The sequence below is a fragment of the Tachypleus tridentatus genome, chromosome 7, assembly GCF_004210375.1.
Source record: "Tachypleus tridentatus isolate NWPU-2018 chromosome 7, ASM421037v1, whole genome shotgun sequence".
In the NCBI taxonomy this organism is placed as follows: Eukaryota; Metazoa; Arthropoda; class Merostomata; order Xiphosura; family Limulidae; genus Tachypleus; species Tachypleus tridentatus.
Window position 1 is genome coordinate 28989299 of NC_134831.1, and position 144179 is coordinate 29133477.

Below are 144179 nucleotides of genomic sequence, written 5' to 3' on the forward strand. Positions count from 1 at the left end.
CTATTGACGTGTTTGACTTCTATCTCGTTCAGTCTCATTTTCAGTCTTTTGTTTTTAGTCTCATAAAGTCAGAACTTATGTTTGAAATTTGCAGGATTTTTTGTTTTTTGCTTTTTTTTGCTATTATTCTTAGTATTCTAATGTGTAAGGTAGTTATTACACTTAAGAATATCACCATAGTACATATAGTTACTTGCATTTTAGAGCCTATATTCTATTTTTTTATTATGACATGAAGTTACTTCTATTGCATTTACTTAAATTTAAAACTGCTTGAAAAAGGTTCACTTATAAAGTAGTATATTTTTAAAACATTTGAAAAAAAGACTCCATTTTGTTTTGGAATACAATCTCCTCCCCTCAGTGGCACAGGGGAGCGTCTTCGAAATTACGTCACAAGAAACCAGCTTCGAATTCCAGTGGTAGGCAAAGCATCAATAGCCGATCGTGTGGCTTTGTACTTGATTACATACAAACAAACAATGCATCAAATTCAATGATCCTCTTTCTTAGACCAAATTATAATATAATTTTTGAATATTTATCAAAAATTTTAGATGATGAAAATATATACGTATTTATTAGCATTCGAATAACAAACTTATTGAAACTTATGTAACATTTTGTTTAAAAAATTTAAATCTATGATATTACTCACATTGATAAATATAGCATGTGTAAACTTTGACATTTTGAAGCGTGGGGATAATATATTCATGCGCTTAATGTCTAAGAAATTAAATATTTACGTTCAGTGTTTTTGTAAACTAATTTAAAGCAAAGCTATATGTTAATATTAAGAAAATACTCATTTTGAAGAGGTTTGCTTTTGAGGCTAATATTTAGTTTTCTAACAGTAGCTCTGTAGGTCCGTAGTTCGTCTCGTTATTGAAATAATGATTTGCGTTTAATAGCCATGAATGCTTTATTAGATTGAGAAGTGACTCTGTCTATGCTGTTAGAGTACCTCAAGATATGACGGTGGGTACTACTGAGAGGCTGCCTTTCTACAGTCTTTCAAAAGTAGGGATACTAGACATAATAAGGGAATAAATTATGGGGATTTCATATCATTATTTCCCCCAAAAGCCTCTGGAAACAGCGTTTTAAAACCAGGATAATCTCAAAATATCATAAAGAAATGAATGTAAGGCCTCCATATCCATGTAAAACAGACTTAAAATATGCCTGAGGTAAGTGAGGCGTTTAATCAAATTACTTTAAAGTTTTAACTAAATTCAATTACGGGCGCAGACCTCGTATCTACAGGCTGTTGGCTCTGAGTTATTGACTAACTTGGTGAGTTCTCTTATTACTTGCTGTTTAAGTGGTAAGAATGTTACATATTTTAATACTCATTACCAATTGTGAAGAAAATAGCAAGTATAAATATTAATCGAGGTTTTATAAGGATATCTGCTTACAATGAATTATGAAAGAAATAATTGCATATCAACATTTCATGTAACCATCATCGATTATAAATAAAATCAACAAGCATGAGTATGAAACGACAAGCGTAGCAACGTTAATACTCTCTATCCAATACAAATATTTCTTTGAAAGAAACATGTATAGACTGTGTTTCTAAAAGAATACTTGAAAGCAAACATAATCGCGTGCTGAAAGACCGCGACTCTCATGTTAACTGCCAATATGTTGAAACCGTGCTGTAAGGAAAAAAATCAAATGTTATATAGATCGCAGCTATATATTTTATTTTCGTAACTACTTCCGGAACAAATTCAAAACCTTCAAATGCCAAATATATATATAAAAAAGACCGTTTACTCTGTCATGGATACGAATCAATAGTAGCTAAAATTTAGTAAACACGAACAGCGCATAAGAAATATTCCTGTTCTTAAAATTAGATGTTGCTATACACATACTTAAGAATTCACTGCAACTTACTCAAATCAAATTTCTTAAGAACATGATGTACTGTGATAAGTAAGGTTTATTTTGTCTTTTAATTAATGCGGGTGTTTTCTTTTAGCAAAGTCAAAGTCATTTGCTGAGTCCACCGAGGGAAATTGAACCCCTGATTTTAGAGTTTTAAATCCGTAGACATACCGCTGTACTGGCGGGGTGTTTTTAAATAATAACATGTTAGTTTCACTATTATCTTCTCTCGACATTTTTCAGCCTTCAATGAACATATAATATTTTAAAAAATGTATGGCATTTTATTTTCCCTCGATGTTTTACTTCTTTTGAAAATATTTTCGTTAAACTACATAAAACAACAAAAGATATACACAATTATTAATTCAAAGACACTTATTATTATTTTATGTACCACATAGTATGTTAATAATGAGATTTCATTAAGGATGTTATAAGCTTGAATGTTTATAAAGTTAAAACACTGGTTTTAAAGTCCACAGAGAACAGATAACCCTTATGTAGCTTTGTACTTAATAACAAACAGACAAAAAAACAAAAGTGTCCAGTGAAGACTAAGACGTTTCCTGCTTGTTCCATATATTCAAATTTATAACAATACTGTAAGAATATAATTGCATATTTATATTTATTCTGGAGTTTTCGTTAGCAGGAAAATATCTGCAGATTTACTGTAACTTTTCTTGTATATATTTATTTATTTATTTAAATAGTATGATGTGCACGAATTTTCAGGACAGACAAATATAGAGCATTTTTATAATAGATAGTTATTTATCTAGTTTCTTTACCAATATTTAGAAACTCGGTAAAAGTTCTGAATTGTAAATATATGACACAGATAATCTTGTTTTCTTCCAGTTTTTAAAACTCAGTTTAGAATTAATTTGTTGTGTTCTTAAGTTTCAGACTACCATATAATTCTTTAATAGCGATATGACGAATTTATAACCCACAAGCGACATGGTTTAATTTGGATTTACTCAACTGACTGGAATTCTACAAAAAGTGTTATCGAATTTATCGTAGTATTGCAAGAAATATTAACCTTAGACTGTTACCTTTCATTGCTATCGATACATAACAACCTGTGTTGTGAATACCATAATATAAAATTCCTGTAGGTAAAAGGATAACCGAAGTTACCAACGCTTTAGAGCAACGACACAGCAATGTAGATAACAAAGAACATATCTATAACTTGATTTGTTTAATTTACATACAAAATAATACTTTTTACGAGTTTTAAACTTGCCAGGCTGAGACTATTGGGTTTTTATTATATGTTTTTTAGCAAATTATTCAATTATGTTTAATGCAGGAACTCAGTCGTGTATTTTACACCTTTCAAGAATAATAGCTTATGTTATTAAAGAAATAGTAAAAGGACTAACATAAAACAATAAGTTCAAATTAGCAGTAATAAATCTAAAAACGTACCCAACATTTTTTATAGTTCTTAATAATGGAAGATTTAAAGCTATAACTAATAATTAGTGCTCGAACTGACCTTAAAGCTAAATGTGTTTAAGATAAGCGAAGCCTAGTAGAAGATGTAACCATTCACTGTAAGCAAAGTTTAAGAGTGAGATAACACAATATTCACAATATTAGGAAATTTAAATCTGAAAGTGCAGCTTTAAATAAAAACTCTAAATATGAATTAAATTTATTATTAATAAGAGTTAATTTAAACTATAAGTGATAAATATGCAATAAGTTAAGACAAAATTAAGAACATTATTAATGTTGTGATACTGAATTTCACATACTCTGTTGTAGATACACCTCACGCTCAGCTGTGGGTACGCTACAAAAGTGACTGTCAATCTAGTTATACAGTTAGACGTCGTGTTGACGTAGTACTTCTTACTGATTATTTTTCCACTAACCAGTAGTTACAAATTTAAGAAAGCACAGTTGTTAAGCGCTCTAAATACAGTAAAAATTCCCAGTTCAATAGTTATTTACCTAATACTTATTTTGTTTTACTTTTTTCTTATAAAATGGCGTATGTGGATTAGAGGAGTAAGGATCACCAGATCCCTCTTCCACAAACATTAAAATGTATTAGAATACGTCGAAATTACTATTCGCTTTATTCAAATTTGCTCTTCTGTTAGAGTCAATATTTCTACTTGTTTACAAACACAACAAACAGGAAAATCATTTCAGTTTCTGTGCTGAAGACGTACTGTTAAAGATTCAGTGATGCAAGCCACAGTTGATACTTTTAGTCTGAACAATTGAGTTGTACAATACAATATTGTGATTTGATATGCGTGGCGTTTTAAAATTGTTTTCTCTTTAATACGAATTCAAAGATTTAATATATTAAAACGAATTTCAGCTTGGAAATTATATACCTTCAAAATTATATTATTATTTTATTAATCCATGCAATTTAAAGGTTTAAGCTACTGGGAAGAAAGAATCGTAATAATGAAATGCAAGTATATTTCAATAAGCATATTAGGATTTAAAACCTGTTCTAAACCTCTTACAATCAATAGAATGACAATTTTCCAATTATAAAAGTACGATAAGGTGAACGAACATAATATCAAATCTGACATTTTTTCTACTATATAAGTAGTATAATCATGGGCATCAAGTAAAGTTACAAGTTTACACTAATAGAAACACATCAACAAAGTTCATTACTTTAAAGCATGAAAAAATTTAAGTTTCATTCTGATAAACAAATCTATTAACAAATTTAAATTTCATTTAGTTTTTCTTTATTTACTACTATTAAACACACGAATTCTTATAGCTTTTTTCGTGACTAATGACATTTCCTCCAATTTCCATGTTCAGCCCATCTATTTAGATATTGATTTACAATTAACTAATTCATTAAGTTAGACGAGCAACTTTCTACACCCAGTGTTTCAAAGTGATATATAGATTTACTTTTCGTTTATAGAAAAATAGAATCACCAGAGAATATGTACAGGAACGAAAAAAACCTATTTTAAATCTAAGCTATAAGTATGCCTTAAACATATTTTCTATAATGTAGACCAACGCTTTTAGAATTATGACATATTTTTATTATATAAAAATATAATAATACACTGTGTTAAATAAAAATATAATGAAACTGGGGTAATTTGAGAATATAAACATTTGAAAAGGTAACAAGACAAAATCTAAAAATATTGAAAGAAGCGCAAGTTGTATTTTTGTTTTGCTCAAGGCTACCAAATGGTTATAAGTGCAAACTGCCCTAAAGTTTGAACTGATAGATTAGAGTGAATGCAGCTAGTCAACGCTTCCCATCACAGACATACGAGCTACTAAATTCAAATAGCTGAATTTGGCAATCACCCTTATAACGAACACACGACTTCAAACTGAACAGAGTGCGATTTTATTTTCGGCAGTAACTGGCCACGAACAACGGATGCAATGATCTACACTCGGGCTAGCTAATTAGTAGGCCGTGTTTGGGCCAAGTGATATAAGATAAAGATTACAATATATGATAATTGCTATTGATTAAAGAGGTACTACAATTGATTTGATTACGACGGACCTATTTTGAGTCAGATAAAGTTTTGGGACAGCTTTAAAGGGTAAATAAGAAACTCCTATTATAAGTTCAACAGAATCATAAACGTATAAAGTTTCGACAAGATTTTGTCATATTTAGGCACAGTTAGTTTAATCTTTACTGAAGCAATTTCCTGTCATACTCTTCCTTTATTTGGCTTTTGTGTATGGCTAGTAGATTTGTACTTAATGATGACAAAATCTATTTTAAATGTAGTAAATCTGATAGTGTCTTAAACTTGTGATAAGTTTACTTCGTAGTCAATTCAATTTGTCTAAACATTATTAGGGTACCGTATGTTCTAAAAACAAAAACAAGTGAATTCGAAACACTCAAATAAACGGATATGTGGTGAAATTGTAAAATATTAAATAAAGCAAGCAAAGGAATGAAATGAAATATTCGTTATTGAAAATTGCATTAGCACTCTCTACGTAATTATGACGCGGACGCCCGTATTAAAGCAATACAGAAGTCATCTGGCTTTTCTTCTCCACAGGTTATCCGAAACTAGATATGGAGAGCCATCTAGCATAGTTAATCTATTTCCGATATGTATGCCGCTTTTTAGGTATCCAGAGCATCCCAAAATTCAAAACCGATGAATGGTTAAAACTGAAAATTCTTATTTTCGTTCATCATGATCTTTCTTCAGCAGGTCTATCGCCTACATAAATCTATCAGTAATTTTAATTGTATCATCATTTTATAGAGCAAAACAGTCTTCACGATATTTCACTACCTATTTTATTATCACTTTATGCACAATTTATAGATTTAGAATAGACTTTATACCATTGTAATCCACATACATCATGTTACAAGAAAAGTAAAAAAACGATTGTTAAGGGAAAAAATCATCGTTTAATGAGAGAGTTATGTGGAGTTGGATACTGAACTTATATAAAAGGAACCAAACAAGATAGGGATGGAAGTTGACATAAAACTTGATCAGGATAAAAATCACATAGCAGACTAAACTGTCTCGACTTTAAATGGTGAATGAAATTCCTTCATTATTGGTTTCCTCATTGGTAGGAAAAAGAGAACTAGATTTTCCTGTGGTAGGATTTTACTTTATTGTAAAATAATCATAAAAGTAGTATTCTGAAGCTAAGTACAGAAAAGATATAATGATGAAAGCTGTGATTCAATGCAAACACTAAGCTTGCGATAGACACAGTATTGATGCCAGTAATACGGAAATTTTATCTATCATGTAAAGTCGGGACAGTTTAATCTGCTGTGTAATCATTAGCCAGATCGAAAAATTTGTCCACTTCTCTCCTTATCTTTTTCAGTTCGTTTTTCCTTTCAAGTTCAGTATCCAGCCTTTCATACCTTTATTACTTAATTGTTTACTTTAAATTGGATAAAACATGTAGAAAGAAAATGAACTTAAACCGAAACTTTGAATTAATTAATAACTTAGGAGAATGGTGATATCTGTAAGAAATCAGATAGATACATAAAATAAATATGTAATATGTTCACTCAAGGAGTCTTAGAGGCAAAATATAGTATTATCAGGAATGAATAAACATGTAGGAAAAATGTAGAAAAATATCAATCTAGACATTAATTTTTTCGTTTCTATCGCAATTGTAAACACGAAAATATCTAAAGAAATTGAAATAGTGGGAAGAGGGACTATATTAACTCATATAAATGAAATGCAGAAGTAAAAAAAAAATTGGATATCACCAAACTCTCATTTATAGATAGAATTTTGCGAATAAAATGTACTGACATTGCCAATGATTTTATTGAAACAATTGCAAATTCGGCCAAAACTGATAAAAAAAGCGGTTGCATAAGTTCAAATGAATTCAAAAGAAAGCATTAAATTTCACAAAATGTGGCTTAAAAACAGTGATGAAAACCAACTGAGTTTTAAGTGAAAATGTACATAGTGATATATGTGAAGAAATTATGGAAGAAAAATAAAATTGAGAAAAATAGATTTCAGTAAAAACATCTAGTTTTAAGTGAAAAAAGTAAATGCTCATCTAACGCAAAAAATTATGGCGTGTGTGTAGTCACGATCAAAACTCATCTTTAAAAACATAGTGGGAAAAATGCAAAAAGAAAATTTAAAAAATATTTAAAGTAAAAGTTTTTTTTCGAAGTATACATGCAGACTTGAACGATAGGCAAATATATTTTAGATAAATGACAGTAGGAAACATTAATGAAAATTACAAAAATGAAAGCTAAGTAAATAAATATACATATATATATTAACTATATACCTGTTGACACGTTGGTGAAGAAAAGATCAAAATCATTTGGAGGAGATTAAGGCATAAAACAAATGGAAAAAGAAAACTATGTAGCCAAATCTTAAGTGTAACAGTAAATGATCCATCGAATGCAAATTTTACGCAAAAGTTGGCTGAAACAAATTAAAATTAGAACAAAAGAAAGATTGATTGAAAGGAAAGAAGTACTCTGTAGCAAGAGGAATCGAAATTAAGCAAAGAGTGAACGCAAATGTAATAGAGAGCATTATTAAAAGAAAGTGGGTAGACATAAACAAAGAAATAAAATAGAATAGGGTTTAGTTTCTAAAGATTGCAAATAATACCAAAAAAAAAAAACAATAAAGGGAATTCAAACTTTAAGTGAAAAGTAAAATATTGGAGTTTCTGTTAAATAGTGAAAATACAACCACAGAGAGATATCAGGGAAAAAAAGAAACAAAATTAAATGCAATAATTAATTTATAAAACATATAAAATAAAAGTGGTAAAAATGAAAATGTCACTCAATGCATCAGTGGTAACTTTGCTAATTTAAAACTCTACAATCCGGGATTCATTTCCCACAATGAACAACGCTGATATTTCGATGTGTCGATTTGTATTAAAAAGAACGAATGGAAATGAAAACAAAACGCGAGAGATAATCATGTTTCGATGCAAAATAATTTAGGAATCGGGCGTAGCTAATGCAGCCAACATGGCATAAGAAGCAGAAATATATAAAAGAAAACAAACAACTCTTAAACCATAGGATAGTCAGAAATATCCATAGAACGAACGTAAAGATATGAAGAAAAACACCAGCTGAACATAAACTTGTGTTTAAGCTACTACGTAAGGTTAGACCTAAATAATCTTAATGGAAAAAAAACTATCTTAATGAAGCAAAACATAAAAGCTATAAAGATAGCAAACGAAATATTTGAACCAATTGAAGAAGTTGAGATAATTAAAAAAGTTTAAAAGCTGCAGAATGTGATGAAAAATTACAGCTTTGACCTGCAAAAACCACAAAATTGACAATATAAAACACTTAAGAGGAGGGGTAATGAAAAAAGGAACAGAGAGAGAATACGCAAGTAAAAGATCAACCAAATAGAAGTGTACGGAAGAAAATAAAAGAAGAAAAGGTAGAATAGAAGTGAGAAAATGGACTTTCAGTGAAAAAAACAACAACTGAGTAAAGCGAGTAAATTGAACAGAAAAAGAAACAAAAAATCGGTAAAAAGGAAATAATTAACCAAACACGTAGATATTTTTGAAAAATAAAAAAATGAATACCATTGTTGTTTATAGCTCATTATTTAAAACTAACAATAAACTTCGACTACAGAAAGTACTTTTGAAGATATTTATTACATTACTTAGCACGTTTCAAAAAGGTGAAGTTTTATACACGTAGTTTTTACTTTTCCAACATTCTTAAGAAAACATTACAGTTATGTCTTTTTGTCGTGTAAAGTACCATGAAAACCCATAGTGAAAGATTCACTCGAGTAGAGTTAATGGAGGCTAGAATTATGTTTCTTTTTATAAGATCAAGTTACTAACTTTACTTTAAACTCACCGTTACAAGAGAAGAGCGGGAACTATTACTATTGATTTCGGACAAATGTGATCACCATTAACCTGTGGATCCGTAAATTCGTTTATTTTCGTTCTTTTAATACAAACCAGTTTTGCACATTTCACTTATGTCATACACTAGAGCCAGTCAAAAATTTAATATGCAGTCAAAGAAGGGTAGCCCAAGAACTGATATCGGCTGCTGTTAACTTCATACCATCCATATAACATATTTTTAAATACTGTTTTAAAAACTTTGGTATGATAAAACTAAGAACAAATTAATAGTTATTTTATTTCCAAAGCATATTATTTATTAGGTGATTAGCCTTATGCACTCGACAACACTCTATGCCCACTCTTCTCAAAATCAGAAGTACACATCATTGAAATCGGATATTATAAAATGTCCAAAATCTTACTGATTTGATAAAGGCTTCCGTACAAAACTTAGGGTAAGTAACAAATAAAATAAAACCATAACTAACTCTACGTAAGTATTTTATTATAAAATTAAAGCTATGTGAAGAAATCCCTTGTATAGTTTTGATCGAGAAAATCTCGAACAGACAAATCGAAAAACTGTAACTTCAATAAAAATTCATTTGCATTTAAAAACCCATTAATTAAATTACTTACTCTTAATAACTAAACAAATATTGTTGCATATATATGTTATTCGGTGACGTATTTTCTATTTTCGATAAATTCGATAAATTTAATGTCATAACTGGTTTTTTTTCACAACTAGACCATGTTGTCATCTCGATAATAATTTTTAATTCGATAAAATGTGAAATTTGGTTTGGCTGTTGTTTGGTAATTTGATAATAGTAGAATATAAAACAAAGTTCATTAAATTCAACAAGGTTTTGAAGTTTGAAGCATTAATAAAGTCTAGAATTGGCAGTGAAAATGAGTATTTGTATTACATTTAATCCAAATCTCAGTTAGATTGTTTTCCGATTATGTATTTTAGCAGACCTTTTGGCAGCAAGAAGTCTGGATTTCTTTGGTTTAAGAACCTAAAGATGGATAAATATATATTCAAAGCCCAATAAAAAAAGTAACTATAAATGTAATTTGACTGCAGATGTTGTTGTTATTTTTACATACATCATAATTTCTCCATTGCGATCCCAAATAATTGGTGTATAAAAAAACATTTCAAGTTTATTTATCATCTCGTTGCTCAACTATCCATTCGTTCAATACTAAAATTAATTATTTATTTTGTAAATGATTCGTTGCTTGTGTATATGTTAACATCCATCACTCAGAGTTGGCTGTCTTGATTACTGTAATTTCTTGTAGGGTAAATGGAAAGTGCCCGATGATGTCACAGGTTATTTAAGGTTTAGGACTTTTGCTCGAGAGAGACAATAAAGACAACCTGAATTGCGGTTCACTTTTTTAAATATATTTTTGACTTTAACTTTAAAGACGCAAGTACTTAGTCAGTTAAATGAATTAATTATTACTTTCCATAAAACAGATTATATAATTAGCACCTAATGAGGTTATTAATACTTTAATATCAAAAGAAATAAAGAATAGAAACACTAACTAACACTGTCCTTTATTAAATTTTTGCTTCTTTATCGGTTACTTTCGGTTAAGATAAAACAAAACAAGTGATTAACACTTTTACTGCCAGTGAGAATCCTGTGCAAATAGATAGAGAAGTTCTGTGTTTATCCACTCTTAAAATAATTTGAGATGAAATTAAACTTAGTTTTGTTATAATTAAATTAATTATAATTTCTAGTCTAACACGTATTCCTCGTTTTGAGTATTATGGAGATAACGTTTTGTCATCTGAAATAAGGGTACCAGAACTGAAGAAATCAGCTAGACTGTGTTTTTAATAATCCACTTAAACATAACGTTGGTGCAAATTACTCTCTAGTTATGAAATATCGACCATAATAAATAATTTTAACGTAATGGGCACAATACAATCTCGGCAACACAGTTAAAGCCTTTTTCGGTAACCTTTTCATTCCTATCTCTCTTTATAAATAAAGACACTTGGCGCGACATTGACGTTTTAAAGCGAACCATATCTTTCATATCTTCGCTTTCAATCGGGTCATAAAATGATTAGCTTTTATTTGTTTTAACTACGCTTCACAAACCCATTATGTTTGCGTATCATTTAATACAGTTATCGACCCTTCCGTTATCTTTATTTTAAAAAATGGAGCCTGTCACTTTGGATTATTGAACATTCTGTGTCGCTTAAGATAAGAAGTATACAGCGAAGACACACAGACATACTACTAAGTCCCATGTGTAGTTGTTGGTAAAAATCTTCGATCCTAATACGCTAACCGGTTTCGTAAAGAAAAGGAGAGAAATAAAACATAAAAACAAAACAACAGTTGACAGCACCCCATTGCATTTCCACTAGACTAGATATTCTGTTGACGATAATTACATTCACTTCGGTCGATGGCCACTTTTCGTGGGATTAATCTTACGTTTCGACACCTAAATTGATTGCTGAAGTAGCTAATCGTTGCATTTCGTCTTCTAGTTTTCTAATTAATTTGATTTCGAAAATACGTTAACTCAATAGACTATTAATTCTCTAATAAATCAAATATATATTAAGTAAACCCTGTAAAGTTATTACGTTTAATTCTAATTTCGAAACCTATGAGAAGTTTGAGTTTGATTTCAACAATGTACTTCATTTTACCTTTTTTCATATTCATTTACTTGAAGTGGTCACATTTATTATCTAACTGCAGCTTCTTTCCCAAAATATATATCATTTTCTTAATTTTTGTTTTATTTTCTCATTTGTATTCATTTGTTACTTTGGCTATCGGTCACCATTAAATTTTGACTACCGACCAAACGAAAAGCAGTCAGTCAGAAACACTCTACGACTAACCATCCACGTTATAAGTTTGACTGTATCTCTTATAATGCACTAATAGCTTAAAGTATGTGGACTGTTTCCGGTATCGTATAGGTTGCAATTGGGCTCGAAACGCTCCTTAGGTCCAATACGGTCTCAACTAAGAACAGTTAACTTTGAATTGCACGCATTGACAGAAACAGCACTAAATGTCTGTGTACAGATTTCGAAGTTATAGGTTTCAAATAATCTTTATTTTGTTTGATTTTTTATTCCTCTTTTATAGGTATATTCCCAACTTTACCTTTAAAATATTATTGAATATTTTCTACGCTAATTAAATTGTAACAGAAATAAAGCTTATATATTGTATATTTAGTCGAAAACGATACAAAAAATTGGTGGTTTTATGTTGTTTTCTTGTTGTTTTTTCTGCAATTGAATAATCGATAGAAATACCTGAACGTTACTTTATGGAATGTAACAATTGTTTATCGATATCTTAATTACATTGTTAGTATTCTAAATAAAACAATACATTTATGACGTATCTCTGAAACGTTTAAACAAACTTATGACGCTACTTGATGTGCTCAGCAATTTATAATTACACTCAGTTGCCAACAAATTAAAAATAAGCTTAACATTCTTTTATATAGTTGTCTCTATGACTTGTATTGTGATATAGTACATAGTGAATCAGTTAGTTGCACATAGGTTAATAAAGTATTCTAACCACAAGCTAATATACCTACTAATAACTCAGGCGTATATCAAATACATATATTAAAATTCAAAATGTTAATTACCACTGCGAAGCTAATATTTAGGACTTACATTCATGGTTTAGCGTGTAACTGGAAACTGTTTAATAAATTATTTTTCTTTCTGAGATATTCAGATAAAACTGCTATTGTCTACATGAAATCAATAAAATCGTACGATGTTCCTTTTTATTTTTATTTCTGGAAAGTCTTAGGTGATTTGTTAAGAAAGAATCACTCGATAAGCTGGTCATATTTGCGTAAGATTTCTTGTATTTTATTATAAATGTCACATTACTTAAAGTGAGTAGAAACAATAAGTGTATAGATTTTTGTATTTTTTAACTTTATAAAAATAATTCAACAAACGCAGGTTACTTAATAAAACTGCACAAAAACGGTCATGAAACCAAAGCTTTGAAAGACAAAAGCAAGTGAACCAGTAAACATTTATTATCATACGATGTATATATATATTTGTGTGTGTGTATGCATATACACATAAAAGACTAGTAAAAACGTTAAATTAAGAAAAGAAGGAATAGAGGTCGGGAAAAGTACAGAAACAAGTTGAATCAAAATGCGAAGATTATGTTTTAAAGAATACAACTATAAAAAACGTAAACACTCTAGGCTGTAAATAATGTTTATGTTATTTTATGAAGCTAGAAACCCCTATTTTGACTCCATGTCTACAGTACTTATCAGTTTCAGTGAAGTCAAATTGGTAACTTAAAAAATATCTTGGACATTATGTCTAGCCTTGTATGTTGACATGTTTAGAATCCCTGCTGTAGCTACCCACCAGTGGCAGAGTGGTCTTCGGAATTACAACACCAGAAACTTGTTTTCGGTACTCATGGTGGGCACAGCAAACATAGCTCATTGTGCTTAATTTCTAAGAAACAAATACAACATTTTGATTCAACTTCTTTATGTACTTTTTGACGATCTCTATTCCCCTGTTTAAATTATTAATATTTACTTATCTTGAGTCTTAAGTTTTATATCTTCATTTATATGAATACATTACAAGTTACACCTGTGTATAGGCGTTTAGTTGAATGTTACATGTTTTTCAACAGTTTATTGCTGCATTAGATTTTTCCTCAACCAACCACCTCCACAGTAAATTTATTCAAAATAAATAGCAATCGTACAACAAAGTACAACACATGTACTGGTATGCAACTACAACAAATAAAATGTAAAAGTGTTATCAGTGAATCCTACTGAAGGCAAAGGTTCTATCATTACAGAGTTAATGACTGGCTTCCATCAATGAGATAGTATAATGTAATATAAAAAACGAACAACAAGCTCATGAAAACTGAATGATATTTTTCTATAATAATGCAACAAAAATTAATGTAACGTGAACAGCCTCAGTAACATGGGTATATCTTTTATGTTTAAATGACACATATGTATATTTTTCAACAGTCTGCTGTAAACGACTATTTCCAGAATAAGGCGACACAAATAATACATGCAGAAAGATAACAGTACCACACTTGCTGTAAACAACAGCTATATGAAATAGCGCTGCATACAGTAGCGAAAAATACTGAATACGCACTCATGATTTCAGCTAAGCATAATATAAAATAAAGAGAATCGTCATTGTCACCTGAATAAGGAAATCTACTTTTGCAATCGTACCTGTTAAAACCTCACTGAAAAACAGTCGCGGATATCTATTTGGAGATAGCAAACCTAAGTATAAACGATAGCGACTCGCGTAACAATATGAAACAACAAAATCGGTTCCTTTCACTTTGCTCTTTCCAATTAACGTGCCAGAAAATTTATGAATTTTTGTTTCCGATTAATGCTCAAGCCACAAAAACACTGAATTTCTCTGACGACAAGAAGTGACGGACTTAAAAAAAATCGCAGCATAGCAAAAACAAAGAGGTCGAATTAAATTTAAAAATACACTCTCATTTTTTTGCAAACTTCCTATTTGAATCCAACAAACTGTCAGTAGTACATCTTTAGCTATGTTTATTTAGTTTTTCTGAGGTTCGTATTTGTATATTTTAAGTTCACAATTTTTAATTTTCTCGTATCGCGGCTTTGTGACTGTTCAGCAATGGTCTAATATATGCCTAGAGTAAGACACAATGACCACAAAGTGCGTAAAACAGTTGACTAGTAAAAACCAGCATTTTCAAACGAAACGAGTATGTCTGATCATCGCTTTAAATATATCTTCGTTTGTTTTGTTTATTACTACTTGTATGTAACTAGAAATAACACACAATGATAAAATAGGCAGATAGTTAAAAATATTTAAATTAAGGTCAATTTATGAACATTAAAAAAGTTGTCTCTACATGTTTCGACATTGCAAAGTAATCTTCAAGAGTGAGTTACATGATATAATTGGTTAAAAAGTCATGTGGCCTATTAACAGTTTGCGATTCCTGCTTAAACTTTATAGAGAAGATTATCCCATATTTTTGCATAAATATTCAGTATTATTTTATCTTTATTTAATAATACATGATATTTTCAAGGATCATTGATGTTATCGGCGATAAAATATTTGGGTTGAGCCAATATTAGTTGCTTTTTCTCCCAAAATACCGTACGATATGTCTCATGTACACTTTTTACTATGGCGATTTACGTATGAAATTAAGGAAAATAATATCTTACATTCTCAATACGTACTTACAAGATAACTTACAAACATCTATTTAGTGGAAAACCCTTTTCTGGTTTTACATCTCCATACCATGAATCATATCATACTGAAACACAAAAAAAATATCTGCGTTTTAAGCTCATGTTCATGTTCAGTAAAATTTGCATTCAAAACGAAATATTAAAAATTAATTATTACCAATGGAAAAGTACAATTATAAAAATAATTAAAAAGGGAAATTTAATTTTGCCGTACATCCTAAGTTGATAATAAAACAACAACTATTAACCTATATTTAAACCGATTGATAAAATAAAGCAAACACTGAGTAATAATAAAAAATAACACTCAGTTAATGGTAAAACCTAGAATCTATAGAGTTGAAGTAAATAGAGTAGCATCTTTTATTGGAAAGACTAAACATAAGTTAATATATCGTTTAATGGAACAAAAAGAATAGCGATGAAATAAAAAAAATCTGAAAATTCAGCCATAGTAGAGTATTGTAGGAAAACAAACTGTAAGATTGGCTCAACCAAAATATATTAGAGACAATAATATTTGTAAACTCTTGGAAGTAGTTAAATAGAGAAAAAATTGTGCATTATTAAATAAAGATCAAGTTTTAGAGAATATTAATGGCAAAAGTTTGGAGGTGATCTCTTAAAGGTTCAGACGGAAAATGTGTGTGTGTTTCTTGTAGTAAAGTCATATCGAATTATCTGCTTTCTCTACCGAAGGGAATAAAACCTTTTATTTTGTCATTATAATTCCAAATGCTTGTTGCTGGCTCCTTGGGAGACTGCAGAAATCGTAAGCATGTACATAGGTCACATGGCTTATTTAACAAAAAATAGTTTATATAATACACGATTATGTCTTACAACTCATTTCTGAAGTTTACGTTATATAGATTAATGTTATTTAAAATGTTTGTATTCATGTACCTATTTACATGTTTTGCGTTATTTTTATCTTAGTGCTTTGTGTCTCTTAAAGTAATTATTTATTAATCCAGGTGACTTAGTGTAGGAGGTTTCGTGTGAACGAGTGTTTAAGACGCGTTGGGCACAAAGGCAATAACATAGAAGAAAACCACAACTATTGTGCATTTACAACCACGTAAATCAATTTTCAGCGAACAATAATAAACTTTTACATAGGGTATGGACATTCGCGGTGCTTCATAGAGTATAACTGTCTACGTTTTCGTGCAAAATACCAACCGATTTTGGTATATGCTTGTGAAACAATAATATTATAATGATATGAACAAATAAGTAAGTTTTAATTTTGCCTATAATCATGAAATCACTTATTTTGCTTAGTATGTTTCGGTGGTATTTACTATTAAAAATAAAAGTTTTGAATGTTGTTTCATGAATAATTCCGTTTTTAAGGTAGTGTTTGCCAGAATATTCTGTTAGAGTTTTGAGAATATTCCTGAGAGATCCTTACTATGAACCTTTATCCTGCTTTTTGATAGATACATATAAATATTCATGGGATCTCATAATTGTTTTACAATTTAAGATTTTTATGACTAAATTTACAAAAATATGATATTTCTATTGTTTTATAGCATATATTTAAATATCAGACTACTAGAAACGAAAGAATTTTATTTTAAAACTAAAAATGATTTAACAGGAAAAATCGTTTTCTGATTTCAAGTGAAAATTAAATAATACATCTGAGTGACGCGCAGCTGGTATGTTCAAAGAATACATTAACGTTTCGTTAGATATATATATCGAAAAACATAAAGAAAATATACAAGATGAGCACATGCTTATAGACTTTACAGAAAAAAAACAACCAAAAAATCTAAAATAAGAATTATGGTTAACTTTCACAAGTTTTAGCATTTTTTTCTTTAATAAAGATTTTTTCGTACTATAAGACTTAATAAAATGTAAGAGTTAAACCATTTATCAAATAATTTCTATTCTACTCTATTCAACCAAACCAATTTATTATTCCGGATCATTACTGTTGATCATTACGCATGTATTAATTAAAATAAAAAAACTAAATCCACGTTTATTTCGTTAGTTCTTATCAACTCGGTATAGCGTTATAAAAAGATAAAACAGGTAATGCGCAGCCATTACTTGATATTGATAAAAACATCAAACTCAAATAGGCCATAATTAACATGCTGTTATCAAACGATTTCTTCAGTGATTAAACACGAACGGATAATTATTCGTTTTGATTCTTGTCAGCATTCTATACTGGTTCTAATAATACACTTTTGTATATATACGTATGCACATATATCATTGAAATCATTTATCAACCATAGAGTTTCGAGTATACAAAGAGTTAATTGTTAAATTAGTACCATCCTTTCGCAACGGTGTTAAAATTACAATGATTGAGAAAATAATTCATTTCATTTTTATTCATTTTCAGGAATTATTAATTGGTAAGAGTCTGCTTCCTTATTTCATACTACAAACAGCTGGAATACTTTCAGGAGAAGCTTAAATTTTTTTGCCATATTAATGTGCTACTACAATAAAACAAAAACTGTCATATTACGTTCAATATTTTAATAAGTTAATTCCTTGAACAAAATATAAAAACTATTAGTTGCTAATCCATTAATTTGCGTCTGTAACCACATATTAAAGAAAAGATAGATACATACACTACGTGAACTAAAACTGTCATGATGGTTTGGACCCTCGTGGGATAAAAATTCTTCGTTGGACATACTTGCTGTTTCAGTCGTATAAGTGTTAAATTGTGATAATTAATCCCACTATTATTTGTTAAAGAGTACCACAAGAGTTGGTGGTGGGGCTAATGCATTCCCTGTGGACTATCGCTTCAAAATTACATATGACAAATGAGGGTTAATCCAACTTTTCAGTCAGAAAGGAGTATCACAAGAGTTGCCTTCCCTTTAGTCTATCAGTACAAGATTAAAAACCGCTGAATTTAATAAACGAACCAATTACAAGTTGATTGTTTATATAAAGTAATTCTGTTCTAGATTAGTTTAAAGTACGTAGTTATGACTACAGCTTCATTGCTTTAACACTATGGTGTTAAGACTTGAGTCACCTATCTGCACACACACACACATATACGCACACACATACATTACTACATGCGTAATTAAAGCTATTACAACAAATCCATCAGGTTATTCCATATGATTTTTATAGGAAAATTAAAACAAGTAATTATTTAATCAAAATAAACTCCTTTAGATTCAAACACTTCTGCTAACGAGTTGTAAGTTTATAAATACCATCTTTAATGAAATGGACGTTCTTTGGTGCAATGCAGTCTTCAAAAGCACTTTCAATCGACCTTTGGTTTGCAAACTTTTTCCTTTAAAATTATCCAAATATTTAAAAGAGTGATAATTTGTAAGGTAAAGATGTGATGAATATAGTAGATTCATTCAGTTTTGGGACAATAACGCATGAGTATGAGTCCACTGAGACTGATTGAGGTTTTCATCACAAAGTTTGACACATAATTTCAAATTCACAATAATATTTTCCTGTTATTTTTCTTTTAGGCTTAAGAATGAATAATAAATCACATCTGCTGACGACCACCAAACTCTGACCATAAGCTTCTTCGTGTGAAAAGCTGGTTTTAGCATATGTTTGGTGTTTTCCCATAGTCAAGCGACTGTTCGGATTGCGTCAATTGTCGTAGAAAATCCATTTTTCATCACAGGTGAAAATTCTATGGATAAACGGGTTGTATTTGTTGCAAGTAAGGAGTGAGGAACAACTCGTCTTGTTTGATGTTTTTTCAGTCAATTCGTGAGGTACCCATTTATAGAGCTTTTTCACCTTAAAAATTGCTTCAAAATGTCGAGAAACTGTTGAGTAATAAACATTAAGTTTGTCGACAAGTTCTCTCACGGTTTAACGGGTACCTGATTCAACTAAACCCTTCAATTTTTCCTGATTAATGGCTGTCTGAGGGCGGCCCCGAGGCTCATTTTAAAGTCTTGTGTCACCAGAGCGAAATCTTTTAAATTAACGTTGCTCTGTGCACTCATTAGCTATGCCATCATCAAATGCATGATTGTTATTATTAGCTGCTGTCACTACATTGTGAATAAGCTTGAGCACGTAAATGAAAATTATACGAATATTAATTTTATCCATAGTGACAAAAATAAATGTAAATATGATTTGGTTTCTGAAATGAGGAAAGTAAAGTGAACTTGAAATGAACCAGACAATATATTATATTATTCTGACAAATTTACAATTTTGTTTCTCTTTAAGCCACTAAAAATCGAGCTTCAAATTTGCACGTGAACATCCAACATCTCATGTGCAACATCTTGATATTTAAAATTACTGATTGTTTGATGTAAATGTTTCTCTGAAATCAAAAACTGTACTAGCAGTTTGGGCCTGGCATGGCCAAGCGCGTAAGGCGTGCGACTCGTAATCCGAGGGTCGCGGGTTCGCGCCCGCGTCGCGCTAAAGATGCTCGCCCTCCCAGCCGTGGGGGTGTATAATGTTACGGTCAATCCCACTATTCGTTGGTAAAAGAGTAGCCCAAGAGTTGGCGGTGGGTGGTGATGACTAGCTGCCTTCCCTCTAGTCTTACACTGCTAAATTAGGGACGGCTAGCACAGATAGCCCTCGAGTAGCTTTGTGCGAAATTCCAAAAACAAACAAACAAACAAACTAGCAGTTTTCATTTCTCTAATTTATTACAAAGAACAAATACTTTCTCAATAGTAACATTGGCATAGCGGTTTATTTATGTGTTTTTATTATTTGTGTAGTCGATCGGTTACTCAGCAGTATGTCTAAAGGGTTTTAACACTAAAAGCTGAGTTTTCATACATAGATAGATTGTTATAGTGCTTGAGTTTTCAACAAACAAACAAACAAAATTATTTCTATAAATTAGCCCCTTGGTGTTAAATGTCATCACTTGAATAACAAGCTTCTCTTTTGCGTAGAAAAAAACATTCGGAAGAATAGAAATGTGTAAAAGTTCTACTATATATACACTTCTTATTAGGGTTAAAACTAGACCAGTTCAGAGCAGAGTAACAAACAATATGAATGAAAAAATCATTTAAGCCCAGTACGAGATTATCGGGTGAAGATGTCACATTTCAGATAATTAATAAGTTTGATGAAAATATAACATATAATATAAAATCTAATAATATTTAATGAAATTTCGGTAACATAAAGAGGATAGAGGTACTGATGAGATCATTGATAAATAGGTATGCCTATGAGGATATTTTTTCTAATTACCAATTGTTTCTAAACTTTGTTAACATTTGTTTGTTATTCATAATAACTTGTTATTCACAAAAGTTTATTTGGCATTATAAGGAAAAAAATCTTATATATTTGCTTATCAGCATAAATTTCTTTACATTTGCTCAATCAACATCTTGGTGCAGAACTATTGATTGTTAGAACATCTAATGAGATATGACGTGAATACAGGCTGGATATAAAAAAAGAGAGAGTAGGAAAACAACACACTGCTTGGCTTAGACTAGAAGGATAACGACTTTGTTTTTCTTTAATCCTACATATATTACAACATATTATTTTGCAGGTTAATCTCCATGTTTCTGTTTTCCAAAATATTTTTCTTTTTTATAATAAAACTAGCATATGTCTCGGGAAACATCAGTAAAAGAAAGTCATGTTAAAAAATTAAATATTTTCTCATACTTCAGAGTATTTCTTTGCACTGTAAACCACCTGAATAGTAAATTACAGGCCACGCAGACCTATTAGATCTTAAAACCTAGCTATAGCCATGCAGATCTATTACATCTTAAAAAATTGCTATAGCCACGCAGACGTATTACATCTTAAAACCTAGCTATAGCCATTAGGATCTATCATATCTTAAAACATTGCTATAGCCACGCAGATCTATTAGATCTTAAAACGTTGCTATTTCCATGCAGTGCTATTAGATCTTAAACCCTAATTATAGCCACGCAGACCTATTAGATCTTAAAACCTAGCTATAGCCACTCAGAGGTATCAGATCTTAAACCCTGACTAAAGCCATGCAAAGCTATTAAATCAATGTAATTTTGAAACATATAACACCGCGCTTGAAATCTGCGCGTTTATTTCGTCCGCCAGCATGAGGTAAGAGCATGATTAGAAAGGCGTAGATGTGATCACAGATTAAAACTTTGATAACTTTTCCTCTTTAATCTTTCACCGTAGAACTTGGAGTAAAATAATTTGAAGGATTCACGGAAGGTCATGTTTATCATTCACTATTGTTAATTAATAGGCACAAGTGAAACGAAGTGATTGTCAGAGTAAAGGCTTTTAATGGAAAAGAGGTATGTCTAAATGTTTATAACGCAAACTACAGGGCTTTGATATCTATTATATACACATGACAGATAGCTCATTGTTACAGAGTTAGACTAAATATATTTATATTAAATATATAAAAGTTATTACACGTAACGATGAGAAATTTCTTATTTATGGTTTGTTTTATCTTTTTAAATTTTGCTTCATAAAGCCAAAAGTATTGTCGAAAAATTAACTTTTACAACAACGATTAATTCTTAATCTTGATATCTATTCGCTCTCAGAAAAGATTTATTTTGCTTTGAATTACCCACAAAGCTACATAATGGGCGATCTGTGCTCTGCTCACCACGGGTATAGGAACTCGGATTTTAGCAGTGTGAGTTTGCAGACATACCGCAGTGCCACTGGAGGGCCTCAGTAAAAAAACTCAGGTTAAAGAGATATTAGAATAAATAAAAAAACATGCAAATTTGTGCATGTATTACTAAACTACAGTAATACATGTTTTTTCAGATGTGTAAATACATTCCAAAATGAATTTGAAAGTGTAGTTTCTGTTACAGATGGCTTGTTAATAGGTAAAGGCTTAATCATACTTCATGATATAAATGCAAGGCCAAATATAAAATATGACAAAGCACGTACTATGTAGGAAGTACATTATGTAAAGTACACTACTTCTTTCACTTGCATGACAGGTTGTTAGGGCGCTCGAAACCTGGTTCTACCAAATATTATCGTCTTTTTATCCATGAGCATGTTATGATGTGAAGGTGGTTAGTCCCAATATTGGTTGTGGGTTATGATGACTAGCTGCCTTTTCTCTAGTCTTTCACTGTTAAATTAAGGAGGAAGATAACCCTCGTTTAGATTTGCGAGAAATCCAAAATAAATTGAATTGCATTATTGTGCAGTAAGTTTTGATAGATGGACAGCTAAACCGTATTTGTATGGTAATTATAAAAACACAATCTTTAAAATTAGTTTCCAAAAACTTAACAGTGATAATACCAACATTTTTAATCGATTTTCTCGATGGAACAGCTATAATTCTACGGAACTACAACTTTAAAATCGAAGATTACGCTGGACAGTTCGTAGTGTAATCTTGTCCCAAAACAAACAACAGTTACAATAACATTTTTTTGTTCAATTTTATTTGAATCACTGACTTTTTTGTTGTATAAAATTACTTAAAGAACAAGAAGGAATTTGTGACTAATCGTACTGAATTTTGCAAGAAGTTAAGAATATAAATTTCTGAAGCAGGATTTTGATGTGACTATTTTATTAATTTATATTGTGCTGGGAATTTTTGCTGTTATTGTTTGCACTAGTTTTTATAATGAATTAATTCTAGCGTTTTATCAGGAGCTAAACAATTATCGTACCCTTGGAATTAAAAGAAGTTATATATATAGATTAGAACTTAAAATCATCCCATTAATTAATATAGTTAATTTTATACACGGTTTATTCATATTATGGTTTCCTCATCATTAACAATATTTCGGACGTAATCATGATTCTAACGGTTTAGGATATTTAGGTTACTCTTAAATCAGTACAAAAAGTTCATAATACACATTAATCACCATAAAATAATTAACATGTAAATACCTTCAGTTATTTAGCATAGTTGTTGTCAAACACAAATCATCACAACCCAGCTTCGACAGGTGGTTAAGGCACTTGACTCCTAACCTGAGGATCGCAGGTTCGAATCCCTGTCACACCAAACATACTCTCCCTTTTAGCAAGGGAAGCATATTATAATGTGACTGTCAATCCTATTATTCCTTTGGTAAAAGACTAGCCCAAGAGTGGGCGGTGGGTGGTGGTGACGAGTTACCTTCCCTCTAGTCTCACACTGCTAAATTAGGGAGGCTAGAGCAGACAGCCCTAGTGTAGCTTTGTGCGAAATTCAAAACAAACCTAATCAACACAATGTGTTATCTGTGTTCTGTTCACCACGGTTATCCAGTTTTATAGCACACTGAGCCCACACAGGCTTGGTATGGTCAGGTGGTTAGAGCTCTGGACTAGTACTATGAGGGTTGCGGGTTTGTATCCCTGTTACACCAAACATGCTCGTTCTTTCAGCCTTGGATGCGTTATAATGTGACAGTTAATTCCACAATTCGTTAATAAAAGAGTAGCCCAAGAGTTAGCGGTGGGTGTTGATGATTAGCTACTTTCCCTCTAGCCTTACAGTATTAACTTGGGTCAGTATTAACTGACGCGCATAATTCTCAGGTAGCTTTCGGCGAAATTTAAAAACAAACAAATTGAACTTGCAGACTTAACGCTGACTGAATGAGGAACAGCAACGTGAGAATGAAAACACTATAATATTAAAATTTATCAAACACTAATACGGAACATAATAACAAAAAAAGAATGAATATAACTAATAAAGCAAATACAAGGTACTTGTTTGCTCGTTGAAAAGTTTAAAACCATATATTGCATTGAATGGTGCCAGCTGTTTATTTAAGTATTGTTCATTTCTCAAAATATCCATTAAAATTATATCTTTTTTAGAATATATCATGTAAAACCTTTCCATTAAATGTTATAATTTTCTTATGTTATTTTCAACACGCTGATTTCTTTCCGATAATGCAAAACTTGGATAACATTATTATAATATTACTTTGATTATCATAAACTATAAAATATTTTAGGATAAAAAACATCAGATTAGTATTGTCCAAAAAGTATGAGGTGTCCTTTTAAATCATTGTAACCGAAACATGAATCACGAACAAATTAGAGTATTATAATTTATTTATATAGTTATGTATATCATAAAGTAAAATAGAAATAACGTAATAATAATAATAGTCATATAGTGTTGAAACAGTAAAATATTGAATTTTTTTTCATGCTCCTTCAAAACTGTTTCGGTATTTCTATTCGTTGAGCATTCATCATATGTTAAGAGGAGAAAGGGCATATAAGACAGCAGCTCCTGAGACTGAAGTAGTAACTGTCTGTTTTGATATCCAAGGAAAAGCTCTTTCCTAACACGTGCACCTTTCCATGCTAGAAAGCATCGCAAAGAAGAAGAGTCAAATTTGAAATCAGGAGATTTATTTTACAAGAGAATTGTCAGAAAATTTTGAACGTAGGAGATGGATGGCCTGATGCGAAAGAACAAAATCAAAGAAAGTAGTAATTTCCGGACGTTTTGATTGAAAGACAGTTCATGGTAAATGTCATTCTGGTCTAATCCCTGTAAAAATTGCCGACATCTTGAACGGTTTCATATGAATGTTAAATCCCCAGTTGATGAGTAGGTTACTGAACATTTAGCCAGCTTTGGCTACGAAAATAGTTTCTTGCGTGCTCAATCCAGACAGAGCCCATTGATTTCCTTCCCTCGTGTCATAAGACAAGGATATGAGTTTCACTATACAGCATAAGCGTCGAGTCTAGGTACGTCGAATTCAGTTTCAGAAGTACATAAAAGGATATTGATGGACCTTAATAGATATATGTGCCAAGAGCTGCAGGTTTTCCTTTAAACATTTTCTTGATATTTTTCTCGACTCTGAAAACTCAATAAATCGTTTTGTTTGGCCATTTATTGTGCTTTAGTACGTACTTTGTCACTGAGGAAAATTTCAATCTGTAGCATCCATGATATTGTTTACAAAACGTTTTCATTGCAGGATTGTTCGTTCTATAGATTAAAAACAACAATAGAAATAATTCTAAATTATATACAAAGAAAATAAATTAAAGGAAAAATATATTACGAAATTCATATGCGAAGTAACTTAATGATGCAGAATTTATTAGGAGTTTCCTTTCTGTAATACCACCGAAGGCTGTTTGAAATATGTCACCAGCATAAACTAAAGCTTTCCACGGTGTTTGTAAGGCATATGTATGTGTAATATTATTCGTCTCCTTCACTTTAATTCCATTAATTATGAGCTGCGGTTTTAACTTCTTTTTTGTTTTAAAACTCCACCCTTCTGCTTTCAAGTCAGCGATTTCAATTCATTAGCGTAGTATCTCATTGTGTACGCAAACGTCAGAGCAGTAACAGTAGAGAAATGAAACTGGCTGTTATGCTTTGAGTGATTAAATTAAGACTTTGAATAAAAAAGTTTTGAAAGCGAGCGAAAATATCTGTCTAACGTGTGACAAATAGACAAATATTGATAAAAATCGTCCTTTCTCAATTTAAATGTGATGTCAAATATAAAAGTACATTTTTATACATAACTCTAGTAAATTTAATGTTGTCCATAACTGTGATACACAAATATATATATATACACATTTTGTTTGATTGTTATTAAGTACTGGGGTTAACGTGCTCACAACGATGATCGAAACTCGATTTACATATAAGTTAAACTATTAAAAGAAAGCACAATAGGAAGATTCCGGCATGGTCTTGTGTGAATTAATGGATGGAGTGAAATATATAAATTTTTGTTGCTGTTTTTTATTATTACCGTACGAAGTTCAAAGAACACCTATTTTTTGTTAATTAGTAACGTTACATGACAAATAAATGGAGCTCAATGAAACATTTTAACTATGAAGTGAGTTCTTAAACTGTTTTAAATATATTTTAGCTTTAATGCCTGCTTATACTATTTATGTATCAGTTACAAAAATGTTCTTCTCGAAGTCGGAGGAATCATCCAACTAGTCATTGGCAGCATGTATGTTTAATGAATGATAGAGAAACATGAATCATGTAGAAAACAATACCCACTTAATACTAATATATTAATATATATTAAAATGTGTAAATGTTTCGATAGGATTATACAGGAAACAATAAACAAACATATGAAACTGTATTCATAAAATAAATACCTGATGTAACAGCAGAAAGCATTAAGAAACACATAATAATAATTTAATTTTCTGGTGAATGCTAAAGTGTCCAAAACTGTAAAAGTTGCTTCTCAAAGTACGAGACCATAAAACCATACTTACTCATTACAGGTTAACCAAACTATGGATAATTTAGGTAATCTGACAATAAGCTTAATATGTTGTATCACTTTTTCTCAAAAGTTTTTTTTCTTTTTCAACACAGAAAACGTTTGCTCATTTACTAAGTTACTGAACAAACGAAATCAGGTGTTTGTTTGACAAGTTTAGAAAACTACAACGTATTCTAGAACATAATATTAGTTTATTATATCACTGATTGTTAATTATATCAATTAGTATTTTGAGCACTTTTTACAATTCTCGCACTACTTTAAAAAAACAACATTCTATATAAAACTAAAGTCAATTTGACTGTACAATTATCTGTTACAGTATTATTCAGTAAATATTATATTTTAATATCTCCGGTGACATCGCGGTATGTCTGCGGATTTGCAACACTAGATCTCGGGTTTCGATATTCGTGGTGGACAGAGCACAAATATTCTTTTGTGTAACTTTATGCTTAACTGGAAACAATGGACAAATTAAATCTAATAAATATATTGAAATTGAAATTGTTCAATTAACTTCATAGTGTTTTGTAAAATTATTATATATTTTATTATTCTTCTACTTTATTTGAATTAGAAATGCTCTAAAATGACTAAATTACTTAATTTTAGTACATGTTCTATATGTCATTAGAGGAAATGAAAATGTCTGCTATGTGATCTAAATTCAAATGCTTGTTAATATTGATCGCAAAGATCAAGAGGATAAAAGATAAAACTGCTGAAGGTGTATATACATATATATATATATATACACACACATATATTGGATTTAATGGAGAAGCAATCTTTCGTCTTTCGACATTATCCTGTACAGCTAAAAGGCTGTCACTTTGATTTTGTTGATTAATGATGGTATGATATATTAGTTTGTGACAGTATTTGAACGAATTTTACGTAACTCTGTAGTGCAATAAAACGAAAAATACTGAACACAATATTCCCTACTATATTATGGTTAACACTATTCTGTAGGAATGAGACATTAATATTTATAACGATACAAGGAATATTTCTGTTCTTATTCGTTATTCGTATTCAAATACTGAAGCTTCCTCTCATCAACAGAGGGCGCAACTTACATAGCTGCTTTGGCAGTCCTCCAAACAGGCAACAAATGACAAAGACGAGTCGAGAGTCGGTTGCTTCGAAACGATGGAGCCCGATTAATAATTTGGTAGCGCATAGAAACATAATATCAGTATTATCTCATTGAGAATCTCAGAATAGTACATAAAATGTAATTCTAACTATATATATGTATATAATATTTCTTCTTCAACCTGTCGTAACTGAGTGTCTATTATGAAACTTTCTTAAGAGTAAAAGTTTCAACGAAGAGTTTTCCTCAGATGGTGCAGCGCTTTTCGACTAGAAGAAGTTATCACTAGAGACCCTAGCTATGACTGTTCTTATTGTAAGCTTTGTTAGGATATTATCAACGTTAACAATGACTATCCATTTTTCTGGAGTTAGAGCAAGTAAGTATTTTCTCCGTACATTTTGTATGTGTGTGAAATTAAACCACGGATCACAACAGAAACACACCAATGATTTAGTCACTTACGTACAAAGTAAATAGTTTTGATTTCTGTTTAGTCATTCGGATAAAAGTTTCAAAACTTTCATTTTTTTTATTTGGTTTAAACGTTACTCGTCTGTCACTTAATACATATTGTTATCTTTTCACTTTGCGTAATAAATAAAACTCTAGTTTCTGTGAATGCAGACTAAAATAAATATGGCTTACGTTAAAATCACAAAGGCAAGCATAAAATAAAAACTATACCTAAAAGAGCAGGTTACGTTACAAATATATTAACTCTGTATTACGTTATCTCGTTTTTTTCTTTATGCTAATAATCCAGTTATTTATTTAAGAATTTCACTTGTTAGCCTCGCTTGTTTACACACATGCGTTTTTGCCAGCTTAAACTCATTATTCTACCAAAGTTTAGATCGTTTCACAAATTACATTTTAGTTTTGACAATTACTAACTCCAATATTCCCGTTAAACTATTGCTTAATTGGAAACAAAAGGGTACTTTTAACTGTTTGCTTAAATTAAAACCAATATTTACGTTCTACCATTGTTTCTGTTAAATTCAAAAATTAAGTTGCACTACAAAATAAATATTAGCACAGTTGGCACACTTTAAAACCAGTTACATCTTTTTAATATTGATTAATCATGAATAAAACTTTTGTACCAATAATTTAAAAAAAAATCTTCTTATAGTTTACACTTAATTTGCTTAAGGACAAATATTTATATAATCCTTGATAAGCGAATAGAAGACTGATGTTTACATTATGTAGCATCGTACATCTGGATGAACATTTACTTTTTACCACTAAATTATACTAACGTCACATTTTCTATTCTATCGTCTGCTTGCATGTGCTAGAGCAACCGATTACCCTAAGCTGTTGAATTACATTTGATTCAGTGTTAACAGCTTCCAGCTTCTCACAGATCAGTAACAGAAGGCTTACTTCTAATAATAAGTAATATTTTTCTTCCTTTTTCTCCATGTTTCCAAAATGCAAACACATGTGATACACATAAAAATTAAATTTATGGGAGTTTTTATATTGAATGTTAATAAATCGGATATTAGAAAGAGTGCTAACTTTACATCCTTTGTGATAGTACGTATATTTGAAGTTTTCTGTATTAGAAAACCTATAAATTCATTCGTAGCTTGTATTGTGTTATTTATTCATGTGCTTATTTAGTGCAATTCCCTTTTTAGTTCTTGCATAATGAAACAATGTTTCTCACAGAACGATTGAATACTTCACATAACAGCAACAAAAAATTAACGTCTTGTGAAACATTTTATTAGATGTATCAGAGTTTCTTCCTTTTCACCAAGTTCCACGTACGTAATTACAAAATACAAAGTGTAATTTCTTTGTTTGATTGTTGTTAAGTACAGCATTACACAATGAATTATATGAGCTGTGTTACCATGGTTTTTGAGACTAAATGTTTATCGTTATAAATGTTCAAACTTACATCGGGGACGCTTGGACAGGTACCAAATTCTATATATGAAAAGTAATATGAGGGTTCAGATCTAAGTCAAACAACTGCTGTAAAGGAATACACATTTTTTACGAGCTAATTTTTTATTATTCATTTCTTTTGAGGCGAAAGTGTTAAGTCTCATATAGAAATTGAACTTCTAGCATTGCTTAGAGTGTTAACCATCTAGCTGTGTTTTTTCAAAAGTTTTCATATATGTAACATGAAAAGTTGTCCTACATATAAGGAAATATCATTCAAGGTGCAATACGATCAACATTTCTGTAATAACCACTTTGCAAATAAAATTATGTTTAGCGTGTATTGTATTCTCTGTTCGACTGAATATGGAATTTAAAGCATTATTACATCAAATATTTTAAAAAATCTTGATACCTTTTGGAATAACAGTAAAAAACAGTGGATATGTTTTATGAAACGTAATTTTATACGTTTTTACGTACAGTTATACCGAGATATGCTTAGATTATCTAAAATATTACAGAATAAACGCGAAGTATTAATTACAATTAGACACTCAATCTTATAGGTAAATATAGTCGGTTGATAGATAGACTGGTCCTGAGAGTTTTACACATTTTCTGTAATTTATAATATATTTATTAAATTAGTAAAACAGTTCAAATCAAAGTATTGGTGAATCGTAATCTAAACCTGTGATTTATATGCTTGAGATCTATGAGATTATTTAGTTGTTTGTAATCAAGTACAAAGCTACACAAAGGGATATCTATACTCTGCTCACCAGGGTATCAAAACCCTGTTTCTAGCAGTATAAGTCTGCAGACATACTGCGGTGGCACTGGAGTGGGGAGTGAAAAATTCGAGAGAGAAAACACGAGAAAAAATAACGTCACGTTATAAACGATAGTTTAATTTCTTCGGGAATTTGTCAGTTCTTCAATTTTCACAAATTACAAAATACTATTATAGATTTATAAGTAGAAACTGACTAAATGAATTGTTATGTGCATACTAAAGAATATGAATAAGAGGTTTAAGTTGGTTTACAAAATCTTGAAACATGATATATTTAAAATAAAAATTTCCACTTGTTTTACTTCGAAATGTAAAATATTTGAAAGGTACATAAGCGTAAGCTTATATTTATTTTAAGTATGAATTATTATGTTGAGTAACATTCAGAAACTGAATAGATATAATATAGATAAACATAAGTGATTGTGTTGTAAACATTTTGTACACATGCATTAATCTGTTCTTTTCGGGGTTACAAATGTTTGGGTTAAACTAGCTTAAAGATATTTTAAGAAAAAGTAATAAACAATATTTGTGAAAATGAAAGAATAAATAAATTTTAAGAATCTTTACCCTAATTATTTTGTAACGAGGCTTAAATAAAACTAATAAAAATTATATTTTGCAATTTTAGAAAATCAGATCAAACTAAAATCTATTGCTCAAGTGTGTGTGTGTTTTTTGTATAGCAAAGCCACAAAGGGCTATCTGCTCAGCCCACCGAGAGAAACCGAACCGCTAATTTAAGCGTTGTAAATTCGGAGACATACCGCTGTACTAGCGGGGGCTGTTGCTCAACACTCTTTTGCTAATATAAATAACATTTCAACCACTATTTTATGTTATATATCTCATCTGGCCTGAAAAGCCCTACTATTGTGCGAAAGGCCTCGTCGGCTATGAATATAGCAGATATAACATGGTTGTTATATTAGAATACACTATTTTTTACTATTAATTAAAAGTTAATACGAATAAATATCTTATTTAAAAAGCTTATAGATTTATTTTATTAACATGGTTTTCAAAGTGTCGAATAAGACACTCATTTATTTTCACACTGTTTGTCAACTTTCAGATGAAGTTTAGCTTCATTGGAATACTTTGCAAACGAAACATCATAATAACTGACACGGCTTTCCTTATATACACTATCATAACACTGATAACCTTATATATATTATCATGCGATGAATACGATATCTAGTTGCAAGCTGAAGCAGTTCTCATTCAAAATTCATAATAAAAATAAATTTAAAATATTCAAGGATTCAATAAGTTTTAACACTAAACATTTAACCAGTACATGGTTGTAATTTTGATCTGCTGTTTCTTCTCTTGCCACGCTGTATAATATGGTACTTATTGTCTGTGAGTCAAGATACCAACAATAGCCAAAGTATTCCGTATTGAAAAATAACACTTTGCAAAATAGTTTGTATATGTTTTTTTTTAATTAACTGACACTTACAGTGATATATATATATATATATATTTACATTAGTTCTTATATTAACTTAACTTACTCTCAAAATTGGGAAAATATACATATTATATTTGTATGAATCCACAATTGTGTTATCAGCTGTATTACGTAGATTGTGTTTTATATTCCGCCTATATTTATCAAAATTTGTTTTTATACCCAACTAAGTACGAACATGAATAAACAAATCAGAGTATATTTTCGAAATGTCATCTTTATGATTTGTTACGCACTGAGTGTCCACTTAATTAGATCTTAATTGACAATCTTTCTTCTCGGTAACGATTTACTCTCAGCGTGTTAAAAAGCTTTTGTAGGATACTGGAATTTATTTGTTTGAATTTTTTCCGTTCAGTTGAAGAGAATCTGGCATAATGTAGTGGTTATGTTGTTTGACGCACGATCGGTAGGTCGCGGGATCGAATTCCATCACCGAACATGCTCGACCTTTCTGCAGTGATGTTAGGGAGATAGTATGTGACGGTCGATTCCACTTTTCGATTAGAGTAGTCCAATAGTTGGTGGTGGCTGATGTTAGCTTGATGCCTCTCCTTTGTTCTGTCACTATCTAAGTTAGGGACGGCTTTCACAGATAACACTAAAACAACAAGTGAAATTTAACAAAATAAACAAATGTTGAAAATGATACATTGCAGATGTTTTAAAGAGTTACAATGAAACTAAGTTATATTTAATTCGAAAGATACTAAACCTAAATGAAGTTGTAGTGGTGAAGTATAAAAAGAATCATGATTCTTCGAAACAGTACTAATGAAACGATTGTTGTGGATACTTTTTCTAAATTTAAAGGCACAGCTGTAAACGCTATTCAGAAATATAATATGTTCCTTTACCTATTTTATCCTATGACACTAATAAGAACTTACATCTACCACTAATATTGTTACCCAACTCGACAAAAAGCAGTGATGTTCTTATCTTGGACATAGATACTTGAATAGAAAAGACAAACCCCGTCTCTCTCAGCCAATCCCCCAGTGGCTCAGATGTATGTCTGTGGACTTACAAAAAATAGAACCCGAATTTTGATACCCGTGGTGGGCAGAGCACAGATAACCCCTTGAGTACTTTTGTGCTTAACTAGAAACAAACTCTCAACCAATCTTATTTCCCTAAAGACTGATATTCTCAATTTATCCTTCAACGGAGATATAAAGTCCAACATATCTAGACCAACTAAGAAATGACTCAATGTCATATCTAAGACTACTTTTGACTAAATATTTTTTCTGGCTCTTAAATTATCAATTATTTGCTTATACTCTCCTGTAGTGAAATTTCTGATACCAATATTGAGCCACGAATATCTAATCACCATACCGTTAACGATTCGTTTTCTTTCCTTAAAGAAATACTTTCATTAGTCTCACTGATAACAGTTTTTTTTTTTTACTGTTAACTAACATTATACTTTAGAAAATCAGCAACATTTGTCTCGTAAAGCTTTCTGAAAGAAATACATTGAAATACACAGTTAAATACTTTTAATGCTCAACTTAATCACCTTTAGCTTTCATTTACAAATAAACACTTCATTTAAATTATTGCTACGGGGGCTCTTCTTGGACCACCTTAACTAACGCCTTCCTTTGTAATTATAAGCAATCATAACTGAATAACTGTTTTGACAAACCCCAACTAGTTTATTACGAAAGGCGTGTATAAGATACTTTTGTATTATTCCGATCCAAAGACTGCATGCAAACATTTTATTAATATTTAAATTCACAACACCCTAGCATAAGTGTTATATGTAATATACCAAAAGCAATATGACTTTCCCTTTCTTAGATATTTTAATAAACTACGACGTTAATGAGTGTTCTGCCTCACGTTTCGCACCAAGATTTCCCCTCGCATGTTATAATCGTTATAATTGAAATATTTTCACAGAATTAGAACTTACAACGTATGTTTTAATACTTATATTTCTAAAATGAAATATATTATTCATATAACATTTCTTGCAACAAAAATCCATACCGTAAACAATGTCTAGAACTCAACAAAATGTTTAGACTAGAGCAACATCAAACCTAAACGTACTACCATCAACAAATACCATGTAGATTTTAGCATTCTTACTTAGACAAACACAGCTTAGTTTTTGACGATAAGCTCACTAGATCTCTACACAAATATTTCCTCTAAATTTCGCTTGGATCTATTTTTAAATCTTCATGTAAAATATTAACTTCTTTATCACTTTAAATACATCTTCTCCACTTTACTTATTTTGTGGACTTTTTAGTCGTATCATTTTGGTAGCTGCAAACTTCTTAACCGTACGCATCTGTGAACGCGAGAGAATTTTACTGAAAACCGACCACAGATTACACCTCAGCTATTCAAACATACAGTCAAACTACTAATAATTCTAACTTCAGACATGGAAATAGGTATATAAGAGGGTCTCCCAATTAAAATCCCAACATCAATAAGTTTTATATTTCTGTTGAACTGAATTTGTTCTAATTTAATTCCTTTTATTTTCACCTGCGTTTCTCTTATATAAATATTATAATTTTTCGAAAGCAAACTAAATTTTCGACGTTGAATATTTACATACAAATGCTAATGATGGAAAAAAACTAATCCATAACGTTTATTAAACATTTTTTCATCATTTTTTGATACTGTATTTCTAATTAAATTAAGATTTTTGCTTAATTAATTGGTCGTACTCATTTTATTTGAGCCACTTCTCATACTACAAGTGTTGTCGATAATTTTATTATCTTCTTCAAATAATTCCTGTTCGTTAGAATGCCATTATAATATACATGTATATAGTGATTAATTCCTTACCTGGTTTTCTCACTTTATATCTCTTGCAAAGAAAAAAGGTGAAACATAACGTCACAAGCTTAAGTTCGTTCATTGTCCAAAGGTTGTGTTTTAAGCACCAACTATTTCCCATTTGCAGCTGAGGTTAGCATCATTTCGTTCTGGGTGATACTTTTTCTAATGTCTTTCAAACAGGCATATAATGATCGCTATTGAAAGAATGTGTCTTTTGGGATGCTTTTTGAAGTTGTCTAAATCTATTTTCTAACTGTAGGATGCCAGTGAATGATGGGCTCAAGAATCATCCAAAACGTGTTCCTCAGCAATAACACACCTTCTTCGAGAATTTAAGAGACCCTTGCTCTTCCCAATTGTATTATAGGTTAAAAATTATATGAATATGTCTCCACAGTTAGGTAGATACTTGACATATTCTATGATATATTATAATGAACGATCATAAAAATAAAGTATTTTATAAATGTCTGCATACTATTCTCTGATATCAAATATTGTTGACACAATTTCCCATGACCTTCTTTTCTACTATAGTAGAGGGAATTAATCTTAAATTACAGCACCGTAGCATAACTTAAATAATGCTAACAAACCTTAAATAACTCTTAAATATACTATACATAATAATACCCATGGTAAAACTCATTCTCAAAGTGGAATTACTAAATCAAACGAGATATTATACTACATGTTTAGTAACTTTTCTTAATGTAATCGGTCAGTTTTAGGGAAATAAATGACCTTTTTAAATTTGCGCAAAATAAACGAAGGCGAGCTGTCCTTAATTTAGCAGTTCCAGACTAGAAGAAAGGAAGGTAGCTAGCTAGTCAACATCACCCACTCCCAGCTATTGGGCTACTCTTTCAGCAACGAATAGTGGGATTGATTGTCACATTAAAACGCCCTCACAACTGAAGGGGCAAGTATGTTTGATGTGACGGGGATACGAACTCGAGACCCTCAGATTGCGAGTCAAGAGTCATATCCACCTGGCCATGCCGGACCGTTGGACATAAATTAAAACTTTGCATGCCTTGTTAGGTATATTAAAGATTCTTAAAGAAACAACGAAACGTTCGCCTTCACCTGTCTCATTTTGTTATACACTATGATTATTAATAAAAACTTTACACCCAATACCAACGAGACCTATCGCTCAATATCAGTGTTCTTCAGGCTTGTTGGCACACATTAAACATAACAATTGAGACGTTACTTATATTAGATAATTGTCTGTGAACAATTGTTATGGTGTCAACTGAGTTAAATTGATAAAATAGGTAGAAAATTTCATCTTTTAATTTTTTCCTTTGAAATTTAGTTTATTTTGAATTTCGCGCAAAACTAATTTTGCAGTGTAAGACCAGAGGAAAGGCAACTAATCATCACTACCAACCACCAACTCTTGGGTTACTATTTTACTAACGAAAAGTGGGATTGAAAATTACATTATAGCCCTCACGGTTGAAAGGGTGAGCATGTTTGGTGTAAAGTGGATTTGAACCCGCGCCCCTCAGATTATGAGACGAGTGTACTATCCACATGGCCATGGCGGGCTTTGAAATTTAGTATAAAAATTGTTTCTCTCCGAGACACAAGCCGTAGCTAAAGAGAAACGGAATACAATGAAATCCTACAAAATAATAGTTTAACTATTATTGTTTAAAATCAATTATAACATGTTTTATCTACATTGAAGATTTTCGTTGTGAGAAAGTCATAGAACACGGTTGATAATTTCTTTTTGTATTATACGTAGAGTACTGTGTAAAGGTGTTAGGAGAAAGTCAAAAATTATATTTCAGAACACTTTTAACGAACAGTAAAAGGTAAATCACGGGTGACACATCAACTTTTTATTCAGCTTTATATTTTGTACAGTAAAAAGCAGTGAAAGTGCTTCAGTTCGACAAACAGTTCACATTTTGTGTGTCCCTCCTTTGCTTTAATAAATAAGCACATGCTATTGCAAAATATTTAATGAAAGTGTCTTTTGAGATCTTACTTTAAATATTTCTAATACACTTCCATAAACATTATTTGGAAGTAATTTTTAATTGGTCAAGATCTGCCCAATTGGATTGAGATCGGGGCTCTATGGGGCCATTGCATAATTTAAATGAATTCACCAGCTCTTACCTTAGCTATTCTGCATAATAGTTATGGTACAAAACAAGAGCAATGACAAATAAAATTTTAGTTTTATTGAAGGTTTTATTCTTTCATTTCTAAGGTGTCATTGATATTTGTTTCTACCATCTCTTCGATACAAACAATACCTTGCAAAGTATTCACTTCCTGCAAAGTTTCCACATTTTGTTGCCATCTGAATTTACAGTAATGAAACTTTCAAATCGAAATCTAACTAATATACTTCAAACTGAGAAAGCTAAAAATTGATGATATTATGCGAGAATGTGAAAGCGAAATTTTTAAAGAAAATTAAAATATTATCAATTGCAGAAGTATTCGGCCCCTTTTTTACGGCAACCCTAAATCAGTTCAGATGCCAAAGATTAGTTTGAAAAGTCATAAAATTAGTGTAATGGTCTCTTCCTGGGTATAATCAACATAGTTTAACTTCAGTTCAAGTAAACGCATCTATTTAAGCCACAATTCACATGGTGATGAGACAAACTAACTATGAAGACGAAAGAACATTCCAAATAAGTCGGGAATAAATTAGTAGAGAAGAACAGATCAAGAAAAAGTTATAAGAAAATTTAAAAGTTACTTATTATCCCTTTGAATACGGTGAAGTCCATCATTAAGAAGTGGAATGTGTAATACCATGAGTCACCACCCACATCAGGTCGCCCTTGTAAAGTAAGCAGGAAATTGGTTAGGGATGTCACTATGAAGCCAACAAAGACTTTGAAAGATTTGCATGTCTGAGATGAAAGTAAGTGTTCATATATCGACAATATTCCGGATCCTCCGCAAAGCTAGCCTATATGAGGAAAATGATAAGATAGTAGCCATTACTGAAAAATAATCATCTTAAAATCGTATGCAGTTTGCGACCAGGCATTTACTTTATACTACAAACAAGTGACAGAAGGTGTTTGGTCAGACAAAAGAAAAACTGAGCTTTATAGTCTAAATTTAAAGCTTTACTTCTCAACACAACATATTACCCAATCAAGAGAACTGTTGTGGCAACATCATGTTATGGAAATGCTTCCCAACAGCATGGACTGGGAAGTTTGTAAAAATTGAGGGAAAGAAGGCCACGAATATAAAATTGGATCGAAAATTCACATTTCAGAAAAACAATGATCCAAAGTGCAGGCCAGAGTCACACTAAAGTGGGTTCAAAATAAAAAGGTAAATGTCCTGGAGTAGCACAGTTAAACTCCCTACTATCCAATAGAAAATTTATTGTGATACCATAAAGGATCCTCCAATGAACTTGTCAGGAATGGAAAAATTTTGCCAGAAAGAATATACAAAACTTACACCATCTCATTGTGTAACTCTGGTAAAAACTTATCCAAAGATATTCACAGCAGTAATCGTTGTTAATCGTGCTTCCACCAAGTACTGACGTAGGACCTGAATTCTTATACAATCCGTAAATTTCAATTTAAAAATGTTTTTTACACATTTTGCCAACATATAACCTTTCTGTTAAGTTTTATCATTATAATTTTGAATAAAACAAATTCATTTCAAAAAAATTGTTTACAACATTTGTATTTCATCAAATTGTAACATTATTCGCAAGACACTGTGTATGAAAAGAACGAGCCAATATTCCGAAGTTCTACTTTTACCAATCCCACTATAACATAAATAAAGTTGAATTTTCCTTGGTGATAATTTAAACACTTTAACGAAGTTTATGAAAGCACAACAGAGATATAATAAATACCTTATTTTTATTAATTGATATTTGCCTTTTTGATTTATAAAACACACACTCACACGTATACACATACACATATACACATATATATGAAAAGAAGAAACCCTCATTGTGAATTTTCTACATGTTCCATCGCCTTCATGGTAGAAAGTTTTTCTTATTTAATAAAGATATTGAAGATTTTTATCGAGATCTGTAGGAATACAACAAAAATGTGAAACGACGCTCAGCCTAGAATGAATAAAAGTACTTGGATTCAGAAATACTAAGAAATATTTTATTTTATTCGTCTTCGTCATTTTTCCAGCGTTTCCAGTGAGCACCATTTCTAAGCTGCAAATAAACTCAGCAATGCTTGCATCTTAAAATCAACGACGAATTTGTATAAAATTGCTTTCGCTCGCGAAGTGTAAATACGAGTAGAATGTTGTCACGGTTTGTCCTATATTGCATCATAAAACATTTAAAACTATACTATGGGTAACGTCTGTGGCACAATTAAGTCTTAAACGTCTTTTCGGTTTTGGCAGCAAGTTTTGTTTGTATTGTAAACTATAACAAACAGATGCTCTATTTCAATAACCCACGTTTTCACGTAGCCATCTACTTTTAAGAACAGTAATGCATAGGCAATATATATCTTTGTAGGGTCGCTTACCTTCTGAATATATTAGAAAACATTATTTGGATACCTCTCTCTAAACACTAAATGATTAACCATGAATTCTACATAACTCTCTCATTGAAATCTTGTCTCGTTTCTAATCTTTGAACAATGATTCTAGCCCCAGGTTGCGATGTTAAATAACGTAATAGAATTTTTTCTTGTCCTTCGCTGGTACAGCGGTAAGTCTGTGGATTTAGAACGCTAAAATCAGAGGTTCGATTCCCCTCGCTGGACACAGTAGATAGTCTGATGTGGCTTTGCTATAAGATAAACACCCCCAACACACAATGATTTAATGAAATGTGCTCGTTTTCTTTTGTAAGTAACATAAAATTTTTGATGTGTTTATCATTCATTTATGAATATCTTAACTAAAACAAATACAGCAGAACTAACAGTCCATTTTACTTTTGATATAAAATACATATAGCTGAAAATTTGCTTATGTGTTTTTGTGTTTTCTTATAATAAAGCCACGTCGGGCTATCTGCTGAGCCCACCGAGGGGAATCGAACCCCTCATTTTCGTTGTAAATCCGAAGACATACCGCTGTACTAGCGGGCTGCAATTGCTTTAGTAAGCTAATCTCATTATTATCATATCATAACAATGGAGTTATTGTAATTGCAGATTATTAATTATTGGTGCAGGATTTCCTATATAAAGAAACTAAGCTAAGTTCATGGTTTATTAGCTTGATTTTCAACTATGCAAAAATCAATAAAATATATATATAAAAACGGCTGGTTTCGGTTAAGAATATTTTTTTATGTAGAGGAGCGAACAGCGTTTCGACTTTTTTCGGTCATCGTTCAGGTTTTTTCTTTATTGTGAACCAAACCAGCCATTTTTACATATATATTTTTCTCTACAAGTGCGTTTTCTCGTCATCACTGATTAAAAATCAATAAAGTTGTTAATAAACAAGTGTACTTAATAAGATATTTACAGTAAACAAAATCTTGTCCACTCCAAACAGACATAATTCTCTCTTTCTCTTTATCCAATATTTTCAATTAATTCTGTCTAGAATAAATACGCTGCTTAGAGCAGACAAGATTTTGTTTACTGTTTTTTTAAAAAAAAAAAACATTTTTGTAACAAAAAGATTTTTGTTTACAAAAATTTCACTTACTTTTTGTCACGCAATAAACCATTAACTGCTATTTTTGAAGGACTAACATGATTAGGGAATAAATATTTTTTTTGGAACTATTCCACTGTACAATCACAATTCTAAACAGAGATGAAACAATTAGATAAAATGTATGTGTGTATGTCTCATTTTTTATATTTAGCACGACTACCTCAAAATTTCCATAATGTTATCTCAAAATACATGTGTCTTTTATTCTGATGTTTTTCTTATAGCAAAACCACAGCGGACTATCTGCTGTGCCAATCGTGTGGAATCGAACCCCTGATTTTAGCGTTATAAATCCGTAGACTTACCTCAGTCCCAACGTAAAGCTTCTCGAAATTCACTGGAAAGTAATACGTAATCCATTGTATTAGTTAAAATTTGTTTATTTCTCACTCGTTAAATTATATGCATATGAACAGGCTCGTTATCGACAGATTGAGATAATTTATGTCGTCTGGTATAGTATGCCACCATGTGGTATGTTTTTTCTTGTGATCTTCACAGTTATAATTGAAGAGACGAAGGTGCAGGAGCTCGTGTATTATAAAACTAATAACGAAATAAACTTACATGACCCGTTCACTTGATATGCAGCACTTTACAGTTGATAGCTGGTGATTTCCAACATGGCTATCAGCAAAAGTGTGGTTATGATTTTCTTCTTACTTGTTCAAAGCACTTTATGGATTATTTGCTGCTGTTTTTCTAATTTTATTTACAAGCCGAAAACAGTTGCACTGACGTAGAATGTTTAAAATACCCCCTAGTGGCACAGAAATGTGTCTGTGGACTTATATTGCCAAAAACCGGGTTTTGATACCCTTGATCGGCAGAGCAGAGATAGCTCTTTGTGTAGCTTTGTGCATAAAAAAGAAAAAGAATGCTTAATATATATTGTTATTTTCAATACAACATTTGTATGACAGCTAGAGAAATTCCTGTTACAAAATAAGTGATGATTATTTACTTCGGATAATGTTTATGTCAATCATATTTTTAGTAACCAGTCAATAATTTGTCACCCAGTTCGTATAAAATATTAAAATCTAACATAGTAGTGGCTCACTTGTCATTTTGGAGTGAACCTTAAAGTGTCCCACATGGCACTCCATAAACGTGATTAAGTGTTAAAGAAAGCAGTTGAGATATTTCGCTCATTACCACTGGATTAATGGAAACCACTTAAACCACAATGTTACAATAGGATATTACATACTAAAAAAGTGATTCAAACTGTCATTATCAAAACGTGAAACTGATTCTAACCCAATAGCACAGCTTGTGGAACACCCGAATAAGGCAGGCTGGTACTAACATTACAGGAAGTTAACCCTTATCTGTAAATTACGGCTTGCCATAATTGTAGGGTAATTCTCTGAAAGTAAATTCGATATTTACAGGTACATCTCCGTATTAATTGCAATCTGTTGAAAAAGAGTCTTAAAGCAACCTGCTAAAACACACATAAAAGTAACCATAACACTCAGTCTTTGCATGTATCATATAAGTATTATTACACTAAAAGAGGTATGATATTTACCACAAAAATCAGTCAATTTTGAGAATAAAGCTTTACCTTGTGTCCTATCATAGCCCAGAAATTTGTATAAAGGATCGTAATACCATATCACAACAAGCTAGACTTTAGAGAAGAGACAATTTACTAGATGGAGTTGTCTGAACACACGCAAACCTTTATTTCTTCCGTCTTTATCTAAAATGATATGGGGACGTCGCAATCTGTATGGTGATACTAAATACTAAAGACATATTGAAAAACTCATTTACAGAAATGGTCGAGAAGAGAAAAAACTATCGTGTACATTCTGCATTTAAGCATGAAACACTGATGCCAAGTTAATTTTCCTGCTCATAATAACCATGTTTCCAATGGTTGTTAAATGTAATTCTCTGTAAACACTCAGTCCACTTCTACATTAATTTATGGTTGAAACTGAGCGATTGTGACATTGTTTTCAGGTCATATGAGAAAAATGTAGGAAATCAAACATCTGTTGTTTAAGGCATAATGAAGGCTATCAACTCAGATTTATCCATAGCCAATGATGTACACCTCTATAAGAGTATCATTTCTGGCTCAAAAGCTGTCTGAATGATACTTGTTAACTGCCCACTTATGTGCCAGTATATCGAAAGTAATTTTTGTAATTGCTTTGGTTTCTCTGGAACGCAACTTTGTAACATCTGGCACATTAATTCTTTCACAGCCCTCTCCTCCTCTAAGTTAATGGAAAGTTCGGATATTACTCTCTTGCATGATGCAAACCGCAACTATTTATCTGGTGTGGTCACTATTCTATTGAGCTAAGAAAGTGTTTCAATAATTTATTAACACAATGTATTACATCTTTATAATTACTATTTCACATCATTCGTATCATAAAGGTATTGGAATACAAATTTAAAAAAATACGAACACTCTAGCTCACTAGATGTTTTAGGGAAGCTCTTCCATTAGAATAAATGTGTCGTGTTTCGTCATTGGAGTTTTAATAAAAGTAGTCCTACTTTTAGCAATAATAACATCCTATAACTCTATACTTGTCATTAACTGATGATATAACAGCTTAAATAATTCATCCATCTTCTTCCTTCATAACAGAGTTCCAGGGCACTTCAATTACTTTCAAAGTTTTACTAAGCAAAACAGATTCTGAGCAATATTGGTTTCAATTCCTTTATTTTCAGGTATTACATAAAGCGTTATCACACTAAAAAGGTGTGACATTTACCACAAAAATCAGCCAATTCCAAGATTAAAGCTTTATCTTGTGTCACATCCTAACAACATATTCATGGTTTCTTAACCATCGCAAGTTGATCATGATGCTGCACACTCTACTCATCAATTTAAGAGCAATTTAGACGTATGCTCAAAATCTACTCCGGATATTTCCATTCAAAGCAATCAATATGTATTAAGAATAATTTCTCAATATTATAATACTTATTATTCCTCAACTTAATACCAAAACATAGGTTGCCATGAAAACCAATACTTAAAATCGACGCTACTTGCTTCAACCTGTCTCTAATCCGTCAATTCCAATTGCAAGTTATACACGTTGAAGCTTTATTCTTGGTAATGAACTTGATAATTTGATTTTAATTTGTTTCGCTACCTGCAGAATATTATAGTTTTCAATTATCTAGAAAAAATAAATCATGGTTGATTTAGCTGATATTTAACGTTATCGCATGTCCCAACACAACATGTGTATAAAATATCTTGACATTTATGCAATCAATGTTTTAATGTTTTTTTCTTCCTATATGAATGCCCACGAAGTCCATTTTTTATGGTTTCAGACTTGTGTCAGCTGTTTATCTTTATAAGACTAACAATTATTTTTGTAATTTACATATTGATTAACGTTTTAGAGAGATTATCTGTTGAGTAGTATCGAATGATAAGTTATTCATGTCACTATAAGAGATTGATTTTCTCAATAAAATGTTCTACCTGATTTTACTTATAAGAAACACATCTCCAACTTCTTGCTTCAAATAATAGATTTCTGGTAATGAATATTACGCATTATTCAAATATCTTTACCATTTCAGACCACTTGTAGCGAGTAACACGGTTACTTTATTATTATAGTCTTCATATTTCTGGTCCTATAACTATATTTTGAAGTTAGAAATAATTATTTTCTTTTAAGGCGCATACCAGATATCCATAGCAACGAGAAACGTCCACAATGGTTACAAAGAATCTTTGAAGATGATGAAGCCAAGGTGTATTATTTTTGTCAGGAATGAGCTTAAGTGTCTGTTATCGCATGCGTTTCATTTCACACTTTATGGTTGGGTAAAATATACTTTGTTGTATTAATTTATGGCTGATTTATGTGCGAAAAGGCAATGACACTTTTATGCTGAAAGATGATTTGTTGCTGTGACTGTGGTAGGAAATGTTCAGAATGTCCGAGTAAATCATTCAATTCGGACGATTTATTTTTGTCTCTGCAAGAAAAGGTTTTATACAATGGTTGACAGGGATCGTAAATAGACATATAGGCAAGAAGAGGCAATGACGTGTTGCCCGACGACTTCCATGAAATCTGTGATTTATCATTCTCGATTTTACATTTAATAGCAGGAGCACAGTATTTGCTGCATAAGCTTATCCCAGTGCAATTAACACTCTGTCACAGGAACTTTTTATCATGTATTTTTATTGTACCCTAAAGGAGTGAGATGATTCATCTTACTACCCACTATTACACGAAGAGACATTCTATTGTGTTTACGACACGATTGTGAAGAGAAATGAGTTTCTATAAGAATTTTCTCTTTATTAGTTATGCAAACAAAATATTTTTGTTATTTATTCAGGTTGTTTATAGTTTCAGAATGTTAATTACATCATGAATTAAGAGGGAAAAAACACAGTTACCATTCTCAAGACTTGTTAATACAGTATTAGCTTAACCTGTATTAAATCCTTAATTAATAAATAAATCCATGTTTAAAAACAAAGTTGAAGAGAAACAAAATGGAGAATGTTACGTAAAGAGTTAATAAGGTACAAATTAAAACAAACACCTCTTACAATAGAGCGTTTTGATTAGTTAATCGTCTCTATTTACACACAGAGATTAGTTTTTAATTACTCAAGTGCTTAATCGTAAGTTCATTTTTATGTTTTTTTCATGAATTTCTTAAAATTTTCACATTTTCTAGTAACAATTAATATCACACTAAATTAAAGGTTAAGCTAAGTTGGTTTTGTTTTTTAACTCTTAGTATATATTATCACGATATAACTGAAAGGTAGTTTATAGATCTTAAATGTTTCAGAGAAAAATTTATATACAAATTCGATTGTATGGTTTAAAAATATTTTAGTCACTTAAATTTAAAACTAATACGTTTCTCCGCACTTATTTTAATAACTGAAAAACATTTGAACATCGAGTTTCAATATTTTGAAACTTGGTCACAGTATTTTCTAAATATCGTACTTAATATAGATAAATCAAATACACGTTAAGCTGCTAAGTGGTTTTTTATATATTTTGTCACATGAAACCATACTAGCAATATATGTGTTCTGTCCACCGCGAGGAGTCGATCTCCGCATTTTAATATTGAAATATCTCTAAACTTTCACCAGAGGGATTGTTTGTCGTTAAACACAAAACTATACAAAGGGCTATCTGTGATGTACCCCCATGAGTATATAAATTCGGTTTTTAACATTATAAGCCTTCAGATTTATCGCTTTATTAAGAAAATCAAACGATAAGGAATTTCTTATTGAGAATACGTTTTTACTAAAATAAATTATATAAATGAATAACATGCTTGTAACATGCAAAGAGTCGTTTAAGAAACTACACGTCTCAAGTTTCCAATAATCCATAAAACGTTAAGTGTCTTTATGTTGTTGTTTTTTTTCTAATTGCTATAGCAACGGTACCAAACAGAAACCAGTAATACTTCAGTAAAACGTTAAGCCCATGAACTGTTAAACTAGTTGAGCCATTTTGACGTTGCAGGTCATCAGACAAAAATACATAAAAATTTATAGTGACGTAAAGAAATTGCTCTTGATGCGATGAAGAAGTTTTGATATTATAAGCATTATAACAGCAAAGTAGAGATATATCCAAAAGGATGACAAGAGTTATTATTGCTGGGACAGTTGACACTACACCAAACTTCCTTTTGTCATGCGTTATACAACTTTTCTTTAGTATTTCTGTCGATCACTAGTAACAGCTGAACTGTATGATCAACTAGACGTAATGTAAAGAAGAAAAAGAGAAAGCCTGTTCAAGGTCGTTAAAGTTATTTGTGTAGTGTTGAATGTCAAGGGAGGAGTAAACTTACTGATTTACTGTCATCGCGCTTGGTAGGTTCCTATCAGTAGAGAAACACTCAAATAGATTTCTCAAGGGCTAAGAGTCTTATGTATGGCACTTCTCCTGCTTCTTTGGGTTACTTACATGCAAACATAAAGTTCCTAAACTGAGTAACTTCTCAAATATTCATACAGATTTATAATTAAAAATTAATATAATATTATTACAATATTTGAGTTTTCCATACATTTGTCCGTGTAACTTGATTATGAGCTAATTCGCACTTACTTGCAGGTATTTTTTTATTTTTATTTGTCTGGATTAAAGGGACCGTCTTGAAATGTATTTTAATGTGAATATTGGAGATTATACAAAAACTAGTTTATTTAAATATGCACAGTATAATCACAGGTGATTCATATTCTTTTTAACGCCAGATTATCTCTATCTAGGATAAACGTTTAATACTTTAGTGTAAATATAATGTTTATTTATATATTAACCTTATTCATATATATAATATTATTTATATATTAATATTCATGGCGTTCATATTAATATTATTAACGATAAAACTTTATATGTTAAAATTAATTCCATAACATTTTCTGTATAGCTCATTAATTTAAAAGAACCACACTTATTTAAAAAAAAGAAATTACCATTTAGCGCAAATACCATCATTATGGATTCTACTGATATTGTTCCACGCAGGAAGACTTACGTTACGAGTCTTTTTTAATCGAAATTAAATTCCAATGCACATGAGTAGAAAACATACTAAATGCCTTTTTGTATCTATAGTTAGTTATCACCATTAGATTCCATCTAGGAACATAGGGCCGCAATCGCTTGCGGATTCTTCAACAAGTATTTAAGTGAGTAGGTTGTTAGTCCACTGTACCGAGCCGTCCCTAATTTAGCAGTGTAAGACTAGAGGGAAGGCAGCTAGTCATCACCACCCACCGCCAACTCTTGGGCTACTCTTTTACCAACGAATAGTGGGATTGACCGTCACATTATAACGCCCCACGGCCGGGAGAGCGAGCATGTTTGGCGCGACGCGGGCACGAACCTGCGACCCTCGGATTACGAGTCGCACGCCTTACGCGGTATGCCATGCCAGGCCCTTTTGTATCTATACATATTATTAATTAAATGTGTTTTACATTTAAATATCAGTCATCAAGTCGACGAGTCAAGATTTGGAACAATTTTGTAGAATTTTAACTGTTATATAAAATTAGTACTTTGAATAAATAAACATATGGGTGAAATATTAGTCTGAAATATATAAATCTATATAATCATAAAACGTAAAATAAAAAACAACATTTTTAACCAAAATACGCCACGTTCCTATTCGAGAACATTGAAAAAATTTTCTTCTAAAAATGCTTGAGTTAACGAATTTCTTTAACTATGATTCACGAAGTTTCTCTGTTTTTGTACTAATTAAGAACTGCTTAATAAATGTGTTATTTATCCATGCTACTTTATACAAGGACAGTTATTCTTTGAGCTCTTATACGTATATTCAGTTCGTCACATAAAACTTTCATAAGGAAATATTAACTAATTCTAACATAACGTGAAGTTTCGATGTGATGTATTCTCAAGACGTTTTGTACTTCATTTTAATTAAAGTTTTAGCACCCACAGCAGTCGTCTTGATAATACATTTTTACTTCAAGTAGGTTTCTCGTCATCACGAATTTTCACGCCATTGTCTGGTTTGTTTGTAGTTAAGCACAGAGCTACACAATATGCTGTTCCTACCACGAGCATCGAAACTCAGATTTTCGCATTATAAGCATTCACATTTACTACTAAGCCAAAATTCATCAATGTATCAGACATTACGTTTTTCTTTTTGTTGTACTTTAGAATTCGTAAAACGAGTTTACCTTGAGCTTAGGGGAAATACACTATATGCATGATTAATTTACATAAAACAAACCATTGCCAGATTTTTATTATCTTAAAATATTTAATTATAAATACAGAAGTGCTGGTTTTAATTATGTTAAAATATTTAATTATAAACAAAGGTGTTATGACTTTCATTATGTTAAAATATCTTATTATAAACAGAGAAGTGCTGGTTTTTATTACGTTAAGAATATTTAATTATAAACATAGCAGTGTTGATCTCACAGGAAGAATAGTCTCATGCTTTAATAAGTAGAAGTTATTTTGCCCCAAGAGTTTTAGTTCCTGCATTATATTTATACATATATATATATATATTTACAGATATTATTGAAGGCTTAGCAGGGGGAAAAGTTGACCTTCCGTGTAACATGACCTCCACTCCAGTGGACGACAAACCTGTGCTAGTTCTCTGGTACAAAGATAAGGTACTGATACCTGTCTATACGTTCGATGCAAGAACAGGTCCGCTTTGGCAAGGACGACACTCATCAAGCGACCATTTAACAGGTCGAGCTTACCTTACCACAGTAGACAGACCAGCCAAACTTATCATTGAACCTCTAATGCTCCAGGACCATGGATCATACCGTTGCCGAGTGGACTTCAACAGAACAAGAACACGCTACACTGACAGCATCTTAAAGGTCATTGGTCAGTGGTCAGTGGTATCATGATGTATTTCTTGGGCATCGACTGCTATGAAACACTTTTTTAGTATGAAAGGGAATAAAAACGAACTGCTCTTAGCGGGCAAGCATACGTATAAACAGTGACAGTTTTTAGCTTAACACAAACTAGTATTAATCGAAAATTTTGTTGAATGATATATGACTTTCAATATTTTAGTTGCACAAATAATTACACAGTGCGATTACAAACGTCCTATTGAACTATATCATTTAAATCTGGATACATTTTATTTGTTTTGCATGTAAGTATACATTACAGTCACAATACATATCTCCGTATATTATAATACCCTTCTCATAGTGATCTTAAAAGGTATGTCAAACTTTCATTCTTTCTCCGTGTTGTTATGCATGCACAAATAAATAACTTATTGGTTATAAAATGAGGTTACGAGATATACGATTATTTTTGCAATACACTACTTGTGAAAACAAAAATAAACATCGTTTAAGCACACGATGAAGCAAATATTAGGGTACTAAAAATAAATGACAAAATCCAAAGTATTGTATGATTCACTAAAAACATCGTAAATGTTGAATGAAAAGGTCTTGCCAAAGGAGATAAACCTTTCATGTTTCAAAAAAGTCAGATAAATAACAATGATTTGAAGGATATTGTTAAGCAATAAAGCATATCTTAGTGTTTCAGCGTAACTACTGCCTCAAGAAAAAGGAGTTTTCCTCGAACCGTAAAAACATTACGGATACATAGATTTATATGCGTATTTTACATATAAACAATTCGCAAAAACTTACAGAATAAAACAAATTAAAAGTAGAAGGATTTTAGAAACTGGTATTGTAAACTAACAATCGCACGAAGCTATTAGAACAAAAAACTTTTTTGGGTATTCGTACGGTATTTACGAAACTGTAAATTGTTTCGGAATTATGTTTACCAGTATAAAACGTATTTCGAACATTAAACTGCAACATGCGATACCAATGCAAATGGCATTATTTAAAGTTTACAATTAAATATAATTGTATTTTATTCTTTAAAGTGAACTTAATAGAATGAAGACCTAGAATATAGTCAAAATGAAGAGTATATAATTTATATATGTAAAAACGGCCGATATGGGTAAAGAAAGCACTATGTAGAGAAGCGAACAACGTTTCGACCTTTTTCGGTCATCGTCAGGTATCATGGAAGAGTATCTAATCTTTTCTTAACAACCTGTAATCATTATACATAAAAGTTCCCTGAGGTATTAAGTAGTTCTATTAAGTAATTTTATATTTGTTAGTTGATTTCGTGCAAACTTACTCCAGGTGTGAAAGAAAGAAATAGCCTGTGTCAATCCTTGAACTATTCTATTCAGGTGATAATAAAATTTGACTTTCACTCTTATAACATTCCCATGGCGCCAAAGTGCGAAGTAAACGAAAACCATTAAACCTAATATCCACATTCCAGCACGCTAACCACAAGACCAGATTCGGCTCTTTGATATAGATTGTCTTTATTAATGTGTACATTTGATGTATACAACTAATATAAACAAAAGTTTTAAGTGATGGAGCCTTATGAGTGTTTTACTTAAGAGAAAAGTGAATGTTATGTTGACCTAAATGACGAATTCCTTTAGTCTCTTACCTGAGGCCCGGCATGGCCAAGCATGTTAAGGCGTGCGACTCCTAATCTGTTTTGAATTTCGCACAAAGCTACTCGAGGGCTATCTGCGCTCGCCGTCTATTTTAGCAGTGTAAGACTAAAGGGAAGGCAGCTATTCATCATCACCCACCGCCAACTCTTGGGCTACTCTTTTACCAACGAATAGTGGAATTGACCGTCACTTATAACAGCCCCACGGCTGATAAGGCGAGTATGTTTGTTGCAACCGAGATTCGAACCCGCGACTCTCGGATTACGAGTCGAACGCCTTAACACGCTTGGCCATGCCGGGTCTGCAGTGGTGAGAGAGCATAGGTTGCTTGTTATGTTGGCCAGGTGGATTAAGGTTTGATCATAATGTGAGGGCCGCGGGTTCGAATCCCCGTCGCACAAAACATGCTCGCCCTTTCAGCAGTGGGGGCGTTCTAATATGATAATGAATCCCACTATTCGTTGGTAAAAGAGTAACCCAAGAGTTAGCGGTAGGTGGTGATGACTAGCTGCCTTCCCTCTAGTCTTACACTGCTAAATTAGGGACGGCTAGAGCTGATAGCCTTCGTCTAGTTTTGCGCAAAATTAAAAACAAGCTTGTTTGTTCATTTGGTTTGTTTAGTTATTACGAAATATTAGACATGGCGTGCAACACGTCTAGTCTCATCATTCACCGTAAGCGGGTTGACAAATATAGCTAATCACTCTGTCTTCTGTTACTGCTATTAGTTACAGATAAATAGCCCGTACAGCTCAAGCTGATAGTAGTAAAAAAAAAGGAATAAACTTCTATTAGTAGCAACTAATATACGTAGGATCATGTTGAACAGAAGTGAGATCTATTTACTGTGTGATTGATATGTTCCACAGTTGTGAGGGTTAAATAACAAATTAGTTATTTTGGCAGAGTAAAATAACGAGAAAATAAATTAATCAAATACAAGTAACTGGCGAATATCTTTATAACAGAAAAGAGAAAGAGGCAGTTGAGGATTTGCACCAACGGTCTTTATAAAGCTTATTAAAATATCGTCAATGAACCGAAACAGGACTAGCAGTTTATTTTTTGTTTTGTGAATGAAGTAAAAAACAACTAGTTTACGTGTATACAGATATGACTAATTTTTTAAAGTATTTTGTTCGAAGTTTATTGATCCGAAACAGTCCATAAGTAAAATTACTGTGTGAGTCAAACAATGTGCATTATAAATATATTATCATAAAGAGATAAGTCATTGCTATTCATTTCCGGCTAAAACATAACTTACACATTAAAAATCACATCGTTATAGTATCTGAATTTACTTAAATCTATACTGACATATATATATATATACGACATTTAGGTAACTTCATTACACAAGTTAACAGATATCACAAAATAAATCGACAGCGAAAAACTAAGCAATTTAAGATATATATTTTATACCATTTTATTCAGATTAACTGACACGAATTTTTATTGAAAATATATGCTAGGAAGAAAAATACCAAATTACATGAATTTATATTATTTATCTTAGTTTTATTGTATTATTTTTAAGTAATTGGAAGTTCTAGGATTTATATCTACTTGTGCAATGCAGACAAAAAAACCTGCAAAAGGATAGCATTAAACTTTTCCTTGATATTTAAATTAATTCTATGTTAATAGAAACACGTTAGCAGGAATAACATATAAATTTTATCAACTTTGTTTTATTTTATAATTCTATTTAATGTCTTCGGTATTGCAAATGTTTAAATAAGATAACGAACTTGTATCTAACACAATTTAAATGACTCAGTAATTTGTACCCTATTGAAAGAAGGGTTACATAAAATTATGGTTTAAAAATGCAAGAACAAATGTACAAGTTCAGATGTGCACATGGAGAGTTTTTTAAGTTAACGCAAAGTTTGGCGTCCTGAGAAAGTATATTGTACCTGCAAATATAAGTTCTGACAGCACATCTTCACTGAATGCTTAGAAAATAACATCACCCATAGTTACTCGGATATTGACGTATTTCTATAACACACGTCTTATTATTATAGTACTATGATGTCTAGTGAAAAGTGCTTAATTGAATTCAACGAAAGGAAGTAGTTTAAGATAATAACACATGAAAAAAGACGCTGATTATAAGTTAGTTTGGTGAGTTACTTATTGTAAGGCCTCATGTTTACTAGGCGGCACTGATAAATAATATGCTTCATGTTTGTATCTGTAGGTGGACTGTACAACTGAACGCTAGTCTTTTTCCTTTTTTTTCTCTCGGAAGAGAGCCTCTGTTGCGGTATATACTACAATTTGACTGCATTCTTGCTGGTCAATAATTAAAATTTAGAGTGAGATATACCGGAATACAAGGGGTCTTTCCTCTGGTTGTTTGACCCATGTGTTGCTCTTTACTTGTTAAGTGCAAAGCTCCTCAGATGATTATCTGTTCTATGCTCACCACAGCGTGTTTAAACCTGGTTTATAAAAGTACATGTAACAAACTTATCATTGTTCCACTGGGGAGTAAAAGGCATGTCGCATAAGTTACCTCCTAGATAGCATTCCAATACTTGTAATATCACGAATTTATTCGAAGTTGAAACTAAAATTAATTAACGATAATATATAAGAAAAGCAAAGTTATCTTATTAGGAATTACTTCCTCTTCATTAAACTGACACAACCCTGTTAAAAGCTAGCTATATCAATTCAGTATACTGACGTGAAGCTATTTTCTATTTATAAGGTCTGCAAATTATATATAACATGAAATTTAATGAGAATTACGTCTTCTGAGAAGTATTTCACTCACAAAATATATTAAAGCTTTATTTGAAAAACGAAATCCTGTCATGTGTTAACAAGTTACCCTTTTTTAATTCAATAAACAATAAAACCCATTTATTTGTTCACTGATTAAGTTATATATAATTGTGTTTGTTTGTTTGTATTTATACGCGAGTCTACCAAATAAGCTATTTGCATTTTGTCCACTATGGGTGTTAGCGCTTATCACTACGGGAAAGGGTGTAACTAAAATCGGGTTATATTTGTATACAGTCTAAGAAGCTTAAATGCCGCAAGCTGTTTCTTTCTTTAGCTTCATGGAAGCACCTGTATATTTTATTCAGATGCTGATTATAATTATATTCAATGATGTGAATTAAAGAATAAAGTATGTAACAATTTGTGAGGTTTAAAAAAATTAAAGTTTTCTTTAATATATTTTATTTTGAAATTACCAATGAACGTATTAAAATTATCAATTTCAATTAAGATTTTCTACACACTTGCCAATACTTAGAATTGAAACCAAAGTTATTCAGATTTTAGAATGAGAATTTCATTATTTTGCTACAAAATCCAGATTACTATTAATAACATGAAGCTGAACACACACTGATTTTTAAAAGCTATAACCTGTAATCTGTGATACAAAATGATATATTCCTAAATTATATCTTACAAAGTTATATTTGTGATTTATGTTTTTTACTACATAGAAAATCGTTACATTTAGTCATAAACTCGATCTTATGTATTTTTAGCATCCACACACAGAAGATTCTTTTACAGGCTGAATTTTTTAGGTAAAGATTTGAATTGTAATTTTATAGGGGCAGTAAAGTAAGATATTATTGTTCTTCTAATGAAAATAATTTATGTTGCAGTTGAATGATTTTAAAGCGAAACATCTGTGCAGTCTCAACAATATTTAGGTTGCTGAAGTTCGGATGGAAAATGGGACAGGAAATGTTAAGTCAGTCGAATGTTTCCGTAAAATCGAATTTCTTTCACATATAAGCAACTTCTCTAACAAAGATTTAACAGAACTATTTTTTTCCGATAAATTTCTGAAAACAACAACAACAAAGTTTTCTTAAACATCTGTTTCAAAAAGATTAGTTTTACAGAGTAAAATAAATTAACCCTATAGAAAATCAATTATTCCTCTACTATGTGTCAGTAAATTGGTTTTTGCTTTTTCATGGTTCAATAATTGTATACGTAGAATTGCTTGCAGTTGTTTTCGATTTTTGCTTAGCATTGCCTATAAAAAAATGAGAGAGAGGAGAAAATAATGTATAATTCATTATGAATGAAATATGGTGATAGAAAAAAGAACGTTTTCCGTTTCAAAGTTTCTGGCAGGTTCAATGTGCACAAATATAACTTAAGTAGTCCAATATTCCGCTTCAAACTAAGCAAATAACGAACACGTTCGCTTACCTGATCATTAAACTCAATTGTTTACAGCTCTAAAATTCGGAGCTCTATCCTTGCAATGGTTATACCTTTTATAACTTTCTCTAGAATATTCGACGTATTATAGCATAATTATTAAAAGTACCCTATAATTAAAACACTTGTATATTTTGTTGAAAAGCTAAAGACGTTCCCAGATCTCCAAAATCTTTGTTTGATATAACCTTGAATATTTTAGAAATGTACATGTATTGTATTTATGAAGATTTATTTATATTTTCATACACCTTAAGAACCTTAAATGCAACAAACTGTTTCCTTTTTTTGGTTCATGAAAGCACCTGTATTTTTTTATTCAGATGCTGATTATTATTATATTCAATGATATAAATTAGAGAGTAAAGTATGTGAAAGCTTGTAAAGTTAAGAAAAATTTAGAGTTTTCTTTAATATATTTTATTTTGAAAATACGAATGAAGTATCAAAAATATCAATTTCATTTAAGATCTTCTACACACTGGCCAATACTTAGAAGTGAACCCAAAGTTATTCAGATTTTAGAACAAGAATTTCATTATTGTGCAATAGAATCCAGATTCCTATTATTAGCATGAAGCTGAACACGTGTTTTTTTAAACCTATAACCTGTAATCTGTGATAGAAAATGATATATTCATAAATTATATCTTACATTTTACCAGTAACAAAAAAGAACGCTGAAAGTGTGAGAGTTATAGAAACTAATTTGCTCTAAAGCAAATAAATGTATTTTTGAGGCTTTCATTAAGTATTTGGTGTTTAAAATGAAAATATTGTATTTCGTTTTTTCTTTCTATTCTCTAAAAGGTTTGGATTATAATTCAGAAAAAAAACATGTCATTCATTGAAGTTTCCTTATAATTGTATCTCTGTAACTTATAAAAGGCATTGAATAACATTTATTTCAGAATTTTGTTTCAATTTTAAATTATCTACTTGTTTCAGTACTACCGTCAAAGCCTTTGATAAAAGATAAGAGAGGAGATATTCTAGAGAGCCTAATAGGGCCATACAACGAAGGAGAATCCTTAAAGATTACCTGCGAAGTAACTGGTGGTAATAATTATTTCTATATTCAGTTACTTAAATACTCGTAAGAAAACTAAATAAGTCATTTAAACAATCAAACTATTGGCGATTTCATGTGTGTGCATATTTTATATCGTACTCTTCTTTTGAAGATGAGGTTAGCAGATGCGGATGCAAATTTTTAATATTACAAGAAACTTATTTTGTCCAACGAAACGGCTGTTATCTTTATATTTTCTTTAAGACAATATTGTTATGCCATTTTATTTAGCTTACTACAATATACTTATGCGTTTCCATTAGAACGTAAATAATAATTATACTTATTTTCAGGAATTCCAGTCCCGAGTGTAAGTTGGTGGCGAGAAACGATCTTATTGGATGATACGGCTACAAGGAAGAGAATGGGCCCAGTTATTAACGAATTGACAATACCAATCTTGAAACGTCACCATTTAATGGCAACCTTTAGCTGTGTTGCGTCAAACAACAATATTTCTGCCCATTTGTCAACAGTGGTCACCGTAGACATGAATTGTGAGTAGACACGTTTGAAATTTAAAGCAAAAAGTCAGCTAATGTGTTAGTAAAAATGATTTTGTTAAGGAACATGACACTTCAGTTTACTATAGCCAGGCCAGAGCTTTTCTCAAAACGATTAGAATTATTGTTGAAAAAAGTAATAGGGAAGTATCCTGCACTAATCAACAATCTGTAATTTTTTAACTGAACAAATTTATTAACATAAATTCTTTTTCATATTAAGTGTGAATTTATTTTATGTAAAACAGCAAAATAAACCTTAACAAAAATGCCTCAAATAAAAATCCAGAGATACAGTTTTTGAGAATAAATTTTAGTTTCATTTTATTGAACTTTATCATATTAGGTTGAACAAGTGGTTGAAACGTTGTAATACAATTAAATAAACAGTCCTTTCAAAACTCCAGTTGTGGCTTTTTATTTAAATTGTACAGTGGATTTGCTTTCTACAAAACAAGTTGCAATAATGCTTATTCCTTACTCAACTCAGATATATCGCAAAACAATATGTAAAATATTAAAATAGTTTAATTTACATAATGATCTGCTTTAACATTTTAAATATATTTTCATGTTTATTTGTTTTATAAATAAGTATGATATATATATATATAAATATATCGTTCAAAATAAAACAAGTCATGCAGCAGTACTTTCCGAAAGTTATTCGTAAAATATTCAGCAACGCAGAGAACATTTTGTTATTTTAAAGTTTCATTTGCTTGCGGAATTGAAATTTCTTTCAATATATATAAATTGATAATACCTTAAAGATCAAAATGAATTAAGTTTGATAAATTTTAACCAGTAGTCTATCATATCTGTGTTGTGTCGTTCAATTTACAGTATGCATGCAAGTATTATGTTATTTATTTCTTCAAACAAGCGAAAACAGAATACCGTAAATCAGTTGCAACAAACCTATGGTGTACTTAACCATGTCTCGTATAATCTCAAACATATGCGTATACGAATGTAGCTAATAAGTTTTGTTTCTTTTGAAATTTCGCGCAAAGTTACATGAGAGCTATCTATGCTAGCCGTCCTTAATTTAGTAGTGTAACGTAAGAGGCAAGGCAGCTAGTCATCACCAACCATCGCTAACTCTTGGGCTACTCTTTTATCAACGAATTGTGAGATTGAGAGTCATGTTATAACGCCATCACGGCTGAAAGGGCGATCATGTTTGGTGTGACGAGAATGTGATTCCGCGACACTCAGGTTACGAATCGAGCGCCATAACCAAGTAGCTATGCCGGGTCGTGCAGCTAATAATGAGAGATGGTAGATACAATATTATTTTTCTCACAACTAAAGACACCAAGAACATGAAATTTATACATATCAAAATAACATATTTTATATAATCACATACACAAATATCTGTCAAATTATATCGTCCTAAAAATTATCGATTTTTTTGTTTTATCTAGTTAGACCACTTGTCGTGGAAATCGTTCGAAGTAGTCAGCCATTCTCGGCAGAAAGTCCAGCTCAAGTTAAATGTTGGACAGCTGGATCTCGACCCCCTGCGGTAATAGAATGGTTTAAAGGTAATCGACAACTAAAAACGGCTTCTTCTAATGTATCCAGTCATGGTAACGTTACTGTAAGTCTGTTAGCTTTCATCCCTACTGTAACCGACGACGAAAAACCTCTTTCTTGCTCAGCAATGAATCCTTTGATTCCAGACAGCACCCTGACCGATACCCAAACCTTAGACGTTAGATGTAAGTAGAACCTAAAATAAAGTATTTTTTGAATATTTGGCACAACCGTAAGTTAATACACATTATTCATGTGATTATATCTTATGATGCTTTACAAACACTAAAACATTTAAGTGTTAAATTCTCAATTCCTAATCACATATCTCCTTCAGTAGTTTCTTATTGTGAACGTACAGCGTGGTTATTAGTTGATAGTTTAACATAATTTTATTTATAATTTTGTACCTTTTTCAAATTGATAATATTTTTTTATTTATAAATGTGTATCTTTTTAAAATGAAACACAAAGAAAATAATTTTAAAAAATCACTGTGGCTGAATGTCAAATTAAACTATCTGTACCATTTCAAGTCACTGTAGCTAAAGTTTCAGCTATATATCTATTTGTTAATATGAAAATTAAGGTGCCACATGAAAAATCAAGTTTATTATTTTCAAGATCTCAGCTCTTGATCTTATATATTTGACTTTGAAACTAAATCATTGTAAGTTTAAAACACACCTATTCAATATCTATTCATTTTTTGAAGATTAGTGATAATAATTTCGACAAAAGAGGATAGTATACTGGTAAGATCCAACAGAGGTTCTTCTGTCACATACCTGGTAGTATTTGATCAGATCCAGCAGAGGTTATTCTACCTAAAATAACAGAGCGAGTTCTTATATATCTTTTTAGTCATCTCTCTTGTCTTACAGAAATTTTTACCTTCTTCCAAAATTGGATGACCTCTTTTGTCGGCTCCAAGCGCTGAGCTACAAACGGAAAAGAAATGTCCCAACATTCTCCCATTCAATATTATTGTATCTAATGTCCCTCTCACCAACTAAATACTATACTTTTTCTTTGTCACATATCTGTAGCATTTGCCACTTTTACCCGAAAAAGAAAAAAACACATTCATCATTGATACGAATTTGCATATTTATACGTATAAATTTGTGAAAATGATTCAGTAATAATATTACATCAGGCTCAGTGATATAAAATCAGGGTTTCTGAAGAACATACAAACATTAACATAATATTATGAGATTTTTAGCAGTCGAATTTTACACTTAAAATAACAATCTTAAAAAGGAAAATCCAAGCAATTTGAAACTTGAAATTTTAATATCCACTCGAAGGGAACTCTAATGCACATGATTTTAAAAATGGCGCAGAATTCCTTCCAATAATTGTATAGATCCCTTAAACATGTATGTATTTCAATACTATTTTATTTGTATTATTCGGTCATTGCGTGAGTACATCATGATAGCCCTAATATCAGTATTCGTGGTTTTCATATACTGTATTCTCAGAATATTTTATATTAGTGAATTTTTCATCTCGAGATCGTTCATTGATATTTGTTATTAACTTCTTTTCTTATATTAAAGATAACTTGACATATAAATTATTTTTGGACTTTAACCGTAAACATTGATTCATTATAAAATATTAACTTAAAAGACTATAAATTCCAAGAGCAATGAGGTAAACATCACCACTTAAACTCTATTTAGAACAGTGTTATGAATGCCACACCAAAAGTCAGTGTAGAGAAGAGAAAAAGGATTATACTTCTGTTTTTACTGAAGCTCGTTAATCTGAATGTTAATGTTCTGATTTATCAAACGTTAGTGTAGAGAAGAAGGGAAAGATTAGTACTTCTGTTTTTACTAAGGCTTATCTAAATGTTAATGTTCTAATTTATCAAAACTTTTAAGTGCCATTGTGTTAATTGAAACAAACACTAGTGTAGGTAATTATTGCTGCGTAACTTTTGAATAAGTTTCCTTGAATATTTGGATTTTGTATTTGAATGTTTAAAAAGTGTCTTGTAGTATAAATAATACATATATATCATATATATGTATTACATACATACAATGTACAGTTTCAAAAGTCAATAACATGTTAAATTTGAAATAAAATACAGTATGTTTAATCTTCAAATATTCATGATTTAACAGATCGTGCCTCTTGTTGGCTAATTTTGAGGGCTTATTACATTAAAAATTGCGTTTCGACACGAGCTATGGGCAAAACAGAGATAGCCTGTTGCGTAGTTTTCAGATTAGTAAAAATAAAGAAATTAATTAATCATATAAATATGTACGTGTTATTTAAGTCTGTACCACACGTTCGGAAATATACAGTTGTATTCGATCACATATAACTTTTCCATCTCTCAGTGTGTTTTGAAACTGTACTTCTTCGACACATTGCTGTTGGTTCTTGGAAATATTTGTTTTAGTATGAATTTTTTTGCGGTATTTATTCTTTACGTATAAACCAGATAAACCTCAACTGAATATTATAATGACGAGTCGGCCGAACAGTTTCACAGCGAAGGAAGGTGGAGATGTTACTCTAAACTGTAATATCAAAGCTAAGCCCGCTGTCACGACCGTCAACTGGGTTCTCGAGGACCAAGACCTCTACACCAATCTCTCAGCTGGTGTCTTCGTAAGAAATCATACTGTACTTTTGGCCAGTGTGGATCGATCACAAAGCGGGATATACAAATGTGTTGCAACAAACACACAAGGGATGGGAAAGAGCGCCCCATTCAATCTTCGCATTCAATGTAAGTTCATATATGCTACACCTCAATCTTGTTACGAACTAAAGATTAAAATACATCGTATTTTGGTACTTATACATCTGAACAGAATAACTGAGAGAAACACATATATCCGACTTAACGTCCTAACAACATAATTGCAACAAAAACCTCGAGAAAGCGTCTCCTTATACACAAGAAATAAGGTAAACCTTATATGTACATAAATTAGTTTATAAGAACACAAACTAAGTTATATGAACATAAGTTAGGTTATATGAATATAAATTAGGTTCTATCAAAACAGATTAAATTATATGAACAGAAGTTGTATTATATAAACACAAATTAAGTTATACAAACACATGTTAGGTTAATTCAGAGCATATGCACCACTCTAAGTGAGCTAAAAACTGTATGTGTAGCCCAAAAATTGCAAGTGGGTGTTGATGACTAGCTGCCTTTACTCTAGTCTTACACTGCTATATTAGGGACGAGTAGCGCAGATAGCTCTCGTCTAGTTTTGCGCAAAATTGAAAAGCAAACAAACCAAACCTTCTCGGTGGACGCAGCAGATAGCCTGATATGGCTTTCCTATCAGAAAACATACATTTTATCTAACTTTTGTTTCATATTATCAGATACTAGTAAGATTTCTTGGTCACTCGTTAACTCTTATGCTTATAAACCAGTTTAACTGTTTCTAAGTCATAATCAAGAGATCGTATTATATTCGTCCCTTTAACATTACGGGTAAATTATTCAATGCTTTAGAATCAAAGAGTAACATTTAGTAAATAATGTTGTAGCTACATTTGTTTTTTATAGTACTGCTATATCGTGCATTTGGCGAAACAAATACCTTTGGTTTGCAAAGTTATTTTTGCTAAATAGTAATAAATCTTTCTTCTTTCTCAATAACAAACATCAGATAAAGACTTATTTTACTCGATGTTTCGGCTAACGCCTTTTTAGAACATTGTATGGACGTCACAGGTTACGAAACTGATTTTAAATTACAGCAATCAAAAATAATATAAAACTACGACAATATAATACAACAGTGCACGACAAAGCATGCTAGAAACGTAACTGCTAATTTGATTTTAATTGCTATTATTGTTATTGAATAAGTTAATTTGTTTTATCAGTTGCCTATTTTAAGCTTTATTAGTGATTCGAATAGAAATTTAGTGCGTAATCAATGAGTAACCATTAGTGTTTCTATCAGTTGTAATGAAGATGAAAACAACGGTTAATACTATTAATGTTATATCAAAATAGAGAACTTCATATGGCTTACTGGTTAGAGTTTTAGGGTGCGTAACGAAAGGCCGAAGGTTGGGTTTTCTCCTTGTCGATGAGCACGTTCAATACTTCTTGCAGTGAGGAGTTTATAATTGTGGTAGACATTCCTGCTATTTGAAATGAATTTTTTCTCTCTAGGTCAAAAGAAAATTTTATTTTTGAACTATTAAGGTGTCTAACATGAAAGTTTATTCAAGGTGTTGCACAAGTAACTATTAGATTGAAAATACAAAATATAAAATTTCTGGTAAAATAATACAATCTATTATTTACCTTTTAAATTTCCAGATGTTTTGTTCTAAGAGAAAGTCAGACTAACAAGTTTATTCAAATGTGTATGAATGCTAATGAGTTTATATCATGTTCAAAGAGCCTCAAGATTTTAATATTGTAACATAATATTATGACATATCTAACAGTACTTCATAACGTAATTTTGAAAAGTTCTATTAATCAATTATAGAAGACATCAGAAATAAATGAATAATGAAACAAACAAGTTATTGGAAATTCAAATGTCATCTATTAAATCAAATTTACCTTCGATTTAATATATACATAATTTACTTTTTAAGCATATTCCTTATTATAATATAAATTCACATAAAAACCGTTGTGTCTTATAATATGCTCATTTATGAAGTTGACTAATATCCAATTTTGTATTTAAATACTTAGTACTTCCAAGAAACACGAGATCTCGTGTTTTTTGGAAACTTATCTTCTTTTCAATGCAAATAACCTTTACAACCTATTTCTGAATTTGACACCTGAAATGATTTTTTTGTACGTAAAATACATATTTATTTTATAAGATTCATAAGTATCTATTCATGTTATGAAATGTAGGGGTAAAGTAATAAATATGCTTTTTTTGTCAACTATAAATATTTTTTCTGCAGAGAAATTTTATTCAGCAGGATTGTTAGTGGCAGGCACAAACAAATTTGCTCAGAGAGAGGAACAAAAAACTTTACGTGAAAACATATAATTATATGCTTAAAAACATGTGTTTTCTTCATCAAGTTACCTAAAATATCACTAAAACTAAACTACAAATTCCAAAGCATATGTAACTGTCTTGTATTTCTGTATTAATGCTAAGTCCTGGAACAAGATGACAAAAAAAAACAATGTAAATATATAATAGAAAAATCAGCTTTTGGTTTCAATGTTTCTTTTGTTTGTTTGTTTGTTTTTTAATTTCGCGCAAAGCTACTCGAGGGCTATCTGCACTGGTTTTAATGTTATACACAAATCAAGCGAGTCATAAGCAGCTGAAATTCTCCTCCCCCCCCCTAAAAATGTATTTCCATGAAAGTATTATTCGTTGATTTTGATTTTTTCATATGTTTTTTTCTCGGCAATCTTCATTTAGAGAACGTTTCCACTACTATGAAAATTATTTTATTACAGTACGTAAATTAAGTAAATAGTAAGTTTAAGTATTTCCTACAGGATAACAATATTTCTTTATTTTTCTAGGGTTGAGATTTTTTTAAATTCTTCACATCATTAACAAATTTCATAGATGGCATGTTTTTGAAAGAAATAGCCAGTTATTTCTCGTTGTGTTTGTAATAGGCACTCATTGCTTACGCTTTTAAATTTATAAATTAACTGCGTTGGTCGTTTTATTTAGATGCACCGCGTTGTAAAGAAAATCAAATGCTTGTTTTTTGGAACCACAAGACACAAACCCGTAAAAGTACCCTGTGAGGTCGAAGCAGATCCACCGGAAGTAACGTTTAAATGGATTTTCAATAACTCCCGAGAATCTTTAGATGTTGTGACTTTTCACAGTGTCGTATTAAAAAGTGTTGCAATCTATATTCCAAGAACAAAATTTGATTATGGAACTCTACTTTGTTGGGCCAGTAACGCAGTAGGAACTCAGTCTTATCCATGTGTGTTTTCTGTTATACCAGCAGGTAGGTTAATCTCACTAAATAATGTTAATGAAATATGTTACTTTGAAAATCTTTAAATCATGAATGAATGAATCACGATTGTATAAACTATTTGTACAATCGCAAAACCTTTTTTCTATATTATACACTAACTTCTTTATAAAACAATTATAATTTAACACGAATTAGGTGATACTTAGCATTTCTATTGAATGAAATTATAAGTTACTTACAAATTGTAAACCGATTTTATCACGCTTTATTTTCTGAAGATTAATTCAACATAATTTTATGTTCTTCAAAAGGAAGAAGGAAATATGTATTGATAAATATAATCCACAAAGCTAAACTTACATGTAAATATTGTTAAGTTAAAATTTCATGTGAAGAAAGTTCTCACTTAGTCTTATGTTTTCTTGGATTTCTTGAGCATTGGCACGAGTGATTGATGCTTTAACAAAATGAATGAAGACGCCGCATTCTCCGTAAAATGTATGCACTGATAAAATGGTCTACGTTTTGTTTTTATTCTCTATTTTTCCTTTGTAAGATTTATTTTTAAAAGATAGAAACTTAAAAATCACTAGCATAAGAAAGTGGTAACATGTAAGATAACAAAACCAATGCTGTAGCTAATGAATATTCAACCAGCGTGTTAACCATATATGGGAAAGTTATATAAAATAGCTAAACATTAAAGATTGTTTCATTGTAATCTAATCTCTGTGGGTCAGAAATAAGTTTCGTAACTTACAATGTTAAAAACCGGAGTTGGATTTCCTGCTATGAATAGAGTAAGAATAGCCCAATATGTAGTTTTAGGTGAAAAAATACACAACTGTCTTTGAAGTCCACATTTCCAAAATATATTCTGTAAAACATTTTTATTGTGCATTCCTAATATCGATAGGACCACCAGAAAAGCCACGTGATTGTAAAGTGTGGAATGTTACAGTCAACTCAGTTGAAATAACTTGCAAGCAAGGCTACAACGGTGGTTTGAAACAACACTTTGTCATGGAAGTACATGACGAAACTTTACATAGCCTTCGTGCCAACTTAACCTCTTCTAATCCGGTGTTTCTATTGCGAGGCTTAGATGATGGGTCCATGCTAAAACTAGTAATTTATGCCGTCAATGTGGAAGGTAAAAGTGACCGAAGTATCATTACAATCAATACAATCTCAGACTGGGTTAGGGGCGCTGGTAAGTGTTTTATCATTAGTTTTGGATGCCAGTATATTTAGAAATATATATAAAACTCATGTTGAAAACTGAAGATTCTGTTGAATTTAAAATTTCTTTCACATCAAAAAAATGTAATAAACTTAAGTGTTTTTGTTTCATTTTTCTTAACACTTCGATACAGAGTTGCAGACTTAATGGTGTGATTTGTTAAAAAATTATACATTTATGTCTAAACAATAAAATATTCTAAGTCAATCATTAGTTTTGAGACGAAGAGAAGTATGTATGCACATATATATTTTAAACTTTTGTTTATGTACGTTTAAGTCTTATCCAATTTAGGTGATGAATGGAACGTCACATCCGGTCCATTATTACTGATTGTTGGAGCGAGCATGATTGTCTTATTGGTGATAGGACTAAGTCTTCTTCTTGTCCTTAACATTCGATCTAGAAAACAAGGAAGACCAAAAACAAGTAATTTTTTATACAATTAACTTTTTTTTTTTTTAAATATAACAACAGTAACTTTCCAGTAATATATATATTCACCTATGGAGAAATTTCTTGAATATATACAGAAAGATAATTTGTAAACTAAGCAAGTATGGATTAACGTGTTAAGCTATTTCCTTTCGGTACTTTTATTTAAACAAAGTCAAAAATATTTAAAGATATTGATATTTATTTTAAATATGAAGATTATGATTAAGATATATAAAATGACTTATCATTTCTCTATTTTATTTTGTGTTGTAAATTATCTTAAAATTTAGGTAGCTTGCTTCTATAAGGTAGAGCTTTTGAAGTTCAAATAACTGTGATAAAACACTAAAATTAGTTATTATGACATTTATAGCAAATTTTCTCTTTGTCAGACGCAAGACGTCGGTTAACAAACATAACGTTACAATTTAATACAAGGAGTGAGAAAAGTACATATTTTATGAGTTTCTAACTTTAAACTGATTCTCACTTTCTTAACTTGGTACAACCTGCTATCTTAGATTACAAAGTGAGAAATGATAACGCGTGACTAACTCTTTTCTGTCATCATATTTACATATATAAAACATACTTCACTTCTGAGGTAAGGTTATGGTTCACGATTCCCATATACATCGAGTAAATGATGTCTACAGAGTCAAACTCGCAACATCATACATTAAAAACTACCCTTGGTTATAATATCTTACCATTTTAATGTGTAGCAACAAAAAATATCATAGAGTTGCAAGCAGTAGAAGAAGAAGACGGATCGTTTTTCACAAAAGACAGCGGGAATTGGCTCGCGCCATCATTACCAAACAACATTTCCTCATGTAATAAAGAAGACTTATTAAACATTCAGAGGGTAAGTTTTTTCCTTTATTTCAGAAAAGTATCTTACTAAGCTATATATTACTATGATAACGCAATTTCAACAAATTTATATAAGAAATAACATATTCATATTTGTTTTGTTTTTTGTAATCGAAATTTTAATTACCAGTAGAAATTGCTATAAAATTCTTTAAAACCAGTTTGTTTCGATTTCTTAGAACTGAACGTCCTTTCCTTATCGACTTACAAGTGTAAATCAACAATACTGACTTAGAAAACAATATTTACTGTTGTAATTCATAATAATAATAATTTTTGTTAATGAAACAAAAATAAAAATCTAGTTTCTACTAATTATGATTAGAAGAGTACTGTACTCGTTGAAAATAACTAAATAATTATTATTTTCTTATAGTCTTTATAGATCCTCAATGCATGAGGTCAAGTCATGTATTTTCATACCATTCAAGTTTTAGATAAATGATCTGAACAAAAATCAGATAATCTATTTCATGGAAAAAATAAAATTTTCTTAAATATATATTTTCAATACAGTATGCATTATATAATAATGTTTCTGACTTAAGCATTGAAGATTTAGAATTATTTGTTTTCTAAAGCATAATTAAACAATAAACTTTCTTTGCAATGTTCACCACCTGTTTTAGTATCGTAAGTGTGTAATATTACTGTTAAGTATTGAATTTCGATGCCTTGTGGTGGGCATAGCACAAATAGTCCATTGTATAGCTTTTGGCTTGGGCCTGGCATGGCCTAGCGCGTTAAGGCGTGCGCTTCGTAATCTGAGGGTCGCGGGTTCGTGCCCGAGTCGCGCCAAACATGCTCGCCCTCCCAGCCGTGGGGGCGTTATAATGTGACGGTCAATCCCACTATTCGTTGGTAAAAGAGTAGCCCAAGAGTTGGCGGTGGGTGGTGATGACTAGCTGCCTTCCCTCTAGTCTTACACTGCTAAATTAGGGACGGCTAGCACAGATAGCCCTCGAGTAGCTCTGTGCGAAATCCCAAAAAAAGAAAGAAAAGAAAAGCTTTTGGCTTGCACCCCGCTAGTACAGCGGTAAGTCTACGGATTTACAAGGTTAAAATCAGCGGTTCAATTCCCCTCGGTGGGCGCAGCAGATAGCCCGATGTGACTTTGCTATAAGACAAACACACACACAGCTTTAGGCTTAATAATAAACAAACGCACCAAGAGACATTTTAATTCATCCTATATTTATATCAACATTCCTTTATAATACATTTTTTATTGAGTTATAGTGATCAGCGTTTGTATTTGTTTTTCTGATACCTTTTTTAGTTTCTACTTTTACTATTTATCATAAACTTCTGATAACAGCGGAATCGAATACTACTGAAAAATTTTAAGCTGGATGCGTTTGTTCTTAAATATTATAGAATCTATCTTTACCCGCGAACCCTAGCACAGCTTGGACGCTAGGGCATTTGACTAGCAATTTGACGGTTTCGAGCTTAAATTTCGTTAGCTTAAACTTTCATCAGTGAAAAGTAATAATGTAACAGTAAATCATATTATTCGCTGTTAAAAACATAGTTTAACAGTTGGTAATGAGCGTTGTTGGTTAGCTGTCTTTCTTCTAGTCTAAAAATCAGGGAAGGATAGCGCAGACAGCCATCGAGTAGCTTTGCATGAAATTCAACAATTTTTTTTTCACCCGCCGTTCACGTTTGGAATGAAAATGCATTAAGCTGAAAGTGGATTCTTTGATTAGATTTACAATTATGGTAGTTGGTCATAGATCAATGATGAGCTAGAGACAGAGAAAATTGAGGAAATAAAGTTCAATGTAATTTGTCAAGAAATTTGTTAACTTTTCAAAGATTGGTAACAGTCATGTCTTTGAACTTATTAATGAGTTTGTTTGTCGCGTTTAGCAAACAGCCACACTATGAACTATTTGCATTATTTCCACCACAGAAAATTTAACCTGACATTTAGCATCACAATACTATTAACTTATTGATGACTCAAGAAATGAGCGTTCGGCTACGAAACATGGGGTTAAAGTAGATAATACTACAAGATTAACTTCCTGATAAACGAGGGTTGTTGTAATTTCTAACATCATTGGTCAACATTTTTCTCCCAGAATACCTTAAATGAATTGTAGTACAATAATATTTTTATGGTATTGGATTTCATTGTTTCTGTCATGTTTATGATTTCAACTTACAATATAACTCTTTTGGTTAAAAATCGATTCAACAAGCTATCAACCCTCTTTTTGGACCAGGATCTAAATTTGAATATTCATGATAACGAGAAAACCCTTGAAATAAAAATATAATTTAAAGACGGCTGGTATAGATATTAAAACTTTAATTAAAATAAAGCACAAAAACATTTCAACCTTCTTAGGTCATCATCAGGTTAACAAAAAGGTCAAAATGTTTCTTTCTGTACTTTATTCTAATTAAAGTTTTAATACCCACATCAGCCATCTTAGAATACTATATTCAAATAGTTTCATCAATAGTAATGTTTCTCAAAAGTTATTCAAAGTAAAAACAAAAAAACAACACTAGAAAGCTTGAATGGGACTCAAATGTTAGCAAATATGTTTGCATGGAAATAGACGCTGAATAAATATGGCCATGGGAAATAAAACGATTTCAGTTAGTTTCGCTTTGTTTTGTTTAACGAAGCCGTATTTTTATCTTTTTTTCACAAAGGAAGTGTAAACCATAAAATAACCAGAATGTATATTCAAGTAGTTTCTTCAAGATTAATGCTTTGAAAATTTATTTAAAAAAGTAAAAATAAAACAGTAAAAAGCTTAAATGGGATTCAAATCATAACAAATCTGTTAGCATGGAAATACATGTTGGGTAAAAATGGGGCTGAAAGTTAACACGATTTCAGTTAGTTTGTTGTTGATATTTTTTTTTGAAAAGTTTCATCTTATCTTTTTTTTACGAAAACAGTGTTGAACCCAACAAAATATTGAAGAACTTTGAAGCAACATAACTATTTGTAATTTTAAAGTTAAAGAATTTGGAATAATTTGACGTAACATGCAAGCCGTTAGAAACTGAATGTTAAGAGAAAACTTCCTAAATTTGAAATTCTGTTTCTCGTATTAGAGGAATAGGCGTGAGGACTCATTTCCATACCGTCGAAGTAGAATACAGTAAAAGATTAATCTGAGTGGGGGAGAGACAATTACTGAAAAAAACCACGGCAAAGAATAGAATCTTATCTACCTTCAGACTTTACGAAACTTTATACTGCATTTATCCGAGACCCATAACTACATACACCAGGAATAATGTATTGTAAAATAAAACACAAAACAAGTAAATGTGTTGATACGAATCAGAAATAAACTACAGAGAAATTTAACAGAAATGTAATTTTAAATTATATAAGATAGGGAAATCGAAGATAAACAGGAATTGTATCTCAAAGATCTGAGCATAATGTTGATTCAATAGCCAACAAATCCCTGCGATGATTTATTGTCTTGACATTTTTACATGTTTTTTACGGTAATTCCTGTATGCTATATCTGAAAATGATATCCATTTTTCTCCATAACGTAGAGATTTATCACAAAGCATCATCTGTTGTTTTACATAAGTTAATCATTCTCATTGAAATAGAGTCTCATTTTGTTATGCTTCAAATGTCAACAAACACTGGCTATAGATTTCTCTGAACTAATTGTAACGTGAGAGTCTTATCAGTCGTTCTATAACCTACCAGAAACACACCGCCAGTATGTAAACGGCTAACAGGCCATATGTCGTTGTCATTTCTAGATAGTATTTTAGACTATATCTTTATTTTCAATATTATTTATTCGTCGCTAATGTAACAAGAGGTTATATGAATGAACCAAACATATTCTATTATATTTGTGGTAAATATTTGTTTGGCCTCAGATTAGGAAATTGACTGCAGGTGAACTGTGCGAAAAGACAATAAAAACTTAAAAATTAAACGTGAATGTCTTTTAAAGATGTTATTGACAAATCTTAAGGAAACAACAAGAACTCAAACTGCTATAATATTATCAATAACACACTCGATAAATTCAGAAAGTTGGATTTTAATATGAGCTTGAAAGTTCTTTTCTTACACTATTGACTATTTCTTTGAAAATCTTGGTTCCGTTAGCAAAGAACAAAGGAAATTGTTTCATTAAGACATCAGGGAAATGAAGGGGAAGTATCAGGGAAGATGAAACATCAGCATGAGGGCCAATTATTGATGGTCATTGAAACTAGATGCTCCAGACGCAATATACGAAAGGAAGACCGCAACACGCAGTTTTGAGAGTAAAAGATGTATATTTCACACAAGAAATCAGGATGAACGAGAATATATATTCGTTTGACATCAATGTTCTTTTTCTACAGTTTGTTTTTTATTCTTTGTTAACAAACATTTTAATTAAAATGTTCATTGTGATAAACAAAATAATAATTTGATCTAAGTAAACATTTTTGTCTTCTTTCTGATTTGTAAAAAAATCATTATGTGATAAGAAAGCAATAAATATTATTTTCGAAATCTGCGTAGCTGAGCTATGGAAAATTTACGAAGTTTATATTTGCAAGCCTCTGTAATTAGATTCCCGCAATAATTGAGGAGTACAACGCCTAGAAAAGTAAATGCGATTGCTATATATGTGTGAATAGTGAAATGAAATAGTTACATTATAAAAGTATATGAGAAAAACAAAGAACACAACGCATTTTAACGTTTACGGCTTAGTGTTTACAGTATTCTTTACTGAGTGTAATTATATAGATATTACACGACACTAGTTTAAACCCGAAGGGTTGATTATGATGATAATGACAAATAGACACTGTTAGGCTTCGTGCTTATTGTCTCAGTAAATACTAAATGCAAAGAACTTAATAGGAATTACTTATGTGGTTGGTAGTAAATACAAACACTCACAAAGCTATATCCAAGTTTTTCACATGACACAAACAGAATCCGCCAGCCAACAATACCCTTATTACAATCCCAATCAGAGGAAAAGAGGCAAATTAAACTGGGTATTTAAGCCGCACGAGAGTGTCAGAATCGAAGAAACACCGTTCGTACAAATGTGTAAAAGGCTTTTAAAAGAACACTCTGTTTGATTGTATTTAGTATAAATCCGTAGCCCAAAGATAATTTTTCGCATTTGTGTTTCTGCAACTGAACCCTGAACTCTAAAAGACAAAGCGTGTAGGCATAATTAAGTTTAATGTTTTTATTGGTCATCCTTTTTTCTACATGTAACCTACTTACTTGGAATTTGTATTAACACTATACTATCTTCTTCTTTGGAATGCTACACCATATTTTATTGATATATATCATTGTATGTTGCTTATGACAAATTTTGTAAATTCTGAAACGTCCGATCACTTAAAATTATTTTTTCTTGCTTTGACTTTCCTTTTACACTTGAAAAATTCCAACCCTATTACGTCTCACGATTCTATTGTTATCATTCTAGCGTTATACTTGTTTTTAGTTCATGAATACAGGAAGGCATTTTAAGACGTTTGTCCTTCGTGGGACAGCGGTAAGTCTATAGACTTAAGTTTGATTCCTTCCAGTGGACACACGAGACAGCCCAGTATGGCTTTACTTTAAAACTAACTCATGCTTTAAACGTTTAGTTTCTAGCGCCTTATAAGCAATTATTCCAAATTTAATTAACTTAAAAATTATATCATAGTATCCTACGATCTTGAACATATCATTACAGCAAATATTGCTTTGAAAAAGAAGACCTGAGGATAATACATGATCGAAAAAAATGAAATCACCACTTGACCTGAAGATATGTTATATATTAAACTTTACAGACGTTTTCCCAACTGATATATTAATAAGGTCAACATAAACAAAACTTTTTAAAAGGAGTGATGTTGAACAAACTAAACTGCAAAATTGCACTAACAATTGTTATTTAGCTCGTCCAAGAATGAATCATTTAAATTACCCTATTCACCAAAGAAAAATAAAACAGTAAGAGAGTTTCGGCCTAACATGACTTGTTAACGAACATACTTGCCTTTTTTGCCTTAAGGATGTTTTAACTTGATGATTAATTCCACTATTCTTTTGTAAAGAGTAGACAAGGAGTGGTGTGGACTAGCTCTTTTTTCCTGATAGCTTATCATTTTGAAATTGTAGCTAGCACAAATAAGCAATTAAAGATTTTTCCTATTTTAAACAAAACATCCTAAGCTCACAATGACCTACCTATATTAAATTAAAAGAACATCTCCATATGTCCATCTTATAAATCCTTCTATACTTAACACGTGTTTTAAAAGCAATAACAACTTTAATGTTGTCCACATCACAAAGGTAGGAGTGTATTTATTTCAAACAAAAATTGATTCAATCTCACAATATACTGTAAAGAAGAACACAATGCATGTAAGTTAAGATATCTAAGAAGACAGCGATGCATCTCGTATGATACCTTCAAAGAAATTACGTTTCTGAATTTCTCCCAGACTTTCTGTATTTAGTATCGGTTCATGCGATTGCAAATTGCTGCCTTCCTAATATTTCAATTAATATTTTAAGTCAACGATTCTTAGGGAAATACTTTATTTTGCCAAAGAAAAGTTTCCTGTTGACTAATGCCTAAAGGGCAGTTTTGATATAGAAAAAAAATATTTAAAGACATTTCCCCCATAAAGGAGAAATTATCTAATTTTTCTAATAAAAATGATTTACACGCTGCTTTGGTTTCAACTTTGTGACAAAAGCTATCTGCTACTTATCAGTAAAAACACTTACAGCCAACTCTTAGACTTCCCTTTTACCAATGAACAGTGGAACTGACACTACCATTACAACGTCCCCACTGCTGTTTGGAGAGATGGGGATACTAACCTGTAACCCGCAGATTAGAAATCGTGGACCATAACCCAATAATCATGCTAGGTACAACGTTGATTTTAACGAAAAAAACACTCTTTGCATTTTTTTCTCACAATAGACTTTTCTTGAAAACTGATCACTCTGTTTTCAAACGTGATTAGAGAGTGTGTGGGCCTAGGGCTCACATTTTACAGGGCTGCTATAATACATATTTAATATTTGAAATTATTTTTTCACTTTTTTAGTTTGATGATCATTGCCGCTATAAGGTAAGTTTAATTTCTTTAACCTAATTACGAAAGGTAATTAGTGTTAGTGAGCCTACTTGTTTTCTTGATCTAATGAAAATCAGTACCAACCTTAATATCAACTTTCAAGGAATTCTTGTAAAAGTATTTTCGTAAATTAGTAGGAATCCCTAAGGATTTAGTTGAAAAGTGTTATTTTTGTGAACCTTGGGACTAGACAATTCATTTAACATTACTTAGAAACTGAGGAGTCCAGCAGTTACAGAGAGAAAATAGTTTTAAAAATAGGTTTTGGTATAAACAGATTGAGATTTTTTATTTCCGTAACCTTGCTGTGTCCTTGACCTTCCAAAGAAACAACTGATCACTTCTACGTTGGGTGATAGTCAAAATGTATACCACCTTTCATCTAAATCCATCAGTCGTTTTCGAAAGATCTTGCTAAGAAACACACACACACATGAGTAAAAACATAACCTCCGTCCACCTTTCGTAGCGGAAGTAATAAGGTTATTGAATTTACACTAGTTTCGTCTTTTAAATACAACATTATGTTCTTCTAACCTCATCCTTATTTTAAAGTTCAAAATTCTATTAAACGTATTGACACTTGTAACCATAAGTGTATTTCAGTTTCCTTTTTTTCTTATATTAGGTTTATTTCTTGACCTATATTGACTCTGTGCACTGTTTACTTGTTTTGTGTATTATGTTAGGTTTTTTGAGTGATGTTATTACAGATCACCAATAATATAATTTTTAAATTTTGAAGCATCCAAATATTAAATATTTTATGTTTTATTGAATTTTCCTATTCTTAATTAGATTAAGCAATTTACTACTAGGTAAACCAGACTTACTGTTTTCTTACGAAAGTAAAACTACATTAAGACAGACTTTAATTTTAAAATCATATACACAAATTCGTTTATTTAATTTTTGTCGTACTTTAACTGATTGCAGTTATAGCAAATAAATAAATAAATGTTAAATAAGCCACATTAGGAGTTGTTAGTTTTCTTTTTGAAATTCGCTCAAAGCTACACGAGAACTATCTGTGCTAGCCGTCCCTAATTTAAAAGTGTGAGGCTAGAGAGAAGGAAGCTAGTCATCACCACCCACTACCAGCTCTTGGGCTACTCTGTTACCAACGAATAGTGAGATTGACCATCACATTATAATCCCCCACGGCTGAAAGGGCGAACATGTTTGGTGCGACGGAGATTCGAACTCGCGACCCTCAGATTACAAGTCGAACGCCTTAACCCACCTGGCCATGCCGGGCCGGTAAAAAATGAGCAATACATTTAGTCTTTCTTAACTAATTGTTTCACGGATTATTTTACTGAAATAAGTATACAGAAGTACATAATTTACGAGACTTTCTCTTAGATCTTTAATTGTACTACCACTGAAACATAGTTTAATTTTATAAAACAATGGTATAGCTAACCACATTCTTGTATCTAAAAATCACTTATCAATACATTACAGTTGTATATTTACTAACAAAACATATATAGCTATAAATCTATAATCAACTTTAAGAACAAAATTTAAAGCTCTTGTGGCTCCGCTTTACGTCTCTAGAGCGGAGCAAAGATAGCCCATTTAGAAAGTGTTGTAGTGGACAAAAAACAAACCATGAAAGGTTGAGCTTAAACAGTGTTTAAGGATTATTATATGAGTTGCTAAGAGTGTCTAGAAGAAAGCACTTTAATATGTTCCTTAATAAACTCTATTACGATTAACCTTTGTTTCTCATTTTGATTTTCATTTTAACACTTAGGATGGTCACTGTTCGAGACACTTAAGTGAAAGCTCTGCTCTTCATTCACAAGTTGAAAGCAAACAAACAGTTAAATCTTCCAGTATTCACTGTGTTAGACACAGAGATTCGTCGTACGATCGGCGAGGGATTCTTTTGTCAGAAGTTTGAAATTCATTATAAAAGTTTACAAGAAAGGAGGCGTTATAACCCGAACAGGACATAAAGCATTAACTTCATATAATTTTAATATACTGATTAATTTACTTTAGTGTTAAAGGTTTTTATAACTTGGACTGATCAAGTATATAATTTCAAGCCTCATAGGGATTTTTGTGACAATATATTGCACGTGTTAGATTATGTTATTTGTTTCCGCTAGCAAATGTATTTCAAAAATTGTTAGTTACAATTGTATATTGTCTTCTTGTTGCATCGTTGGTACATTGTTGACACTACAAGGTGTATATTTTAATGTATTTCATACGTCATAAGAAGTTTAGATTGTTCTCTATGTCGTCTTTATGAGATTGTGTAAGTTGTTTGCATTAAAAATTGAAAAATAGTTATAAGTAAACATAGACAATAAAAAAGCTATATTTGTATTAATTTCATTTTAAAAATTAGATGTGATGTAACTAGATGACCAAAGAATATAATAAACTGTATTAATTTACAAAGATGAAATTGTACATCTGTAATCCTACCAATTAACCTATTTTTTAATTTAATGCGAGAAGAAACGTTTGAACCTGCTGAAAATTATATTTGAAAATAAAAATTGTGTTAGAAAACATTCCTCGTAAACTGTAAAAATATAAAAATACTTATACATGTACAAACAAGATTATTTGTGTTTTAAGATGATTAGTACTAGGACTGCTCGACATTAAAATAAAGTGTGGTCGTGTAAGAAAAACCGAAAAGCAGAAGCCAAGCGTTCTGATAAAGATTGTTATATATGTTCTTTCTAAAATGTGATATATGACACCTTGGCAAAAAGATTATTCGAGTGATGAAGAGGAAACCATCAATCGAACTAAACTTCAAGGCTGTTCTAGCTCATAAGATGTGACACATTCCATGATTTTTCACTTCTTTTTTTTTAGTTTTATATAATATATAATCCGTTTTTTCTTGGCATATTGGAGAAAAATGGCATGTTCCTGAAAAGTAACGTTGAGCAAACTGAAGAAAAAATACTACAAAACCTTTAGTCATTCACAGTTCATATGTACAGTTAGTTCTGACCATAACGAATATCACAGCTTCATATAAAACAAGTTTGTTGGAAAATAGATTTTTAGGGGAACATTTCATTTACTTACTGTGTAAATACAATATAAGATTGTCCAGGAGGAAGATGTGAAGAAGATAAAACAATTATTGGTTAAATGAAGTGCATTCAATGGCTTTGATCATTTTATTTTTTCAATTTATATAGTAAGAGTTCACAGAATTAATTATTAGTCGATGAGTTTCTGAAAGCTTGAAGAACTAAACATTACATTTTAGAATTTATGAGTCAACTATTTTTCTTAACCAGTTATCAAAACATAATGTATGAAAATTGTGTTATTCAAAATTCGGATTGTTAAAAATACATATTAGAGATAGATTTTGCAATGCTTGCATGTTATATGTATTTCCAAAGACTATGCTTTGGCAAATTAACAAAAAGTTTGCCATTTCAAGTGGGTATGACACATTGCGCTATTTGCTATGTTCAACGAGGGCAGTTAAACTCTCTGATTATAGCAATATAAATCCATAGACGGGACACAATCTGGATTGGAATTAAAACTATGTTAACATACACTCATAATAAAGTAACACGAATATTTTTATAAACCATTAATTTATTTCTAACGAGTAAACTTTAAAAGGATTTTTTCAAGGAAATGTGCATTCAGTAGCCACATAAAAATATGTCGTTGAAAGCAATCATATATAATATAAACACCGCACTATTCCACTAGAATAACGCATATTCTAAAATCCTAAAACACGACAGTAATTTTTGGTTTTTAGACATTTAACAATAATGCAATTTTTTTTATAAATCCAAATCACCAAGATAGTTTCCAGCCCCCCCCCCAGTGGCTCAGCGGCATGTCTGCGGATTTACAACGCTAAAAACTGGGTTTCGATACCCCTGGTGGGCAGAGCACAGATAGCCCATTGCGTAGCTTTGTGTTTAATTCAAAAACAACAGAAACAAAGTTTCTGGGGTAAATACTGAATAAAATATTCAGATCAATCCTTTTACCCTCAAATTGCGTATTTATTTCAATGCTGTTCTAAATCATTGGTGTCCACATAATGTATCGATAGTGAGTTTTTATTTATTTCTCACTTATTCAGTAGTTTAGAGAGCTTAATTACAATATTGTTGTATTCTTTTATTTTATTTCTCTCGGTACTCATATTTTTATGAGAGACTCTCTTAAGCAAGAAAGTCATAGATCAATAAACAACAAAAAATATATAGATGACCTTTTTGAAACATATTGACAAAAGTATGATACCTAGTGCAGTAAAATTAACCGAAATAGCTTGATATTACGTCTTCAATGCATAATTTGAATTTTTCTGTCTTTACTTAAACGTCGAAATTAAACTAGATCACTTGAGAAATTTAATAAAAAGAAAAAAAAAGGCGATTACATAGACTGATGAAGAAGCATGACATCATGAACGTGTACAAAAGTAAATCTATGGGAAAAAAATTGGCCGGTCTAATTATTTCGCATTTAATTCAGGCCAGTGATGAATGAGGTTTAGTTCAAAAGAAAGCCTGCCTACTTAAAAAAAAAAGGATTTCCAAGTTTTTAACGGCGAATAGTTTTCATTTTAAAATTTATCCTTTAAAACTGAGGCTACGTCAACTAAGTGCTACTGCAGAATTTATTACAGTAAATCAAATTTAGGCTATTATACGAAGCAGTATTGTTCGTATAAGAATAGACCTTTAATATATGTATATATATATTACAATAATTTTGAAATGCTATAAATAGTTTTCCAAAATATAGATTAATTTACGTTCACCATTTTCACTATTTAAATTACTGAATCTAATGAGTAACGTTAGACACCTTAAAATAACAATACGGCAACATTTTATAAGAAATAAGACGTACAGGTATATGATAACGTACTCTTTAAGAAAAAAAACTTGAACATGGTATTGCTACTATGGAAAATTAACTGACTGAGCCTATGGAAATAAGAATATTTAAATCACTTTAAAATAATATGACTTTAAAATGGAATAATTGAAACATGTAATATTTTAATCCATGATATTACTAAACCTTGCACATTCAACGTCAATTTTCGTTAAAATTTTACTAGTCGAAACTGTTTCGTTTTTCTCTGTCTCTTTGTTTGTTTATTTATTTTACGAATTTTTATTCAAAACTACACAACTGGCTATCTATACATTGGCCTTCGTTATTATAAACTGATAGATCATAGGGCACGTATTATAAAGCTGTCTGGTATGAGTATTAATCTCTAATTAAAATAAAGTACAGAACAACGTTTTTAACTGCTTATGTCATCTTCACGTTAACAAAAAAAAAAAAAAAGATCAGACAGTGAGTTTTTCTTTGTTGAATTTCACTTATAACTACTCAGGATAACCTGTGTTAGCCATCACTAACTCAGGCAATAGATTAAAGGGAGATGGCTCATCATAACCACTCACCGCCTGCTCTGAAATCTATTAGTGGAATTAACTATGACTTTATAACGCCCCTACGACTGATAGAGCGAACATGTTCGGTGATGGAAACAAAACCAGCGACCTACGATTTGTGGATGGATCACCCACAGCCGATTCTTGTCCTACCGACTAGAGAGATTGAATTTCAGTTGTGTAGCTGACTTACGGCTCCAAAGTGTGGTATGTGCTGTGCATACAACGATATTAGAACAATAAAATATTTCCTTCATTGTTTAAGCACCTAATTGCTCGCCATACCTGATCCACATGATAGTTTTTCTTGTAAATTGTGTGCACACATACACACACACACACACACACACATATATATATATATATTGTGTAAGCACTGCTAAGGTAAACAATATCACATACACCTTGCAGAACATTATAAAGAAATGTTTGAAATTATAATTCGTTGTCTGTGAAACTCTAAATAATGTTATATAGGTAAAAAAATACAAAAAAATGCTTCATGACAGTCTTAACTAGAAGTTTTGAATCTGTCAGGTCTATTACTTCGAATTATTGTTTGGTTTTATTCTTATCCTGCTTGCAATTGTATTTACTTTGTTATGAATTACATGAGTACTATTTGCACAAACCAACACTAATTTTGTACTGAAAAACTAAAGGAAAAGTAGCTAGTCTTAACCACTCACCACCAACTCTTTTCCAACAAATAATAGGATTGACGCCCCACAGCTGAGAGAGCGAACATATTTAGTGGGAGTGAACCCGTAATCAGCAAATGGCGAGTCGAGCGCCCTAACCAGCTGGCCATATCATTTTATACGAAATAATGAAATTAAAAACTTTAAAGTTTTATTAACGTATTTTCAGTTAATATTAGTTGTACACAAAGAGAAAATAAAAATAATATTTTATATAAAATAACAAGAACGAACAGAGAATTAAAAATATAAATCTGGTAATTTCTTGAAACTAGTAATGTTATTTCATAGTCCTGAACTGTGGTATGTCCAATATTTAAAAAAAATGTCAAGTATTAAGTCATTTTTCTATAAATTAGAAAGTATGTTTGAGAAATTAAGATATGAAATAGTATTCAGTACTTTAACCGAAATACCTAATAACTGAACGCGTAATTATACACATTCTGAAACTACCTAATCCATTCAAACTTATGGTTTGGAAAATGTCGCTAATTATGTCAAAAAATGTACATCACCTACATGGGGAATTTCGTTTATCGTAATATTTTAGTAATTGTATTATCGTCAATCAGAGAATTTTTTTTTTTAACTTACCGTATAAACCTCATGGTAAAACCCTGTTTTCTTACTGATAATCAAAAAGTGAACAGGGTTATAATTCTTTCAAAATAACTACAGATTATCGTGTAAAAAATTATAGCACTAACAGCTAACGACTGTCACGTATAATTTTGATGTGTTTTTCAAATTCATTAATATTATCTTTAACATGAAAAAGACCCGCATGGTCAGGTAGTTAGAGCACTCGATTCACAATCTGAGAGACGCGAGTTCGAATCCTCATTACACCAAACAAACTCGCCCTTTCAGCCGTGAGAGTATTACAATGTGACAGTAAAAGAGTAGCAGAAGAATTGGCGGTGGGTGGTGATGATTAGTTGCCTTCAACCTACTCTTACTATGCTGAATTAGGAACGGCTAGCGCAGATACCCTTTGTGTAGTTTTGCACCTAATTCACAAAACACGTATAAAACAAACTACGCAGTCAAGTCAAAAACAAAATATATCTATTTGCCCTTCCTCACGTTGATCAAAGAGAAACTATTGACGCTGTAAGAACATAGGTCTTGGGTAGGTTTGCACAAAAATAAATAAAAATAACTAATTAATTAATAATTTAGTAGAAATGTATTCAAAAATCCAATAGACAGCTCTTACGTTCTAATATAGGAGGCCCCTCATGGCCAGGTGGGTTAAGACGTTCTACTCGTATTCTCCGGTTCGCGGGTTCGAATCCCCGTCACACCAAATATGCTCGCCCTTTCAGCCATGGGGGTGTTGTATTGTGACGGTTAATCCTACTATTCGCTGGTGAAAGAGTGGACCAAGAGTTGGCAGTGGGTGGTGATGACTAGCTGTCTTTCATCTAGTCTTACACTGCTAAATTAGGGACGGCTAGCGCAGATAACCCTCATGTAGCTTTGCGCGAAATTGAAAAACAAACTAATAGAGGAGCTTAGCTGCCCTATAACAATATATCAAAAGATATAGGACATCTTTAACTCACACATAATAGCTTTTCAAAGCTCGATTAAAAGTTTGGTATAAACGTCATTGTATATAAACACAACGAAAGTAGTTAAATCTCTCTTGTCAGCAGTTTCTTGTTACGAAACTTGGCTTAGCGCTAAGATTAAGAGCATACAACGCTAAAATGCATGGTTAAATTACTGCAGTATACAGTGCTAAGTTATCTTTGCATTTGTTTGTTTGTTTTGAATTTTGCGCAAAGCTACAAAAGGGCTATCTATGCTAGCCGTCTCTAATTTAGCAGGGTAAGACTAGATAAAAGGGTACTAGTTATCATAACCCACCGCCAACTCTTACGCTACTCCTTTACAAACAAATAGTGCGATTGATCATCAAATAATAATGTTTCCACGGTTGAAAGAGTGAGCATGTTTGGCGGTACTAGAATCCGAACTCACGACCATTGTACTGCGATTCGACTGCCCTGAACACTTGGCCATGCCAGGTAACAAAGTTATCCTGTTGTGCATATTTTCATTTAACAACAAACAGACAAATAAACAAAGAAATGAAGGTTTATTTGACTTAAACAAATTAGTTGAGTGGTACAATTATAAAATCGTATAAAAACGTTTTCTCAAACGTATAATGTATAATCATTAAACTATGGTCAAAACAGATTATACCAACATAATATGTTCGATAAAACTTGGACTAATGCAAAAAAAATTATATCTCAATCAGTATATTTCACATGCTACTTTAATATTTTGTAGGCGCCCCTATCCGATACGTGAATCTATTCACAGAAACAGCCACAGCATCGTTTAAATGAATCGCACTTAAGAGTTTCATAAGTGAAGTCGTACACTAAAAGACGAACGATGTCGGTGTGCTGTGCACATGCTCCGAATCCCCCGCAGGTTGCATTAGGGTTTCTACCATAGAGAAGAAAAAATAAATAAAGATTAAAATTACATTTAGTTTTGAAAAAGAATGAGTTAATAATTTCAAGGATTAATATTTTTAGTTGGAAGATGATCAATGTGGGAGAAAATGTATATAATTTGATTTAAAAAAAAATAAATAACATACACTTGTTTACTACATTAATGTTTTCTAAAACAAAATTTTGTGCTTAAAACATTAATAGTTAAATCTTTTTTCAAAATACTAAATTTCTATCAAGTTTCCAAATATATTCACAAATATTTCTTTCTTCGTATTATTATTTCGTAATAATACCGTTTTACTCACCATTTCACATTCAGTTTGATTCATTTTTAATATACCATATTGTTACTTGATATTTTAATCCATTGTACTAGATGAATAAATAACATCCCCATTCTTTAAAAACAATTAATTTGAAATTCCACTACGATATTGGCTAGTAGATAAGTAACTAAAATATATATTTAAATCACCAAACCTTTTGTGTAATCGTTGTAAATAAATAAACCGAAATGATTGTTAAAACGTGATAGCACGTCCTAGAGCAATAATTCTTTGTAAATATAAAAATGATACCATTGGGTACAGACACTCATAGTCTTGAGAAACTCACTGTAGTCATCCGAAAACCAAGAATAAGCTATAATTAGATCGGGTTGTCAACGCCACCTTTAGTGAATCAATATAAATAAACTTTTTTTGCTTTATTGTAATTTTCAGAATTGTTAGTTTGGATCCAATGAGACATTCATGTTACTGAACTTTCCGTTGTCCCCATCGTATATGGCACGTGAATTCACTAACAATCATTTATTGTGTTTTCTTACAGGAAAGATTACTTGTAGAGTTGTGACATAAAAAGTTGTTTTTCTTGTCAAGTCGGATAATAACCAAGGGCTGCCACGCCCTTTACTCTGTAACATGCCTAACTTAGTGCATTTGTGAGCAAGCCAGGCTGTGTATGATGTTAGTGTTTGTGCGTAAGGAAGGGTTTGTATCGAATAAGCAGACTTTTAGAACATGTGATATACAATGTCGGAATTAAGAACTTACGATTTTGATAACTTTAATAAGAACGTTTAATTAGCGTAACTTTAAATTGTTTAATAATTATTAACGTTAGAGAGAGTTAAAGTTTAGTATAAACTTAAGGATTGGTTGGTTGATGGACTGCTCGATGATTGCTTTATCAAATTTAAAAGTCCAAATTATTTCCTTTTAACTTATTTCAAAATATATTAATAATGTACTTTCGGCGGTGGTGAACTTGAACTGGTTTTGTGAAACTACTCTTATATGGTAACCTTTCGTTCGACTCGTAATCCGCACCAAACATGCTCGTCCTTTCAGCTGAGGATGCGTTATAATGTGACGATCAATCCCACTATTCGTTGGAAAAAAAGAGTAGCCCAAGAGTTGGCGGTGGATGGTGATGACTAGCTGCCACTGCTAAATTAGGGACGGCTAGCGCAGATAGCCTTTTAGTAGCTTTGCGCGAAATTCAAAACAAATAGTAATAAAGAAACTGTAAGGTAAGTGAAACGCCTGATGTATGGTAAGGTAAAAAAAAAACAACATACGTTAAAGGTGAAATCTAGAGTAAAAATAATCTCACCAGAAAATGAGTCTTTAATGATTATAGTTCTGAAAAAGTAAGGAAAGTTTGGTAATAAACAGACTACGACTTCTATTAGTTTTAAAGAACGTGCTCTCTTTAGAAACAGTGATCTAATTTAGAATAAAACATGATTTAAAAGTAGCTACCAGATAACCATTGATTCTTACAAAAAAACAGTCCTTTGTATTTTGTGCATCAACAGGCCCTAACTGATGATATCAAATCCAACCTAACATAGAAATTAAAAACTGACATCTGAGTGGGAAAGGTTGGGTCAAGAAAAAGAAATTGAATACAGCGAGATTTTGGCGAAACATTTGAAAACATTCTAGAGGAGAAGATATAAAATAATAAACATTTTATCAGTAACATATACATAATCTCATCCCAAATACATCATGAAAACCAAATGAAAATACAGTTTGAAGATAGACATGATGAGTTGGAGAATTCTGGATAATTTGTTCGTTCGTTCAGTTAAACTTCATATTTTAAGCAGTTCTAGAAATAATTACTTCTAAATTCCAAAGTAAGTTAAACGTACACAAAAAGGAGGGTAGAGCCACATACATATATGTATATAAAAAGTCTAACTTGATTAAAATATGTAAAACATTGTACTAAAGTTGGAGTATGTAAAAAAATATATCAATAATATTCAAAATATGATATTTTTAACGCAATAACGTTTATTGGTGACCTATATGTCACCGTAGAACTTATGGGTTAGTCATGGTTAATGTTGTCTCGTTGTTTTGTAAAGATGCAGTTTAACCATACTCGGTACCGTTTGTTTGATCAATTCGTTTTCTTCGGAGCTGCCATTGACTTCTTTGTTTATTACGTTAGTTTGAATTATTTATTTAATTGTGGAACAACGCGCAGCTTGATAGTAGTCTAACGTTTGTTCTTTTGTTTTATATAAAAATACAAAATTGCAGAACTATTCAAATGCTAGAAGCTGAACATAGCTAACTTACAGATATTTTCAATTTATTTAAGTCTACGTACCTTAAGTTAACGTAGAAGGTTGTAGACACAATATCAGATAAATGATTTGTAAACTAGGGAAACTGGACAGCGCTAAGCACCAAAAGAAAAGGAGGTGTTTCTGAGGAGGTAATATACCGTTTTATGACATACTGACTTGTTCAACCCATCTGTATGACTTTTTACATGATCAACTGGACCATACCTTTTCTTCATGTAGGAAAATTCTTGATTCCACAGTGACAGGATTGTGATGAAATAAACTGAACAATAAACAATTGGTTAGAGATAAGTTCTGATATACGAGGTCTGTTAAAAAAATACGCAGACTGACGTCATAAAACAAAATGTACTTTATTTAGAAGTTACAGGTCTGGGACCCCTTCAAAGTACTCTCCTCCCCAACGCACACACTTATCCCAACGGTGTTTCCACTTGTTGAAACAGTCCTGGTACGCTTCTTTTGTAATGTCCTCCAGCTCCTTCGTTGCATTTGCCTTAATCTCGGGAATCGTCTCAAATCTTCTTCCTTTCAAGGGTCTTTTGAGTTTGGGGAACAAGAAAAATTGCAAGGAGCAAGGTCAGGTGAGTAGGGGGGTGGGGAAGAACAGTGATCGAGTGTTTGGCCAAAAACTCACGTGTTCTGAGGGCTGAATTTCGCAGCAATGCGGTGCGTCTTCAATTTTTCAGTCAAAATCTAGTAACAAGATCCAACTGATATCCCACACTCTTCAGCAAGCTCCCTGACAGTCAGACGTTGATTTACCGGCACTAGGGTGTTGATTTTGTCGACGTGTGGGTCGTCAGTTGATGTGAAAGGACGTCCAGGACGCTCATCATCTTCAATGGACTGTCGACCATCCTTAAAACGTTCATGCCACTTGAAACATGCCGTACGCTTCATAGCAACATCACCGTAAGCCGTGTTAAGCATAGCAAAAGTTTCAGTCGCAGATTTTCAAAGTTTAACACAAAATTTCACAGCAAGTCGTTGCTCCTTCAGGTCATTCATTCTGAAATCCGCCAAACGAAAAATCTCACTTCACTTAAAACCGCGTAGCTAATACACAAATAAAGATATCTGCAATCAGGATATGGCGTCGTAATCAGCTGATCTGTGCAAACCTCGCGACACCAAGCGGATTCCCCTGGAACCAACTGGAGCCGCGCAATTCAAACAGTCCGTGTATTTTTTGAACAGCCCTCGTAAATACTAAAGAGTTCCAGTTGACTTCCCTTTGACAATTTTTTACGTGAAATATTTCAACCCACAACAGACATTACAGTTTAGCTAATGACAAAATCCCTCCAAAAATGCAGAGACTGTGTTACAACTTTAATGTATACTTGCAACCGAAATCATCGTTCCTAAATTTTCATCCTCATACTCATATGTCAAACTTTTTTAATTAGTTAGTGATATTTTGTTAATGAAAATAATTCTTTAATGGTGATAACTAAATGAGTAACTCTGTAAAATATATTCTGCTTTCAGCATGTTTATTATTTGTATGAAAAATTTCATTATGAAAATTTCCCCTTTTGTTTTGGAGAGTAAGATAAATATTAAACACAATAGCAGGGAAACTAAAGAAAATTGAAAAAAATGATATTTGTCTCTATAAATACTCACTCGCATGTATGCTTCCATATGCATTGTTCAAAGTTAAATTCTGGAAACTGGATAATCAACTGAAGTTCTCCTTTCAAATTGTAACCAACATTAGGCTTACATGTAGTAGTATTCATGTTACAAGGAGGACCAAGAGATCTACAGGGAAGAACAACCTCTTAGGCAACGACATTTATTGTATTGAACTGTTGAAGAATAGTGAGAATACAAAATTAAAGTCTGTTCAAAGAATGAGCATTACAATTTACAAATAGTCCTTTAGAAACGGTACTATTGCTATGATGTAATTATTTTAAGTATTACTTTCTATCCTTCGTGTTATGAGAAAACATATATTGTGAAATTTATAGATACGTCATTTTCTGCAATAGGTAGACATTATATTGTCATTATAGTTGAGAGAAGGGAAATAGGTTTATGTAATTCTCAAGAAAATTAAAATAATTCATTCTTACGCTTAGATTGCATCTTACATTTATGAAGCAATACTCACGATGAACAGCGATCTTTATCAGCACTGAAAGAAAAATTACAAAGCTATTAGTTAGGAAAAATAATTCAACGTATAAATATTTTAGGCGTGTTAAGCAGGTACTAATTTTTATCTTTCTGGTTCTTTCAACTTTTATGAAGTTCAATTGGTGTCTTAAAATATTTTTGATTCGAAAGTAAATAAGCCTTAAGCATGATACTAATTTTGGTAAGATTTATCAACATAAATTGCTTATTTATCACTAGATTTGTTTAATTTGCCTACGAAAATATCTGAGTAAAAACTAATAAACATTTTTAAAAAGTGTGGTCCTCCAAAATTAACAAAAACAATTCTTTCTCAGACATTTTGTTGTCGACATTACTTACAATTTATACTATTTTGTCTTACGTTATAGCTTAACTTAAATGTATTCTTATACTTTATTATTAATGTTAAGAACAAAATTATAAACCAAAACATTTGGTCTAATAACCTATCTCCAATAACCTATGCTGTGTATACTGAGTTACTTGTAACTTTGTTTGACAAAATAAGTATGCATTTTAAACACATCCAATTTGCATGTTAGTAAAAAGATAAATTAAAAAAAGATCAACCAAAAATATTTATAAGGGGTTAATACAATGGCGAACTCCTAACTATTTCATTATGTTATTCTGCCACGGATTATTTATGCCTTAAGATTTTCCAGAAGAAATATTCATACTACAAAATTATTAAATAATGTACAACCTAAGGATATGCGTCTTTGAAGAAATAGAGTGTTCAATGTTTTTTATGGACGTATAATACCTCAAACAGCAGACTATTTAATGCAGAAACAGATTCCGGAACCGCACTCGAAGTTGAGCAAGAGCAACAACCTATTCTGCATTGTAAAGGCTAGGGTTTAAAAAGATAATTCTTTAACCCAAAATGGACGTTGTGATGAATTTGGAATGATTAAAATATCATATAATAGTGCTAGAAAGATAACAAAGAAGAAATTGAAGTTCATGATATAACTTGTCAAGCATTCACAAACTTATAATGATACATCGAAATAACCGACCGTTTTCATGGAGACAAAGAAAAAGCGAAACAGTCGTTCGACCACGAACCTATCAAGTCCCCAATAGTTGTTACAAGGAAAACTACAGTGAGAAGTAACAACGTGTAATCATGGTCACCAAACTATCGACGACGTGGGAAATAGTTACAAGGGTGGGAGAGGGACCTGGAAAATCGCTTTTACGTATTGCGAATAGCTTCTGTGACACACACATATATATATATACATGCTAGATGTTTTCAATTAAAAATAACGGTAAAACTACTCGTTACTAGAGCCATATTTATTTGCTAAAAGCAATCTATCAAAATAGGAATTAATTTACTTAATATAGTAAATCGAGGTCGCAGTATAGTTCTATAATCCTCATGAAAAATGTAGAATCCTTATTTATTTGATCCTGTATTGTGTCATGTTTAGGAGCGATAGACGAAAGGGAAGAAAGCTAGTCAATACTACTCGTTACTAGTTCGTGGATTACTCTTGTATCAACAAAAAATGATATGAATGAAATTTTATGATGTTTCCATTACGGAAAGTGCGAGAAAGCATAATGATGATTGGATTTAAATTTCCAACCACCAGGTCTTTCAAGGTTATAACAACAATGACTTAGATATGAGCACAATCCAAACTTACTTATTTATGCAGCTATTTTGTCCACATCCTAGAAAGGGATGGTGAGGAAAATGCCTTCTCTCTCTTCCACCAGAATTTTTTCCTTCTAGAGCTATCTTTACTTTCGATTCCACTTCACTAGAAATAAAAAAAAAACTGAATAAAATTACAGCTCAGTTATTATATTAATTAAAATACACATTTAGCAAATTAATAGTACGTTTGATTGTTTTGACTACGTTGTTTGGGATTCTATATTAATAAGTCATAAGTATATTAAGATTAACAGTGAAACTATAGTTAAATTTTGTAATTTGAATATATTCATTTAAACAAAATTAGTCTTGTGATAGTATTAATATGTAATGTACATAAAATAAGAATTAACCATTTTAACGTAAATGTTTTAAAACTATTTCTCTCAAAAGTAGTTTTTAACCCCATTGCTTATACAGATATTTATCAACATTATTAAATATATGTGTCTCTGTTATTTTACAATTGTCTACTCACTGATGAACCCTGTCCGATATACTGTGCTGTCGTTTCAGTGTATCTTCATTTTCTTCACATAGACATACTGGTTGTTCATTCTGAGCTTTGGTAACCAACACTATTACCAACAGTGGGAATAGAATTGAAACAATTTCCTGTTGAAAACATGTATTATTTTATATAAACATTTTATATGACACGTGTGTTTGTGTATGTGTGCAGTTAGATTGTAACTATAAATTCTTAATTAAAAATTTGCTGGTTTTTCATTTATAGTGACTTTATAAGTAGAAATATATAAATCACCAACTGAGTATGAAAAAAATTATCGTTATAACAAAGTAATCCAATATTATCTTACTAGGACTTTAGTATAAGATGAAGACCTTAGTAGCTGTTAGCTAAACACACAGAAAAAAACGATAAACTTAGAGGGCAGAGTCCCATGGAGGATTAGTCTGTATATATTTCTAGTTATTTTTTTGAAAATTGCAATACTTTTGGGGATAGAAGAGTTCTTATGTTCTAGTTTATTTATATCTAAAACAAAAAATCAAGGAGGAAAATGTTACCACCTTGTTGAAACAATTATTATACTCCTGTAGAGAAAAAAGTAAAATCTCTGATCACTCCCACCCCAAAAAAACACTTTTCAAACTTGTTTGATTTCAGTTACAAAAAGTCTCAGGGCTTCTAACACTAAGAATCGGGTTTAGATACATTGCGTAGCTTTGAGCGTAAACATATTTTGATAGGAATTAGAAATAGTACGTAATCCATTAAAAAAAGTGGAATCAGTAGTTTGGTAATTTACAATGAAGTAGCAGCCACTTTTTTATGTTGAATTAGATTACTTAATAGAATCTAAGGTTTAAATAAAAGATTATTAGGAATATACTTAGAGCAACAAATGGGATGGATTGATCCGTGGAGATATTCTGTTGAGAAAAAATGAATAATAATATAATATGCTAGTTGTGGCATATTATGCAGAAGTCTGGCATGCCATGGTCGTCGATGTCTGCCGCAGATTTGACACATGAAGAAGAAGAAGTTGTGGGCTTTATAAAGCATGATAAGTAGTACAATATTTATGAATGCTCTAAGTATATTAATTAAAGGTAGTTTAAACAAAGATTTTATAGTAGTCAAGGAGCCTAGAAATAAAATAATTAATAGGTAATTATTTTAAAATTACCTATGAGATTAAAGGTAAACCTAGTATATTTAAAGATGAACTCATTGGATTTAAAGATAAATCTAATAGATTTAAAAACGCTTACTCAAAACATTTTAATGTTAAGAATATTAAATACGAAATTAATGAGTTCAGGATCTAGTTGAAATGGAAAACTGTGATATCAAGGGGAAAATAGTTACAGACTTTTTAAAATAAAGTTTGAGATGACTCTCAATATATAATAAATAAACTCAATTCATACTCACTAAAATAACACAGACCTGCGAATTTAAACAACATAAAAGTTTTTTGATTTTAATAACGAATTTTCCCATAATTCAGCTTACAGATTTCAAAAATAATAATCATCTTTTCTATCACATAATGATTTGTTTTTGGAAAATCGGAAAGAAGGTAAAAACTGTTACTTTGATCAAATGTAACACATATATGACCGAACATGTTTGAGTCAGTAACACAACCTCTTGTCGCCATAGCGACGAATAAATAATATTGAACAGAAAACATGATGCTAACTTGCACATACAATCAAATACTATCCAGATGTGACATGTTAACCGTTCATATTTAGCTAGTAGCGGGTTTTGTTTGTTTATTTAGAATTAAGCACCAAGCTACAGAATGGGCTATCTGTAATTTGCCCACCACAGGTATCAAGATCCAGTTTGTAGCGTTGTAAGTCCCCAGACATTCCGCCATTGACGGTTTTTCGTGTGTTCTAGAACGATTGCTTGTGAACATTTTAAGCATAACAAAATTTAATCCAATTTCGATGGAAATGATTTACTTACCCGAAGTTCCATATGAAGTTTTATAAAAAATCTGTACATTACGGAGTAAACTGGATATCGTTTACAGATTCAGCTTACAGGAATTACTGTAGAACATGTAAACATTTCAAAAGTATAAAATCGTCACAGGCCTGTGGAATTAACTATAGGAATGGTTTTAAATAAGGTATACCTATATTAATGCAGAAGTAATTCGCTCATCGTGAACCGTCGATAAAATATTCAGCTGCAGACAGAATTGTTTGTTCCTTTATTTCTTTTAAATTTCGCGCAAATACCTATACGAGGGCTATCTGCATTAGCCGTCCTTAATTTAAGAGTGAAAGACCAAAGGGAAAGCAGCTAGTCATCACCATCCATCGCCAACTCTTTGGCTACTATTTACCAATTAACAGTGAGATTGACCCTTTCACTGTAATGCCCTTAAACAGAAAGATCAAGCATATGTGGTGTGATGGAGATTCAACCCATCTACTCTGAGGTTGCGATTCGAGTGATCTAACTACCTGAATATGACGGACCAACAAGTAATCCTGTTATATTGCATTTAAAACTGTTCATTTACGAATCTACCTTTATGGGTCTGGTAAGCATTTGTTGTTTTAATTTTCTCAAAAGGGGTCACGTGTTTTAAACCTTTCTGTCACTATACAGTAATGTGTTGTTTGTCAGCCAGTCAGAAAACACTAAAATGACGTCACATAAGGGAAGTTTAGTGCTACAATGCATAATGTCGTAATGTCAGTAAAACTTGAGCACACCATGAAGTATGCACTCTGTAAGGTATAACATAGCATAACCTATGAATTAATAAATCAAGAAATAAAATTATTTATTACTCTTAATTTTGTTTTTAGTTATTCATGACTACATGCACTTCATTTCATATTCCCTACATACCAAATTTGTAATTTAACTATTCATAAAAACGCCTTGTTTTTTACGTGTAAAAGTTATGGTTGTCAAATTAACGTTAAAAACAAATAAATTACTGTATAAACTATTAAATATACGTTGTAATTTTGCTAATATGCTATTTTTCTCCAGATATTATCTTTTGATACTACTAAAGTAATTCCAAACTATTAAATGATGTAATGGTAAGCATTACATTTTATGGACATTGTAAATGTAACGATTATTTGTGTATGGGAAATTTATATGAATAAAAAACTTGAAGTCTCACATACAAAAATCTTATAATCCACGAGAAAAATATGTCATTTATTTGCATCCTAAACATATTTTTCAAAATTGTAATTTCACTTTCAAAGATACTTTTGTGACACTATTTTGGAAGAAACATTCCATTAATGTGATCAAATTGATAAAAGGGGCATTATTTTAGTTATAATTTATAGTTTGAATCGTAAAGTTATTGTCTTTATTTTATTTACGAAAATAAACTCAATGTCTGCCAATACTCTGCCGGGAAAAATCGAACACTAGTCAATAAACGCACAGGTGGTCAACCAGAAAACTAATTCCTCATGAAAATGCAAACAAATTATCTTACATATTATGTATATAGAAATATCATTGACAAATAAATCGTTTTGTAATGGTATTTCGTTTCAGTCTTTCAAAAATTTGTCAGGACCACAAAATATTACTCTTTTTTCGGCCAATACAATGCCCATCTGTTGAAAGAAAAGATTTATAAAGAGTTAAGAAGTTAATGGCAGGAAATGTGCAGTTATTAACAAACAATTGCCAATTCAGAAAATACAAAAATATGGAAAAAGATATTCGTTGGACTATGGTTGCCACTTTGAATATTGTGTTGAATCATTATGAAGATACAAAATAGATGGACTGGCATAGCCAGGTGGATGTGGCGTTCGACTCGTAATTGGAGATCCTTAGTGGTTAAGTAATTAAGTGTGAAAAGCTATATTAATTGCATAACGATCGATAATCTATACATAAGCATAAAATAAACAGAATGATGAAATAAAAGAAAACAGAAAGACATTATTCATATGTAAATAAAGCAAAATTGCGAATGTAATCAGTAAGTTGTTCAAGATAAGCTTTTCTGAAGGAGTAGACCCTTTTTGACTACTATGAATGGATAAATGAGTTTTCTAGGTTAAATAACTATCAAATGTAATACCAAGATACTCAACTGTGAAGCCACATTTATAGGTTGCGATCTATTTTGTGAGATTTCCTTTGAATGTGACAAAATGAACTTCATTTGGTCTTGATTCCATTGAATTATACTCATTATTGTAGAACACCGACATTAACTACAAAAAAGTATGTTAACGTTGGGACGAGGATAATAAACCTTTAGGGAACTCCTGCTAGAATAATAAATGATCAAAAAAGGATAGTTACTATAGAACAAACACCTCGTTTTCCTTGCATAAGTGAATTGATATGTTTGATTAGTGGAATATTTTTTCCCAATCTGATAAAGCAAATTCTGTCAACAGACTGGATCAAAAGTTGTTGTTGTTGTTGTTGTTTTTCAAAATCAAAAAAGGATGATACAGGATGTCGGTTACTATTCAGGTAATTAATATTGATCTTGAACGAAAAGAGAAAGGTCAAAAACTCGCTTGGTTGAATAGTAAAGGACAACGGTGCAGTTGCGTGGCCAAGATGTGCTTAAAACAGATAAAAAAAATTCATTTGTTTTCATAGAACTCTGTAAAAAAAATTTTAAATATTTTCTTGGCTATAGCTATAAGCACAGCTTTAGTCTTTATAGTTCTCTAAAGGAGCTCTGTAAACATTTCACAGAGTACTCTATATATGATATAACTTTGAAGTTATTTTCAGAAATTTATAAATTTCTATGTAGCATTTTCTTAGGATAATGAACATATCTTGTCACTTTATTGTAAAGAATACTTTATGACGAAATAGCCTATGCTACTTTTTGATATTTATCACATCTTATAATGTTAACATATAACATATTAAAGATTAAAGTTGTTTAATGATGATGATCATGTTTAAAATGTGTTGAAATTAGTAAATATTTTCTTAAACTAAACAGCATCGCACAAGAGAGCTTACAACAGATTCGATATTTGTAGAAAAGTAAGGATGTGGAAAAAAGCCATTACATTCTTAAGATGTATTCTATTGTGTCCGTCACTTGTAAGTAAACTTCCTCTTACAGATATTTGTCTTCTCATTGGCTCTTATTGAATCCACACAACGTTAATTACTACTAGAATTATTTTTTTTTATTCTTATACCCCCATTCCACATATCTGTTAGCTACGTTGTTTTTAGCTTTGTGTTTAGTAACATACACATTTATTTTTTATTCTAAAACACACTTTTCGACCTGATTTTTTCGATATTAAATTCAAACTAAACAGTCCCAGTGGAGAAAGAGTTTTTTGATTAAACAGATGTACAGGGTGTTCGGAAAGTCACTGTGCAGTTTTGTAATCATATTCTATTTAGTCTATTTCAAGCCAGCAACTGATAGCGGTGTTTATAAACAAAATAAGAAGGATCCAAGCCTGTATTGATGCCAACGGGGATCACTTTCAACATTGTTCATAATTGTCATTCATATTTACCACCTGTATTTTATATTAAAACATGTTTGTTAATAAATATATAAGTGCACAGTGACTTTCTGAACATCCTGTATTACACAATGTTCCAGAAAAGAGAAAGTTTAATTCGTTTTTAAGATCTGCCAGATACCTCTGCTTTCTGCTTATATATCTTTCTAATTTAACAATTTCACTTTACGTATATTTATCGTTTCCAAACTACTGGCGGTGTTTTCTAACTTTATTATGGTATTTTAACCTCTTACTTTGCCATTTTTAATATTTTATGGACTATTTCTTACTCGTTAAAAGATGGCTCAAAAATATTAGTACTATCGTCCCAGTTATAAAATATAGAATGGTGTGGAGAAAACTGCGAGATTCATACACTACGAAACACCAAAATTTAAATTAGCTGATTTAGATATTTTTAAGCTTGTACGGATAACTTCAGTGTTTATTTGTCTCACTACTTTTTTAATATAAATAAAATGAAGTTTCTGTCCATATAATGAAAACTGAAGGTTGGGAATTTTAATCTTCAACTAGCAACCAATTTTAGTTTTTAAAAGGTGGTAACAAGTATCGATTTTTTTATTAGTTTTTCGCATAACTGGGAAAGATTTTGCTAAAGCACTAATTTTTGTCCTTATAGATTACTTAAGTCGTTAGTATTTATTTTGATTTATTAATAAAATTTCGAAAGAAATAACCAGCATCATGTGCATAAAGAATTATTATTGTAAATTGTTCTATTCTCGCTGCCCAGTATCCCTGATCATAAGATTGTCACATGTCACCCTGTAATGTTGTGTTTTTTTTTTAATTTCGCGCAAAGCTACGCAAAAGCTATCTGCGCTAGCCGTCCCTAATTTAGCAGTGTAAGATTAGAAGAAAGGTACTTAGTCATCACCACCTACCGCCAACTCCTGAGCTACTCTTTTACCAACGAATAGTGGGAGCGACCGTCATATTATAATACCCCTACGGCTGAAAGGGCGACCATGTTTGGTGCGACAGAGATTCGAACCCGCGACCCTCAGATTACGAGTCGAACGTCTTAACTCACCTGGCAATGCCGGGCCGTAATGATGTGCGTTGTAACTTCAGTTCTCGAGATTGGTTGATTGAACTAAGAAGTTTAAAATATTGTGGTACGCATACAAAAAAAAAGGATAAGGTCTTGTATTAGGAAACCTAGTACCACGTTATATAGCCTAATCTCATAAAAAGTGGGGCACAATTAGTTGGATATCTTAGTGTTTAGAAAGGACACTATAATATTGGAATGTTAAAAATCTTATCACTGCATTATGTTACTGTTACATTTTGTTTAAAATTATCATTACAACGTAATTCACTTAAGTAATATTGTAGTGTATGTGGTACTATCTGAGTTAATATTTAGCAATGAGAAATGATCATTACATGTACATAGGTGTTTGTTTGTTTGTTTGTCTGGCTTGAATTTCGCGCAAAGCTACTCCATGGCTATCTGCGCTAGTCAACCCTAGTTTAGCAGTGTAAGACTAGAGGAAAGGCACCTAGTCATCACCACCCACCGCCAACTCTTGGGCTACTCTTTTACCAACGAATAGTGGGATTGACCATCACATTATAACGCCCCCCACGGCTGAAATGGCGAGCATGTTTGGCGCGACCGGGATTCGAACCCGCGACCCTCAGGTTACGAGTCGAACGCCTTAAACCACTTGACCATGCTGGGCCACATAGGTGTTACATGTGACAAACATTGAAATCTTGTAAAAAAGTCAATATAAATACCGTTTTCAAGTAATAAAGTAGTCAGCCTAGTGAGATCAGATATATTGTAATAGACCTTGTCGCTAGCAGCATATAATAAATATTACAGTCAAATTTCATGCTGAGATATTATGTGTACTTATTTGTTATTAAGCACAAAGCTACACAATAACCTGTCTGCACTGTGACCATCACAGTTATCGCAACTCAACTGTTATAGCTATAAGTCCTTAGACGTTCTTCAAATTCATTGGAAGGTATCGGTGAAGAAGTTAAAGGTAAAACAGTGTAGACAGAAAGGTATTTTGCTGCAATAGTGTTTTTTTCTTTTTCACATCATCTATAAGATTCTTACAGGTTTCATGTTGGTATGGTTGAGAATTTTTAAATGTGAAAATAGCGTAGGAAGAATATATTGAGGTCTGATTTCTTTTTTTAAAAAAAGATATCCTGTCGTTGTTTCATATTAAGCACAAAGCTATACAAAGAGCTATCTGTACTTTCTAACCACGGGTATCGAAACCCGGCTTCTAGCGGTATAGGTCCGCAAGCATTCCGTTGTGCCACTGGGGAGCTTAAAAGAGATTACTACTCTAAAATTTTTAAGCTAATTTGTGAACTGTGATAAAAGTACTTTTCCAGTCAGAAGTAATGCAAAACATCCTCTGCAAGAGTTACAGAGTGTAAATGTAATGGATATAAAGAGGACGCTCCTTACCGGGAATTTATATTTTGGTTTTAAGAAAATTACACATTTATCACTGGAAAATTATGCTTTTACAACGGATCTATCCCAAAGATGTTATTAGGTACACATAGACAAAATAATCATGAATTTTCAAGGCTAATATATAAAAATCCAATAGTAATTTGCCCCTTTAAATCCTTCATTTATTTATTATATCAAAACTGCGAAAATAAGCATAAACTCCACCATTGTCGTGGATACCCATACCGATAGTCACGATTATGTATTTTTGCCCAACACTGTAATTTCTATTATAATACATTGATGCAAATGATAGTAGTTTCTCCACAGATCTCACACTATACGTGTAACTTGATTTTCGAGACCAGTCTTAAATATAACGAACACACAACATTCACTAAAGCTGTAATAAGAAACTGAAAATAATGTAGTAGAAAAATATTACGTCAATTTCCTCTCTTATGATAATGGCTGTCGATTTCGAGGTGATATTTTAGTTTGCACAGTTTTATCGGTTACATACATACTCGTGATTATTTTCTTCTTATTGATATTAAAAATATCTTCACCTTAGTATGCCTCTCCTTTTTCACTGTAATTCCCAATTGGTGAATAAGAACTTTGCTAAGAGATGATATTCAAGTCACCTTGCCGTCTTAATTTCTTACACCTCCATAGCGAAAATTGAAGACTCTCTTCGAAATTTTGCTCTTTGGTTGCATATTTTTCAACCGTTTCGTTGTATGCATATTTATGTTTGGAGAGATTTATAAAAAGTTATTGTATTAAGCCTGTTGTGTTGAATGGTAGAGCTTTCACACTATATACAATAGCGGTGTGTGTATCGTCCAGCCGTAGATGTACGGTCTGCAAGTGCAAAGCCACCCCACTGGATTTCCTATTATAAACTATTCAATTACATTTCAATTAAGCTCTGATATACGTATTAAAGAAATCTATAATTACTTAAACAATAACAGTTCAAAAACGTTTATCATACATAGCTTTACCGATTTATTTATGTGCTTCTTATCCTATAAAAATTGAGCTTTAGCATTCACTGTATTTAGTACACAGTATAGTAAACAAAGTAAGCTTATATTCTAATTTAATTAACCTAAGACGACATACTAATAAATATGAGTGTACATTTATATTAAACTTATATTATTATTATTAATAATATTAATAAATTTATATTATTAGATTCTTTATAACTTAATATTTGTCAAATTTTGAACATTTTTCTAAAGCTTTTTATGATATCAAATGTCTTTTAAATGCCAGCTACGCTTAAATGGATATTATTTTTTCACATAAATAAGAAACACTTTAACCAAAATATTCTCCTTATGTTAGCTATCTTACAGATACTGTGTTCTTATACAGTAAGAAGAAAAAAAAAACCTTTTGAAAGAGATGTTTTTACCACAAAAAGAGATGTTTTAAACGTTTACCTCCACAAAGAAACGTGATTTTATACACTGTAAGATGAACATTTGTGATTCATGATTTATTAGAGGAAATCACTTAGATGGTATAATGACCTTCTGGTTTACCTGGTATAACCTTCATTGATTTGTCTTTGTAGATTTTGTTAATTGTAATTACATTGATTTACCAAAGTAGGGATAAAATGTTTTAAGTTTATGTAACTCAGTTATTATAGTTTTGACTCTCTTGTTTTACTACTCTTTGTAGTATTAAACCTTTCTATATTTCTACAGCTAGCTAGGTTACATATATATCAATTCCTATTTGTCTTTATAAAATCTTATTTTGTATATTAAACTTATTAACTTTATCACCATTCTTTATCCTTCCTTTATTTTCATTGATATTTTTTTTATTAACAACCAGTGGTTGAGCGGTAATTCTGATGGCTCACACCGTTAAAATCTGGGTTTTTCCACTGGGATTGAGCAAGAAACAGATAGCTCATGGTGTAACTTTGGGTTAAAAATAAATAAATCAAAAATATCTTAAACTAAAAAAATAACCGTTGAATATGTGCTCACATATGTCCATCTTAAGAAATGCACTTACTATATAAATAAATAATAATTAACATACCTTAAGCATAACCGAATCTTCTTGTGAACGTCTGGAGACTTGCGTTGCAATATAGTAGTTCAGCTACTTGGCTACTAGACTGCCTTTATCTGCAAGAAAATGTTCGAAACCTATTACAAAAAGTTGTTTTGTACGTTTGTCTTCAGGGGAATTCCACAGTAGGAGATTGGAGCTGTTGTAGTATCACTGGAAGAACCAAGAGTAAATTGTTCAGTTTCGATATGTAATAATGCTGTTTTAGTTTCGAAAAAGATACTTTATTAATATACTTAAGCCTTCAGTTAATCAATTGTTTGAATAAAGTAAGGTGCACGTAGCTATTAACTACCAACGTACTTAAAACCATTTTATTATTCTGACGTCAGTAGAACCTTAGTTGTCAAACAAGTCTGGTGATATTTTCATTCTTTCTCTTCCCAGAATTGGCAGTCATGCATGTATCTTTGAAAAGGAAGTTCTAATTTGATGAAAACCAGTTGTTTAAATGATATTTTACAAAGAACATACTAATAAGAATTTTATTTTGTATTATTGTAAAAACAAAAGAAAGATAAATAATATCCCAAGGTTCTACGTTTTACACTTGAAATTAGATAAATACCGCAATGAAAGATTTAATTTGCAATTTACCTCTATGTACAATTTAATGTTGCGTGTTTTTCGTAAAATTATTACGTGGCACTGTATTTCAGAGCTGTCTTGTTGACATCGTACATATGTTACTTTCCCAAGCCTTTCAGCTAATATTTATGAAATCCATTGACTTTTAATTATTTTTTCCTATAACTCATCTAACAAAGAAAAAAAAATTCACATTAGTGAACAAAATCTGAATTGTATTAAGTAAGAATATCATCAAATTTAACGAATACACTGTATTAAAACCTTAAACAATGAAAAACAAACGTATGTGATGTCTATTTCCTTGGAGAATAACATAAGTCAATTATAATAATTTACCGTTAACGTCACTATCTAATAAATAAACAAACATATTTCAGTATTCTTGTTTTATAAGTTATATAAAATAAGATTGGTTGTAATTATAATACAACTTCACTTTTTATAAAGGTACGCACTATTTGAATGTTTGTGTCTCGAAACCATGTATATAATAAAAATAAGGAAAAAAAGTTGAGGCAGCCAGAATAATTCTGGATCATAAAAAATGTAATTGAAATTTTTCATGCATTTTGATTTCCACCTTAATAACTATCAGGAAATATTATGTTTTAATTGATTGACTTTTATATCTGTCCGAATTAACCAATACGCCACGACCAACGACTTACGTCTGGATAATAAATTTTGATATCATAGCACTTATAATTAAAACATTAAAATATCCTTCAAAAGCAGCAAATTGTTCAAAAATACAAAGTTAGAAGGAAGAAAGAGCCGTGACAAGATTCCGTGGTACCAACCGACTGGAACATTTTACCTGGTAATTAATGAAATAAAAATAATTTTACAATAAACTAACCTTTATTTATATAAACCAAACTAGAGGGCATAGAGCGCATACTTTCACCATGCAGTTTTCATCACATTCGGCCCTTAAAAAAAATAGGAAAATGTGTATGTATGTCCGTCGTTATGAAATGATATGGACAGTTTTGAGCAAAACATTGAATGTTAATATTTTACTTAAGTCTACCAAGTTTCATCAAAATTTAATCATATTTATAGAACAAAAGTAGTGTGAAAAATCGGTCCCTATTTGTTTATTTTCGTGACCTTTTTCTTTGACCTTTAGCTTTTAATAAGTAATTACTTCTAAGATGGGTCGTAGTCTAAATGTATACTAGCTTCTGTCCAAATCGCTTGAGTAGTTTTTGAGAAATCTTGCTGACAAATATACAGATCCACAAGATTAAAACGATAAAATATGAATGAGAAATGAAACAAAGGAAAACAATATGCAGTATAATAAAATTAAAATGCAAGTTCATATAATACATAGAAATAAAAATTAATATTTTAAACAACGAAGGCAGGGCGGGTTACATGTTGTTGTTGTTTTTTTTAATTTCGCACAAAGCTACTCGAGAGCTATCTGTACTAGAGTGGTGAAAATTGACATAGAAAACCTAACTTTTATAAATTTGCTTTTCATCTGCCCCCCCGCTATTATAGCGGTATGTCTACGGATTTACAACGCTACAATCAGGGTTTCGATTCCCCTCGGTGGGCTGAGCATATAGCCCGATGTGACTTTGCTGTAAAAAACACACACAAACACACATAATGCTTTTCATATGTATACCTTCATGTGCTGCCATCTTTTGCCATGTTTGTACTCACGCTTTGTCAAATGATCTAAAAGAAACCGCGATTACTGAAGCAAAGCCCTCTGTTACGTTTTATAATGTTATGTGTGTTACGTTTTACAATTCCAAGTAGATGAAAATTTCAGTTTCAATTTAGAAGTTAATTGAGCTTCAACATGTATCAAATTTACAGTATTTGTCAACAAGATTGATATACACAATTTTCTTTCTTAACAGAAATGTAATCTAACATACACACAACTATACAATTTATAATAATTGTTATTACATATATTTGTTTGCATACAAAAGTTTTACAAACTTATACATTATACTGAGTGTTCTATAGGGTCTAAAACTAAATATTTGATCCACGGTCCAGGTTCACTTCGAGCAAATGAATTCTGATTTGACCTGGGATAGCACTGTCTTTTCCTGGCTAGCCTAACATCGGTTATAAGTTAATTTTTATCCAGAGAAAATATTTAATGTCTTATTATACTGCCAGACGTACCCAGATATAATAAGCGTTAACCACATTTATAACATTTAGGGCTTATAGTATTCTGAGTGTAGTTAATTAATAATAATACTGTTTTATATACCAGTAAGGCAACATTCTTGAACGTTTAACTAAGTAAACCACATATTGTTCATTCTTGCTTTTTAGAATCCTCTACAAACTTAGAGAATAGGCAGGACTTGTACAACACACATTCAACAATATACGTCACATGCGTCAAACTGAAACACACGTATGTATTAAAATAAACATATACTGGTAATCTCTTAAACCCAGTAACACAATGGTAAATGTACGGACTTAGAACGTTAAAAACCAGGTGTCGATGCTCGTGGTGGACAGAGAATAGATAGATCATTTTGTAGTTTTGTGCTTAATTACAAACAAACAAACTATAATGTAAAAAATTCTTCCAGCAAATGTTGGTTTTTCAAAGTTTCAAACAAGTTTTTTCATTAGGGAGCAGACAAATATTTGAATGTATAAACAAAATTATATTTTTATAACCCATGCTTAAAAAGGCGAGTATGTTTAGTGTGACAAAGATTCGAACCTACATCCCTCAGACTACGAATCGAGAGCTCTAACCACCTGACCATGCAACGCCCTACACAGTGGGGTATATAGTCACTGTCCACTGCAAGATAACAAATTCAAGAAGCTAATATTGTAAATTCGTTTGTTTGTTTTTCGAAATGTTTGATATTCTAATTAAACATTATAGATATAATTTGTTTATTAGAGATCCTGAAATGTAAAATATAAAATAAAATGAATAACCGTTTATACAATAAATGAAATGAAATTTATTAAAAATAAAGCTTATTTATACCTATCTGCCAAGTTTAGTACTTTACTGTTCTTTAATTCACGAGTTTTGCAGTTTCCATTTTGTAATTTTCTTTAATTCACTCCGCGTTCAGTTTCCCAGTTTAGAACTATACTCTTAACAGTTCATCTGGTTACAGATAAATATCAAATGAAAATCCCCTCTCCTCCTAGGACAGCGGTATTTGTGCGGACTTATTCTCTTAAAAGCGTGGTTTCGACATCCCTGATGGGTAGAGCAGAGATAGCTCATTGTACAACTTCGTGCTTAATTAATAACAAACAACATAACTGAAAAATTTACTGTTCAAGAAATGGCATTTTATGTTTTGATACAGAACATTCAATTGAATGAAAAAACTACTATGCAATAAACATACACAGACTTTAAAATTTTATGGTACAGCTTATGAACAAACTTTCTTGCGCTTGATTCAAAACGTCTGCAACGACACCTTACTCACACTTATGTTGTCTAAGACGTCAAACTCAAATCGCATTGTTAAACATTGATTTTTAAGAAATGCAAAGTGTCATTGACAGGAATAGTCGTCACTTGGCCATATATTCGGTCACGTCTTAAGAATAAAAGGTGAGTAGCATTGAAAGTAAATATCTTCAATTAGAAAATTTTGGTAACACACATATATACATCTTCTTTGGTAAAATACATTGTTTTCGTTTTATAATAATACGAAAAGAGACTAAAGTCACAGTCTTAGTAAAGTAATAGGATCTTTTACTATAAATCAAATGATTACTTTACCACGTTTTATAAAATTTAGTATAAATGCATATTTTTTCTTTATATTCATTGGTCTTAAGATTTTGGCCAGCAGTGTATATCATCATATCAATTGTTTGTTTGTTTGTTTTGGAATTTCGCACAAAACTACTCGAGGGCTATCTGTGCTAGCCGTCCCTAATTTAGCAGTGTAAGACTAGAGGGAAGGCAGCTAGTCATCACCACCCACCGCCAACTCTTGGGCTATTATTTTACCAACGAATAGTGGGACTGACCGTTACATTATAACGCCCCCACGGCTGGGAGAGCGAGCATGTTTGGCGCGACCGCGATGTGAACCCGCGACCCTCAGATTACGAGTCGCACGCCTTAACACGCTTGGCCATGCCGGGCCCTCATCATATCAAAATATGCTATCATTAATATATATATATATACAAGTAAAACTCATAGATTTAAGTATCACACCTAGTGAAAAATTTGTTAATAAAACTTCAATATACACTAGTATACAATTTAAAGACAACATAAGCACCTTATTTTTACAAAATATTAACCTATACGTTTCATCTAGTATTTTATAAAAAAAATACATATCATGAATGTCACGTAACAAAGTCTTGGTCAGACTACCATTTACATTATCTTTTAAGGTATTTAACTTTAGTTGTTGTATTCCCAGCTAACCCAACGAACGCGGGTAGTGTGCGAAAGGCAAAAATGACACTTTTTTCTAGTACAATAATAGTGAAAGAGAATGGATCACCATAAATAACATAAATGGATATTCCCAAAGTGATTCGAGCTAATATGCTCGTGTGACTATTTCTCTTGGAATTTATATTTTTCATTTGCATAACATTATGTTAAAACAAATACTGATTTTATAACAAGACAACACTAAAACACGCCAATACATGAATAAACGAATAAATGATTCAAACATGTGCCTTACGTATAAACATGATTATTTTGTGGCGACAGTGGTATTATTTGTTCACATTGCACGTTCAGTTCATGTGAGATCTCAGTCTCAAGGCTCAGAAAACTAGTTTCTCAAGTATTTGACATTTCAAAACAAATATCTTCCTCGCATAGATTTTGTCATGTATTGCTAACATGTGTTATCTTTTCACTTGACTAAAGATCAAAATTCAGGTAATTATATATCTAGCTTAGTCTTCAATGATAAATTACATTTTATGAATAGCAGACTTTTAACAAGTACTTTAGCAAATTTTTGTAAATAATATTATAACTCTTATTATTATGTATTCAGACATTCCAATTTAAAAGAAAGTTGTCCTATATTCAGTGTAGTTTTAATATGTGTTTTGTTCTTGTGACTCTATGTACCATACAAGAGAAACTACATTCTCTATTACTGAAGTCCTTATGTACATTTTAGGGACCTTTGGCCACGTACCTAGTTATATCATGTAATACTAGTTGTTTCTGCAGAAAAAAAAAACTAATCACTTTGATACATATGTGAGGTAAGTTATATGAGAATTTTTATGAACATTCTTAAGAAACTAATCTTATGTAAATGGATAGGTATCATTTTCTTGTCATGAGTTCATAGAACATACAAATATGTCATTGTATTGAAAATATCCACTGTGGTATTCACAGTCCTCATTGTTCCAAAGATAGAGTGATGAAACATCACAATATTTAACATAATTTTCATTCTTTATATCATAAAAGAGGCTGATAGTGTTAATTGTACATCGTCATAAACGTCATGAAATAACATTTTTAGTTCGACACTAAAGCAACTAGAAATTATTACCTTTTTACAAAATATAAATGAATGAAATTTATATGCAAAAACGGCTCGTTTGGGTTGAGAAAATATTTTACATAGAAGAGCGAATAACGTTCCGACCTTCTTCGGTCATCTTCAGGTTCACAAAGAAAGAGGTAACTGACCGGAAGCTGACCACATGTTTTAAAGGGGTTGTGTAACTGAGTGTCGGAATGTAGAGGGCGGTATTAGATGTTTGAATATATAATTTTATTTATTTTATTATATTAATATAGGTATAAAGGCGTTCCTTTATATTGGTTTATTTTGGGTTTAAGTTGTTGTATAAGTAAGGCTTCTTTAATTTTGCGTTTGTTTATGTTTGTTTCTTTATTTAGTATTTGAGTGTTTTCTATGGTTATGTTGTGTTTATTTGACTTACAGTGTTCGAAAACGTGTGAAGGTGACTTTTTTATGTTCTTTGAATCTGGTTTCCATTTTTCTACTTGTTTCTCCAATATAGAAGTCGTGGCAGTTATCACAATGTATTTTGTAAATAATGTTGGTGTGGTGTTTGTCAGTGTAGGTTTTACATAGTATAGACCTCAGTTTTGTGCCTGGTTTTTTGAATAAATTTGGTATTAACTGAAATGTCATATTTTGTTACTAGTTTTTGCCAAATGTTGGTTATTTGTTTGCTGATGTCAGGAATATATGGTATACAGCAGTATATGGTTTCGTGATTTTTTGATTCGTGAGATATATTTACTTTAGTTGGTTGATTTTGCTTTGTGTCTAGGTGTGTGCGTATAATGCTTTCTACGGTTTGTGGAGGAAACTTATTGATTTTGATTAAGTATTGTTTTATTTTGTCTAATTCATCGTTAATTTTATCTGGTGAGCATAGTTTTATGGCTGTGTTTATTTGGTTTTTTAGTATGTTGAGTTTTTGTTTTGTTTCATGTGCTGAGTTCCAAGGAATGTATAGTCCAGTATGGGTGATTTTTCGGTGGATTTCTGTTTTGAATTGTGTGTCGGTTCTTGTAATTTTGAGGTTAAGAAATGATATTTGATTGCTTTCTTCCTGTCCTCTGTTTTCGAACTTTTATATCACCAATTTCCAAACGAACAATGACAGTAGCAATATGACCCTTAACGTAACTTCGTGAAACTTTGATGTCAGCTCTTTTCCAAGACACTTGCGACCTATGGTAGATCTTTATGGAACCACGACTTCATCTTCTTTCCCCCTCTCAAGGCAGTCAAACAATAACAGTGTTTCAAGTATTTTATACCTACTGGTAAACATGCTATACAATTAGGAACATTTAAAACGATTTTAATAATATGATTGAAAGTAATTAGTAAAAGGGAGAAATATCAATAAACTGGATATATTGTATGCAATCAAATGGATTTGATGTAGTTGTAACAAAGATTTACCAAGAAAATGGACGTCAATCATGATAATATAACACCAAAAAAAAAAGGTCCACATAGTGCAATAATCATGAGATAATGAAGTCCCTGATAGTAGCCAAAGTGCTATATTTGATGGGAAGTATAAAGAGAGATCCAGCTGTTGAATAAAGAAGAGAAGAGGTAGAGAATCCAAATGTAAAGGAAGATGTGTATGTAGTTCTATGTATGACTGCATAGAACCCTACCTCTATCACTACCAAAAGGTTTGAGAAAGGGTTCATTGAGTTGAATACTTGAATAATTATCGTCTTCAATGAACGGATTCAGGAGATGGGTTAATTATTTAAAAAAGGAACAAATGTTATCCAACAATAATTTCAAAATTATGTGTCAGTGACAGCTGACCAGCCAGAGTCCATAAGGCTATGAAAAAGAAAGTTTGATTTAAGCCCTGAATAAGTGTCTTACGTGTATCGTTGAAAACTATCATTTCTGTATAATTAATACTATCCAAAACAAAACATTAAAAAGCAATATACTCTGAATGTTAACGTATTGTAGGAGGATGGGTAAGATAACTTGATAACTGTGACTGGTTCAATACTAATTTTTGAAACAAGAGCCAGAAAATAGCTTTCTCTGGCATTTATAAAAGTTGAATAATTAAGAGAACAATCATAGCATATTAAAAAATGAAGGGAAAGCCACTGCAATTGAAACAAATGATTCGTTAGTACATTTCACAAAAGGATGAGAATTATATTCAAGATATTTCTAAAAACATGGAAGCTGGAGAGAGCATGAACCAGAAATTTATTCTTTGGTGTGTTTTTTTTTTAATTTCGTGCAAAACTACACGAGGGCTAGGGCTATCTAAGCTAGCCGTCCCTAATATTGCAGTGCAAAACTAGAAGGAAGGCAGCTAATCATCACTACCCACCGCCAACTCTTGAGCTACTCTATTACCAACGAATAGTAGGATTGATAGTAATTTATAACGCTTTTACGGCTGAAAGGACGAAAATGTTTAGTGTGACATGGATTTGAACCCACGACCCTCAGATTACTGAACCAAAAATAATCATACGATGTGATACTTGCAAATGAAAAATCCATTAATCATAAGATGGTATATTACATCACTGTTATATACTAGTTTGTGCACAATATAAATGGGCCCTTGAGAGTTCTGCGTACATATTGTTAAATCATTATCTTCTCCACCTGTCATTTTTATAGAATGTCCGCTCTAGTAATGAGGGATCCACATAATATATTTCACATGGTAAAGCAGAATATCTACGAAGAATAATTAGGGTTTTAGCAGCTGTTATGTTCAGTTTACTGATTGTTGTGTGAGTTCTTAGATTTGTTACACGCAAAGGTAAAAAGAGAAACCATCACATAATGTGCTTTTTAATATTAAGAGACAAATATTACATAAACTCATACTCAAGTATGTATTCACTAAAATATTAATTCTCTCAAGAGCAAAGTTATTTAGTAAATTTAATTTAAAGTTAAGGAATGCTTTACTTCCTTACGAAAATTCTAGTGACGTATTTCGTTGATGTGCAATATTTTCAATTATATGCAAAAACGGCTCGTTTGGGCTGAGAAAACACTTTTACATAGAAAAGCGAACAACGTTTCGATCTTCTTCGGTCATCGTCAGGTTCACAAAGGTTCGTCAGGTTCGACCGAAGAAGGTCGAAACGTTGTTCGCTTTTCTATGTAAAAGTGTTTTCTCTCAGCCCAAACGAGCCGTTTTTGCATATAAATTTTCTCAACAAGTGGGTTTCTCGTCATCACTGATTTTCAATTATACTCCTATAAGATGTGCTGCCATCTAATGTTCAATATGATTAACTATACTCAAAAATCGAATAGGTCAATGTTTATAATATAAAGTTTATAAATTCAATTGACTGCGTTTGTTTAGTTACTCTTAAGTAATAAAGTACAGAATAATAAGTTTGATATAAAGAGATTAACACTTTATGTCATTTGTTTCTTAAAGAGATTAACACTTTATGTCATTTGTTTCTTTCGAGAAAAATTGAAAGATACTTTTACAAAAGGTATTAATAAAATTACTGTGCGAAAATATATTAAACTTTTCACCCTTAAAATATAAGTAGTAACTTATTCTATAAAAGTATCATATTAATTACAAATATGAATGATTAAGATTGAAGTAGAAAGTACTGAGTATTTCAGAATCATACTTTGTCAATGTACGAAAGTTTCATAATTAAAAATGTTTGACAACCATAAATAAAACTAATTTGACTTGTAGTCAACAGTAATCCTCTTAAAATATATGTGAGTACTGCAGACAAATATTATAGGACATATAATATAAGTGATGACTTTTCACATTTAATTTCAAATTTTAAAATGGTTAAGATATTTTGTAATAAACTGAAAACCACTGCATTTCATTTTCATCATTAAACGCGATATTAATTAAAAACAGAACCTACTTATAACATTTTACAACCCCCAAGTTATGTACGTCAATCTTCAAAATATATATAAAAAGATTGTAATTCTTGTCCACCATTCACTCTTCAATGTAGCAGTTTTTCCAGCTTTTATTTCTATACAACAACAACTGAAATTAAGGGGCAAACTGTCTACAGCACAACAATATTGTTGACATTATAATTTTTTTCGCCCAACAAAGGAAGGGTTTCATCAGTTTTCGATTATAAGATTTTTCTCTTTGAGATTTCGTTAGATGTTTCGACAAAAGCAATCAAACTTGTTACCTAGCACGTTTAATATTCAAAAGTATATATGAGAAAATTTTGAAAGAAAAAACTTCAACTTGTTGAGAGAATTTAACTAATGCACTGGTTTTACTTGGAAACACTATTGTAATTAGACACATATAATAGTAAATTAACAATACAGTACTAGCCAGTATAGCTAGATTTTGAGTAAAATAGAAGAATTCTACTGTAGGGTAATTGGAAACGATAGCATAGAACTATAATACATTAGAGGGACAATACAGTATCTGGAATTCGCCACTGAAAACAAGATAAAAGAATTATACAGCATTTAATACTACAAACTGGAGACATAATAAACCTGACGGTGACAGTAGAAGGTTGAAACGTTGTTCGCTCCTCTACATAAATTTTTTTCAATCCATACCAGCCGTTTTTAAATATGTAACAGAATTAGGCTTACCAACTGGATATTTTGTAAGTTTAGTTTACTGATGATATTTTATTTTGATTTTCAAGTATTTAGTAAGAAACATTTTCTAAAGGCGGTATGCTGCATTTACGCTACTTTCAATAAAACCCTATATTTAAAAAAATGTAACTGTAGATAAATATTTTAATATATCTGAACCTTTTTCTCTCTCTTTATCTCTCTCTCTATATATATGTATATATACACAAACATATCAAGAGAGGCTGTATAATTTGCGATTACGAGATATTGTATGTTGTTCGACCGATCATTTTAATTCTCTCAACACAATATGATTCTAAAACGTATCAATAGATGGCAATACATAAATATTCCCAGAAGAAAGAAAAGCAATCCTATCACAATTATTCTCCAGTAGATCAGCAGTAATTATGAAAACTTAAAACACTAAAATGTAGGCCTCGGCTCTTCGTGGTGGATAGAGTGCTTATAGTCTATTGTTTAGCTTGTGTTAAAAAATACAAATTTGCATTTATGATGAGTCCACCCGTGAAAAATACTCTACCCAAACAATCTATTAAAGAAAATCTGTATCTAGTTAAACTCAAAACAACCCAAAGTAAGATATTTAATATGTTTCTTGCATCAAACGTCATATAACTGGGTATTAGCAAACTAAAGATTTTTTATATAACAACTGCTACATTTTACGGGTAGGGGTAGGTTCGAAAAAACATATACACTTAACACCAGATTAACGCTTTAGAGTTCTTATACCATTGCCGTATCAGCATAACATGTGATAGTCAATCCCACTATTCGTTGGTAAAATAGTAGCCTAAGTGTTGGCGGTGAGTGGTAATGACTAATTGCCTTCCCTCTCGTCTTACACTGCTAAATTAGGGACGGCTAGCGCAGATAGTCCTCATGTAGCTTTGCGCGAAATTAAAAAAAAAACAAGTAAACAAACTAATACTGCCAACTGTACTGTTTCATTTCTTAACTAAATATTAGACATAACTAATATCTCTTATAAACAAAATATTTATTCCTGGTAAAGACCTTTAGATACTTGTTACTTAATCACGCTTATGACTTGCACAAACTAATGGTATTTTATCTGAAGGTAAATTTTTGTTTTATTATAAATTCTGCTTTTGAAATAAAAATTGAAACAAAAGATATATTTTCATTAACGTGGACAGTGACTTGTTAGGTGTTGTTCAGTATCTGCCGCCTTTGCTTCAGTTATTAATTCCAAAAAACTGACCGTGACATATAACATTAAATACAAATTAATAAAATGTTGTAAATAGAGCTTTTTCTATTTGGGAAATATTTCTAACAGATATTTAGGCTCATTCAAAAAATTAAGTTGACTGGAAATATATTTTTTATCAATATCATTTAATAAAGTCGTAGAAAAATATTTAGACGTTCTAGTATTGACGTAATACGTCTCTATAACTTTTTATTACTTTGCTTTCCTTTGAAAATATCACAATACTTAAAATACAGAGCATAGAAGCTATAGTTTACATCCACAACATATCAAAAATAATCTGACATTTTTACGCATTTAACAGTTTATGACATCCTATCTTAATTTTTACACTATGTTGTGTTTTCTTTGTCAAATCCATATTGAGAATTCACATTTTTTAAGATAGTATTGAATTTACTCACTATTTATTGATATTCATTTCAAAACATTAAACAACATTTGTATGTGAGTTGCTTCTACTCTTACCTATAAAGCTCCCAATTTAAAACTGGTTGAAGAAGAAGAGCTTTTCTTAAGGTAGGGAGGAGTTTTTGAGGATTATTTTGGGTAAAAGAGTGTTTCTTGAGGATCATTGACCAAGAGACTAGAGTGATGTTTATAAGATTGAATGATATATGTATATGTTGTTTTTTCCTTTAACGTTTTATTGATTAACTTTAAAAGTTCCTTGCTCTTACTTTATATCGTTCCATCTTTTTACTACATTTTTATGTTCAATGTCATTTGTTGTATATTTTTGGTATTTATGTTTATTTATTTGTTTTGAATTTCGTGCAAAGCTACACGAGGGTTGTTTTTGCTAGCCGTCCATAATTTAGCAGTGTAAGGGTAGATGGAAGGCAGCTAGTCATCATCAGCCACCGGCAACTCTTGGGCTACCCTTTTACCAAAAAATAGTTGAATTGACCGTGACATATAACGTTCCCCCTGTCTGAAAGGGAGAGCATGTGTTGTGTTGTGGGGATTCGAACACGCGACTTTAGGATTTCCAGTCGAGTGCCTTAACCACGTGGTCATGCCGGGCATTGGCATTTCTGTGGTTATTTTTGTTCACTCCTTGACTCATTTCTTTCCCCTTTCAATGAACGACAGAGACGTACATGCTACTCCCACGTCTGATAGTAAATCATACAGACAACAGCAATGTAGAAGGAGAATACCTTATGTATTTCTTCTGTAAAAGGTAATCGGTTATTTCCTTGCTACATAAATTACAATAATCATCAATCTTTTGTATATATTGTGTAGCAAAACATCTACCAGTCATTAAAACTCACTTAAGTGTGTTTAGATTTACCTTTTAACAGGGTAGCGATTTACTGATAAATTAACTAATATACTTAAACACGTAAAGAGGTTTAATTGTGTTGCTCTGCAAAGTTTAGCTTTATAGGAATGATCACGTGAAGAATCAGCTATCATATGTAAACATCGTATATGTCAAATAGATGTAGCTTTGCATTAAATTGAAAATGCAAAGAAACAAACAAAAACCAACAGAGAAACAATAGCACCAACTATTCGAATAATAGAATTTGAAGGGTACTCTTAAAATGGACTGATAGTGCAGAATACAATTCTTTTATTACTTTTTTTTTACTATAACTTGGTGCTATCGAAATAACCTTAGGTTCACAGTCTGAGACTTTCATTATGGAGAGGTTCTCTTTCTTTGGGTATTTACATGTCAGGTTTACCTGTAAGGTATCTTGCACTTGTGCATAATCGTAGAATGTGGTAAATAGTAGATGAAAAAGGAAAAACGTTTAGTCATCACATATCAACATTCGTACCATTTACTGGCCTAAAATTGAAAAAAGTAATTCTTAAATATAAATAACAAAGTTTAAAAAATATAATTTGCAAAATTAAGTCTCGTTTCAGTTATCTTTTCTCACAAAAATCAATAACGAATAAATATATTTATTTGTATGCATTTACCTTCTGAAATGATCAGAATTCGTAATATTATAGGTCAATATAAACAATATATATATAGTCAACAATAAAGATCATCTCATGTATATGTGTGTGTATTATCATCCATCATATGGAGTTGGCTGGATCGATTACCGTAATTTTTGGTACGATAACTGGAAAGTTCAGACAATGTTGACTGACTATTTTGTTTTAGGGATTTGACAACAAGGAAATAAAAACGCTGAAATATAGCTGTTCAACATTAGAATTCCGCCGACATAACACTCGCTGATAGGGGGCTGACATATATCATCACATTTTAATTTATTTTATAATTCTTTGGGTTTGAATTTGAAAAAAAAACTGATCCATGAAAACTGGATATGCAGTTGACATCTACTTAGGTCATTCGCGATAAAATATGAAATGAGAAAGGAAGAGGGGGCATAATATGACATTTTCTTTTACACAGATTTTGTTCCCTTAACGGAAATTATCAGCTAGTATATACAAGTATAAACAAATTAAATGTTATAAAAACAAATATGAGTAGATATATACATAACCTAGGCAACTGTAGTAATATAGAAAGTTTTATTGTTACCAAGTTTATTGAAACAAGAAAAGTTAAACTATAAAAGCTGAGTTACTTAAAAATTCAAACTTTTTATCTCTACTTTGGCAAATTACTATGATACTGGAGTCTGAGCCAAAATACGAATATTTCTTTTATTTTTAAAAAAATAAGTTTTGTAATTTTGACTTTCCCGTTTAAATAACTTTTGTAGCATTAAAATTTTCGACAGAATATTGATCTGTCCTCTTCAGATATGTACTTTGTTCCACCATTAAGAAAACGTTTATAAATCGTTGTTTGACTACCTATTATTATATTAGCATACAGTGCTTACTTACTCAATTATAGCTAGCTAGGTTACATATATATCGATCCCTATTTGTATTTGTAAGATTAAAAACATATTATACTTCTTTATTTTCTTGTTATTAACTATGTTTTAGTACATCAACGAAACCAAGCGTATACTCGATTTCATTTTATCACTCAGTTCTAATTATATTCCCAAATTAGTGCACAGTCTGTCTTATATATAAGCACTAGTGCCCTTTTCTGTTACAATAAAGAAATCATTGGGACTCCAGAGGGAAGAAACCTGTAAAAGTATTAAACGATAATATTTTGGTGACTTGTCTGGAAAAGTCACTAACTTACTTAGATGAAAATCCATTGAAATTGTTAAAGTTGGTATATTATATAAACACGTATATAGCGTTTTACGCGACTTTCTAAGTACAATAAACATTAGTTTTGCTCAACAAATACTGTGAATTGCTCATTCTTAATATTCAGATATTTTAAAGGTAGTTTTAAACTGGCGAATTTTGTGGCCGCCATTTTGCTTCTTCACGATCCCTACTGTTATACACAAACGATATAATGCAACAGCAGAACTATGGAAAAAGAAATCTTTCAAAACTTTCAGAAATGCTTGAGAACAAAATAACAGTTTCTCTATTTTAGCCTTAAATTTTAAGAATGCATCGACTTCAGTAGATATTAACGTTGAAAGCAGAATAAACATTGGAAACCAATAGATCCAAAGTTTGTTATGAAAATTAAGTGAACTGCAGATGTTGTTTTCTACATTAATTTCAATTTGTCTATTGCAGACTCAAAAGCAGATATGTGATTTGGGATTGATTATGAAAGAGGAAAGATTATTTCAAATATCAATTGCTTAGATCTAATTGGAGTAACACATATGTAGTGCTAAAATATAGGTAACGATGAATGGGGTTATTTCAGAATTGTTTCTGAACTACACAATATAATAAAAATACGTCAAATAACAATTTATTTATTTATTAAAGATTGAACTTATACCTTCCTTTATGCAAACAGTTCAATATCTATTTTACTTTTATTATAGAAAATATTGCGTTATATTGCTTCTTCCTGGTGCTTTAAAGTAGTAGAAAATATTATGGTATTAAACTATTAAATGATCCTGACAAACACATATTTAGGTGGGACAACGAAATATCTTTGAAATTATAACGCTGAAATCAAGGGTTCAATTACTTGTGGCAGTGCTATAACAATTTATAAAAACCTACGTCATAGTTTAGGTTGCTTAAATTTAAAAAAAAATTATGTAAATTGTATTCATAAACATATTTAAACATATTTTACATTGTATATAAAGTTTATTACTTTGTATATCAAACATCGTATTTTTTCTTTTAATGTTTCAATTCTGTACTGTTGGATTTGTCACAAGCTCGGGAATTGAATACAAAATATAAATATTAGTAGGTTTTTCTCTTCTATCTTTTTTCACTTATTAAAATTATTCATACTTCTCTTTTATTTAGAAATATCTCGTAAACAAAGAGTTAATGAGATTATGTTAGTAACTTCTCAGAACTATCAGGTTAAAACATATTTTTGTGAAAAGTAATATCTCCATTAAAGGTGGCCCGGCATGGACAGGTGGGTTAAGGCGTTTGACTCGTAATCCGAGGTTCGCATCCCGGTCGCGCCCGGGGCGTTATTTATGTGACGGTCAATCCCACTATTCGTTGGTAAAAGAGTAGCCTAAGAGTTGGCGGTGGGTGGTGATGACTAGCTGCCTTTCCTCTAGTCTTACACTGCTAAATTAGGGACGGCTAGCACAGATAGCCTTCGAGTTGCTTTGTGCGAAATTCCAAAACAAACAAACAAACAAACAAGATCCATCTGAACCCTGCGAAATAGTTACATGAACATACAACAGGCAGTATTATTATATTCATATAACTTTATGGCCAAGGCTTTCTGTCGTCACCCTTTATTCTGAATCAGAGGAAAAAATACAGTGTAGTTCGATAGAACTAGAAAGTAAGACTAAAACGTTAGTAAAACATTAAATATAGATCTTTATTTAATGTTGCTTTCATCCAAACACTTTAGAAGGTAGCTATTAATTTTTATGTTGTTATTTTAATAACAGTTATCGTCTCTAGTACCCCCCGCTAGTACAGCGGTATGTCTCCGGATTTACAACGCTAAAATCAGGGGTTTGATTCCCCTCGGTGGGCTGAGCAGACAGCCCGATGTGGCTTTGCTATACGAAAAAACACATTGTCTCTAGCATATATAAAGATAATTATCAATAAAAAATATTCGTACATCTAATACCTAACCTTTTATATGCAACAAGATATTGAATTTAAAGCTAGAGATTTATTTATTTTGTTTTTCATAAATCGTTTATTTAAATATATATATCATGAAGGATAGATAACGTTTACAGTATTCAACTTCTTTTGTTTGTGCATATCTACACAATAGGCTTTCTGCTCTCTGCCCACTACAAGAAATGACATCCCGAATTGTAAGTCCGTGAACTTAACGCTGCCCAGCCGGAATTGCATTTGACTTTCATAAATCTTGTTGCTCTACGATTTGCAAAATTATAAATCTAGACTACTTAACCCAGGATTAAAAATACCACATTGCATAATATGTTAAACGTCACTTTTAAAACATTATTATACTTTGAAAAATATGTACCATCTTCACAGATTTTTGAAGTTTTCTGTCACAACATCATAGAAAGTCATATTTTGAATTGTTTAGTTAAATAGCTTTCAGTTTCAGCTAACATTTTGACTACCTTGATCAGTATGTTAGAGCCGTATTCTGAGGAATGATATCCGTATAAATTATTTTTTTTAGAAAAAAGATAGATCCAACGGTCACAGTAGTTTGAGAAAAAAGAACTTTCATTGTTCCACAAGAAATAGAAAAGAAATTCCCGCAACAGAATGCTTGCGACATAGTCAGAGTTCGAAACCACACCGTCTGTAACCCGTCTAACATTATTGTATTATAACATCTGGTCTTCGGATAAAAGTGTTGTACATTGCAACTTATTACACATGAAAGTAGTTCAAATGATGGTGAGGAAGTAGTTGTTACAAATACTTTATCATCAAACGGTATGGAAAGGTTATTGTTTAATTAAACATTTATTATAATTTTAGACGCGTATGTCAACTATTCATTTTTTAACCATTGAAAATATTGTACTTAAATAGGCTATACGATTTATTTAAATATTAGACTCCTTGGAAACGTCTGGCAGATACTTTTATGATATCATAGATCGTATTATGTATACAATGAGGGTAATAAATTTATTGTATTTGAGGGTATGAATATACTTTAACGATTACACATGTGTTTTCTGTAAGGATTGTATGATGTATATAAAAAGAGAAAATAAAGTAATTTAATTAGAGTGTGATATTTCCGTATAAAGACTTATTTGTTGCAAAGCACAAAGATACACAATAGGTTTTGTATATTCTGCCCATCGCCAGTATCGAAATCCGGTATTTAGAGTTATAAGCTTACAAATTGCCATTTAGTCGCCAAGAGTCAATATAAAAAAAGTTATATAAAAAAAGGAAAAGGAAACAACCATTGGTTTGATTGCTTACTCAAAGTGAAACTTCATTTCTCTGCTAAATTTGCCTTTATTTATTTTATTTTGTATCTATAGTGTTAAGAAATAATAATATAACAGTTTTCATAGGAACAAAAAACTCAAAATCGTCTAGTGTTAACCTTTCCTAGTTATAATATTAAAGGTGATGAAATAAGACAGAATGACTATTTTTTGGTTTGGTGTATTGGAGAACTAATCAATATAAAGCCATCCACAATTCTAACTGACGCTGATTATAAAATAATAGTCAGTTTGCCTACTTTTTAAGGTTCCCGTGTTTTTACGAGTGTAGAATAGTGTCTAAAACATTGTAGTCATATTATATTGTATATTGTTTCATCACCCTTACAATTCTACCAGTGATATTTTTTAGCCATTTTGATATTATACAGTTTACTAATTAATGGCTCGTAAATGTATAGTATTTTGAAACATAACATTATAACATCAGGTCTTTAGATAAGGGCACTGTCTTCAGAAGCTCCTAAGATATCAAGAGATAATACTTATACACTTTGCTCGAATCTTTAGATTTTTTTATGTTTTATTCTCGAAGAAAAAGTAAAAGTAAACAAACTAACCTAAACGTTTGACTAGAGAGTTTATTTCCTTCCTCAAGTCATGTTCAAAAATACCTGGTTCCATGTGTATTATGCTAGTAGAAAAGGTTTATTGCATTCTCTAAAGATGGTGTTAATTTGCTGATGAACTGGAGTGATCCTGTAGATGTGATCTGGAAATTCAGTGGTGATTGTATCAGCCGTATGATGAACTGGAGTGATCCTGCAGACGTGATCTGTGAAACCGGAGATGAGGTTTATTAGCTGTATTGTTAGTGCACGTCGAATTCTCGACCTGGATTTTCAATTATGCAATGCCGCCACAGTAAAATTTATGACATGAGGAGTATATAATGGCTAGTCCGAAGAAATAAATTCGCATAGAAAAATTCTTAAAATAATGTACATCGAAATGTCACGATATTCTGATGAGAGGATCCTTCAGAGTCCTCAAAGAATGAAAAAAAAGGAAAAAATAATCTTCTGACTGGAAAACATTGTTAAGATCAGTAAGGTCACGCTTAAAATAGAAATTTAATTATTATGCTATTCCAATTTAAACAGAACAAATATCTCTAGAAAATTAAAATTTCCTAAAAATTCTTAGCATATGCAATAAGTTATTGTTAGCCTTCTCTTAAGGAAGCATCATATCATTATTACCACAAACTCTAGCCACTTATAATATTATAATATGTTTGTTTTTTGAATTTCGGGCAAAGCTACTCGAGGGTTATCTGTGCTAGCCGTCCCTAATTTAGCAGTGTAAGACTAGAGGGAAGGCAGCTAGTCATCACCACCCACTCTTGGGCTACTCCTTTACCAACAAATAATGGGATTAACCGTTACTTATAACATGTTTTGTGTAACCGGGATTCCTAGTCATCACCACCCACTCTTGGGCTACTCCTTTACCAACAAATAATGGGATTAACCGTTACTTATAACATGTTTTGTGTAACCGGGATTCGAACCCGCGACATTTGGTTTAGGAGTTTAACGTTTTAACACGCTTGGCGATGCCGGGCCAGTTTTAATACGACAATCAATCCTACTATATAATTAGCCTTCGAGTGGCTTTACAAGAAATTTAAGAAACAAAGCTAAAAATTATTAACAAAGACAATATACCGATGTGATAATCCGCATTTTTAATGATTTCATTTCATTATTAGTGAGTGCAATATCATTTTATTAAAACTTTTACTTATGAATACTTATATTATTTCATTGTATTATGACTGAATACTGTCATTTTAAGAATGTAATTTAGCATTTTTCAATTATTTCACAACATTATTAGTCTAGATTACATGTTTATATTAAAACTGTAACTTATTTCATTATAACTGCAAGATAATAAATTGTTTTCAGTAATTAATATTGACTTCCGACCAGAGTAAGCAACCTAATTAGAAGAAGACACATGTTGCTATGTGCACGTTGCTGGGTGATGTATAAGGATTGCGTCATTTACTCTAGCGGGCGTGAAAATGTATACAGCTGAGTAGATGTATTATATATCAGTATGTTAGCAAGATAATATCATGAGATTTGTTTTGTTTTATCTAAGTCAAGATTATTATGGTAGAAGATATTATTATCTTTACATAATATAAATCATACAATATTCAACTTAAAATTATTTATTATTCTTCGATTTTGAAAATGTATAATTTATATATATATTAGATCAAATTCTGAAAAGTAATTTTTGGTTGGATATGCGTTTACATCTGTGGGGTCTATAATAGATAAAATATTGTCTATAGATTATCGAATAATGTCTTTGCACATAATAATCAGTGACGTCGAGAAAACCTACTTGTAGAGAAATATGTGCAAAGATGACCGAAGAAGGTCGAAACGTTGTTCGCTCATAATATTTTCTCAACCCAAACGAGCCGTTTTTATATATATAGTGTCTTTGCACAACCTTTTCATTGTAAGTCCACTTTTGACAGTTCTTTTTGATAAATGTTCTTAAATTGTAAGTTTGTGGACGATCAAAATATTGTCCTTTCCCATTTCGCCCAAAGTTGATATAGACGCAGTGACTTCCTCATTTCTTCAGATTAATATCCCTTGTCTGAACAAATCCTTATTTGAAAAACACGAAGAAGCTGATTTTACATAATACTTACAGTATATCAAAGTGTTCTGACATGTAATTCATCAAATATAATAAATCTTTGTCAACAAAACATAAAACGTTTATTTTTTCTACTAAATAATCTACAAAACATATCATGTACTCAAAATCCATAAATGAATTCAACATCCACTTTGTGCTGTAACTTTGGACAATGTAACTTTTGACTCTATCGTTAATAGTCTGGCACTACGTCATGTGATTAAAAAGGACTTTTTTTAATTGTAACAAATTCAAAGGAACAGATATATTTAGCTGATTTCTAATTCTGGTAGCGACGTCCTGTAAAAGCAAGTCAAAAACATTTGGCGCATGTTATTTCGATGATTGTTTATAGGGTAATTATATAGAAAATTCATGACAAAGTATTTAATTTCATCACAGTATTTAATTAGATTTATCATGCACAACATCAGTTTCTAGTCTCAGAAAACTAGTTTATTGATTTTTTTTTATTTTAAAACATATATTTTAGGAATAATATAAAGTGAAACATAAGTGTACTATATAATACTAAGCTGTCAAAATTAGATTTACTTTCATGCATGTATAATAGATATCTGTTAGTGTAAAAGTCTTACGGTAATGTTGTGCAAAGACCCTATTTGACAGCCTGTGGACAATATTATATATATATATATATATTATGGATATTACATATGTAGATGCATATCCAAGCAAAATTAATTTCCAAATTTGGATCTAATAAGGATATAAATTGTGTATTTGTTCATAATTTTGTTTCATAGCTATTCTTTTTATAGCAAATATCAAAATCTTTATTGTACGAAAAATGATAAATATTTTTAAATTGAAGATATTGTCAAAGTGATTTATGTTGTGTGGAATTTTATGAAAATATCTTACTTACATACTAATATAGAATATATTTACTTAATCTTATACATTTTCACACCCTCTGAAGTATATGATGCAATGCTATTATACCACCTACGAATGTGAACACGCCCTTGCTGTTGTTGATGGGAAAATCTTCTCGACAAAATTTATCAGCTTGTCGAAACTGAGTAAAGGTCATATATGTTTACTTCAGGTTCCATACGACTCTAGTGCACTAATGGCACTAATCTAATCGTTTTGACTTATAAAGAGCTTTCAATCAGAACTATGTTATTTAAACATACTTACTTGTAGATTTCTTGCAAACTAATCTTTTCATTTCGTGATTTATGCAGAACCAACCGTGGGTATGCTAGCAATAAGACATCATTCAATTAAGTTATTAACGATAATAATATCTGGTATCAGTTATTTATTCAGATCCTTTTATTGGTATACATGAATATCAGTCAATCTCTAAGTGAATTCATTTAAGAGTATCGTAAATTTTACAGTGTCTATAGTGCGACTAGTGTCCATTATATTCTTAATAAAATATCGCTGTTCATCGGTCAACTACAATGAAAAACTAGTATTCCTTCATCATTTGATCGCAGCTATGAACAATTGTTATTGAAACTCGATATTTAGTTGTTCTTTTCACTTCATACTCTCCGCCGCAAGCAGTAATTTGTTTGCTGACATCAGCAAAGGTTTTTAATAGAAGGAAACTGGTTGTTGTATGTAATTGAAAATCTAAAAGTTCGATATTCGTAAATAAGAAATAAATAAACTAGTGATGTTTATGTTAGACTCAAAAAACAGACCTCACGATTACATTCGTATGAGCGTGTACTGTTAATAGTGGTGTAATGTATGTTAGTTCAAACATAATGGTTACATAGATAAGTACAAATACGTAAAGAAACTAAGAAACTTAAACCAAAAAATTATCAACAGAATAAAAAACCTCACGATTGTTACTTCCAATTGTGTCGTGGATGCAATTAATCAAGTTGCACAAAAGGAGTGACCTGAGGACAAAGTATGACTTCTGATACATTTCTAGTGTTACGTGGTTCACTCGTGGTAATTTGTAAGATTTCACTAAGATGTGTGCCCGAATTTCGCACGAGATTAAATATCACTTAACTAGACTAGCATTGTTTTTTTAATTGACATATGTGATTACACCAGTTAATTTAGTCGAACTTTAGTCGGAATGTAACATATTCAGGAATTACTTCACTGAATACCAGTTATTCGTAAATCATAGTAAAGTTTATATTGTGTTGTTTACTTGGATGAACGATTTAAACTATATGATATTATATAACTCTTTTGGAAATGATATTTTCAATTAAAGAATATTGTTGTGTTTTTCTTATAGCAAAGCTTCTTTGGACTATCTGCTGTTTTCATCGAGGGGAATCGAACTCATGATTTTAGCGTTTTAAATCTGTAGGCTTATCACTATGTCAACGAAGGATCAGCGAAAGAGAAATAAAAATTTCGAATTAAACATGTCATTTTACTATATTTATATAATTTATTATGTAGCTATGCATTGGTCCTTGTTATCTATCCATAAAATAATAACAATATAACCTTTACTGGGTTGTTGTTTTCACCGTAATTACTTACTGACCTATTAATATTTTGCAAGCTAACAACTTCTCTTCTGTCCACTTAAACACGCCCTAACGCAATATCATTAAGCCAACGAAATAAATTCTATGTATGGAAGGGATGCTTTGCTAGCATAAACTGAAACGCCTCAGCATGTTCAAGTAGTTAAGGCATTCGGACACGTAATCTGAGGGTCACGGATTCTAATCTCCATGACATCAAATATGCTTGCACTTTTAACCGTAAGACGTTATAATGTGACGGTCAATCCCACTATTCTTTGGTAAAAGAGTAGCCCATGAGTTGGCAGTGGGTGGTTATGACAAGATGCCTTTTCTCTAGTCTTACACTGCTAAATTAGGGACGGCTAGCTCATATAGCCCTAGTGTAGCTTCGCGTGAAATTAAAAAAAAAAACATCAACTACAACACATTTTCACACAATAAAACTATTATCTGAGGTACAAAAATGTTCATATCTCTGAACTCTTACTGTTGTATATTAAGGTTTAAAAATGTTTGGATAAACATCTGAAGGGACATGGAAACATATTAGAATGTTAATTATTATTTGCTCACCTAAAAACAAAATGCATACATCATACATTTAGTTTGAATATTACCACATTAAAAAAATGTTAATTATTTTTAATTCCCTAAGAGATGTTCAAAACCTTGGTCTGGAAATTGTACAACAGAATTCATCGCTTAAAATTACGTTAGAAATAAATATTAATTTCTACATGTAAAATATTATGGTAGTTATGGATCCGTGCTGGAGATTATGAAGTCGATAATTATTTTTATTCACTACACTTTTCAACAATTTGAAAAACGTTAAAGCTTCACAGTAACGTTTTGAACACGAATGGACAAAAACAATAATTTCTGCTTGGATGTTCCTGTGCGTGTAGATTATTTGGAAACTTTCACTGAGTACATTTTGTAGGGTAATACGTTGATTTAACAATAGATTCACAGGACTCCTTATTCAGTTAACATATCTAGAACTCTATCGACTCTTTCAAAGTACATGTTGACGAAGAAATTCATTTTACTGCTAATATACTGGCAAATAATTTTTCCATATCTGCATGTTAGTGTTCTTTCTTAAAGATTTTATGAATTAGCCCACGCGAATAAAGAATCGGTAATGCATACAAGGTTTGTTCTTATTGGCTCTTGGAAATATGCCATATAAATTACCAATATTCAATATAAACACCCACAGTTTATACATTACACGCAGTGCGAAATCGTGGAAAGTGTTTTTGCAAACTAGTTAAAAAAAATTATTTCGTCCACCTTGCGCATAATGTATCTGTTTTGTTTTTTACCATACACATACATACAAAAATGTGTTTTTCTTTTATGATTTATTGAATATTTTCTATTGCTTTTTCTAAGGCTACTTAAGACAACAAAATAAGTATAGTTTTCACTTTCTTTCTTTTTACATATTTTACATATATTCTCTAGTATTATGTTTCTTTGTTTAAAATAAAGCCCAAAGCTACACAATGGCCGACCTGTGCTCTGTCTATCACGGGTATCGAAAGCCAGTTTCTAGCGTTGGCAGTATTATGAGCATCTATAAGAGAAGTACTCTTCACAAATTATATACTGTTTGATTGGTTTTACAGTTAATGTATTTAACACGTATTAATATGAAAATTAATATATTCATTTCTATCAAACTATCGTTTCAGCTATTAAATAAATTATTTCTTATAAAGCTCCTAATTTAATTTATTAAATTATAAATAAAATTTAAAAAACAACTTGTACTAAGCATAAGTTATATCATGACTTCAGTTGTATTTTGAAGTAAGAGACCCTTTTGTAGCTCTCATATCTTGGTTACGGGTTCGAATCTCCATCGCACCAAACATGCTCGCCATTTCAGCCGTGGGGGCGTTATATTGTGACGGTTAATCACACTATTCGTTGGTAAAAGAGTATTCCAAGAGTTGACGGAGGGTGATGATGACTAGCTGCCTTCCTTCTAATCTTACACTCCTAAATTAGGGACCGGTAGCGCAGATAGCTTTCGTGTAGTTTTGCGCGAAATTCTTGAACATGCAAACAAACTCATATCTGGAAAATTATTGGATCTGGCTTACTCTTGATTCCAATTACTGTTGAAATACTACAAAACTGTCTCTTTATACGACAGACACAAAAATAAAAGATATAATAAAATTATTGAAAGAATGTTAATTTGAATCTTGTCACAAATTTGTTTTTAAAAGTCATATTTAATCATTAACTCTCAACGTTAATAATATCAAAACTGTTAAACATTACACTAATGTCCCTTTATATTGTTAGATTAACAAAATATTATGATAAATACATTGGAATCAACGTTATATTTGTCAAAACGTTCAACAGTTACATATTTTGTTGCGTTCGTAGTGAAATTATTTCTAACTAAATAATACATATTACTGTTAACTTTTAAATCTCATAGCTCGTATGTCATTTGTTTACGTATACGTATATTTGTCAGCAATATATATGTAATGCAGATCTGTGTTACTTGTATGTGATATACAATATTAGAGGTAATTTGACGCTTCAAGGTACATAATAAACAAACAGTGCAATCACATGCGCCATGACTACAGGTTGTTTTCATTATTTATAGCTTCCAACAATATATACAACCCTCACTTTTATTCTATGTGTATCGGGAAAGTGACAGTATCGTTTTGTGTTTTTTTGTTTTTGTTTTTAACTGAAGTCTCACGAATGTTCATAGCTCCATCAATCTTTACCGTCTCTATGATCTGAGTCATCTTGTCTTCAACGCTTTTTTTTTTTCTTTTCTAATTCTAGTCTTTCGTCTTCTCACTCCGAGAACAAGAAATAAGCAAAGATTAAAGTTTTCATCAAAGCACCAATACTGTTAGCTCTCGAGAGACTGCTCAAAGTACTCTCTTTTGTGGTTGTGGCACATCAAACACTCAAGAAAGCATTTGCTTCTTTCACGTTGAAATCAACAAATAGATGGGGAGCCACAAAAAAGTCATATAAATGTAGCCCAAACTTATAGTTTCATCAGTAAGCCTACATTACATAAAGAAACATGAAATATTTGAGTTCACCACTGCTATAAAATCCACACTTATGTTCGATTCCAATAACTGACATGTTTAAGTTTTAGTCCTTTGGGTACCTGAGAATAAATACAAGTTGTTACTTAACACGGAGAAAACATAATGTAAAGTAACTAAAATATCCATTAATGATATAACACAAAAACATTGTATTTAGATAAAAGATACCAGAAATAATTCGAATTAAATAAACATAAAATTACAAAGTTGTTAAATCGCAAAACTTTATGTGTTAAATGTCTGAAGAATTTACACTGAAGATGTATATCTATAATGATTGTCTTGATGTAAAATTATTAACAGTGAAGATATAATATTGTGATATAGTATAATAAAATTGAATATGTAATTAGGATAGTCAGCAAAACTTCTTATTAAATATCAACTAATATACATTTGAATGACATTATGAAACTAGTTTATATACTTACATACACACTACTTTGTTTTTGCAAAGAAAACACGTTTGTAAAATGGTTAAATACGCATAGACAAAAAATTACGGAACGTTAATGTTTAATTACAGTTTAAAGTGTGTATAAAATGTGCTTATTACGAAAATGTTTTTGGCTCTGTACTTTTCTAAATATTTTAAATGACGAGTACAACCATGTTACATAACAGCGTTAAAGTATTCTTAATTGAAAAATTATTTGACTTCTGCGCTATAGCAACATGACATTTTTAAACCATAAACGATAACTAACACCACTACCGTCAATTTTTATGTGATAAATAATTTGAAAATAAAATATAATTTTTATTCATGCAAATCCAGTTACAAAATGAAGACACATTATTATTAATGGGGGGAATGTCTTGCACTGACTTCCAATTCAAATGTTTGATTGAAAAAATGTACATGTGAGGAACTGAACGAGTGATATATAATGATCTACATAGGAAATATAATTTGTACTTTATGTTAGTGTTTACAAAGCCAAATAAATTCGTTAAGTGCTCGCTTTTTGTGCTCCTCAGTAACTGTCAGATACTAATGAATTGTTTTTTTTTCGTATAGCTATTTTTTGTAATATCTCTGCGTATAACATTAATATTCATTCAGTATGCAATAATATGGTTTATAAGTTTTGTTAGATAATTTTTGTGTGTAAGATATTGCATAAGTTTTATTTATTGCGACTAAATAAGTAATTTTTGGATGAATCTCAACAAACATTGTACAGATATCGTAAAAGGTTATCTCTTCTTATTTTGGTAAAGGTAATTTCGATAATGCTGCATATTTTGTGTATGTAATGATGCGTGATTTTTTATGTAATCCCATTTTCACTAGTAATGTGTAATGGTATATTAAGAACGGAAAAGTTTTGGTACAAAAGTGTAAAGTTTTCTTTGGTCAATAAAGTGAATGCTTTCAAATTAAGTTAAGCCAGCTCTTAATGTTTTTCTCTATCACATTTGTATTTCTGGGCTAATTTTGTAAATGCGTTTTACTTGTTTCTTACTGTTGTTGTTTGGATTTTTGAATTTCCAAATCAAATAAGGGTGATTCAAAACCCCGTCTTCAATAAGAAATATACAAAAGGTTTAAACAGTCCAAAAGATGTCGTTTTTGAGATTTTATTTTTACATCCTTAACTGTTTTTGTTTTTTTTAGTTTTATCGATTGATAGAATTACGTCTTAGTAGTTTGTTGTTCCAAGACCAGTTGAACTATTCTGGAATTTAAGCTCTTGCTATTACTTTACATTTGTTGTAGCATATATATTTTGTAATACTGCCATAAGCAAACCTCGTTGGCAAAGCAACATTGGATGGAGCTTTTAGAGAGAAAATGAATCATATTTCTGTGTTACTTCTAGTATAAACACTTAATATGCACTTCAACGTAGCCTTTTTTAGCAACAAAGTACACATACATAACCATTCTCGGACGTCTATTACATTTATACTTTAATTCCTCCCGTAACTTGCTTCAAGTGCTTTTATGTATGTGTCTTAGTGGGTTAACAGTAAGTTTGCGGACTTACAACACTAAAGTACATGATTCAACTATATAAGTGGAGAACACAGCACAAACTGCCTTTTCTGTAACTTTGCGCCAGGAAGAAACAAGACAAAACTTTTACGTACACGTATCGGGCTTTGAGTTGTGTTTTCAATGTTTTAGGCAATGCGATTTGTTTCATATTAATTATTTATTAGTAATTCAGTATTATTAACTTCCCATGTCTTTATAGAACAGCTAATAAGGTGTTGTTTTGACAACCATATTATTTTACTGTGTTATAGCTCATACAGTATACATTTCACATTTTTGATGAAGTGATTTATTAATCAATTTTTCGTTTTGATATATTTTACAGTCACATAAAAAATACACGACTTGTTTTTGCTTTTTTTTTAACAATAAACTATGACAGTCTAATAGAAATTAATATCTAACTGTGGAATTACAAAGATAAGGCACAGCATGCAGAGAACAACATATTAATAATGTGAGAACTGACGCTTCTTTCTTTACTGTTTAACATATAAACAGCGGGATAGCTGGCACTTTGTATTTTTTTTAGAGTGTGTAGTTTAGTAGATTAAATTATTTTCCAGTGACTCTGAATTTATAATCCATGCAAACTTTTAAAATCCAGTTTTTTGTTTTTTTTTCTAGAGTTTTGCGAGTTTCGTTTCATAGCAGTGAATACTTATCATGTTCTTAACTATGGCTGGCGATTTATTTTGAATAACTTGAGTTAAAAGTTAACTTATAAGGTGGGAACGTTACATTTTCTTTCTGTATTATTTGATTTAAAATAAAGAAAGCAAAATGTATTACACTAATAAAATCTTAATTTATAAGTGGTAATATTAATCACAATAGTGTCCGAACAAACAGGAAAAACATACTTACAGTAATCACTCAAATCAGTATGCATGATAAGCAGTCTATAGGTATTTTTTAGGAGTTCGCAAACCGTTATAACAGTATATAATATTCTTTTACCTTATATTTTTCTTACATTTCTGGCCATTTTGTATGTAAATAAGTGCTCCTTGCACAATCAGTGCAGCATTTATTGCCCAACTGCATTAACCTAACAACATTCTCCAAGAGAATACTTCAATCACAATAAACTCTAATAAGAAATAAAAATGAATGAGATTTTTTGTATTTATTAAATTTCGCACAAAGCCACATGAATGCTATCTGTGCTAGCTGTCCCTAATTTAGCCCTAGGGAAAGCAGCTAGTCATTAAAACCCACCTCCAACTCTTGGTCTATCATTTTACCAGGAAATAGTGCGAACGGCCGTAACATAACAAAACCACACGGTTAAAAGGGAATATTTGATGGGGCAGTGATTTGATCCCGGGATCCGCAGTTTAGAAGCCGAGCGTTCAAACTACTTGGCTACGCCAGGCTTAATAGATTCGGCTAATAAAACCAGTCATATGGAAACATATGCATTTTTTTATAATCTATGACTTACTGCTGTTTTTCTTACCTTAAAATAATAACCAAACTTAGATTTATTTCAAACAACATTTATAATGTTTTTGACTTAAAACAATTCATTGTATTTTCTCTTTATTTCCAATTAATTTCAGATATAAAACCACTAGTTCTCTCTATTATAGAACCGCTTGTGGCCCATGCTTTTAATTAGCTGGACTATGAACACTATGATGCATGTTCGGTGTACCATTGCCGTAAATATCATTTCGCACTATAGGGACATAGGAATGTTATAACAGCGACGATTAAACCTTTATTTGAGTTGAAAGTTGAAAGTGGGTGTTGTTGAATATAAATTATCGGTTCAGTTCATCCACTTAAAATGAGAGACGATCACGAAGATAAACTTTGCGTAGCTTGAGGCGAATAACCAGAATAAGCAATGAAATTCGCGAAAATAGAAATAATATTATTAAAAGCCGATCTTAAAATAACGTCTTTTGTATAATAAACCTAAAAGTAAATTTCAAGAATGTTATAACTATTATCTTAAAATCTTAATTCAGATATTTTTTTGTAAAGTCCTCGGGTACGTAGTCTCACATACTAGTTGATATGCATAAAGTCTTAGGCTTTTATATGATCTTTTGGCTTACATGTATGTCATTTTTTTGGCTTAATTGCACATAAATTTTTGGCTTCTATTTATATGATTTTTTCCTGTGTAAAGTTGTTGAAACCTGACTTTTTTCTCCCTTACAATGCAAAGTTAGTGGGTTTTTTTAGGCTTATTAATTAATCATCCAGCAGATAGCCCGATGTGGCTTTGCTATAAAAAAACAAAACAAAAAATTACTCATCATAAAAACGTCCAACAACTTTCGAGGCCAAACATGGTTCAACATACACCATATTACGAGAGTTTCTTGTTGCTGCTTTGGGCCTTTAAAGATATCAGTTTCCTCATTCTGTGCAAGGAACGTCTTCGTAAATTAATATTCACGTAGCACCTCACAGCAGCAAGCCGTCCTAGCGCAACCCTGGAAAAGCGCCTGTCTAACTGAGACGTAGGTATCACGAAATGTGCGCGTTTAATTTAAAGTAGAGCGTAAAGTTTGTTATTAATTTTTCTAACCTTGACGTGTCTCACTGTGAGAATGAAGTTTCGTTCCTAAGTCAGACCGTAGTATCACTATAGACATTAAAAACTTTGTGATATATCACCGTATTGATTTTTTTAACTTATTTATTTTCCCTCATCGTAATTTAGCGATAATGTCTGTTTTGAACGATATTTAACTCACCAATAAGTTTGGTTTTACGAGCTCGGGTTCGACTAATAGTAACAATGCTGTATTTTCATAATTTCTCGATTCTATTCTCGATTCTATTCTCGATTCGAACAAAAATAAATTACTTAAACGTATTTTGCTAATGAAATCAAGTATCGCAATATTTTATTGATATATCGTTCGTAACGTATTGGATCGATATTTTCAAATCATTATTTTTCTAATAATGCAGAGATGGTCTTACAAAGAAAGTTTGATTACATTAGAAATCACTGTTGATGGTTGAAAGATAAAAAAAAATAATCTTTTGTTTTCACCGCTTTATCGGCAGTGGTATTACATTTTTAACTCAGTTTTATGAAAACACTAATTGCAAAGTTGTTTAATTTTCCGATAAATGTTGAAGTGTTCAAAACTATATTTTTTTTTTATCAAACTACGAGGTTACATAACTACACTTACTACTTGTAGTGGTTTAGATAACTGTATTCCAAAACCTCTAATCTGATGAAATCAGATACTTCTTTGAGAAGTTGAGAATTGTATTCTAAAACCTTTGATTAGACGCAATGAACGGTTAATCGAACCCGTCATGGCTAAATGGTTAAAGCGCTCGAGTCTCAATCTGAAGGTCCCAGGTTCGAATTCCCTGTTAACAAACATTCTCGACCTTTCAGCCATGGGGATATTGCAATGTGACGATCAATCCCACTATTCGTTAGTGAAAGAGTGGCCCTATAGTTGGAGGTGGTTGGTGATGACTAACCGCCCTCTCTCTACTCTTACAGTACTAACTTAAGAACGGCGACCACTGATAACCCTTGTGTAGCTTTGTGCGAAATTCAAATAAACAAACAAAACTGTTTAACACTCCTACGAAAAAGTGGGGCCTAATAGGCCCCAGAGCAACTTAAAAGGTTATTAATATTAGACTAATAAATTTGTATTTAAATGAAATTTCCATTTCATTTGATTTCATTTCATTAAATCAAATGGCAATTTCATTTAAATACAAAATTATTAGCCTAATATTAATAACCTTTTAAGTTGCTCTGGGGCTTATTAGGCCCCACTTTTCGTAGTAGTGTTAAAAATCTACATTATTATGATATTTAAAAGTAAATAACTACAGTATTTAAAAGCAGAAATAATTAGGCTTGCTATAGTGTGATATAAAGATTCAAATAAAAATGTAGCAACTTGCTGAATAAACGTTTAAACTGCAAGAATGGATCATATTCATTTTGAAGTACTTTCAAAAAAGTATAATCTATCCACTAATTCTTGAAAGTTTTGAATACTTTCTACAAAACAAGATTTCTTATTTTGTCAGGAAACCAAAATTCAGACCAAAGTAAACATTGAAATAGCTTTGTTTACTCTTTGTGTTTTAAATATTCCTTTTGCATTAACATTCTTCTCTAGACACAAATATCGTTTTCCTGAAATATACTTCATCAAAACATAATGACGATACTTCTTGTATTATACACTTTTTTGCTGTTACTTCTGTTGTTTTTCAATACGAAAATGGACTCAGCAGGTAACCTGATGTGGCTTTGCTATAAGAAAACATACACTCAATACGAAAAATGGAGAAATTAGTTTTATCGCAGAAAACAACTGATTAACTCAGAGATTTTAATGATTTTTTGAGTGAATCTATTCATCTATAAAGCGAATAATTTACCATATTATAATATATATATATAAGTATATTCGTATCGGCTTGTTATGGTCAAATTGTTAACGCGCTCGTAATCTGAGATTCGTGTGTTCGACTCCCCGTCATACCAAATATGTTCGCATTTTCAGCCGTAGGGGAGTCATACTGCCACGTCAGTCGTTAGTAAAAGTGTATTATAAACGTTGGCGATGGCTGATGTTGAATATATACCTTCCATCTTATCTTACGTTGTTAAATAAGAGACAAATAACTCTCATGTAGGTTTGCGCGAAAATACAAACACAAAATAGTTCGTTACTGTTTCATTGTTATTTTCTTACTTCTTTAAATTATGATTTAACAAAATTCGAAGTAATTCGATAATATCAACGAAACACTCCAGCACTCGTTAACCACATTCAGGATAATATTTCTGAAATTCAGCCTATCGTTTTAAGGATTTGATGCTTTTTGTTGTTTTATTTTCATACAGAGACACACACATGGATTTTAGTCAGTGACAGTCACTTTTATTATACTTTTAAATAGTTACAATAGATGTCGCTGATGTCCTGACTTAGTAACTTGTTTTTACTTGCTCAGTAGCAATTAAAAGTTTAGAATTTTTAACTTTGACAATGCACCTATAAAAAAGAAAGAATAGACACATATTCTATACCAGTGATATTTAGAGATTTATACGTTTGTTTCAATATTGATATAATACTTCAGTATGTTGTGATATGCGTAGTGGGCACAATAATCGTAGCGCATTTTGTGGCTTTGTACTGAACAACAGAGATAAACAAACGAAGACTCAGTTTCTTTTGATCTAAACAGATGGCGTTTCTTGACTCTCTTAAGACTCAGAAGTTGTTTTTTAATTATGTAACTGTGAAAGTGTATATTAGTTTTACATTATAAATTAGGCTATGAAACTTAAGCAATATATACCAGTTTTACATTATAAATAAAGCTATGAAACATAGCTAATGTGTGTATTAGATTTACGTATTATAAATTGGGCTATGAAACTTAACTAATGTATATTAGTTTTACATTATAAACTAGGCTATGAAACTAAACTTATGTATATTAGTTTTACATTATAAATTAAGCTATGAAACTTAGTTAGAATGCTGATACCTTAGTTATATATTGTACTGAGATATTCCTTTTTGATATCACGTGCATTTTCTGCTGATAGTTTTTCTATAGATGTGTGTAATTCAATATTCTATGTATTTCGTGATGATTATTTTAACAGTTAACTAATTTTGTAAAGCCTAAAGGATATATCTCTCTTCTTTTACTTATAGAATGAGCAACAGTGCCATGGATATTGCATGTGTTAGGGGTAGTTAACAATGTTGTATTTTTAAGTAGCCCTTGTACTCTCCAAACTGGTTTCAGGTCATCCTTTGTGGGTTACAAAATGATAGTCCTGAGATTGAGTGAAAAGGTTTCGAACACCCATACAGTTTTGGATCAAGACAAGCCAACTACAACACTGGTTGTTGTCTCTTATGACCAAATTAAAGCAATGTGAAGGCGCTGCAAGAGAGCAGTTAACACCGACTGGTGGATATAGTAACCAACCTATCGAGCAGGCGAAAACTTCTCCAAGATGGGAAGTATGCTTCTAGGACAATAGTGGATAATAAATATCCTTGCTGGAGTCATGTAGAAATAGAAGATAAATTTCCTATAACAACTGACCATACTGTCACCCAAGTGTTTGTCTGAATGTGTTGTCTAAGGTACTCTTAGAAGTGTATTGTTTTCACAACCATAGATTGAGACAAAATAAATTTATTCTTCAGTTTTAAGCGTACAGCCAGCAACCAAAGAGGACCTGAGCTACGTATTTAAATGTTTGAAAGATGTTTTTACTTGGAATGGAAATACTCAAGAATATACAGTGCATCATCTCATATTGTGTCTTGATTAATCATTTTCTGACTCGATCAAGTACTTGGATTAGAGACATCTGGAGTGACTGGTCAGATTCATTGCTGAAATCTGTTGACAATATTACCCAGTAAGCTATCAAGCTATCTATTAGTCCAGTTAAAAACCATCATAATATATGTCAATTCGATCATTTGCTAAACACATTGTATTACACTTTTGTGGAAGCGGTAGCTGTTACAACTAGGTTTGAATTCACAGCTCTGAAGATCTTCAAAGAAAGCAAATAGCCTGCGGTGACCACTACAATGGCTGTACCTCATCGAAAATGCTAAGCCATAGACAAACTGTATAGGCTTTAATATTCCTTATATGTTGGTAGCAGTGAGTGTACAAAAGGTTCCAAGAACTTTGCATGATGGTTGGGTGATACTACATAACACTGATGGCTCTACCCAGACATTCAACCAAAGCATATTCTGTACTTGAACTGTAGTTCACTATGAGGTAAGTTGTCCAAATCTTGTCCTACAGCAAAATAAGCAACATATTACATTCTGTCTGAGTGTTGAACAAATGCAAAAAATGAAAGGTAAGCTATGTACGTCACCTCACGACCCCCAAAACTAATGGAGATCAGATCAATATAATGAGGTGCAGAAGTTATTTATCAACTGCATTTAAATAATTTAAATGATCAGTTAGGTTCTCCCGACATGGATGTGAATGCCTTGAACCATATAGAAACGGTACATTGTATAGTACAATAGCGTGAAAAAACAACTTAGTCATTTAACGTAAGGCAATTGTATGATGAATATCACTGAAGTTGAACTTTATTTATTTTATGAAAAATTCGGCTGTCTATAATCCTTTATTGTTTGAAATGAACATAATTAAATTCCCTAAAATATGTAGTTTCTTATAATAAAAAGTTCGAATTTCCTGTATTATACTAAATTTACAAAAATGATCATTCATATACGCAGCGCACCTGTTGTTCTGTGTGTTTATGTACGGAATCACGTAAACAATAGTTATACGCAATTCGTTCTAGAGGACAACACACCATGAGGGCCTGGCATGGCCTAGCGCGTTAAGGCGTGTGCTTCGTAATGTGAGGGTCGCGGGTTCGCGCCCGAGTCGCGCCAAACATGCTCGCCCTCCCAGCCGTGGGGGCGTTATAATGTGACGATCAATCCCACTCTTCGTTGGTAAAAGAGTAGCCCAAGAGTTGGCGGTGGGTGGTGATGACTAGCTGCCTTCCCTCTAATCTTACACTGCTAAATTAGGGACGGCTAGCACAGATAGCCCTCGAGTAGCTTTGTGCGAAATTCCAAAACAAACAAACACACCATTAATAATGATTATATTTGAATACAAATGTGGCCTTCTTATCTTCCTTTCTTTAATGTTTTTGTATATCCTTATAACATGAAAGCAACTCTGCTCTGGAGGGACTGGCCATTATCTCATTTTCAGTCTCTCAAACTACATTGTTTACTTGGCACACAAACCCACTTATAATACATTGACAAGCTAAATTCATGTGTCATCGATAAACCTCATGTGTATTGGTTAAATCGGAAATCAAAAAATGGAAGTGGTAAATCAGAGTATACCGAGTATTGTATTTTATATCTTCATAACCCAGATGTCGAGGTAAAAGATACTAAAACTACTTATATGGCTGTCTCAGAAGAGTCAGATGAAAAAAGGCCAATAAAAGAATCATTGTAATAGCATCTATCATAGATCAATATCCCAGGTACAATATCCTAACTGATATCGTAAGGATTAACTGCCAAGCAAGTAGTTAAGTTGATGGATGAATCAGTAAAGCAACCATCGAGAGGGTCTTTGAATTTATAGATTTTAATGCAGTACCTGCTTGATTAATAGACAGTTAGAATAACTAATGATATCACCATGCATATAACAACAATAGTTTCTCAGACTTGAAATAACTGCTAGGAATTTAAAAACATTTGAAAGCTGAAATGACATGACAACTATACTTTTCAATCTAAAAAGAGTTGTGTTGTGGTATATGTATGCAGTAAATCGTATAATTACCACTTTGTTATTTTATACCATGACCAATAAAAGTAAAAGGTAACGAACATACAAATGTATATTATATTTCAAAAGTTTAGTAAAATATAGTAATTTTAGTAATATTCCGATAATGTTTAACTCGAATACATTTTGAAGTTGGTGTACTGTTATTTCGAAATAATCATTAAGTGTAATTCACAAATACAAAAATAAAATAAAACTTTCAAACATACATTTCTTCGCAATTCTGAAGAGTTTCATCAATTCTTCAGAATTTTTTTGCCTATCTCAATCATAGGTTTATCTTTTTCTCAGAGCTTAATTATCTGTGTTTTGTTTCTCGAGTGATTTACCCTCTGTTTCACCTATTGTATTAGTATGACTTGTGATCTAAACAATTACTAACGAAATTCTTAGTTGGATATAGCTACATAGTTCCAGTATCATTGAGCAGCACAAATTACGGAATAAATACTTCAATGTACAGTTACATTGATAAAAGATTTATAATTTTGTGAGAAAGTGACAAGGTCTAAGTAGCTCTATCAAGGAAGGATAAAATAATACATTGAGAAGCTTAAAAGACTTAGACAATAATCACAGTTCGGAGATATTTTTATAATTTACTTACATCTTCTTTCGTCTTGAAAATGTTTGTTATTACGTTATAGTTTCTTGACCCTATGAGCATTTACTTCTGTAACAAGATAAGTTTAATGAGATATAGCGTACACAATAGGTAATGACATATAATTCTGTTATTCACGTAATTAATTATTGGGAACCGTTGTTTATTTTGTCATATTCATACAATATTCATAAATAATGTAACTTAATTTCTATTGAAATTCAATAATTAAATTTACCATACATAAATTTATTTTAATTAAAAACATTGTTACCTAGCCTGACGTCATTTTGAAAGGTCAAGTTACCAATAAATCTTTGTAGGTTTTGTCATATTTTATTATTAGTATCCGAAAAAGTTTCTAATGAAATTGGTAAAATAAACATTTTAAAAACATTAATAACTCGAGAACTGGCTTTATATATAAATTGGAATTTTCTGATAATGCACAAAAATTTTAATTTTGAAGATTAAGCTAAATATTTTGGTATTTTTTCATAAAACCTGTGTCTTAACACAGTTGTGGAAGTTTCACGGCAGAGAAGAAGAATAAAAAAACTAAATTAAATGATTATATTTCTTCAAACCAAAAAATAGACAATATTAAATAAGCTTATTTTAGGTTTCATAGAGTATGGTTTATTATTTCCAGTCGAGGAACAAATCAAGGAATATCAGTAATATCTTTTTATGTCAAATAATGGTTGAGAGAAAAATATAGCTTTTCATAGTGAATTTAGTAAAACACGGTTAGCATATCATTGGGTATACCAAACTGAAATATTCAACAGTAAATGAAATCTGTCGATAACATCATACCAAAAAGTAACTATCGTAATCAATATCTTATTTGATTTTAATCAGATCTTTAAAGATCTTAAATATCTTTAAGCATGCAGATTGAAACATTTCATAGGCAAACACTTTTATTGTAATTTTTTTTTAAAGTTTCTATTTTGGTACACACAATAGCTGGATCTGATAATGTGTGGTCAGCTTTTTAAGTTGTATTAAAACAAAATTTTGGGTGATGATATTTTTGGAACTTAAATACCAAAAGTTTACTTGGTGCTGGCTTTTCTTGTGTATGAACGTATTTATCAAGATGAGAATATATCTTATACTGAATTACACTGGAAATCAAAAGAATGTGGATCAGCTTGAGACATCAGAAGCATCCAGAACCAGATGTGCAAAAAATCACATCGAAGTGTACTCAACCTAATCAAGAATATACAAGATGATACCACGACATATCAGTTCAACAACCATAAAGCTCAAGAAGCTGTAGGATAAAGTGAATATTCATGCTATACTACACAACAACACATCGATCAAGTCTGTGAATTAACTGCTAGAAACTAAATATCGATACAAGTGGTGGACAGACCACTGACAACCCATTGAGTAACTCTTTCCATAACTACAAACGAACAAATCTTACTGACGTATTGTCATTTACACAATTAAGTATCTTACTTCAATGGAATGTTAATCAGTGGAAGACCTTCGGTTGATGTTTTATATTACTTTAAGAGTAGGAGATAAATTGTAATTATTTATTTAAATATTAGCATCCAATGATAAAATATTTAAATAAATTTATTACTCTTTGTACAAACTTTAGACGAGTACAATTCCAACTTTGTAAATTATGTTTTATATTCCACTCCTAGTTCGTTTCTTAGTACCTTGTTATTATTTTTGGTCATTTTATTTCTTTTTCTATTTTTCTCCCTCAGTGGGATCAAGGCCTCCCAGTAGAACGGTTGTAAGTCTACAAATTTACAGCTCAAAAATTTACAGCAGATAAACCAGTATGACATTGCTTTCAAACAAGCAGTGGCTCATTAGTAACTTTGGTTTGTTTTGAATTCCGCGCAAAGCTACTCGAGAACTATCTGCGCTAGCCGTCCCTAATTTAGCAGTGTAAGACTAGAGGGAAGGAAGCTAGTCATCACCACCCACCGCCCACTCTTGGGTTACTCTTTTACCAACAAATAGTAAGATTGACCAAAACATTATAACGCCCGCACGACGAGCATGTTGGGTGTGACGGGGACCCTCAGATTACGAGTCGAGTGCCTTAACCACCTGGTCATGCCGGGCCTCTCACTGGTAAGACTGACGGCTTATAAGACAACGACCAAACTTACGGTATTTATGGTATATACAGCAGAGATATCGATTATTTAACTTTTTGCTTAAAAACAAACAAATAAACAATAAATTTACTATTTCATTAAGTGCAACTGTTTTTCCTCAACTGACTGGAAACAATGGAAGGTTGTTTAAAATAATTAATGTTTAAATTTTGGTCACATATTTCCATTCCAAATTTATAAGTTTGTACTTAATACTATACGTAGGATATGGAAATAGAAATTAAATATTACAAGAAAGTGTATTTATACAGAATTATGGATTCTACTTTTCCTATATTCTCGGTTACCACGATATCAGTAATTTTTTTAGACTTGTCATTCTGATGAGTTTGACACTAGGGTTATTTTGCCTTCTTTTTGAAATTATAAAAAAATCATCCGTATAGTAAGATGTTATATTACGTTCTCTTATAATAATATAATTAAAATATAAACAATTGTTATATTATCTTTTTAATAAAACTATAAAAATTAAGCAAAAGGGGAATATAGAAAATATCTCAATTTTCTTAATTACTCTATGTTTTGATAATCACTTTTCAAAAATTTAAATATGTCAATCGTTTGTAGTTTTCATAATTACCAAGTGTATTAGTTTTCATAACACTAATGTCAAATCTACGTTATTTATTGAGTAGCCTCACGGAAACTTTAGAACTTACTTCAGGGTTTCGTTTGTTTGTTCTTTATATGCATTTTGAAGTTGAACACAAGTAAAGCACATTTTCAAAACAAAGGGAAGATAGATGAGGGCGTACAACTTCTGTTTTTTTGTTTGTTTGTTTTTAATTTTGCGCAAAGCTACACAAAGGCTCTCTGCGCTAGTCGTCCCTAATTTAGGAGTGTAAGACTAGAGGAAAGGCAGCTGGTCATCACCACCTACCGTCAACTCTTGGGCTTTTCTTTCACCAACGAATAATGGGATTGGCCGTTACATTATAACGCTCCTATGGTGGAAAGGACGAGCATGTTTGGTTTTACACGGATTCGAACCCGTGAGCCTCATATTACGAATTGATTGCCTTAACAACCCCGCCATGTCGGTCTAATTCTAGCTATTATCATTGCTTTAATCTGCTCTGTATTTTAGTGCGTAAGAAACAAAAAACAGCAATATAACATAAAAATACAGCACGATAAACAAGTAATGTATAAAACCATATAATTTATAAAGACAATGTACTACACTCAGCATTAGCCTAAATAAAAACCTGCAGCTGTGGATTTAATGTCCTCTGACAACGTTTTATGTTTTCGTTATAACTGCAAAAATCATTTGCTTAAAAGCAGTCAAATGGGCGGAGGACACTACTGAGAGATGTCCTTCCTTTCAGCCTTGCCAAAAGCATTATTCAGGTTGAAATTATCATTAATGTTAATCAATAAATCTAGTAAAAGAAAACTGTTCTAGAACAACTTGGAATTGTATCACTAATGTTTTCCGAATCTATTTCTTATACTGTATTACATGGCTAAAACGTAAATCTTGTTATTCATAAGTTGGTAGATGTAATTTACTTTAGGCACACATCTCTTAAGGTCTTGCCTAAGTTTTGGGACTTTACTATATTTATACCAATGTTGTCCCGTAATTGACATTCTCCTACCAAGGGTGATATATATATATACAGATGAGTAGGTGTGTTCGATGCAAGGAAGTTATAAATAAGTAAATGAATAAATATCTAAACAGAAAAACGAGAGATGTGTCGATGAAATATTATTTTTGTGCTGTGTTTATATACGTATATATTCTCCACAAAGTATTTAATTGCAGAAGACTCGAAAGTATGAAGACTTTGGTATTTTAAATCTATTAATCTCGTAAATTTTCTACTCAATTTTGTAAGAAAATGAGCTCATCCGAATCAGTTCTCGGTCATAATCCGGTCAATTTTCTCTCGGAGTCGTTATCACGTTCAGTGTTAGCTTATAAAAGAAACTACGATGCAATATTCCTTGATCAAAATAAGTTCTCACACTATATTGCGCTACTTTATTACTGAAGATTCTTTACACTCTATGCTTAAGTTTAAGGTCAGAAGAGATGTTGATGATAAGAACCGAAGTAATTTTGAAAGGAAATAGGGAGCATAAACACTGATCATGAAACATCATAATGTGCTCTCTTTACGACTAAAGCGCTAGCAGAATGTAATGAAAGTATATCCATAGCTTCCATATAATGCAAAGTTTTGAAACTTAACACAGTACAAAGAATTTCTTTTAAGGAAAACTAAATATTTCTTAAGGAAAAGTAGCATTTCTATTTTCTGATTACATAGTATACGTTAGTTGGTTCTTATTCAGTTTCATACATCTATCCCAGATATTTTATGGCAACCATAGATTTTCTTCATATTCATGAACTACAATTAAAATTTTAGAAAAATATTAAAATGTTATCCAACACGATAATAGACGTACTCAAACATAAATAATGTGTGTTAATAATGCGATTACTGTGCCCTTCGACATATTTCTCTTACCAAGGAATATGCAATATCTTTATTGCCTTTATTTTTTGACTCAATATTTGTTTTCTTAATTTCCATGGATACAGTATTCAGTTTTGCTTTATATATTCTTCTGTGTCCCCAATATGTCTGCAAACTCACACTGCTAAAAACCGAGTATCGATACCCCTGATGATCAGAGCACAGATAACCCACTGTGTAGGTTTGTGCTTAATTCCAATCAAACAAAAAGACAACATCTCTTCTGTTCCAAGTGTAGAAGAAGTTCAAATATTCTGTCACATTCATGGGCTTTACCCCATATTTAGATTTTTACACATGTTTCAAAAGAAAAAGCATCAACAGGAAAGGCTTTATGAAAAGTTATATTCAAAGTTTTTATTTCCATCTCGTATACGGTATGGACATGTTGTTAGTGAACTCGACTCACAATCTGCGGATTTCCAGTTCCAATCTTTCCACCAAACATGCTCATTGCTGTAGCAGTCGAGATATTATAATATGACCATCAATTCATTTTCTGCTGGTAAAAGAATAGCCCATGTGTTAATAGTGTTTATTAGTTTCTATTCCTCTAGTCTGTCACATCTAATTTAGTTACGAATACTACAAATCGCCATCGAATAGTTTTTAGTTGTTTTTGTTTTTTGTTGCAAAATTCGACAACACAAACAAACAAAAAACTAATCTTGTATTTTAACAAAATGTTTTTCTGAATCTCATAATGCACAAGATTTAAAACGGAAGTGAATTTAACATTCTGAAGAACAAAATTTCCATCTTGTAGAAATTTCGTTTCTTCATTATATTGAAACAATAGTTATGTAGCAACAAATTACACTGGGGAACACTTTTTCAGTAACTTTGAGTTGCATTGGATATTTTAACTGATTCTGAAGGAGTTTTAGGCGCTGATTTCAAATCTGAAATTAGTTTTTCTCTACAAGCTCTAGTTTGTATGCAATTTGAGGTTAATGAAATTGTACAAATGTGAACTTGCGTAAACCATATATAAGCATTTTCACGTCCATATATATAAATAGCTTCTAATATTTTGATCATTCTTCTTTTGTTTCAGATCAAACATGGCTTCCAAAAATAGATATAATTGCAGAAACAAGCCTGATGCCTTCTTCTACATATGTGGATGCTACACACTCAATCGTCAGAGACGTAACATATCCTCGTTCGTCAAGCGTGCCTGCAAGGCATATTTTGAAGTTCATCTTGGTGATCAAGACAAGCAATGGGCTCCTCATGTTGTGTGCCACAATTGTGAGGAAATGCTTCGAGACTGGACCAAAGGAAAACGCAATGGTCTGCCTTTTGGTGTTCCAATGATTTGGCGCGAACCCACCAACCATGTAACTGACTGTTATTTCTGCATGGTAGACACAACGGGTGTTGGGAAGAAAAACCAACATAAGATTACGTATCCGAACATTCCCTCAGCTATTCGGCCTGTTCCGCACTCTGAAGAAGTTCCTGTTCCAGTTTTCAAAGGCTTGCCTTCATTGGACGATAAAGACATTGGACATGATACAAGCGAACAAGACAGTTGTGACAGTGAATTGTCAGAAAAGTGTACACAATCGGAGAACTGTTCTTCAGACACAGAACCTTTCCCCGTCCCCAAGCCTCTTCCCCAGGCTGAACTGAATGATTTAGTGCGGGATTTAGATCTTTCAAAGAAAGCAGCAGAACTTTTGGCATCAAGATTACAAGGCAGAAATCTTGTTGATCACTCTGTTAAAGTATCATATTTCAGAAAGCGTGACCAGATTTTTGTGACCTTCTTTTCAGAAGACAGACAGTTTGTTTGCTGCCATGACATCCAAGGGCTTCTCAAAAAACTGGGTGTACCTTACTATAGTCCTGCTGAATGGAGACTCTTTTTAGACAGTTCAAAACGCAGTCTAAAGTGTGTTCTTTTACATAATGGGAATGTTTATGGAGCAGTACCTGTCCGTCACTCAGTGCATTTGCGGGAAGACTATGATGATATGAGAATGGTCATGGACTTATTAAAATATCATGAGCACAATTGAATCATTTGTGTAGACTTAAAGATGGTCAACTTTCTTCTTGAACAACAGAAAGGTTTCACCAAGTTTCCATGTTTCCTCTGTATGTGGGACAGCCGAGCACGAGACAGACATTGGGTCCAAAAGGACTGGCCTATTCGTGACACCCTTGAAGCAGGCATGCCAAATATCATACAAGACCCAATTGTAAGCAGAGATAAGATCATCTTTCCTCCTCTTCACATCAAATTAGGTTTGATGAAGCAATTTGTCAAGGCACTGGAAACCGAAGGTGAATGTTTCCAACACATCATCACAGCTTTACCAGGGTTATCATTTGAGAAGATCAAAGCAGGCGTGTTCGATGGCCCACAGATTCGAACCCTAATTCCTGATGATCAGTTTGTTGCTAAGATGACCGCTTTAGAAAAGGCAGCATGGTTATCCTTTGTGGCAGTCGTTCAGAACTTCCTTGGAAACAAT

The 144179-nt window shown here is 31.5% G+C and overlaps 2 protein-coding genes across 5 annotated transcripts; one reads left to right on the forward strand and one right to left on the reverse strand.

The window, feature by feature from the left end:
• The first annotated feature begins 28010 nt into the window (after positions 1-28010).
• Positions 28011-64008, forward strand: LOC143255355 (cell adhesion molecule 2-like). 2 transcript variants are annotated; one of them, XM_076510869.1, is made up of 8 exons: positions 28011-28360; positions 48773-49102; positions 54284-54325; positions 55926-56036; positions 56343-56546; positions 57986-58282; positions 60568-60858; positions 63785-64008. In XM_076510869.1, exons 1-8 carry the CDS (start codon positions 28282-28284, stop codon positions 63859-63861), a joined length of 1431 nt encoding a protein of 476 aa, XP_076366984.1. In that variant the 5' UTR covers positions 28011-28281; the 3' UTR covers positions 63862-64008. The 2 variants fall into 2 exon arrangements, with proteins under 2 accessions (XP_076366984.1, XP_076366986.1); XM_076510871.1 differs by lacking the exon at positions 54284-54325.
• A 945-nt stretch (positions 64009-64953) lies between these two features.
• LOC143255356 (coagulogen-like) lies at positions 64954-99665 on the reverse strand. 3 transcript variants are annotated; one of them, XM_076510874.1, is made up of 6 exons: positions 99328-99661; positions 89281-89417; positions 88789-88905; positions 87096-87119; positions 86603-86740; positions 64954-65691 (listed from the first exon to the last, which is right to left on the reverse strand). In XM_076510874.1, the coding sequence occupies exons 1-6, from the start codon at positions 99334-99336 to the stop codon at positions 65661-65663; spliced, it is 456 nt and encodes a 151-aa protein (XP_076366989.1). In that variant the 5' UTR covers positions 99337-99661; the 3' UTR covers positions 64954-65660. The 3 variants fall into 3 exon arrangements, with proteins under 3 accessions (XP_076366989.1, XP_076366987.1, XP_076366988.1); XM_076510872.1 differs by lacking the exon at positions 64954-65691 and adding an exon at positions 81965-82345 and having other exon boundaries at positions 99328-99656; XM_076510873.1 differs by lacking the exon at positions 64954-65691 and adding an exon at positions 84160-84307 and having other exon boundaries at positions 99328-99665.
• Between the last annotated feature and the right edge of the window lie 44514 nt (positions 99666-144179).

Excerpts from the sequence above, each read along its gene's own strand:
- LOC143255355 (XM_076510869.1), top strand. The coding sequence starts at position 28,282 with ATGACTGTTCTTATTGTAAGCTTTGTTAGGATATTATCAACGTTAACA. Across the intron at positions 56,547-57,985 it reads GGTCACCGTAGACATGAATT|TTAGACCACTTGTCGTGGAA; the intron begins GTGAGTAGACAC and ends TGTTTTATCTAG. Across the intron at positions 60,859-63,784 it reads ATTCAATCTTCGCATTCAAT|ATGCACCGCGTTGTAAAGAA; the intron begins GTAAGTTCATAT and ends CGTTTTATTTAG.
- LOC143255356 (XM_076510872.1), bottom strand. Across the intron at positions 88,906-89,280 it reads ATATCGGACAGGGTTCATCA|TGAAGTGGAATCGAAAGTAA; the intron begins GTGAGTAGACAA and ends TTTTATTTCTAG. Across the intron at positions 87,120-88,788 it reads CAAAATAGCTGCATAAATAA|TGCTGATAAAGATCGCTGTT; the intron begins GTAAGTTTGGAT and ends TTTTTCTTTCAG.